General features: G+C 39.9%; 1 protein-coding gene and 1 long non-coding RNA gene across 4 annotated transcripts; one reads left to right on the top strand and one right to left on the bottom strand.

Moving 5' to 3' along the window:
* Positions 1 to 15172: 15172 nt before the first annotated feature.
* LOC135312478 (uncharacterized) lies at positions 15173 to 21001 on the bottom strand. The gene is made up of 3 exons (XR_010372027.1): positions 20912 to 21001; positions 20116 to 20260; positions 15173 to 15493 (listed from the first exon to the last, which is right to left on the bottom strand). It is a non-coding gene; the product is annotated as an uncharacterized LOC135312478 (long non-coding RNA).
* On the top strand, positions 20724 to 86993 carry LPGAT1 (lysophosphatidylglycerol acyltransferase 1). 3 transcript variants are annotated; one of them, XM_064446183.1, is made up of 9 exons: positions 20724 to 20831; positions 21177 to 21336; positions 21741 to 22008; positions 48919 to 49037; positions 55235 to 55330; positions 59451 to 59724; positions 68086 to 68212; positions 77809 to 77915; positions 82211 to 86993. In XM_064446183.1, the coding sequence occupies exons 3-9, from the start codon at positions 21771 to 21773 to the stop codon at positions 82360 to 82362; spliced, it is 1113 nt and encodes a 370-aa protein (XP_064302253.1). In that variant the 5' UTR covers positions 20724 to 20831; positions 21177 to 21336; positions 21741 to 21770; the 3' UTR covers positions 82363 to 86993. The 3 variants fall into 3 exon arrangements, with proteins under 3 accessions (XP_064302253.1, XP_064302252.1, XP_064302255.1); XM_064446182.1 differs by having other exon boundaries at positions 20730 to 20870; XM_064446185.1 differs by lacking the exon at positions 20724 to 20831 and adding an exon at positions 20862 to 20990.
* Positions 86994 to 101491: the final 14498 nt, after the last annotated feature.

Here is a 101491-nt window from a genome sequence, read left to right as displayed (position 1 = left end):
TGTAGTTATGTGGTCCAGAAAAAGATAATTCGCCTAGTGTTGTCCTTGCGGTCTGTCAGATTGAAGACCTGAATTCTTTGTGGTTAGCTGGGTTTTTTCATTAAAGTCATAGATCAGGGTCTTAACCACAAAATCCTCCTTATTGTAATGCAAAAATGAAAAAAAAAAAAAGGCGGGGATGCTGGACACTAAGAGGTCAAACAATATTTTTATCCTGCATAATGAATGTGTTTCTTGCTCTGTTATTGATGGCGGCACTCCAAAACAACTCAGAAATGAAACAAAATTTCCACATTGGGGAGCAGACTTTTCATAAGTCATACAATGTTCACAGTGCATGGCTAAACTTACGAGAAGCCTAGTAGGAAAAAAAATTTGCCAGGGAAAGCCCTAAGGTGGCCTGAGGCTTAATTGTCAGTGAGCCAGTAAGATTAACCCTGCTGCAGTTGAAGAAATTGTTTCTTCTCCAAACAAGTTTGTTCATCTGATCTGAGAGGCTTCTACAACTCCAGGAACTTGTGTCAATTTTGGAGTCAGACAAATAATAACTGAAGTCTGAAAATCTGGATGCTAGGTATGGGAGATTGCAGGCTGAGGGTGAATGTCTTCTGGAAAATGGCAAGTAGTATTTATTGGATGTTTTTTGTACAGGAAGATGGCTTGCTGTGCAAGTATCTGAATTTCTAACATTCTGATGAATTTCTCATGCTGGCTGATTTGCAGGTTAGTTGCATGTGCATGCTGATCAGGAAAGACTCTGGACCTGTTACTAAATTGTCCTTTTACATAAGCACAGTGTTTTATTTTTGTATTGAGGGATTTGTAGCGAGGTTATTTATCAGGTGTTTGTTTTGTTTTTAAAACATTTTGTATTTTTATTCCTAATACACTGTGAAATACACTTAGCAAACAGGAACCAAGATTTTTGTAGAAATCAATGACTCAAAATACCCAAAGAGAAGTGAGGAAGGGTGTTACAGTTACAGCAATGTACAGAAAGCTGCTGTTGGAGCTATCAGCAGTGAATGTGATCCCTGCTTCTATTAATAGTCAATGAGGTTATCTTGCTTGAATCCTGCATTCTCTTTCTGGTGCCCATACTTGAAGATGTGCAACAAAGAGTCTAGAAAGTACTTCTATGATATGGACTGAACTTAAATCTCCTTAGTGTGTCTCAAAAAACAAAGCAATAACATGGTCACTATGCATAGCTGCAGGCTGATAATGGAAGACAATTCAGATATTTTTCACTTACTGGCAAAAGAAGGAAAATATTCAGTGGCTAGACAGTGGTCTTGAGGCTGCTGATAAGAATTCAAACAACACAAAGGCTTAGGCAGGCAGCTATGTCATTATCTAATCTTAATAAAATATTCTGTCATTTAGTGTTGATAAATGCTTGGGCTGGGAAAGGGTGGAGATGATCAAATTAAGATGACTGGAGGTATTTATAATACATGCAGTTCTGCATTAAGCCAGTAGTAATTGGTGCTTAGGCTCTAAAATTTAACCTGACTTCTCTGTGGATGATGTAGCCAGTGACTCTTGAAAGTACTTGCTACTCACGTTCTTATGAACCTGTGCTCAGACATACCAGAAAGTCTCATTTCTAGATTCCTGGCTGATCTCTTGCTCCAGGCAATGTGGAACTCAACAAGGGGTACAGAAGGAATTTCCCCTGTCAAATTCTGCCTTCCTCTGGAGTTTAGAGTGTAATCTCCTGCTAAGGTCCTTTAAGTGTGTTTCATAAGCGATTCGCTGAAGCTGTACTCATTGTGGGTATTCATGGCATCTTCGACCTCCCTTTCTTCCCACTTTTGTTTCCTTGGATATGTGCTTATTTTACCTGAGGACTGAAATGCCTCAGTTTAGCTAAGGCTTTGTATTTGCTAGTGGATATATGAGTATCTTTGACTTAAATCCTCTGAAACTGTACAAGAATTGGACAGGTCTAGAAGCAAGTTCAGTGGTCCTTTACACATGTGTAAGCTTTTAAAAATTACTTTCTTTAGTGATGTCACAACTTTAGTTAAAAACCCCAGTTATTGATGGAATTAATAGGATTTAAATGAATAATATTGCATTTCTAAAATATGTTTTGAATTGTATTCAATGTGGGTGTGTACAGAGAAAGAGAGATCCCATACAACACAGTGTGGAAGCATCTTGCCTTCAAAGTAGCTGTATTTCTTTTCTGTCTTCTTTCTGCTGGCCTACAGTGCTTTGTTGTCTCCTTGGTCAGCGTATTTATACACATGCCCTTTTAATTCTTAGCAGCATCTTCTCAAAACAATCTTTTTTTTTTTTCTGGCAGTGCAGGTGTAGTCAGGTATCTGCATTGTGCAAAACAAGGGCGGGGGGAAGGAGGACAGATCAGGGGACTTAGGAGCCCTCCCAGCTCACAAAGCAATTCTGAGCTGCTTAGGGCCCAAGAACTGGTAGTTCTCTCTGCTCGACTGCTGTAACCCAGCATCCAACACTATTGGAGCTGTTCTTCCTTCACCCATATAGGTGCCTCTAAGGACACAACCTTAGATGCTAAGCAAAAGGAGACTTACGCACTTGGCCTATTACCCTCCAAAGCAGAGAGAGTGATAGAGACAAAAGCACTTCCTGAAAGCAAGGGGAAAAACAAGTGTTATACTGCTTTTCTTGCAAGATATATTATGCAGTGTTCCAGTTACCTTCTCCCCATGTGAATTTTTAAGCCAGGTGCTGTTTTGTTTCCAAGTAACACAAGCCTATCTTAGTGGTGACCTTAGATAGCTCCTGAGTTCTTTGTACTCCAAGGGACGTGTCTCTGACAAACAGCAGCTGCTCAAACTCACTATTGAAATCACAGATTACATGTATGTTGGTGAGCAGTCATGCCAGTTGTTCTGCTCACTTCAGAATGTTGCTCTACTCTTCCGTCAGCATAGTGCTGAGAAACAGGAAGTATCATTTTGGTATTCTCATTTGCTTTTAGGATAAAGTCTTTATCTACCTCTTGCTTCCCTACCTCAAAGCAATGCTGTATGTTAATGGAGTTTCCAATTTGCTGCAGCCTCCTGATCCAAGGATCTTAGACAAGGTAAGGAAAGTGTTCAATGAATTTTGAAAGAAAAATCTTTCTCAGGCTAGAAAGAGCCAGTGGCAATGTCTTAAACTCTTTAGTCTACTGGACACTTACCTATAGTAAAAATCTGATTTTTCTTTTTGTCAGTGCTGAACCAGTGACCCAATGGAGCAGTCATGGAGATACTGCAGCTCTTCTATTGTGTAGAAATAAAACAGGCCATAGCCACATCACAGTCCTAAAAATCATCCCTTTTTTTTTCTTTTTCCAATGAATAGAGTGTCTTACATTCACATTTCCTCAGATTTGAGTTTGAGGTTTTCAAGAAGCCTTCTAAAACTCTTGATTAATAAAAGCAATTGTTTGGAGGCTTTCTATGGGTACCAGTGGTGACCACAAAGCTCCAGAGACAACAAAATAACACTTGTGTGAGTTGACTGCTTTAAAATACCTTTGCTCAACAGCGTAGGTATATGACTTGCTGGCAGTCCATCTTATAGATCCCTTCCCTGCTTACTAGAAGTACTAAATTTAGGAATGCAGTGAACTTGAAATGAATAGCTGTCCATGCTTAACATACAGCTTCTAACTATAGGGCAAAAACGACAAGTAGCAGTTGTACTAGAAGTGACTCTCTGTGATAAACAAACTGAATGTTCTGTGAATGGATGGACGCTGACAAAGATGATGGGTACAGTATCATGCTTCACTTAACACAGTTCAGGTGCGTGGTACTGCTGAAGGGCTCACGCTCTACTGCTTATTCCTGCCTCCATCTTTGCATCACATCGCAAGTTTACCCAGTTAAAGCAATTTCATTTTGCTAGGTTTTATTCAGCTGAATCAGCAGGTTTGTCTTGGCTGACTGGGCAGCAACTTGACCAACAGAGCCAGTACAAGGAAAGGTGCTGGGGAAGAGGTGTGGTGTACCCTATGAGTGACAATCAACTGTTGGACTGGCTGACCATGTTTCTGTGGTGTATGTCTGAATTTAGCACAAGTCTGGAGGGAACAATCTGTTCACATGCATCTGAACTGTGGCATTTCTGCATGGCCTGTTTGAGAGGGCAGAGATCATTTCAGTAGTTACCAGCCAGCTGTCTGGCCTTCCCAGCTGCTGTGAGTCACCACCCACAAGTGAGGCTGCAGAAAGGAAGAAATGCCCTTGTGGAGCAGTGGATGAGGCCAAGCCTGCAGTGAGTTGTCAGTCTGCTCTGGAGTGGGTGAGGTGTGCTTGAGTATGTCCTTATCTGCCAGCAATATGTATGGGTAGTAGTTCACAGTTGTGAGCAATGACGTCTGATTTGCCTTGTTTAAAAATCCTGAAGTGTGTGGATGTTGTGGTTCTAATTTCACATTATTTTTTTAGTCATACTGCTGTTGTTCCTACATGAACTCTTTGAAATTTTGGCTAAAGCCAAGCTTTTACCATTTGATCTTAAATCCACTGGTACTAGTTTCATGGGTACGTATTTGCAGAAATTGGTCTGTGCAAATGACAGTGTTCAAACTAGATCATTGTCCACTGAGTAAAGTGGAAAAGCAACATGGATGGAGACCTCTTGGAGCTAGTCACCCACCTCAGACAGATAGGAAATTCCAGGAGTTGTAATAATTCACAAAAAATGTTGTCTGACCTCTTCAGAAGGTCTCTTTCCCTCACTTAATGAGGGAGGAGCAAAAACTATTGTAATTAATTAAGCTAATTGTTGTAACTCATTTAGTGAAGCTGTCACTGACATGTTTTTTCCTAAGCAGTGTGACTTGATCCTGCCTGCAATGTACAAACGCTGATTGTTTCTTTTCTGTGTCTCTACATGTTACCAGTAAAGAATTGATGTGCACTTCCATCCTTGCAGAGGAAAAGATTTACCCGACGGTCTTTTGTGTCCTGTGAGAGAGAGGCAGAACCTTTCCTTGTTTCGCCTGTTGTAAGGGTTTGTGTGTTAGTGTGGGTAAAGTCTTTGTGAGCTGGGTAGTAATTTCTGAGAGGATTAATTCTGAGTGCATCTGGGAGTACATCCCACATGATGGATCCCCTAGATAGATTTGTATTTCTGTTAGCCTGTATACACTAGGTTAAGAACAAAAATATACTCTGATTTTTATTTTTGGGGGAAGTGGGGCGATACAGGTGAAACGTAAAGATAGCTTGAAGGCTGTAGGTTTAATTGTCTTCCTGATATTTTGGCCTGACCCTAAGAAAAACACCTAGCTATTGTATGTTGGCTTTCCCATTTAAACAGAAACCAAAACAAACCCCTAATTCCTTATGATTTGCTATTCAGAGTTTTAGAAATTAATTGGCGCTATGGAAGTACAAAATAGCGTACTGTTGTTTTGTGAAGGGATATTTTTTCTTTTTGTATTGGAAAAAGGAAGTCCCAACCCATGACTATTAGGTGTGTTGCAATACCTACAGTAGTTCAACTTTGCAAGATAACAAAACCAGTGTAGAACTTGCATGGCAATAATGCTTTTGAAAAAACCTATTTTAACATGCCATGCTGATGAATCAATTTCTTTCTCCCTCTTTCTTTTTATGAAAAAATTTCTCAACAAAAAAACAGTGGTGCAGACCAGGTGCTCATGTCCAGGTCTGTCCTTTAATGATAGGAGTGTACTAAATAGCAGATGGGAATGTTGATGACTCACTGAATATGTTTATGTGTATATGTAAACACTACCTCATCAGAAAACAGCTTACCCGGAGGGATATGGTAACTTAAAATTTGTTTCAGTAAAGCCCATTCTGTAGTATAAACATAGTGAGCTCTTGCTGTGACAAGGCAGATGGGAGAGCCCTCTGTGATGCCAGCCTAATCACCTGAAATGTGCCTTTCTGCTTCTCTTGGGCTTTATGCTTTCTGGGCACTGCCCTTATCGTCATGGCTAATAACAGCATTTACAGGCTAATAATCTACTGCCAAGTCAGCCATGGTTTACCTGTGATGAATGTAGTTTTTTCTGATTCATGAGGTCTTACTTACGTCTGACCACTTATCTTCTGCTGGTGGAGATGAGAATGTTCTCTGATATAAAAAGCTGCTGGGAGCTTGACAACCTCTTCCTGCTGTTAATCTTAGACCGCTTCTAGCAGCTCCAAGGCAGCCCAGGGAGAATTTGGCATTGGCCACCTCAAATATTCTGCTCTGCAACCTGAATAAAGTTAAAAAACGCTGGTTTTAATCTCTCAAGCTTTTACTTTCAGCTGCATCTCCATAATCATGATAGCCATAAATCATGTTTTGCGTAATTTCATTCCTCATTTTTATTTTCAGTACTTGACTTCAGGAAGCGTGGCTTTCAAAAAAAAAAAACACCAAAAAAAACCAAACACAAAAACACGAAAAAACCCACAAACAAAAAAACCACAAGACAATTCAGTTAGCTTTGATTTGGCCTTCAGATGCCCAGTCTTACTGGGCTGTGCCTGACATTTGGCCATTCAAGGAGTAAAGGGACAGCAGATTAGGAAATTAAGTTTTACAAGCCAAGTGTCTTCCACTCAAACCTGTAGAAAAAGAAGCAGGGGTGGGAGGTGGGGAGCGTTTGTGAAAGTGAGAATTGCAAGTTGACAAAAGTTGATTGCAAGTTAACAATTTAAAAATGTGTCACTGTAACTATCACCTGTTTTATTTCCTCATCTCCACCTTTTGGAAGAGAAAAAAACCTAGAACTCTGTGCATGTAGAAATGATTATAACTAATAAGTTACATAATCAGTAAACCAGAGTTTTGAAATATTGAGATCACTGGTAATAAAAGCATAACTCATTTTGTTCTTTACCTTCAAGGAAAGATTCTGACCAGTTTTCTAAAGAAGCTACAGATCCTCGGTTAGTCATAGCAGTCGAACTGTTTGAGCTGATTCCTCAGTACCTGTTCGTAGTACTAGTGGTGTTGGTAATGAGAAATTGATGGTGAAATCACAGAGCAGAGATGGAAATGGCCTTGTCCAGCAAGAGACCAGCAATCTACAGCTGTGCTGCCTGAGAGGTAACTTGTTTGCCAGTGATTCGGTTACTAAACAGTCTAGATAGATTCACAAGCCATTCACAGGAATCAAATTTCTAAACAGAATGTAGACAAAAGCTTCCTTCAGCATAGGACAAATCTTATTAATGCTGTAGGAGGGTTGACACAGGATCTCTGCTGTAGTTCTGTACTGGGATGCTGTTAAAATGAGGTACATAATTCATGCTCAGCAGGGGCAGTCAAGACCATGACTCATTCGTGCTACTCTAAAATATTAAAACTTCCAGGCCACTTCAATTACAAGCCTGGCAGGGCATACAACCTGATACAGTGAAATATTTACCTGTCTTATCCAGACAATGGCAAAGAATCCAGTCACTGCAAAGAATGCTACTTGTGGTTAATGATGTCATTATTTCATTTATTTCTTTAATTATTTTGACTGCCTAGGAGTAGAAGGAGCTACATTTGAGTGGGCATTCCACTTAGTAAAGTATGGTGGAGAACCATGAAAGCTTTGTACCTTTTCTTGAAGAATTTCAGTCTTTAAAGTATTTGTGCATGTGTAAGCAACTGTTACTCTAAAGGGGGGGTGGAAGATAAGAGAAACTGGACAAATTTATACTTCTGAAATACCAAAGATTAAAGGTGAATTCTGAAAGCTAATTTGAAAGAGATCTTGAGGTATTTGATTTTCTGGGGTAGGGGGAGATGTTAACAGTGCATTTAATACACTAAAACAGCATATGTTAAGTAATGAAACTCTACTGATTAAAGACTAAATTAAGTGTACTTTATGATCAAGTCTATTGTAATAATTAATACTTTTGAATTTCTGAAACTAGAATCTTGTTCATAAGCATCCTTTTTAATCTTGTTGGTAGCAATAGCTGGAATTTACGTGCTCCTGTGCTTGTTTGTGTGTTGTTATTTAATGGCCAATCCAATAGCTTTGTACCACAAATTCAAAATTAGATTTTTTTGCATTTATGTAGGCAGCACTGAACTCTGTTTGCAGGCAACAGATGTACTTAGGAGTGGACTTAGCCTGAAACTAGATGCATGCAAATGGCGCTCTCTGTGAAACTCTATACTGGACTGAAAAATCTGAGTATTCCAGCTCATGTTTCCCTGCATAATGAAGTCACTGACTAGTATGATCAGATTATATAAAAGTCATCTTTGGCGCATATATATAATATCTAGGTTCACATGAACTGTTTTTAATCACTAATTCATATTATTTATCTTGCATGATGAAAGGATATAACTGAATGTACGTTTGTGTACATAGTGATGACCTTTGTAGAAACCCTGAAGGATTTTTATAACAGTTCAACTGAAATTCAGTGTGAACCAGATCAGCTGTTACAGGCTTGGTAGGATCCCAGCAACATAGCTCACAAGATGAAGAGCATTGTGAACGAGGGCGCAGAGACCTAGAAAGAAATGGTTAATTAAGTAGAGATTCTACTGAAAAGCAGTGGTAATATTTGAAAAATACAGGCTTTCAACTAAAATAGCAAATGTATAGGTTTTTCTGTGGCACTCAACACTTTCCTATCAGAACAGAATATTAATCCATTGTATTTTGTAAGGATATTTCATTTGTCGTCTGTTTTTAAAGATAGTCACCAGACAGCGAGGCTTTGGCAGCTGCTTATATCTGGACTACAGGATTGCAAGACTCAAGTTGCAAGTCAATGTTTTTGTCTCTGTTTCAATCATGAAGTCAAGTAGTGGTGTTTTCTACAGCCTCTGGTAAATACTGGTGAAGAATAACTGCTTCTGGGTGTGTTGGTTAGAGTAGTGATTTCCAATCTTCCTGACTTCCTGCAGTGGTTTAGGCTTCTCCAGAGGGTATTATGTAGTATATTCAAGCGATCTTATGTAAACACTTTAACTTTTTTCCCTACAATCTATTGCCTTCATTCTTCAAAATCACAGGTGGATTTCTACTTAACTGTATCTTTATCCAGCTGCTACCTTGCACCTTTTCAGCCATCTCCTCAAGACGTAATCCATAGCTTCTAACAGGTCATCCTGTACAACAGTGTTTTGCACCTAGTCCTTCCAAATATACCTAGTGATTCTTTTTGTCATTCCCTTAAGTTATATTTGCAAAAGTTGTGATACTTAGAAATTTATGTCAGAGAAGGAAGAGCAGAGGGAGCTAGGAAATAACATCCATGTGTGTGGTGGAGTCACCTTTGTTGCTTTACTGTGAGCAACAGCATCTACCAGACCAGGCTGAGTTAGGGCTGTTCTCTTCCATGCTCACACTTCACTAGGAAAATGTAATGGCCAGGAGCAAGTGTTAAGGTGGTTGGCAGTATAATGAATAGCAGAGATGCAAGTGCATTTCCTCACCTGGAATGTGAGCCTTTCTGCTATAGATTGGGACATGCATACCTTATGCTTGCTTGCAGTCCTAGCTTCTGCCTCTGACATCTATCAGAGTAGAGCCCAAGGAATGATTTTTGTGGCCTCATCTAATGACTGCTGTTGCTTTTGCATTGGTTTGTTTTTGTTGGGGTTTGTTTGTTGTGTTTGGTTTTTTTTTTAATGTGTGCCTCATCCTTAGGGGTATGATCACTATCTAAGGTATGTAACAACTCCTGTATTACCTCTGCTTTGAGACAGAAGTTGCCGAAATAAGAGCGTGTTTTACAGGGAGTGGAATGTGCAATACAATTTGCAGTACTCCAAATTACCTGCCTCCACCCCAGCTTGAGACTGCAATAGCTGATGTGGGACTAGAAGGTGTCAAGCCTCTACTTCCACTCCTCCCTGCCTTCAGGAAAAGAAACAGTTTAGCACTGGGCATGGTAGATCTTCCTGCAGATTCCTGTGTCTGTCATTGCTCTAGCTAGGGTTGTTCCCTACTAGGCTGTCAGCTGGTAATCTCAGGCACCAAGATAGTCTAGAATTAAAGTACCACCCCATAGTATGTCCTGTTTCTTCACCACTCAAGCTTGAGAATCCTAACTACAAGCTGTAACAAGCTGTAACAAATACAATCTGTTCTTCAATTTCTGGATTTTATTTTTGTGTTCATCTTCAGTAGCTTTGCTTTAATAAGGGTCTGACTCCAGTCATCACTGAGTATTAACAATGGAAAAAAGGATGCTAGGCAGGTTTCAGGAGGCAAGCATCCCCTGGAATACACAAGTACAGAGGGAAGGACATGGAATAGTAGGCTAAATACCTAAGCCTACACTTTGCTGTGTTTAGCTATTTCTCCAGCATATTACTGGTTTGATCCTTACTTACAGTTTGCCAATCAAGACCCATTTTATGACAAGATAACTTTTTACTTACATTTTTCATATTCTTGCTCTGACTGGAACTTTCTGCTTCTCTTTCAGTTTTTGGCCTAAAAGGTTTGAATTAATGTCTTCTCTTTAGACAGATGCTGCCATTTAGAAATGTTATCTAAAAGACATGCAACTAAATCTTGACCTCAATTAAGTCAGTACAAAGTTCTCACAGCTTAGTGTGATAAGCAGTTATGGTTCTATGATACTGAATTTGCTGTGATGTATCATTTTACCACTCAGCATTAACACAAGGCATATCTTGTTTAATAATTTTTCAGAACCTCAGCACACTAGTCTGTTTCCTCTTGTCCTCCCCTCCCCCCCCCCCCAAAAAAATCTAATTATAGTGGCTTTTACTGCTGTCAGTCTTGACAGTTATTAGTGGAAGCAAGTGGAAAGACCCAAGTGATAAATGAAATCTGGTTTTTGGTATAAATCTCACAACTTCATTTAACTACCATTTTTTTAACCCTCAAAGCTGGGGACGCATCCCCATCTGAACAACATGGTGAGTGTCCTGGGGTAAGTATGCTGCAGGTCCTATGTCCTACTCAAATATGCTGTCAGACCAGGTTGTACTTTTCTGCCTCCGCCTGCTCTGGGCTCTTTTCGCCCCAGCTGCCATTTGAACTCCTGGGGCTATAGAGTGCTAAGAGGTGAAAGCTGGGACCTTAGTGAAACTGTTGCATTAGAGACAGTGTGAGGCACTAGGCACAAAAGACTGGTAGGTTGGATCAGCCCACAGGCTGGGCCAAGTGGGATCAACAAGGGGGGTGTGTGTGTCCAGAGGAGCTCAGTGGAACTGGGGCTGTTGAGGCCAGACTATTCATATGGGGGGGAAAAGAGATAATAGTTTAGTAGATGTGTGCAAGGGTTTTTTTCTTTTCCCCTTGCATCACTTCTGTGTATTAAAGGGAATTTCTGTTGTGTTTTTATGTTCTTTTTTTTTTTTTTCCTAAAGACATAGCAGATTAATAAATCTAAGCAAAAGTAGCATGACAGTTGTGTGTTGATCATTTTGAAACCTTAGTTTTGTTTTCTTCTGCCTTTTCATTGAGACTTACGCTGAGCAAATCAAGCTATGTAATCCCTCGTGGTCTGGCTGGATTCATCGATGCCATTAGGACTGCTTTTTCTTAGCCACAGTTAACAATGGTGTAATGGCTTTTATAACATTTTATTAAGTTGAAATATAACAATAGCACTAATGATAAACAATTGTGGTATTTTAGGAAGAACAATTTCCAGCACTTACTGCACTTGGCCAAGCTGTGGAGCTTTTGGGCAGCACTTGACTCTGTGGTGTGAAAACATGGAGTACTTGTCCCTTACAGAAGTGTTTGTGCTGTGGCACAGACTTAAAGCAACTGGTCTTGGACGTCTGTGGTAAGAAGTCATCTTTCTAGACTAAAATTCCTCTTTGACTGATGATGACTGTTGCTTAAGTCTTTGCTGCTGGCTAGTATAAATCAGGATAAAGTGGCCTAGCTTGGATTTGCTGTGGGGGAGGATGGGAAGGGGCCTTCTTGCTGATGCCAGTCATATGATGTGGTAGTTGTAATGCAGCCTCCTCCCTTCCTCTCCCTCTGATGCATGTTGGGACTGTCCCTGGCTTAGGATGATGAACTTAATGTGAAACTACAACTAAGATCTATAAGGAATTCAGCTCCTCCTATGTCTTCAACTCTGGAGAGAGAAAAAAGCAGGCTACCTTTTGATGTCTAATAGTGTTATCTAACTTAATTAATGATTACTGATTAACCAACACCAACAGTAGCTTTAACTGAACTTTTCCCACGGATATGATTAATTGTCTGTTAATAGCAGACAACAACATTCCACTACATTCAGCAGAGACACAGCAGTATTGTTTTTCAGCCATGAGACAAGCAGGTAGTGAGACTGCAGAGGATGTGGGTGAATGTAGCTTAAATGCAAATTATGATGTGACTTCTCCTGGATTTCTCAGTATTGGGCTATTTCTTCAGTCAGCTTCAGCTTGCGCAAAAACTGCGTAACTAGCTTGCAGCATGGACATATTCATCATTACCTTCTTTCGGTAACCAAGTTAAACATAGTCTTGAGGAAGGTAAGCAAGAGGTGCAAAGCTGTGTGTGGCATCGTAAGTCAAGAAGGTTGCATGCTGTGCTAAACTGGGGGAGGGAAGATGAAGCACTTTTTTTTTTTTTTTCTAATAGACCTTAGTCCTGATCAAATTTCAGTGAAGGTATACCTACTTCCTAGAAATGCTCAGTGGACCTTGGATCAGACCAGACTAGTTTGCCCCAGGTTCTTCAGTCAGCTCAAATGGGATAGATCTTTGCACTTTGCACAGTGCTGTTTGAAGTTGCTGGAATTCAGCACTTGGACAAATAAACTCCCCCACAAAGGTGGCTGTCGTTCTTATATTGGACTGTTTACTTCCTTTTTAAACTAGAAAAAACACCACTGTTCTGAAACATCAATATTAATTTTAGCTTATAACGGTATAGGATTCAACAAGCATAAGAAGGATAGTCTGAATACTGCTTTAGTTTTATAAGAAGCTATTCACTAGGCATTTAAGTGTGAGAATCATCTTAGTAACAGCGGTAAGTTTTATTTAGTTCTCTCATATTTGCAGTTTGATCTACAAACATTGACTGGATGTTGATAAGAGTTTACCAAAATCCAAGTCAGTCAGTCTGGTAAATGTTGACTTGAAATGAACTTGAACAAGTCTGAAGAAAAAAAGGAGCTTCATCTGATGGCTGGTGTCACCCTATGTGATCTTTATGGTCAAGACCATGCAGTTTAGTGCTTAGTTTGCCACTACAGATAGAGAAAAATATCCTTTTTTTTTTTTTTAAACGGCTAATTGCAAAACAGTGTGATAGCCAGAAAACGTGAGGAGTCCCATCTGCCTAAAGATAGGTTGGCTTCATGTCTGTATTTGTACCATGTTTCCATATGCAAGCTTTTGGGCTTATAAAAATCTTGCAAAGTGCAAGCTAATATATAATCAGCATGTCGTCATTGCCTGAAGTAATATGATTCTGTAGATATGATTGAACTATATCAACTTGTCATGGATAAAAGATTTCATAACCAAGCTAACACAGAGATTAAAGATTCAGTAAGTAGTTGGAATAACTCTAGAGCTCCTTTCTTTCAAAAAAAAAAAAAAGCACAAAAAACCCAACCCTACCAAAAAGAAAAAAAAAACACACCCAAAAACCAAACAACCCCCAAACACCAAACACCCATAAAAACCAACCAAACAAAACACAAAAAAATGCATCACAGACAAAAAAACAATCCTAAACAAGCCCCAGACAAGCCAAAAGCAGACCTTCAGCTCTAACTTACCTTGGTGATAGTAGTATCAATGGGTGAAAAACACCCATAACTGAGATGGGAACCCAGCTTTGTTGTGCTCTACTTAAGCTGCCCATTGATTGACATACACAGTATGGCAGAAACACATCACATGCAGTAACAAGTGAAAGCGTTGCTTGCCGACCATCTGGTTGCATTGCAGTGTTATCTGTTAGCCATCTTTAGTAAGTGGCCTCTGTTGAAGTCTTCAGTTTAGTTTTAATGAGAAATTAAATACCCCAAAACATCTGAATTATTCAGCTCACAGCTACAGGTGTTGATATGGGAGAATTTAGCATGGTATGAAATTGCATTGTAATAGTAGGAACAACACTTTTCGTTCTGTTGGGAGATGTATATATTAGGTTACTGCAATGTTGAGAGTCGCATCAAAATGTGTATTTTGTTGAAACAAAAAGTCACAAATTGACTCAAGTCATTATCCCTCTATGGTTGATACTAAGTTTTTGCTTATCTTAAATTCTTATGAAAATTGTAGCCAGAAAAGGGAACTTTAAGTGAACTTCTGTATCTTTAAGGAGCTTGAAATATCTTTTGAGGGGTTTAACTGTTTAAAACCTAACTTTTTTTTTGAGAGCTAATGTTTCAGTTTTTGAAGGTGATATTGATTTGGACAACTGTGAAATACGTTACTTATAATCTTACCAGATCTGCATATGAATTACAGAACATGTAGCTGTGACAAGAGGGCTTATATTCCTGATACGCTAGACCAAAAGCAACCAAAAAATTACAAAGGTTATGTATACATTTTATGTAAAACAGATTGACAGGGAAAATCCAAGAGTGGCATTATTGTTAAAGCTAACATGTTCTGCCTAAGTAGAAAATCATGAAAATTGTATATAGCTGGTAGAAGAAAGGGAGAGATGGTTACATCTGCCTCACCTTCTGCTAGTCTTGACTAACTGGCAAACTGTGCAAATGTGATGTATTCTGTTTTTTCACCATTTGTAAGAAATGGTGAAGGTCATGAACAAAGATGTGTGCTGTTCTTACCCAGCTCCAAACTTCCTTGATTTGGTCTTGCTATGCTGTAGGAAGAGTAAGTACATTCAGACATGAATATACCCAAATTCCTTTGGGAGATCAGGATAGCCTTGACTGAAGCATCGTATGGCTTGATTCCCCCCCCTATAGCTTATACTTAGTCTCTTTAGATTCTTTGTGGTGAAAGTAGTACAGATACTAGTTATGCTGCTTTTGTGCTACAAAGGAAATAAATGTGTCCAAAAATAGTTAAAAATAAACCCTTGACAAATCATAAATAACAGAGTACATCTAAATTTTAGAACAGAGTTCGCAAATGTTTTCAGGTGGGGATTATCACTTTATAGGGGTCCATACCCAGCAAATCTATTTTGACACTACCTTGGCCTCAGGAGACCATTGGAAGACATGATAAATAAGTAGCAGCTATCAAATGGGACAAAAATGCATTCCCATAGAGAGCGTTCAACTTTATTGGCCAATTAAACCGAGCAGCAGTTATCCAACAGATGAGCGCAATCTGCAGTACAGAGCAGGGAGAGTGCAGTGTACACATTCTTGAGATTTCTCACTGTATAAAGATCTATTTTGCTGCAGGACTTACTAGACAGAGCAATGGAACTGTAGCCAGAGCCAGCATTAGATGTGAGTGGTCTTCTCTCTTCCCCAGCAGCACACTTGATAATCTGTAGTTGTACTGATTTCGTGTTGCTGTGTCGTCTATGTCATATGGCCTCTTTGGCTATGGCTCAGCTTGCTCTCCCCAGAACCTGTGTAGAATTTTAATTTTTACCTTATGTTGGACAGAATTTCAAGCATTGCACTGGAGTAGAATGTGAGGGGATGTTTCCTCACTGGAGCCAGAGTTTGTTCAATACTATGTATGTATGTGCAATGATACCTGGTTACAAAATGTTTAGTTGGTCTCATGTAGGCTTACAAAAATTTTGGAATGAAATATTGACTCAAAGAACTATGTAACAATCCAACTTGCATAATATTTAATGATTCCTGAGTTAAACAAACAAACAAACAAAAACCAGACCAAAAAAAACCACCAAAACACACACACAAAAAAACCCCAAACCAACCAGATTTGGGGTCAAACAGCATGACACTGCTACTCCAATATTATTTTTATTTGCTCAGAAGAAATACCTTCTGTTTTAGTGTCTCTTACCCTAGCAATAACTTTGACTTCTTTGGTTTATTCAGTTTTGTGTTTATATAGATTGTTTGTTTTAAACCAGGAAATCTTCTTTGCCATGTTCTCCCAGGAGAAAAATGTCCCTAAAACAACTCAAGGCCTTAACTTGGCATCCTGCAATCCTGTTAGAACTAACATTGAGGTCTGATGTCAACTCAGGCTAGTAGAGGGGGTGAAAAAAGTGTGCATTTATCATGAGCCTGAGATTTTTGGTCACTTGTGATATTTTCTGAGGCCTATAATTTTTTAATGTGAAAAACCTTAGGCTCTCATTCAAGAGCTTAAAATATTAGAGAAAATGACAATTCCGTGTGCTAGAACAGTAGAAACTGGCAAGTATGACTTGTCTGCAGCTAGCTGATCTTGGTGAGGGATACTGCACATGGGATCTGGGGGGTGGGCGGGAGCTTGTTAGGGGGCTGAGCCCTGCCTCAGGTCAGTTAAAGCCTTTTTACATAAATACAGAAATATAGCAAGTGTTAAAGTCAATGCCACAATTTACTTCCATTTTAACAGCTCCTACATGTTACCCTGGAGAATCCTTACAAGAATTAAGATGCAAATAAAAGCATCTTTGACTGAAAGGTGAAATAGTCTGATAACGTTTACTTCCCAGAGAAAAATCAGAAAAGGAAAATGACCTGGGTTTTGCATTTTGTGTGTGACAAATGGATGCGAGTTTTCAAAAGGAACTCATCTAAAAGATTACTGAAAGCAGATATTTTAAGAGTGTGGTCTATTGTTGGATGAGTGAGAGAAAGGATGTAAGAACTGCTTGCCACTGAAGATCAAGGGACTTCAACAAGCATGCTTCCTCCATTGTTCCTGAGATACAGCTGGTAGAGATGGAGTGACTGATGCTGTCCTTCAAATTGAAGAATGTACTTGGAGAATGGAGGTGATTTTTGCCTCTCATACAGAGGACATAATGGAAGCTACTGTTGCAGAATATCTTAGGATGTCTAATTGTTGTTATGAAAATGAATTAAACATTTAATGTTCTGAAAACAGCAATGCAAAAATCCTCCACACCAGGGTATTTGACACTCTGTAAAGCAGCTCAGAATTAGAGGTTAAAATTTAATTTTTTCTTTTTAAGGGCCTACAACTTCCTTCCTTTTGCTTGTTTACTTTTTGTTCCTTACCAGCTCCTTTCTCTTCTTTCTTTATTGCAGCCTACAGAAAACATAGTTAAGTTCTTCTTGGTACTTCGAACTGTTATTTTTCCAAATCCAGTGCTAACTACTTAATTCACTTGAGGTGCTTTCTGAATTTATGCTCCCTTGAGCATATGCCCTATTTCATGTTATGAATCTTCCAGCAGTCTGTGGTCTGAACATGCTCCCATCTTTGTAGTTCCTTGTGGTGGTTTCGTCTTTTTTATAATGTTATTTTTTTAATAAAATCCTATGCAATTTCCCAAGTAGCAAGTTGCTCTTTCTGAGAGGTTGGAAACAGTAGTTGTTCTCTGCTTTGTAGAGTTTCTGAGATTTCTTAGGCTATTTTCTTGTCTTTGCTCTCTGTGTGACAGGCCTTTAGGATTTTTAAAGGCAATTTTGCTTTAGTGTCATCAGTACGAGTGCATTCTCCTAACCCTTTTTTCTCCAAATGTATGGCATCTGTGACTTCAGTTTGCTACATGGAAAGCAAGCAGGGAGTACTGATTGAATCTGGTTGGGACAAATGGGTAGCTTTTTACTTCCCAATCTTTGACCCAAGCAGAGGTTCAAAGGCATTCCAAAACTTGCTGTTTCAGAACTCCAGAAACAAATCTTTTGGTTTGGTGTTTACAGCTTTGAACCTGGATTTCATTATGGTTACCCATGCCTCTCTGACTTGTGGACTACTTGACTGTCTTCAACACATTCCCTCCTCGCAGCTACGCTTGCAGGCAGCTCTAATGCTATGGCAAAGTTGGAATGCAAATATGTGCCATTGAACGGCAGTGTATGAGAATGACAGTGCCTAATCACTTCTTGAAGTGTAGCCAGAGACAAAAAACGTTACCTTCTTCAAAAGTCTCTCAAGGAGTTTATGACTGAAACCTGACTTGAATCTTGCAGCCAGGTACAGCGATCAAATCCAGCCAGATCCAAACTCTTCCAGAGTTTGCACTGCCTTGCAGTAACCTATATGCTGTTTAGGGTAACTTTTAAAGTAACTGAATGTAACAGATGTGTTTGTTTATTACTGTGTAACATCCCCACCTCAGTAATAACATGTTTTTCCTTGTTATAGGCAGGAATAAGTATTTTTCTGTGGTTTTGGTCTGTAGCTTTTTTGGAAGCAAGCGGGAGACAACTCCAGTATTTAATTATCTGCTTCAGCAATCCTTGATATCAGTTAATCACCTAATACTACCCATGTTAGTATCTGTATCTACCAGTTAATAAGCACATTGAAATGAAGTTTTACAATGACTAGTAGTGACATACCTGTCAGTATTTCTGTAAGGCTGAAAAGACATAGTTACAGGGCAGTATTCAGTCAAAAAACATGTAAACTTCAGAGAAATGGTTAAAAAGGCCACAAATTGAGAGTTTCTTACATTAATCTTTTGCCTTTTTGCATTTATAATAGTAAAGTGACAAACAATATATAATAAAAGCTCATGAAGCTCAGAGATTATGAGGAATTACTTCCAGAAATCAGAATTAAAAAAAAATAATCAAAACCAAAAAACAGTTGTGAAACTTTTGAGCTTCACTGTTAAGCAGTAGAAATTTTTTTCACTTGATCAATAACTGCTGGTTGTTTCCTTTTTCTTTGTAGTAATGACATGTATATACATGCATCTGTTACTTTATACTAGAAAGGATTCTTCAGAGGTTCAGGCTGGATGACAGAGCAGGCCTCTCAAGATCCGTAAGGGGTATTTCATTGTGCACATTTCCTAGGACTTGGGTTGTCCATGTGAAGGCCAGGAAATGAGGAATAGGGGTGGGTCTTTGCTACTAGCTCATTCAGCAAAATGCTAAACCACAGCTTCCTAAGCTTTAAGGCAGTCATTCTGACAAAGAATGCTTTGTATGCCTGCTTCCCCATGTGCAATTCCTTTCTGCAATATAAATTGACTAATTCATGAGTTGTCTAACATAATTTCTGCAGTCCCTCATCTTGGTGCATCAGATTTGAGAACACTATTCCAAATTGTACAGTGTGAATAAAATTGACATACCAAATTTTATAAAAATGTATTATAATTAATGTCTTTCATTTTGGAATAATATATAAACAAGGCTTCATTTTGCTGTCAGGATGTAAAAATTAAAATGTAACTTTAATTATGGTCTAAAAATTGTCCTTTTTCTACCTGAGCATTTTGGAGCAAAATCTTGCTGAGAATAAGTTCAAGTATATGCCCGGAGTTGTTTGCATGAGATAAAAAAACCCTAACTACCAAAAAACCAAAGAAACCCAAATCTTACTGACGCCGGTAACACCTAGAACAGCTCAAGCTGGCTCCATAATGATTACTAAGTGCAACTGTCAGATTTAACCTAGTAATAAAAATAACATAGAAAAACACCCAGAGTTGGAAACACTTATACAAGATACATCCTTTTTGTCAAGAAGGTGAGCCGCTTTGTTTTGTCTTGCTCAAATAGAACATGTTGGCATTATTTGGTTGTTTGTGGTTTTAAATTCTCAAATTAAATTTATCTGCAATAACAACTTTGTTTTCTTCCTGGAATGGAGGTTGGGATTTAATTTTGTTGATGGTACAGTCATCTCTGAAGACTCATTGTCTAGGAAACAGTGGACTAGCTTTACACATGGCATGGTTTGTATGTGAAAGCGATATGTTTTGCAGTCTAAGTATTACAATTTGAAAATTTTGTTGTGTTTTTTTTTTTTTTAGCACAGAAGACCTTCTAGCATGTCTCCTTAGGCTGTAGTTGGCTCTTTTTTTTTTAATCTTAAGGAATAGAAGCAGAACCCAAACAGATAAAATCACTTGCACAAGCCATTCCGCTCGGTGGAGGTATTATAATAGTTGAACTAAGCTGTGGTCAGTCAGAGGGCTGAAGGAAGTCTAACAGTGCTCTTAAAAGGCCTGGACAGGGGTTACAGAGAAGACAGGAGCAGACTTGTGTCTGACAGGCACAGTGGACAGGCAAGAGGCAACAGTCCTGTGTTGCCACAAGGGCTGATGCAGTTGCCCAGAAGGCAAAAATTGCTCACCCTGGAGAAGTTCTGTGGGGGTGCAGGTTGTCTGGAGAGTGCTGTGAAGTCTCACCCCTCAGCTGCTTCTGGACCGGGGTCAAGTGTCCCTGTAGATCATACACCTCCACAGGGATTTTCTAGAAGTGGAAGATGATGTTTGTGGCTGTAGGGGAGGGATAAGAGAAAGAAAAAGCTGGAATAGTTGATTTATAAAAAGCATGTGAGAGGAGCTTAATGACTAGAGCGAGGAACAGATATGGTGTTGCTGTCTGGGCCAGAAAGGTCTTTTTGGTGGTGCTGAGGGCGCTGGTGAGAGTGTCCCCTCTTCCACTTTCCCTGGTTTCCTAACTTTAAGGAAAGAGGCAGCGAAGGGGGAACTAAAGCAGCAGGTCACCAAGGCGGGGCCGGGCCGTGCTGCTCCCCGGCTGTCCCGGGCCCGGGGAGTAGAAGCCCCGGGGGACCCTGCAGCGGCAGCCCTTGCTTCGACCCCCTCCGCCGAGCGGGGGCACCCCGCGGGCCGGTTTGGGGGACACTCCGGGGGGCGGGGGGTGCTGCTCCGCTGCCGAGCGGGTGTCGCTATGAGGGGACGGGGGGCGGCGCTCGCTGCAGCGCCAGCCCCGCTCCTCGGCAGCCGGCGGGCGGGCGGTCACGGCGGACACGCAGCCTGCGGGGGCGGGGAGCACGGCCCCAGCGGCCGGCATGAACCCCCGGCGGCCCGCGGCGGCGGTGCCGAGGTACGGACCCTGCGTGGGCCGGGATCCCGCCCCCAACAGGTGCAGGGTCTTCCTCCTCGCTCTCTACCCGCGGCACCCACCCGTCCTTGCGGTGCCGGGGCTCGGAGCGGTCCCGCCCGCGGAGCGCCACGCTGAGCCGAGCAGGCGGGGAGGGGACGGGTAAGGGGAGGGAGGGGAGGGGAGGGGAAGGGGTGCTGTGCCAGGCCCGGCCCGGCCCGGCCCGGCCGCCGGCGCGGGAGAACCGAGGTGAACCCACGGTCTGCGCCTGCCCGCCCGGCCCGGCGCTCCCGCCTCCCGCCCGCCGGCCCCCGCGCTCACGCCGCCCGCCCCCGTCTCTCTCTGCAGGGAGCCGTAGGGCGAGTAGCGCTGCCGCGGCCGGGCCACCCAGCTCCGGGTCCATGAGCCGCCGCCAGCCGCCGCCAGCCGGGACTGCCGCCGCCAGCGCCGGGCCCAGCTCCCCCAGCCCCGCCGCCGCTTCCGCCGCCGCTCTGCCGCCCTGCCGGAGGTGAGTCCCGCCGCCGGGCCGGGCCCCGCCGCCGCCTGCTCCCCTCAGCGCCGCCCGCGGGCCCCGGCTCCTGTCAGCCGCTCCGGGGCGGGGGTGAAGCCGCCGGCAGCCGCCTTAGCGCCCACCGTCTTTTTTTGGGGAGGGGGGAAGATGGAGGCCGGCTGGGACCGTGCGTGTGTCCCCCTGAGGGGAGCTGTGGGCCGGGGTCCCCCGCAGCCCGCCGCGGAGGGGTGAGGGGAAGCGGCGCCAGCCGGGGGGTCGCGGCGCTCCCTTCGTGCCTCCCCCGGAGCGGGGGTAGCTTTGCTCCCCGGTGCCTAACGGGGGAGGCAGGAGCGGACTGGGACTGGGGTCGGTCCCTCGCCTCGGAAAGCGCTACCTGTGCCTTGTTTTTCCTCTCCCCGCAGGACGGTCCCGCGCCCTCCGCTGTGAAGAGAATGGCCGTGACTCTAGAGCAGGCCCAGCGGGTGGGCTATACCTGCCTGAAAGCACTCCTCAGGTTCGCTTTTATGGTCGCCAATAACCTGGTTGCTATTCCGTCCTACGTCTTGTACTTAATTATGCTGCAGCCTCTCCGAGTGTTGGATAGTAAAAGCTTCTGGTATATCGAAGGAGTGTTATTTAAATGGCTTTTAGCTATGGTGGCTTCCTGGGGCTGGTGGGCAGGATATACAGGTAAGAATGTCTTATTAATTTAAACTATACAAATATAAAGATGTAAATAAGTGACAAAAAACAGATGTTTTAGTATGGGGATGTGTAGGGGGATATGTAAATATAGTAGATATGTGGGATGTTTTTCTTTCAGGTTTCTAATACAGATGCTTTGTATTTCTGGATTGAGATGCCAAGTGTAGCGAAACATTTTTTTAAATCGTAGGTACAAACTTATTATACGTGAAGTAAGACTTTCTCGATCACTATTTTGTCTTACTATAATAGGAAATACGATTTTTCCTAAGTATCTTGATTGCTTTGCTTTAGTATTACATGAAAAAGGTACCTCTCCTTAAAAGAGAGTTGATTTGTACTGTTCATGTAGTTGATAGATCTAAACTTTTCTTAAGTCTGCATTAAGTCTCTAAATCGTCTCCACTTAAAACTTTCAGGACAGAAGGCTAGGAATTTTGACACGAAGCTCATGTCAGAAGAGTAGGTCTTCTGTTCCTTGCAACAGTGACTGTCTTTGCTGCTTCAGAATGGAGGGAAACAGAGGGAACCTCTTTCATACAAATAGTGATATGCAATGTTTCTTGGCTGTATGGCTCTTCATTTGTTGTTAGCAGAGCTAATTACAGAATCTGTAGGGTTTTTGCCCTCTGCATGCTTGCTTTGCAGTTTTTCTTGCACTTATATTTGCTCGTTAGTATTCATAAGCTCATCAAGGCGATGGACTGGACTGAAATACTAAGGAAGGGTCTAGTCTTATCTTCGAATGCACTGATTTTCATCCTGACTACTGCACTTTGTGCAAGAAGCAGCCATCGATTCTTTATATGTGCTTAGACCTCGGAAAGGGGAGGAAACAAATCTACTGAGTACAAAATATGAACAGCCCTCCTAAAATTCTTTCCCTCTCTTCTGTCCAGGCTGCATCTGCAGGTCTTGTCCATGTAAACAAGGAGAAAAAAAAAAAAAAGGAATGGCAGCACACAGCTCTGGAGTCTGGTCGGACTCCTGATTAGTCAGAAAGTCAGTGTTGACCCAGATGGAGCGCTCTTTTTGTTAGGCTACAAGAGCTGAAGCCTCTGTGATAATGTGCCTTTTGGTACCCTGTCATGTGCCTTTCCAAGATGCATAAAGTTTCTGTGGATACTCTAGGTGAGCTTCCAGTTCTTAAGGAGGTGGTGGCAGCAGCAAGCTAGGTTCTGGTCTATCAGGCTAGAACTGTTGCAGTGTTGCACTGCTTCCAAATTGCCTTGCCTGGTACAGCTCAAGCTTTTCTAGATATGCTGTTTTAAAAATCTTTTTATATGTTTGTATTTGCATATTAAAAGAAGTCCACATAGTATTTGCAGTGGCAGGTATATTTTTAAAAGTCTGCTTTATGCCTTAAAGCCCAAAGGCCTTCCAGAAGGAAGGATTGACTTTCAAGGTGTCGTGTGTATTATTAATTGGAAATGGGAAAGTTTATGGGCATAATGGTAATGTTAAAGTCATACAGCACATGACCCTGGGGATTCGCTGTGTATACTGAATGTGCTAGTTAAAATTCAAGCCATTGTCCCATGAGGATATGGTTGTCAATTTTTGAAAGCAGTTTCCTTGGGATAGTTTTACTGCTGACTGCAGAACTGTGTGGTTTCTTTTGCCTATTGCTTGGAAAGTGGTCTTAGCATGATCTGCATATTCCAGAGTCTTCCTGAAGCATCTGTTGATTGGTGTTGCTGATGTATCTTGACAACTTGAAATAATTTGTTTTACAGTCTTGAAATGTCTTAGTGTGTTTGTTTGAAGTATTATTTACAAACAGCTACGGAGAACTGTTTTCTGGGATGGTGTATGGGTAAGGAGGCCCTTTTTGCTTTTCACTATAAAGCATGGCTTTTGTTTTCAGGAGGATTTTAAGCAAATGCTTGTACAAAGTCTCAGTTTATATTTTATTTGATGTGGAGACATTAATGTGTTTTATACTGAAAGCTACAAAATGGCAAGAATAGCCTATTTCTCTGTCCATTCTTTCTTTTTCCTCGTCAGTGCTCACCACCACATGGAGAACAAACCTGGAAAGCATATCTTTCTGGCTTCAATATACATAGGCAGAGTAATTTATGTGTCTGTTTCCAGATTGATAGATTCATAAAAGCCTGTTGCTAAGTCCCCTCTTTTCACAGAGTACGACATAACTAATTCAGAACTGAAATACTACTTTATTAGAGTTAGTGTTGCAAGACATCAGGATTGCAGTGGTGCATCTGAAAGAAACATTGCTCCAGAATTATTCTGTTTCCAATTTCAAAAACTAAGTCAAAAGCTAGGCTTCAGTATGTTCCATCTTTGCAAAAGTAAATGCAGGACAGTATTTATGTATGGGTTCATTAAGTAGATTAAGGATTTTTCTTTTGAGTTGATGAGTTTTTTTGTTTGTTTCTCTTCTTGATTGAGAGGGTAACCAGCTAAATAAGTTTACTTGTCTTTTAATTGGAGGTAGTGTTGAAGGTGTATTTCAGTTTTTTAATTTATTTCCTTTTTCCTCTTCTGAGCTTGGGCCTTCAGTTGGGTGAGAAGTGGCATGAACCGTTTGTAATTAGGGACTTAAACTCAGCTTGCAAAGTAGATTCAGGGTGGACTTTTTTCCCCTGAGAGTTTGTAGGTAATGTGCAGGAGAGAGCTCAACACCAAATGAAGAAAATATGCTAAGTGCTAGGTTTTTCTTGGGGGCTTTGCTGCTGTTGTGTAATTGTTGGTATATTTTATCAAATAAAGCTGGAAGGGCTGAGGAAAGCTCATAAACTAGGTCTGCCCCTCTCCTTCCCACCCCCGCATAAACCTGCGGTTTTGTGCTAGGATCCTAGAGGATTTGTTACAGAAACGACATGATCTGTGTCTGTATTGGCAACTCCAGTCTGTGCTTTTTGATAAATGTAGGTGTTTCTGTTTGCAGATGCACTTGATGTTATGTAAAGAGATAGTGTATAACCGGACAAGCAAAATAAAGAAAGGAATGGAAAGAGAAATCGTAAAGGTCATTCTCCTTTCCCTAATCTTTTGCTTCTTAAGATGCAAGTATGAGAGAGAACTTGGGTATAATTGGTTGCCTTTGATTTTTAAAGGGCAGAGTATGATAAATATCTATGTTGTTCTCTTGAACACTATAGTGTTTCTTATGAAAAGGAAGATTGAGTGTCTTTTTATGAAGAACATTCGGATAGTCTAGCAATGTTATTTTATTTTTATACAATTTCAGAAAGGCCTTTTCATAACTCTCCTAAGCCTTTTTCTTTTTTAAGGGTTTTTATATAATTGTATTGCTCTTGTTGTAGGAGCTGTTCAGTTAGGACACTTTGAATCTGCATATTAGTGTGATTTGAAAGGTACCTTTGAATAACACTTCTAAATATTTTCCTGCATTTGTTGGCAGATGCATTCCAAAAAAAGCAGACTTGAGAGTGCTTGATCCTTTGCTGGCAAGTACCTTTTCCCCCCCCCCCCATACTACAATTTGTCATTTAATATACAAGTAAACCAGAAACCACTAAGTAATGCAGTGGATGTAACGGGAGGGAGATGGAGCGTATCTGTGGCAGTGAATTTCTGGTGACCTCCTGATCACCTACAAAACTAGTTTTAAAGCAACCATCTTCTAGATTTGAACTTCTTTGGGCAAGTAACTATTGCAGACTGAAGTTTAATATCCCTGTATTAAATATCAAATTGCTAAAAAATATGACTGGTAGAGAAAAGCTTGCTTTGCTTAAATACACTCAGACAAACTGTTTTGTTGTCTTCTCCTGCTATCTAAATGCAGAAGTTAGCATTAGCCTGTGATAGTGTTGTTGCGGTATTGCAGTTAGAAGTGTCTAGGATAGCAGAGTAACTGGTTAGTAATGCAGTCTCCTGATACTGGTGATGCTAATCTTGTACTTTGCTCTGCTCCGCACAGCTTGGTCCCGCTGTAGGGAGCAGTGGTGTGTGCCCCCAGCCTGTACCTCTGGCTGGGGACGAGTGAGCATCCCGTGTCGGCAGCAACTCAGTGCTCTTCTGCCTGTCAGAGCACTAGAGAGAGGTGTTGTTAGTGGTCGGCAGGGTTGCGTGCACCTTGGGAGGGGGTTTCCATCAGAGTTGTGCTTGGAGTATTTCATACTCCAGCAGTGAAGAGAACTTGACAAAACCTGTTTCAGCCTCTTGCCAACACACACAGTCTTGCAGGAACGTTGGGCAAGTTGGTATGCTGATGAAAGGAAGAGTAATACACGTCCATCACCACACACAAAAAAGCCTTAGTGGTGTGAGTATGCTTACTGGTATAAAGATGCAGTGCTTAATAAAGAGTGAACTAATCCTATGGTATTGCCTATTACTGTTCTGTGTCAGCCAGGAAGGTGACATTTAAAGAGTGTCTGTAAGAGTTGTCGGGTTTTCTTGAGTGAGGAGAATTTCTCTTTCCTCCTCCTTTGTTACTCAGCCAAGCAGAGTAAAACTGAGGTTTGGATTTTTAGCTGTGACCCTCCCCTCCTCTCCCCTCAAGTGATGAAAAATTTGTTGGCAGATTTGTATGTATGATTAAGTAGTGACCACTCTATAATTTTTTCAGCAGTCATGTTTTTTTTTTCTCTAATTCAAAATCTTTGTTTCCATTTCATCAGTCAACAGCCTCAACTCCTCTGATCTTCTGAGAATGTGAATGTTTTTGTCTTCCAGAACTGTAAAAGATACAGGTGGAGTTGCTGTGACTACACTTCCTCAGTGCAGACAGTCTGTGCTGCTTCTCATCACTACTCAGCCCCTCCCCTGCTCGGGCAGGAAGTGCAGCAGGAGCTGAAGAGCAGAAGATGAAACAAAGTAGTTTTTTTGCCCCAAATAAGGCAGGAAGATATTTAGGGAGACCTGTCTATGCCTCTGACCCTGACACTGTTTTCTACCCTCCTCTTTTCATACAGTGTGACCTTTTTTTTTCTTTTTTTTTTTTTATTTTAACTGGGCAATATTTTGTTTACGGGACTGGTGGCAATTCTGAGGACTGGGCATGGGGGGAAACAATTTGTGTTTTTGAGGTCAGTCAGCATGTGAAATGGAGAAACAAAATTGTTGTTGTTTTATGTTCTCTCTGAGTGTGCAAAAATACCTGATGTGACTCTGTAGATTTAGATAGCAGCATACCACACAGAAACTTTTAGTTTATGCTATGGCTATGTGTTGAATTTCTAGGTAATCCCTGGCTTAAATGCAGCTTTCTCTGATGTGTATCATTTATGTGTAGGTTATGCTGAGATCAAGCAGGGCTCTTCATTTATTTTGCTGTTTGTAAGAGGAAGTTATTGTGTAATTTGTGAGCTGTCTTGATAAGAAAAGGTCAGAATTGAATGAGTTGGGGACATTGGAGCTGTTTCTATCACGGCCTCGGAGCAAAGGCTCATTGTGTGTTTGCGTAAGAGGAGGTAAGGAGTACAATGAACTCACTGTCAACTTCTATGTGCAAGTGATGTGTCTATCTGTGAAGAGTGCTATACAGTGACCCTTGTCCTATTTTAATAATATGTAAAATCACACCAGGAAATTCCCACCTCTCCTTTCTAGAACATGAGTTACAGGCTTTACCACACTTCTTTGTAGCTCATCTAGTGTCAGCAATGTGCCAAAAGCACTATAGCTATCTTTCATTTTCCTATTGTATCATTTAACTATAAAGGATCACTCCAAAAGATTAGGTATTGAAGTGCTCTCTGAATTTCATTTTTAGAAAGCTACAGCATTCTGGCACAAAACTTGGAGCAAAAGCACACACTGTTGCTATTTGCTGGTGATATTTGTGGTGTTGGTCGCTATTCACATCCTTTTTATTTTTTTCTTCTTAGAGTGGCATAGTCTCTGCTCCTGTTTCATCTACTCTGGATAATACACAAACTATTGCAAGCATACCAAAGCTGTCACATCTGCCTAAGGATAGTAAAGATGAAATTATTGAGAAATACCTATATAGAAAGATGTGGTTATTTACTTCTAAGTCCAGGAATGGCTGCGGGATGCTTCTGAATTGGCTTACATGCTAACAGTCAAAGGAAGACAAAGTTTAGGGAATTCTGGGCTCTATTCCTGGATATGGCTGAGTTTGCTATTTTTAGGATGTGTTTTCATCCCTCATAGTAGTTCTGGGCCTTTGTTTTTAGAGTACCTATTTGCGCTAGTCATCTTACTTCTCTCTTTGTTGCTGGTTGAGTGCCTGAAAGGATATGACTAAGAATACCTGAGAGATGTGCCCCTGTTCTCTGTACCTTTTCTTCTGCTTTTTCTTGATGGTAGGCTTTTAGGAACCATGTGAAATAATTACAGAAAAGCTTTGTCCAGCTCTGATTTGGAGAAGCAAAATCTTAGGGAGTTAAATTATTTGTCCAGAAATTCTTTGCAGAGGGCATGAAGGAGGAATTTTTTTTTCCACTTTGACAGTGTGATGCATCTGTATTGGAACATGTCGGAGATGATGTCTTTAAGTCAGAGACGCAATTTCTTATTCTCATTTGATGTAGCTGTTCTAAAGCATAGAGGTTTTAGAGCTTTTCAAGAAAACTGGAGAAAAATATGGGATGTTTAATGTGGATAAAACCTATTTTCTCTGTCATTTTGTTTCGGGAAATTACTGTTTTAGAATGAAACTCAAACAGATGAACAGAATATATCACTTTCCCTTTCTCTGTCGGATGTGTGTGAGGGATAGAGAAATCTTGCCAAAGGTTAGTTTGGCAAGGTTTTAAGCCACTGAAAACAGGATCTTAAAAATGGAAGAGTTGTGCAACCTTAATTAGACAGGGTAGTTAGTAAATCCTTTATGGAATATAAGCTTAGTGGTGTAACTTTCCAGTGTGAACTGAGCCAAAATACAGCTTCAAGATATGTAATCTGCTCAAGTTTATTACAGTGGAATATGAACTCTAATGCTTAAGATGACATATCAAATGTGGGATTGTGTAGCCATGTAATTGCGCTGCTGTTGCCGTCACCACACCACATTTGAGGTAATAGTCCAGCCACTTGTATATGCAGTTACTGAAATAAATAAAGTTAATATGTTTACATTGCTAAAAATGTTCTGTGACACCAATGAGGGATTCTGCGTATGAGGCTGTAATTTTTTTTTTAATTTTTTTTTTATCTCTTCACCCACAAGCATTTCAAGCAGGGAGTGCTACTGAAGAAAGCTAGTCCCAGCCTTTCAGACTCATCCTACCATCACTGCTTCAGTTTTATTGGCCAGATATTTTAATGATTGTGTGGTGATCTGGATCGCAGCCCTGATCTCCACTAGAACTATCCACCCCACCTGCCTTTTTTTTTTTCTCTGGGTGACTTGTAAAACACAGTCCCTAACCCAGTTCATTTTGCGGATGTGGTGAAAGAAGGTGGTGGGTACAAATAGCAAAGGAAAAGAGGAAGGAACTGTGTCTTTTGGTGACAGTATCAGCTTTAATGTATCTGTTGAACTAGTGCTTGTGGCCGCAATTCAAGAGAGCAGTCCTGTGCAGCAGTAGTACATGCATAAAGTGTCACTGAAGTAGATTTCTTCACCTTCTCTTACGATTTTGTTAACTGGTGAGTGTTGTTTAGACTGGAAAAGTGCTTTCTGCAAAGTTCCTTTAGAGAAGAAAACTAAGTGTAGGGTGAGAACAATGGGTTATCATAAAGTGAAAACTGGTTGATAAAGGAATAAAAAGACAAGTGTTCATTTTGATGAAAGCTTAGCAGTGGGGTCCCTGCTTTGTATGTATACTGTTTGAGTTTGTCGGCTCCAAAGACAGTTGTAAAGAACTTCAAAAGTACTTAAGCTGTATGAATAGCCAACAAAATGCAGAAGTTGTTCAGAGAGGAACAGTCCAAAATAATAAACATTTAAATAAATTAGCAGTTTAGGAAAGAGATTAGTATCAGTGGATTGCTTACAGGAAGTTTTGGCTCGGTGCACAGCTATACATTATGTTATAAAATCTGTAAAGAACAAGATGGAGAATAATATTAAAAATATCAGTGGTTCAACTTTGTGCTTTGCTGATTTTGTCTGTTGTTTAAAAGCTATTGAAGAGGTAAGAAGGGACTCTAAGAGGGCCAAGAGCTTCATTAGTGTAAGCTGAAATCAGATCAGAACAATTTCATTCACAGCTGAACTTGAATTGGAACTGAATTGGACAACTCAGTGATTCTCTTTCCTGGGCAGAATAGAGTAGAAGAGATGCAATCTCCTTGCCTCTGTGTAAAAAAGGAAGGGGACTTTAATCTTCTACTTTCCAATGACACTAAAAGTCAGCAGTGCTTGGGGGTTTTGTTTGGTTTTTTTTCATACTTAGTCTTTTCATAAATACTGACTTTGCAGGATAGTGTCAATGGTGTTACTTCTTTTGAGTCGTACAACATAACCTGAAAACTTCCTGTTTAAACCTTGTGGTTCTAAAAGGTAAGGTATTGTCCCTATTTAAGAAGTCTTATAGTTTAAACTAGCTTAGAGATTCACCTCAGTTTTGTAATTTAAGGAAAGGGGGAGGGGAAAGATTAATAACTTTATTATTGCTCTTCACTTACGTAGAACTAAAAATAGAAATGGTATTCTAAGAGCAAGGGCCAGCGTTGCTGCTCTTTGGGAGGGCATAGGTTCTGGAAAGTTGATTCATTAGGACAATGGCGTGAGTGCTTGTGTGTGTGGTTTTTCGGTGACAAAAAGGAGATTTTGTCTGAGGGTTTTTTAGTTTAGTTCCATTTGTTTTCTAGCACCCCAGAGTTACAACCATGTGCAGTTTCTGTGAAAGTCTGTACTGTCTGTGTTTGCTTGCCAGAACTGGGGAAAGAAACCCATTAATATTAAGAATAAGTGGGTTTGGATAATTTAAACATCCGTTAAGTTTGAGTGTGGTGCTTAGGGTGGGCCATTGAACACTATTTTAATGTAATTTGGTGACTTGGATGTTTTATTACCTATGTAGATAAATGTGACTGGTTTAAGCATAGTTCCCCAATGGGATTAAGCTACTTGTTTAACAGCTATTCTTTCTCTCACCCCTCCCACACTTCTGATTTGCCTCCTTGGAAATCTATCTGCGATTGACCAGATGGTTCAGATTTCAGACATAATGGTGTTCTCACGAGTTTGGTGGAAATTGGCAGCTGAGTGGAGGAGAGAGACACCTAAGTTAGTGCCTCAGCTGAGGGTAGTGCAGGCAGATTTGGCCATCGTATGTCTTGTTGGACATCAGCTGCATGTCCAACCAGTGCGTTAATGGTTTTGGGTATGCCACAGTGCCGGCATGTCTTGTCCAGCCTGTTGAGGAGAAGGAGGTTAGAGAACAAGTTTTTGGCAAACCAGGCTTTGACTCCTGCTGCTTCTGGAGCAACATGTTAATCTGGCAGTGGCAGACAGTGTATGAAGCAGCATCCTTTCCTTTAGATGATGTTTAGTCCCCCTTGCTTACCATAGCCTTCTAGATCCAAAAGGCATATGCAGATAACTGTTTAGTCTTAATATTAGGAAAAAGGATAAGGTGGTAAAAGAACTTAAAGTATTGTGGTTTTAAGACTTTCTACTCTGTATATAAACAGGAGTTGGCGTGGCCTCCTAAAAGGAGGACTGGAAGGGCATCAACCTGACTGAAACTCAGGAAAGCGCAGTGATGCTCAGATTACTGTAGGCGGGGCAGAGACAAAGAAAAAATCAGTTATGAATCTGACCCAGGGACATGTAGAAACATGAGGCTCGAGGTTTATTTGAGTGTATTTGGGGAGACCTGGGAGAGAGCAACGGTGTGGGTGGTAAGCAGCATGGGGGTCTGTCAAGAAGGGTTCTCTACCGTCGTGGAGGCGTTACGTTAGAAATGCGTCCTCTCGAGTTTTGTACCTGAACCTGTTCTGTTTTGGTACGCATAAATATACATAGATGGCCTGGCAAAACTCCAACTCTGGTAACTGCCAGTTTCCTTTCCAAATGCATTCTTCTTTCATATCCGTTTTTATTTCCTGTGCTTGTCTCGGGCATAAAATTAATTGTCGTTCCTCCTAGCAACAGCTTTACCTAGAAATAAATATAACTGTAGCCTGTGTATATGCCAATATAATAACATGAAGGACCTATGAAGTTCAGTTTACATTCGTAAAAATGCTTTCAGATGCAGGTAGAGTTAATATAAATGTCTGCCAAGCCTCTTGCATGTAGTGGATTACATGAAAACAAACAGATAAATATTTTTTGTATTTGAAACTCTTCTATTTGTATCATCAAACTTGATACTTCGGTTTTCTAACCTAGTAATGTAGGAGGGGAATGTGACAACAGAAAGGCCCTTGCCTGGGTACTTCTATTGTCTTGGATGTGTTTAAAGATCATTTGATGACTAACTTGGGCTTCTGGAGTTTGACAAGATTTTTACAGGCTGGAGAAGCACTTTGTTATCCATTTCAGAGGGAGAAAATCTTGAAACATGCCCTCCCCCCTCCCCCCCGCCCTTTATTGCTTACATTCTTTGTGAATGTTTTAGCAGCCTACTAAATCTTACAAGCTAAAATGCAGAGCTGAGTTCATATAGCCCCGAGTTGCATTGCTGTGTGTCACTGTAGGAAGGCTAAGGGTTATTTGGGTGGCTGCTGTGGTGAAGAAAGGAGTGTAGCAGGTGTCCTGCGCCTTCCTTTTCCAGTCCCATTACCACCCTTTCCTGATACTTTGCAAAAACAGCATGGTAAATCTGAGTGTCTGATCACTCACTGGGTTTGCTTTGAGGCAGGGTTTCTTTGAGCAAAGTACGCAGGATTTAGTTGGATAGGTAGATTAGATGTTTGAAGTATATTGACCAAAGCTCTTACTCTGTGGAAGTGCTAGACTTTTGTAGCCCGAATACATTTATTTTTGCCTAGTTTTTTTTTTGTCTGAGGAAAGATTAATTTGTAACACTTTTGGCAAGTGCTTCATGAGTAAGCCAAGGCACTTGTAGCCACAGATCACTACAAGTTGCATATAAAGTGCTTACAGTGCCTATTGCTACCCACAGACTTAGGACTATTCACATTAATCATTTAATTGTAAAGTGGAATTTTGAGATTTGTAATGTCTTCTTGCATTTGTGGCAGGCTTGCTGTATTTGAGATGGAGAAGTCCATTTCCACAGTCTCTTTCACAACTCTGTTGTTAAACCTCTTTACAGGTGCTCTTCAGAGAAACTGCTCTGCAGTGAAGTACTGTTTTTAACTGAAGTACTCTGATGTCTGGGTGTGTTTTTGGTTTGTTTTGGGTTTTTTGTTGTTGTTGTTGTTCCCCTAGCTTTTGTCTGCTGTCATTTTTACCATTTGTTCCCAATGTATAGAAAAACTTTTTGATCTGAGAGGTGGATTTTTTTTTTTTTAATTAGGGGAGGGAGAAGAGAGAACAGACAAGATGCCTCAATTACTATCATTGCAGCAGCATATTTCAAAATTAGGACCTGGGTATTTCATTGAAAGGTGCATTGAATATTAGTCTGTGTGCTAAGGATGAAGGGTAGCTATTGGAGCCAGCCATTCAGAACGTTTGTATAAATTTGTTTGTACCGAGTCTGACCATTTTATGTCAGTAAAAAACACTACTGAACCTCCCAGTAAGACTGTCAGCCACAAATCCAAGGTATTTTTTTTGTAATTGTCAGCAGGTGTAAGAGGGTTATTTGCTCTGTAATAGTAACAGATGCCAGAGACCTAAACTTTTTTTTTTAAATTAGGAACAGTAAACTTTCTGCTGCTGCTTTGAGGTACATCAGCTAGAATAATCAATCTAATGAGGAGGCTGCTTTTTCCTGCTAATTACTTCATTTGTGATAGCCTGAGAGTACCACTGAAGGCCTCACTTCTGGTTTTATGATGATGGACTTCTGCTTACCAGCAACCTGAAATGTGGCCATACTCTTAAGAATTAAGAGTTGCTGAACTGGTATGGGATAACCTGGGGTAAATTTAAATACGGTAAGATTCTTTGTTGGCTTGAATCTTTTGCAGTGTCATACCAACAAAAGTACTAGCTTAAGTTCCCAGCTAGAATTATTGTTATACTAATTCCAGCACACTTTTCAAACTTACTGTGGCTTCTTGTTTTAATAATGGGACTTGTATAAGCAGAAATGTAAAACTGAATATAGGAATTTGCTATTATGTTAATCTGCATCATTAGATTCTTACTATTTTATGATTAAATTATTTTGATTAAATTTGTGATAACTGAACATCACTTTCCCCCGGTCTTTATAAAATCCATTATTTGAAAAAAAATGAACACAGTATCTCAAAAGTCCAGGGGGAAACATTTTTACAGTTCTTGTTCGTGTTATAACTTCTTTGTCGTGAAGACTGTAGCGTGGGTGAGAGGTTTAATAAAGTTCTTGAAACCTAATGGCGCAAACATTTAAGGCTTCTTTTAAAATGTTTGTCCTTCTGCTTCCTTGCATCTGTATCCAGTTATTTTTTTGATTCTTTGCATACCTTTCATTATTAAGTTTTCCCTGCCACACTGCAACTTGAAAATATCCAATGACTTGGTTCTGTTTTGTGGTATATGGCAATGCTAACCCACTGGAACTGGAGGATAATGCAGAGGTGTATGGGGGGAGGAGAGAATAGTGCTGCAGCTGTTTGGTTAGTAGCCAGTTCTATTGCTTGAGGATATTGATTTTTAGATTATGCTACTTCTGCAATCTCAAAATACACTGTTTGAATATGTATTTTTGTTCTTACGGTCATTCAGGAGCTCAGAGTTGACTGAGTTGAAGAGGTTTAAATGGTCAATGTCCTTCAAGTAGAGACAAGCTCCTCAGTTCTGAGGTCACTGTAGGGAGACAGTAAATAAATGCACAGAATGGCCTTTTGCCTTGCCCATGTAGGCCAGAGGTAATTTAAGCACAGATATAGAGACAGGGATAATCTGAAAGTAAAGGGTTTTCCAAATACGTACAGCACTGCTTTTATGTGGTTGTTTTGTACTGTATCAGCTGGGCTGAAAAACAGCTGTATAATGAGAAAGCATCAACAGCATTTTGTAGTAACTTAGACAAGAACTGAAGAATATGAAGAGGTAACTAAACTTGATTTAGATAAGGAGAAGGTAATGATCAGAGCTGGGATGTAGGGGTGGTCTTACCATACTTGGAATCTTGTTGTCCAGTAATAGTCCTGATTTGAACCTTCAGCCAGTCATTAAAGTCATGCAGATTGCTTCTGTTAGGAGGAAAATTGATAAACATGTGGGGTTTTTTGTTTGGTGTTTTGTTGGTTTTTTTTAAAATCAATATGATTTATTTAAAGACTATATGGAAAAACATGTTTTTCTGGGCCTAATTGGATCTGAACATGAGGGAAATGGTTTCCTTACTCAGTAGTGTAATTATGTTTTTTTTTAACCCGGCACATCCTCGGAAAAGCATACACTTAGTTCTTACCTGTAGCCGCTCTGGCAGCTTTTCCTGATATGTACCCTTTTGGCTGTAACCCTTGCCTGCGCCCAGTCTAGGTGGTGCAGTTCTAGAGCTAAGTAGTTCAATGCTTGGGGGCTGATCAAGCCTTTTCACCATGCTATTTAATTAGGCTTGGTATGTAGGGAGAGATGAATGCAAACTCTCACTTGGAGTTTTAGGCAAGTTCCTCATCTTGTTTGAAGGAAAAGTAATGTTTACTCACTTCCAGCCCTATTACAGTTTTCTCGTTCCTGTATTTGATAAACCTCAAGGCACTTGAGAGAATTTCATGGATACCAGAAAACCCTTGATTATTTACCTCTCTAGCTTTGATAAAAGTGCACCAGAATAAAGTGCTTTATCAATTTCCTATGAGAAATTGCTCTACTTTGTGCAACCCAGTGCCAGTTTTCTGCATTCTGCATGTCTTCTACCTTGTATAGTGCTCTGAAAAGTTTATGGTACCAAAATATAGAGTAACTTAAAACTTGCAGTTAAAAATAGAAATGGGACTTCCAACTCATGTCTTTTCATTGCTAGCTAGCCTCTCCAGTCCCTTATGCAGTAGGTAGTAACTAAATTCCATTGGCCTCTTCTGCTGTCCCCAGAAAGACTTAATATTCCATGGCCTTGAGGTATTTGTTGTAAGATTGCTGAATATGTCATGTTATTTCTGCAGCTGTGTTTTTGGGAAAAAACATCTGAAAAGCGTCTAGATTATCTGGTTTCCTTGAAATTATATAGGAAGCTTGCAATCTACAAATCTTAAAAGGACAGGAAATGGCCATCTCTTCCTGGTCAGGTTCATTGCTATATGCCACCAGTTACTTGCTCTTTAAAGCCATACTTTTAACTGGACTGACTTGGAAATCTGGATTAAGTGGGAGCAGAATCTTCTGTATGGCTAGAACTGTGGCTTTCCAAATACCTCACTTCAGGGGGGGGGGGGGGGGGGGGGGAAAGAGATAGAAGCCGAACAGCAATTTTTGCAATGTTTTGTTGTAATAGAGCTTGCTCCCTCTTAAATAACAGTGAAAATTTTGAGTAGTCTTTATCAGGAGTTCATTTTGGGCAGTTCAACAGTTATCAGAGAGTATACTTAAACTTTTTGTAACGAGTTCCTTCAAGTCTTATGTATTGCTGTCCAGGATCAGTAAGGACTCAAATTTGTCCACTTCAAAAGCAAAAGCAAAAAATGTAGTGTGGGTTACATACACCTATTTAGCTGTTTATGATGATAGATGATTCTTTATTTCTTTGTAGCCATCAGACTCTGCTCATGTCTTATTTCCTTCTTGAAACAGAATTACAGCTTTTCCCTAATTATTTAATTGAAGGCTTGCTTCTGTCCTATGGGTGAATTTTTTTCAGTGGACTCTTTGTCCAGTTCCCCAGTATTAATTTCTGGGCTACACAGTGCAGGCTCTATTTTTGTCATATAAAGAAGAAAGTTTGATTCGTAATAGAAAGTCCTGTGGTGTTGCAGTGTGCAGCTCTGCATAAGCAGCTGAACAGTTGAATGGAAACTGTGGGAGTGCTGTGGTCCTGTTGATTATTGGTTTGTTTTAGCCAGCTTGTACTAGGCCAACTAACTAGTTTGCATCAAGATTCTCAGAGTTAACAGCTGAGGCTGTAAAGCAGGTTACTACCATTCCCTCTGCTTTGAAAGAGGGTAGTCCTCTCTGTGGAGGAAACAGGACTGCTATTTGACAAGTAATTTGCTTTGCATGGACCGTTACCCTAATGGGATTTTTCACACAGTTGGATATACTGGTTTTTGGTGTTGAATACTCAATCTGAAAAGTAACCATTTACTTAGGGCCATGACCTGGGTATATTCTGTGGTCATTGTCTCCCCTGGAATCTGACTGGGAAGATCTGTTCTTGTCCTGTATCTGTTAGCTTTTTAAGGCTGTGTGATATGGGAGCTGTACTTTCTGAGCCACCTTAACAGTTGAGGGAAGTGAAGTACCTCATGAATGACTCTTTGCCATCACAGGGAATTTCACATCTGGAAAGACAAGCCACAGGATCAAATTAGTAATGCATACCATTGCCAGTGACTCAAAAGGAAACTGTAGTAATAGTATTGTAATTTTCGATACTGCCTCTGGGTAGATTCTGCTCCCTAGAGAGTTGACTCTGCAAAGACAGCTCAGGTTATTGTTACGATGCAGTACTTTTAACTGTGACAAAGGGTGTGCTTTCAGAGTGCTCTTTTAGGGAGAAAATGTTTTCTTTAATTTGCTTTCCCCAAACAAATGCAAGCCCACTAAAAATCAAAGAGCTGTCACTCTGTCCCTGCCTAAACAGTGGTTCTGTAGTGTCTGTGGTACATAGCTACAAAATTTTTATAATGAGGATGTTTATCTTTCTCTTTTGAACTTAAGCTTACAGGGAAAAGGAGAAGAGTAGGGATTGCATGTTTTTAATGTGTCCTAACATCCTTCAAAACAACAAAACTCTACGCTTGCTGTGCCCAAAAGACCACAACATGCCTAACAAGTTTGTTTGTTTGTTTTAAGAAAGAAAATCATAGCAATTTTGAAGATGACTTAGGTGACTTGTGCTGGTTATGCTTCACAGGTGGGGCTGACTGGACTTGCCCAGCAGGTCTTCCAATGTAACAGACCACAGTCCATAAGGATTCATTCTGGTCCAACTGGTGCTTGCTTCCCCATCATTCCGTCTTCTGATAGCTCTGATTGTGTTGGCTTGCCCCCTCCTCTTCTTGTGACCAGCACAGATGCTCACATGATGTTTGTTTTTCAAGTATTGGAGCAGCTTGCCCAAATTAGGAAAAATATGAAATATCCTGAATAAAGATAGTAGGGGAAATAACTGGGGTCTTCCCACTTTACATGTCGGGGTTTTTTGTTTGCTTGTTACTACTCTAAGCTTTAAGTTTTGGGTTTAAGTAGGTGTCAGTAGCTACATTTTAGTATTAAGTTGCAATTTGAATGTGTTGGTGTTTGAGTAACTAAAAGTAGCTCAATTTCAATGTAGCTGCTTTCATGCTTCATGTTTGACATGCAGACAAATCAGGCTCAATAGAGTAGTTCAATTTGCCATAATGTTTTTTAATGTAGCTAAAGGTACAGATAAAGACATAGATGAAGATCTCAAGACTTCATAGCAGTGAACAGAATGGCTTATTCTGGCTAACAAGTTTGTAGTGTTCATTGCTGGTCCCACTTTTTTGCCTGAGTTTGATCCCAGGTGAATCATACTTTGCGTCTTCCATATTAAAGATTGAACTATCCTTCATATTTATGTCTTTGCTGCAGTTCTGCAGCAGTAAGGCAGAAAAACCTTGCCAGTTTATATTTGCAAGAGGTGCTTTGTGACTGTAAAGGCTGCTCCTTTTCATGCCGCAGGATAAAATTGTAGGTTTTGTTGTAGTTGGAGGTATCCACTGAGTAAGAATTCTGTTAACACTGTGTTTTACCTCCCGGTGTCAGATTGTAGATCACAGAATCACAGAATTGTTTAGGCTGGAAGGGACCTCTGAGGATCATATAGTTGAACCACCAGCTCAAAGCAAGGTCAGTTGGAGCAGATTGCCCCGGTCCATGTCCAGTCAGGTTTTGAATATCTCCAAGGATGGACACTCCAGAACCTCACTGTGCAACCTATGCCAGTGTTTGATCACACTTAGAGTAAAAATGGTTTTTTGTTTTGTTTTTTTCCCCCCTTGTGTTGAAGTGGGATATCCTGTATATCAATCTATGCCCGTTGCCTCTCAATCTGTCACTGGATACTGCAGGAAAGAGTCTAGCTAAGTCTTTACTCCTCTCCCTGCACCCCCATCAGGTACTTACACATGGGCAAGATTCCCCCCCTGGAGCTTTTTCTTCTCCAGGCTGAACAGTCCCAGCTCCCTCAGCACCTCATTGTATGAAAGATGCTCTGGTCCCTTGATTATCTTAGTGGCCCTTTGTTGGATTCACTCCAGTAAGTCTGCATCTTACATTGTACTGCAGAGCCTGGTACTGGACCCCGTGCTCCAGCTGTGGCCCCCCAAGTGCTGAGCAGAGGGGAATGACCACCTCCCTCTACATGCTGGCAATGCTTTTCCTAATGAAGCCCAGGTTACTGTTTGCCCTATGCTACGAGCATGCATTTCTGGCTCATGGTCAGCTTCTCCAGCAGGACCCCATGGCCTTTTCTGTAAAGCCACTCCCCTGGTGTGGGACTAGGCACTTCCCCTTGTTGAACTCCCTGAGGTTCCTCTTGGCTTATTTCTCCAGCCTGTCCTCATCCCGCTGAACGGCAGCACGACCAGATGGCATATCAGCCACTCCTCCCGCTTGCACGTTGTCTACAGACCTGCTGCAAACTTGCCGAGGATGCACTCTGTCCTGTTGTTCAGACTGCTAATGAGGATGCTAAACAGTACTGGTCCCAGTATCAATGCTGGGGTATACCCCTAGTAACTGGCCTCCAGCTGGACTTTGTGCTGCTGGAGGTGACGGTTTTCTCTCCTACAGCTTTCCTTCTTAAAGCTCAAGTCCTAGTGTTGACATACTGAATTTCAGAATACCTTATGCCTTTTTTGTGCTCTAAATTACTTTTCCCCTTTCCTCCATTTTATTTCTCATTCTTTTCACATATATGTATATAGGGGGGAGGCTTGTCTCTAACCCTTTCTGACTTGAAGTCAGGAGGGAACCACTTTTCCACCTCCTGATGGGAATTTTTGTGAAGAGACCTGTAATTTTTAAGGGGGGGGAAGGAAGCCATGTCGCTTTTATTGAGTTGTTCCTATCAGACCCTGTTTATCAGTTCTGATCCTGCTTGGTTAGTTGCTCAGCAGTAGTGATGGGGCAGATGAGTGTGGGTAAAGTACTGTAGTAGCCTGCTGAGTTCAAGTTATTAAAAATACAGACCTGCAGCCAACTGTTCTTGAAAGGGTGATAAGGGTAACAATAGTAGCAAGCTCTGTATTTGTAGCACTTTTTTAGTTACCCAGCTGCACTGGTGTGTTTCTTTGATCAGAGGAAATAAACACTCTTTCCTCTTCTCAATGCTCTTCTGTAGTGCTTAACGTTTTACAAAGAGAAACAGGCTTGAATGAGAGAATCACGGAATGGTAGGGGTTAGAAGGGACCCCTGGAGATCATCTCATCCCACCCCCCTGCTTGCGCAGGTACACTTACAGCAGGGTGCACAGGACCGTGTCCAGGTGGGTTTTGAATATTTCCAGGGAAGAAGACTCCACGGGGAACACCGCTAGTGACAGGCCTCCAACCAGACTGCGCCATTGATCATGATCCTCTGAGCTCTGCCATTCATCCAGTTCTCTGTCCACTTCACTGTCCTCTCATCTAACCCAAACTTCCGAAGCTTACTTATGAGGATGTTATGGGAGGCAATGTCAAAAGCCTTGCTCAGATTAAGGTAGAAAAACATCCCCTGCTCTACCTTCATCTACCCTTCATTCTACTTCATCTAATTGTTGTAATGGTGTGGTATTCTGAAATTCCCATTTTCAAAGTAACTTTTCTTTTTAATTCTAGAAAAGTCAATATGTTTTTAATGATAATATCTTACAGATAGAGCATTCTTTGAGCTTAAGATGTATTTTGCATTGTAGCCATACTTAAAATACTGTTGATTCAATATACAGTACACTGAATAGGACTTTTAAGACTCATATCAACTTATGCAAATTTTATTTTGGACTACCTTGTTAAGAGTAAACATCAGTATTATGGGTGAAACTGCAAGAGTTTGACTCTTTCATTTTAAAAAAAAGAAAGTGTGTTCTGTGGATGTAGGATATAAATTCATTTGCTGCAGTGGTGAGAATCCTTTCTCACATGTAAAAATTATCCTTGCAGATAGAGACTGAAATGTAGGACCCACAGCCTTTTATGACAAAAATGGACGATTTAGGCAAGCATTGGACCTCTTTGCATTGAGGGATTGACTGTGGTGTTTCCATCATTGTCTCTGACAGAGGGGTTGAAGAACAGAAAGTGCAAACTGATAAAAAAAAAACTTGTATGTCCTAATTCTTCTCCTTAAAATTTTCAAATCTGTAGTATCTGTCTAGGCAGCAATAAGACACCTGTGGGCCAAAATATCTTGGGACATCTTGTTATACAAGCGGCCCTGTGGCCCTGAGATTGTCAAAAGAGGTTTCTTGCCACATAAAATTGCACGGTCTTAGTAAGCTGCAAATCTTGTCTTTGTGCTGTGTAACAACTTAGCTGAGATCCTTCTATTCAGAGTCTCTTGGATGCTTGTTTTATAGAAATATGTTTCTTTGCTTCTGTCACTTAGGGCGTTACAGTTTTTTGGTCATCCCCAGAGTGTTTAGAAGCTTTTAACCAGCAAAAGGCAAAAGTTCATCTTCAGCTTATATACCTCTTTTTGGTTTACGGTCATCTTAAAGGCTAAGTTTACAGGATTGTCTTTATTTGATATTGGAAATAAACATTTTTGAACATAGATTGACAGTGTTTCTTTCTACACTGTAACTAGGAATGACCAAAATGGTACTGAATATTAGCTTTAAATATGAACTGATAACAGTTAATCTGAAGTATATTTACTGTTGGTTCAGATTCTTCTGTCTTTTTAGGACCTTGGTGACATGACAATGTGCTTCTAAGTAGGTATTTTTTGTGCATATTTTGAAACTTCTTAGGATTGCTTTTAACTTTCAACCTTGACTGATTTCAGTATCCCTTAATAACCTTTACTTATTGTTCTGATGTTTTATTTCCAAAGTGTGTTAAAAATGTAAAAAAAAGTATCCTTTCATGGTGAGAAAGAATTGTGGGACTGTTTTTTCCTGGCCACTATAACATCTGCAGTATGTAAGGTATTAGAGCATCAGGGTATTAGTTCATGAATGCATTGATGTTCCTCTGGGTGGTTAATACTTAATGTATTTTATCTGTCACCAGGGAGGAATGTACTGTACAGCTTGCTTTTTCTGCAAGTGGTCTGACTCATGAGCTCAAGGTACTTCAAAAGGATTGCAGCACTCCATCCCATCCTTTAGTCTAGCAGTTGCTTTTCTAATAATAGAAGCAGCAAAATAGACAGTGGAGTTATTTCTTGGCTGCTACAGTTTATTACCAGTATAGTAATGAAAGCTGACATCAGTTGCAATCTTCACATTTCACGGTCCACATTTGCCTGTGTGGCTACGAACACTGGGTCTCTTGTACCGCTCCTTGGAAGCAGTAACCACTATATACAACTGGTGTTCCAGTTTGGATGATCAGAACTATGAGCTGTGGGACTTTGACTCTGCAATTCAAGCAGTGTTGTGGGAGCAGCATTGAATAGCTGTTGGAGACCTCCAGCAAGTTGTGGAGGGTATGTCTGGTGAAAAATGTTCTTGTAAGACTTAAGATATATTGGAACTATTCCTTAAATATATGTAGTGAGCCTGACAGAATTTGTTAACTTTAAAAGTTTTCTTATCACATAAACTGCTTGCCTAGCATAATTGCAAGGAGGTGAAGCTCTTGAAATGCTATTGCCTGTACTGAAGTCAATGGAAGGAGTTCGCTCCACTAAAGGTGAGCCAAGGTTTTACTTTTATCGATTCTCAGTCACATATGGGTAAAAGGAGCCCTCTCTTCAGCCACAGGCATCATCTCTTGTGCCAGAGAATTATAGAACTCAGGCAAACCATACCCATGAGGTCTTGAACATGCACTCCAGGAAAATTAAGTCAGTCTTCAAAAGCAGTCATTGCAACTGCCAAAGTCCTCCACAAAGCATATCTGTCGGTAAACTGCAGAAAGAGAAGGTGGAAGCTAAGAAGAATGGAACTGAAAGCAAATGGAAATGTGCCTTGTTTTCTGCAATGAAATGCATAGGTGTGCAAAATGGTTTGTCACAAAAAATGAGGATGATGACTGGGACATCTTAAACCCAGCCTTAATTTATTAGCATGTACTGTAGGAACAATCTCCCTTTATTTACAGGCTTTTCTTCCCCAGCTGCTGCTGCTTTTCTGACTTGCCTATGATAAGCATTTTTCTTGATGGAAGTAAAAGGAAAGATTTGTCAGTGTAGGTCAGTTTTTTATCATCATAAAAATCTGAATCGAGTTATCTGTAAAAAATGCTTTTTTGATATCAAAGCCTTGTTCAAAACTGTTTTTTACAACCTTAAGATGTCAATTTCAATGCTATTATAATATACACAATAGTTTTGTTAGTAAAGGTAACATGTTAAGTGAAGCTGTGTTTAATGAGATGTGATGTTGTATGCATGTTCTTTCCCTCCTTTTCTGGATTGTACTTTTATTGATCATCTGTATGTCTTGTGTGTAGTTAGATAAAATATATGAAGGTTTCTATGACTTTTGGAAGGATAGGGTAGGATTGGAAGAGCTATTTTTCTCTTTCCAATAGTATGTGCCTGCTTTTATATAGGTGTTCTTAAATACCTTGTAACCCTAAAACACGTGCTTAATGTAAAAAAATTAACTGTATGCTGATTTACTTAGTCCATTGTTTTCCTTCTTTTTACTGTAGGCAACTACTTTGCAGAGACAAATGCATTTAACCTTTTTTTAAGGGGAAAAAACCACCTTTAGCATGTCTTTATACTTTTTTTTTTTAATGCAGTCTAGGCATGCTAAATAATATTTATCTCTGCATTACTTCTGGGTTTTCTTAATGCCAGCTATCAAAGAATCCCATCTATAAAGGAGAGACAAATGAGTATAACAACTGTACATAGCTACTGTTGCTGAAACATGCTTTGACCAGCCATTTGTGAATAACAGTAAAGCAGGGTTGCAAATTGCCAGATACAAATGCTTGAATATCAGGAGGAATGTTTAAAACATAGAAACCTGGTTGTCATGAGTTACAGTCACTACTGAAGACCTAATAATAACATTTCTTCTTTTAGAAAGTAGGGTGGCTTCTGAGGAGGCGAAGGAGGCTGTCCGTTAATAATGCCATTTATTTGTTACTGAAGGTTTCCAGGTGATTGACAGAAGGTGGTACTGTGTGGTTCTAAGTGTTGCCAACTTGCAACTTCTTGGAACAGGTTTTCTTGAAGTCTTGCCTCATGGATGCAAGTGATTACAAGTGATCAGGAGAAAAATAAACTAAGGGGTGGGGAGCTCTGGAGTAAAAGTTAACTTCTCCAATTTCTAGAGAAAGTTGTGAATATTGTGTGTACACTCAAATCTAAATGGCAAATAAAGTGGATATCCAAATCAATTATATGTTTACATATATCATAACTTTCAGGTGATTTATTTAGCTGTTTTATGGGGTTGGGAGTTTTAATGATTGATTAGAACACCTACAGAGTTTCCCGGACCTTGCCATAAAGCATTAGTCTTTTCACGTTTTTTATTTATGGGGCGAATATGGTAGCTTTCAGATTTGGATGATGCTGGTATGAGAATTGTATCTGGTTCCTTCACTGCCCATTTCCTAATGGCTGTTAAAATTTCTGGCAGGAGGCTTTTTTTTTCTTTTTTGCTTTCCAATTCAGTGGAGAAATAAGAAGTTAAAACTCAATACATTTTGAGATAATAGCCCCAGGTATTCATTAGAACTTAAGTTGTCAAGATGGCAATAAAACTTACGCTGATTCTTACGGCACACACTGTAGTAAAACTATTAACTGTAATGAAAACAAGATGGTCAAAAGTTTCAGAGCGTTTTTGAAGTTTTAAAGTATAGTATGCAAGATGAAGTAGTTCATATTAATTGCTAGGCAGTTGCACAGAATATTAGACTGCCATTCTTGCCAGGTATATTTAAAAGTATAAAATAAATCTACTGAATTGTTAGTTAGCCGAGTAGTCATTTGCCCAGCCTAATGACATAGTGCATTTAAAGTGCTTGCATATTTGTTCATAGCATTGCTTACATGCACACAGTTATGTTAAGGACATGATTACAAAGCAACCAGGTGTTCTGAGGACTCTCAATAGCTACATTTAGATGTGTAATAGTTCAGTAAAAACGTGGAAAAACCTCTTTTATTGGTTTTATTTTCCTCTTTAAGCTCTGGGAGGATTAGCTCATAAACGGCCTGGTTTGCAGCTCATTATATGACATATTTTCTTCATGTTTTAGAGACTTGTGTACATCTTGGACTTTTTGTTTAAAGAGAAGGATAAATCTTTCTGTCTTACAGCTCATGCAGTTGCAAGTAAATTTGACTTCATCCTTTCCTGGAGAAGCCTTTTCCTTACAATACTAAGTCACAAATGAAGTATCTCTTACAGCTAGGCCATTTCTGTCTCAATATTGTGGGTAAAAGACTCGTTACTAATCAGGATTACTAGATTTTCTTGGTACCAAGTTTACTGTGAGTTCAAATTAACACATTAAACTGGTTTCCTGCTCTTTCCTTCCTGTATGTTGTTTTGCTATTTTAAACTGCATTTGCAGAAATCAAACTGTTGCGAGGCCGTAGACACAGAACTGGTATCCTTATAAAATGTGCCCTGGCAATAGAAGGAAGCTGTGGAGGAACGTTTGCTGGTTTTCAGGCCCCTGAGTGGCAAATATTTATCTTTGAACTGTTTTTTGTCATGTTACAGTGGAGCAAAGCAGTGTTCCTAGTTCTGCTGCCATGAAGCTGAGGTTTTGATTTGAATGTTTCCAACTGCAGTGGAGGAATGTAATAGCACAACTATTTCTTAAAGCAAAAGGTGCAGCTTTTGAAAATGTCAGTGTAGTGAGAAAATTGAAGAAAAGCTTTTATTCCCCCACCCCCGAGTTTAAAGGGACATGGTGAATTTAAAATTCTAGATATTTGAAGGGTATTTTCTTCTTTTAAAAATAGTGGCAATAGCAGTATTTTTTCTGCACACTTTTGTGGTTTGCTGTTCCGTTTCCGATCCAGAAATGAGGAGTAATGACAGGGGGAAAAGAAACTAGAGGATGTCCAGCTGAATCACTGTGACTTAATAACTTACTACCTGTCAGCTGAGCCACAGAAATTGAGCTATTAGCTTGGCCAGTTGATAGATAAAATGGATTGAGTAAATAAATTAAAGAATTAAATCAAACTTTTTTTTTTCTTTTTAACCTTGCCTTTGTAGTGGGATAACAGAGCCCACCTTTTTACTACTACTCAGCTGAAACTTGTTAGTGCATTGTAAGCTGGCTGTGTGTTTTTACACTCTTGTATTTAACAAGAGTAGGTAAAATACTCTAGGTAACCACAGAAGCTTTTTTCCCTGTTTTTCTTTGGCTGGAGCCTATCTGAAAGTTGCAAAGTAAGGCATTAGTTTTCACCTGCTATGCTAAAGGTGTGGGTTTTTTCTAACAAATTAAGCTTCATAAGTTCTCCTCTTCAGTTGTTTTCAGTTGTGTGCTACTTCTCACAGCTTACATTTTTCAGTCATGAACTTTATTTTAGCCCTTCAGAAAGTTAGATCTGTGAAACGTTTTTGAAGATTGAAAATAGTTTCTTCTTAAACTGCTCTACAGTAGAAATGATGAGTAGTATAAATTGATATGTTCCAGGGAAGTATCTATAGTCATGTAATCCATTTTTTCTTCTGAGTGATCTAGAAATAATTTTATTTGGAGATAATTACCTACTTGTGAGAAACCTTATTTTGCAGATGCTTAATGTATTTAGTACTTTTTATTACTTTCGGAAAGCCACAGTTCAGTAAGATCATTGTATATTGGCTGCTTAATAAAGACACTGAAGTCATAATTTCAAAATCAGTACGCAGTTGATTAATTTTCCTTTAAAACAATTCTCCTTTGATCTGAGTTTCTTGCCTTGTGGGGTACTACCATAGCTAGATATGTGAAATACTTGATAACAAAAGTGCATGGTCAACTATGCCACATCCAGGTGTTTTCTGACTTCTGTGGGGTTAGGGAGGATGTCGGAGGGTCTTTGCATGTAATGAAGGAGGAAGGATAAAGGAGATCTTCCAAGTTCATGTTGAGAAAAATAAGAAAGGTTCTGTGCCTAGCCTGCCCGGGGAAAAGGAAGGAAGTTGAACATTATGGAATGAATAGTCCTCCCCACCTTCGTATCTCTAGTCTGACTCTATCTACTTGTGACCAATACAGCATTTTATGTTTTTACTTTGTGTTCAAGTCTCAATTCAGTATTGATTTGGGAGCCATTAGAAAGTAACCGAAGTGGCAGTTTTCAAAGGTGTGATGATAATTGATTACTGCAAATACAGGGAAGCTATGCACGGATTATTGCTTCTTGTCTTCAGTGTGCAGCCTATTGCTTTTGCATCAGTTAAAGCACTGCTTAAAGACAGATAGTAGTAAAGTAATTAATTGCCCTGTGATGAGAGTTGTTAATAACAGTACTAAAGATTCAGTAGTGGAGGTGAAATATTTCCTTTGATGTCAGAAATGAAAATAATAGCCAGTAAGAACCACCTAAGATAGTGAACAAACACAGAAAAATAATCATATCCTACACACTTGGGCAATGCATCTTACTTTTCCTTTTTGAACTTCATAAAGCTACTCTGCCTGCCCATCCTTTCCCTTTACTCTGCATTGCAGTAACCATCCCTTCTTTTGAAGAGGGCCAGACTCTACTTGCTTGTCTCTTTGCCCCAGTAACAGCATTAGATGTATTCTGGTCTTTAGTTTATGACAGACTTTTTCTCATTTTCCATCCTGTGTTCTTTGGGAGGCACTCTTCTCGTTCTGCATTTAGTTACTTTGTGATGATAGCAATTTTAACTCCTTTTCCTTACCTCAGCATATTTTTCCTAGTCAGAGTAAATGTTGGATGATCAACAGCTGTAGTTTCCTCCTGACATCATTCTTGCCACTGGAGTTATCTGGTGTCTGGTCTACAAAATAATGACTTGTAGATTCTGTCATCTGAGCAGCATTTTCTGAACCCACTTTCTTGCCTATAGCTAACTTGTTTAGATTTGAATTACTGAGTTTGTTTAATATAGCATTTTAAACCTAGTGATCCAACTACAAGTTTTTTGGTTTGCTTTTACTGGAGTAGTTTAATAATAGTAGTGTAGAAATGAAACAAACTTGCTAAGTTTAAAAAAAAAAAAAAAAACAAAAAAAAAAAACCCCCACAAAACAAAGAACACCAAACCTACACCACCCCAAAGGACCATTTCTGACAACATGATTTTTAAATTTTTTTTTAAATCTAATGAGGCGAGACAGTTGAATTTGAAAGCTAGGTCAAAAGCTTATGTAATTTTGGGACACTAAATATAGAATGGTGTAATGACACAAAAAGATCAATCTCTGCATATGTTCTGGTAGGGTAGTTTTGTTTTGTTCTTATTCTGTGCATGCAATTTAAAACAAAGCTGGATACCCTCTGCTTGGAAGAATGATCTTGCTAATATTCCTATCTTATGCTATGTGCCAATTTAAATTGACATGTAGCATGTAGGTTTCTTTATTGTAATTGTCTGGGTGTGGGGTCTCTGGGTTTTTTGTTTTGTTGATAGAAAAATTTCCATGTGGTCATTGTAAAAATTTACCTCTTTATTTATTTGTTTTAATAGTAGTGGAATGGGGTGATGATGTTAAAGCAGTATCAGAAGATGAAGCCATGGTGCTGGTGAACCATCAAGCAACAGGTGACGTCTGCACTCTGATGATGTGCCTTCAGGATAAAGGCACGGTAGGCTACAATCGGGGAGAGGGATAACTTCTGTGTATGCCATCTGTTACCTTGGGCGTGCTTGCATCTGTGTGTGGTACTGATGGGTGACTTTTGTGTGTTAATCCACCAAATAATCTCAAGGCCCTGCATAGGAAGCTCTTTGTTTAGATTTGGTTTAAAGTGACAGCCAGTAGCTTGGAGCAGGTTTTAGATCACAAACATTGTCTTTGAAGACGGTCAAATACAAGCTGAGTCAGTGTGCATCTAGTCTAGGTTAACATGGAGGGAAGCAGATCTCCTTGCAGGTAATCACATACTTGACTTTTTCCTCGCAACTCATGCCAACTTTCCTCAAACCAACACAGGTAGCTTCTTGGTTATTACTATTCCAGCATGGAATTATTCTCAAAGTTAGAAGCAAGTTGTGTATGGGATTTTGGTAGGAGTTCAGAAATGGAAAGTAACTTCCCTGTGAGGGCATGTCCAAGCTAAGCTAGTTAGCTAAGGCCAAAATTGCTTGAGCTTTTATTTCATAAACTCTTAAGCATTTCTTGGTGAGAAGTGCAACTAATGTCAATTGTTTCATGCATTGCTGTTCAGAAAATTCACATCTGCCGAGTGTAGTGCTGGAAACCAGAGTATGGGATCTAAACAGTAAATTAAATTTTTGTGCCAATCAGGAGGAAGTGGGTATGTATGATTAGGCTACAAAGAGTGAGAGACATACCTGACAAGCTGAAAAAAATGCATCAACTCTGTCTTAGTGTTGTCTTCTTTCTTGTGACCGTGTGGTGAAGAAACAAGGAAAACAACAGCTGCTTTTTGTTGCATCTGTACAACTTGTAACCGGCTCTGTTTTTCTTGGTGTATATTAATAGAGATTGTGTATATACTCTATCTCTACCAGATATTTAACCATTTTTAAAGAAATTTTCCCAGATCTTACTTATGACAGCAGAGCTGCTTAAAAACAAAACAAAAAAAACCCTCAAACAAACCAAACTCAAAATAGAAAATATGAAAATGCAACTGAAGATTGAGCAGAGACTAATTACTTTTTTTCTGCTGTAGCCTGGAGAAGGCTGTTTTAAAACTGTGTTTTAAAAGTACTTGTAATTTCTTTAATTTCTTCTGGATATATAAATCTAAGCCATATTTATTCTGTTTAACTCCATAGCTAAAAAGTTTCAGTCAAGACAGAGTAAGTTTCAGTGGATACAGGAGATGTTAAAAATGGAGGAAAGCATTGAGATTGCAAATAATCTTCACCACGGAAACTGTTAGGTTTGCAGGTCTTCAGAAAAGCAAAACATCCTTAAAATCACTATTTTTTCCCTTAAATAACTACAGTTATTGCTTTTGGAAGATACATGTTCAGAGCTTAATATGGCTTTAATATTTTTAGCTAATAAACCAAAAAGTACAAGCTTCAATGGATGCTTCAAATAGAGCATGAGTAGTACAAGTGGCTAAAAATAATGAGAAAGATCAGGATAGTTTATCCTTGATAGAACTTGCTGAATCGTGTGTTTTTAAATAGCATGCTTCATATTTCTGAACAGAATTGTCTTTACTTTGAGTGACTGTGAAACCACTGGAGGGAAAAGAAAAAACCAAACCTACCTGTCCAAAAGAAATAATTATACAATAGCCAGCTATTTAAATTTGGCAGTTTGCTTTAAATGCCATTTAAACTTAACATGGAGTCCTTCACAACCCTGATACTCACCTGTTAGTAACAAGATAGTAATTTCCAAGAATTGTTTTATTTCGTTTAGGATGGTTAAGCTGCACTAATTCCTAAACACTTTACCACCCAGACAATGCTTTTTAGCTTTCGAAGTATTTTGTGAAGGTGAAAGGCTCACTTCCATTTCACACAGAAGGGCATACAGAGAAGTAAAACAGCTTACCAAAGGCAGCCTCTCGGTGGTGGTTGTGCAGTGGCAGAACAAGGAAGACCTTCCTCCTGTAGCAGTCCAAAATTTTTTGCTTGCTTTTGCCAGCCAATACAGACTGAAAACAGATTCAATCTGCAAACACTTAGTGTTTGGTGCAGCTTTTTGAAAAATGTTAATGGAAGACATCAGAAGTGTTTGTTTTAAAGTTCTGTGTTTTTCTGTGTAGTGTGGTAGAATACTAAAATGTTCTTGCAACTTGACAATGTTTCCTAATGCAATGTCAGGAACTGTGATGGTATTTTTTCCTAGTATTTTATAAATTCTTATATACAAATGATAGTGTAGCCTATCTGTTTTAAGCAAGTTAAATCTTACTAAGCAGTAAGCTACAATGCATGTGTTAAGATGTTTCCTGTCTTTCAGATTCACTTATGTGAATAAGGAAAACATGATCTCTTATTAGGGAAGTGGAACTTAGCTAAAAGTTATAATTTTAATGGAAGGACTGGACTGGTATTATTTGACTAATACATGTTACCATAAGACAAGCCACACAGAGCAAGGTTTCAGCTGAATCAGAAGTGGCCTAATTACACTTCTTATATAGTTCAAGAAATTGTTCCAATGTCTTTGTGAAGGTAAGTGTTAAATATACTAAGTTAGTTGTGGTTTCATAAACGTTAAAGGTTATGTGTTTAACAAAGAGAAGTTGGTTGAAATGCTATTACTGCTTTCTGACTGGATTAGGACTGATAAATGTGGCTATTTTTTCTGATTTAGAGCAGAAAACAGTGCTAGGAAGGGTGCAATGGAGAGAAAAAAGTAGAGCTTGCAGTTGTTAGAGTGCAAGTTTCAAGACATGCGTTCCCAGGTTTCATTGTTAAGTTAGAGGTGCTTGAAAGATGAAAGTCAGTCTGTTCAAGTTGCTTTATTATGAAATCAATGTGAAGTGAAACGAAAATGAGCCTGTGAATAAGAGCCACCTAGATTTTTTTATAAAATTGGAAAAAGCTTTTTCTACATTCTGAACTGAATTAGGAAGGATGAAGCAAAAAGGGCCTGAAATGGCATCCCAAAATTCTTTAAATCCACAAACAACTATGAACCTATGCTCAAAACAATACTGAATGTCTTTGCTTAAACCTCCTTGAAATGCAAGTGATAAGGGACTCATCTGATAAGTGTTGTTTCGTTCCTGAGAATACAAAACGGAAGAGCTACCACCAATACCTTGCAGTGTCCTATGCTACCAAGGGCAGAACCGAATGAATGTCCATTAATCTAGTTTGCCTTTTGATTGCAAACAAGGTAATTGTGTCCTATTCTTTGAACTCCTCCTTTTTGATTTTATGTGTTAGAGTGTGTGTATATATTACTTAATTCGTACATAAAAACATTTCCTCTTTTTACTTCTTACCACTGCCTAAGCTTATAGGCAGATTTGTAATCACCAAGCTGTGGAGTTTGCTTCTTTTGTAGCCCACTTGCAGCAAACTGCCTGTATGTTTTGTCTGAATTATAACTTGTACATCACAGTGATCTTTGACACAGTCACATCACTCCATCTCAAAAAGACTGAGGAAGTCCTGGGATGCTAGTTAGAAGCCCTGTTTCACCTAAAACATGGTGAAGATGGACTTAAGACTCTGAAGAACAATGATCAACTTTCAGGATAAAACCTACCATCATCTAAATAAAAAGACAATAAGAAGCAGTATGTGAGGAGAGAAGCACTAGCATTGCTGGGCAAGAGTTCCTCCTCCAGCATTGCTATAGAACATCTGGGGACCAATGTTGACTCCTCAAAAGACACAAACTTTTTCTCTTCAGGGAGGAAGATTATTAAGCTTGCTTATCTCCTCCAGTAAAATAGATTATGTTGGTTTAACTTCTGCTTGATGTAATAGAACAAGAATTGTCAAAATGCCGAAGCAGTAGATGAACACTGACAGTCATATGGTACCGCTGCAGGCTAAACCATCATCAGTGGAATTTTGGTGGGTTTTTAATCAAAGGATATGTTTCCCTACACCAGCCTGTTGTCTTTGGGCTGGTGTGCGGGCTTTCTTTTTTTCCCCCTCCCTAAGGCTTTCTAATTAACTGAAATTGAATGTGAATCTCTGCAGAGAACTTTTGCTTTAAGATCCTCTGTTTTATTTAACACAGGCCTGGGGATAGCTGTACTGAGAAACCATTTCACCAATATTAGTCTCAAGTGGGGAGTTATAGCTAAGAACCAATTTTTATTTTATCACAAATACATACTGTGTCTTTGTTCCCTTGGATGTGTAGCATCTAGTAAGAAATACCACTGGCAGACAGGAAAGGATACTAGCATGTCACAGAGAAGAAATGGATGCTTGTTTCCAAAGCAAAACCTTTCATATCTTTGAGAGCTGTCCGCTTCTCTCAGATGTGGTTCCCTTTTCCATTTCCAGTGATGCTGGAGGGTCCAGAAATGGGTGCTCTTGCATTATCCAAGATTTTCAAATAGAAAGTTTGCTAGTATTAAAAAACCACAAAGAGTTGAGATGTTCTCAATGTGCTCTTAGGCAAGGATAGTTAGCTTTTTAAATGCAACATTCAGATTTTGCTGGGAGATCAGCTATATGCCTAAGGCAATAAAGTATCTTAAACATGCTTTGGCAGGTACGTTCTTGTGAGCATGTAAAAAAATACTTCACTTTGCTGAGTGTCCAGCTGCAGTTGTTTAAGGATAAGTAAAAGAAACAGGGTTTGTGACAGTTATCTTTCTCCAAATATATTATCCAGGATTCATTTACAGCTTCTGTGGTCAAGAGGGAGAATAGGTAATCAGAGCCCTCCAAGAGATAATTAGATTACTTTGTAAGGAAGACTTACCGATACATGCAATTCTAGATACAAATTGCAAATTATCGAGCTGCTTTTTCAAAACCAAATTCCTGCATGAAATACGATCTGCTTCTTTCTATGGATTCCACGTAGACATGAAGATGTGAAAACAGGGAAAAGCCACCATCTCTCACTGTATCAAACTATTTTGTTAGAAGTTTCTTAGTAGGCATGGGTGTGGATTGAGTATTTCAGTTACTGTGCAAGCCTCTAGTGTTTGAAGAGAAGCGTAGATTACACTTTAGCGGTAGATGTAACCAACAAACAGATGAACAATACATAGTCTTTTCTAGAGAAAATCTTTATTTCTTAGACTGCTTGCTTTTTCTCGTTGCCTCAAATTATGTATCTTGGACAACTGGAAGATGCCAAGCAGAAAGGTGCCTGTTTAAGATTCAAAAAATGATCTGACTACCAGAGAAATGTCATGGTTTTTTTAATAAATAGAAGAGTAGTGTGTTGTAGGAGTTTGTTTCACTGAACTTACATCAGTCTTAGTGTGGCCTTGTAACATAGGGAAGAGTAAAGGCAGCTAGCCTCACGTATGATTGAGAGCATGAGACACATTGGATTTTCCAGTTTTGGAGAGCCAATTCCTACCCCTCTCAAAATCTACATGTAGGAGCTATAGAGGGGAAACACCTTGTGAGAGAAGCTTTCCCCTTCTGTAATTTACCTCTTTGGTAGTAATTCTTCTATTTTAAATCTCAAATGACTGAACAGGTATAGTGTCTTCCTTCACTGTCCTATAAGAAGTGATGGTCAAAATGAATCTAATAGCTTAACCTCTATTTTTGCATTCTTACCATGCTTCTTGGCTGGGACAAAGAGCATGACTTAATGAAATTCTCAGGGATGCATGTGGCTGCTCTGCCATGAGAGAAATCGGTAATGGCATGTGGGTTGTACGTAGGTCTCAGTGAATGCTGCTCTTCAAAGATTGAGTGAGCATGTATGGAGCATGTGTACATCAGAAGCACAATAAAAACATGATCTGATACCCAAAATTGCCAAGTACAAAAGAAAGAAAAAAAAGAAACATGTTTTTGTGGTAGGCATAAAGCATTTGGAGGTTTCAAATCAGATCTGTATTAGTTCATGTACTTTAACAAACACTGAAAATTATTTTAGTTTGCAACTGGCTTAAAATCTTGGTCGTATGTCAATAAGAAGCGTTACACTACCTTTGTGAAAAGATGTAGTAGAAATTACTCCAGCATATGGCTAATAGTGTAAAACTGTATATTATATTACAAAAAGGCAGCTATTTAATCCTGCTCTTGAGGGTGGAAGTGTAGCACCTGTGCTGCTTTATACTTTGGGGCATAAAGGACTTTATTCCATATATTTGCTAGGTTTTTTTCTGTTGTGACAAGAATGTGACCAGTACATAATTCTCTGCGCTTATAGTTACTAAACATTTTTTTTTTTACTTTTCAGGTTGTCCGTCAGATGATGTGGCTGATGGATCATATTTTTAAGTATACGAACTTTGGCATTGTGTCTCTAATCCACGGAGACTTCTTCATAAGACAGGTAAATGGAAACATGTAGTAGTGCTTTGATTTATCCTTATATTGGGAACATTGTGGTATTGTGGGACTTGCTCATTACCTTCTGGGTGGTTTGCAGGATGAAATAACTATGCTGTAATGTGTGCATTTGGGTAGAGCTTTGTTCTGAAACTGCTTTTTTTCCAAGCCTATTTTATTATTTGCCTAGACAGGAATGTTTACGGAACCCAAATATGATGGGAGCCTTTTATGAGAGGTGTACAAGCAAAGGACATGGGCAGTCCTTTTTATCTCTCTGCTTCTGACTGCCCATTCTTGGCGTCTCTCTTCTTTCCTTAGGGACCTTGAAGCTGTGCGATGATTCTGGTTAGGTAACTGTTCTGACTGTCAAAGTTTCAGATAAGGAAAGGCAGGACCATCCCATTTGATGGTGACATGGCAGTAGACCAGTTTAAGGTAATGATTGACCTGCATAAATAGTAATTAATTGATACTCAAAGGTTAATTATTATTTGAGCATCAGGAAAGAACGTGTGTTGAGCCAAGCATCTCAAATATTAAGGAGTGAAAACCTCAGATTATTTATTACAATTTGGGTTTGGTTTTTTGTTTGGTAGCTGTTGATCAAATGACACTCTAGAAATAGAAACTTAGAAGTAAATGATAGGCATGAATCTGCTCCCATTTATGTGAACTGTGACATCCCGCGTACATGTTTCTTCTCCATATTTTTATTTGTCTGGACTTAAAATGTATGGGCAGCCAGAGTGAATTAATGAATTTTCACTTTACAGAGAAGAAGCTAATTTACTCAGAATGAAATAAATAAATACTTAATCACAGCTACACACAGCTAAAGTGAGATTTTTCACTATGACTAGAGGCATGGTTAGAAAACCTCAGGAAAAGTTAGGTAATAAAGTAAAGGTATCTAGAGATATACAACTGTGTACTGTGAGAGTATGGAAAGGAACAGGGTTTGACACTTTGTAATATATAAATTTGTTTCTGCAGTTAAAATTCACAAGATGCGTGTTTTGAGGTACACAGGGCCATCAGCTTGTTAATTGTAATTTCTGAATGTGGTGTTGCAATTCCAGTTACATAACCAAACATTACTGAGCTTCAAAAACTAAGGCTTTTCCTCATTTTTGTGTAAAGTGGCTGAGATATGCAACGTCACAAAATTATGTCATCATGAGTCTAACTATAAACCAATTGAAAATAAAATGTTTCTTGGTTGTTAATTATCTTTTGGATGTAGCAAAAACACTTAGAGTGAGTAATGATCCTTTGCCTAACTATAGAAAGGCACTAATAATATTTGGATGAGCTAATGCTTCCTTTTGTTCCTCTGTAAAAGAATGTTATTTGATCATGGTACTATATATCCTATTTCTTTAAAAATTTACATTAGCCTCATTTTCATGAGCAGCACCAATGGCAGTTTTAGGAATGCTTCTGAGGTCTACTAGAAGTTGACTTGTGTTTTCTCCCATTTAAAAAGCTTACTGGAAACAGACTGTCGGTAACTTGACATATCGGTGATGCAAAGTGCATGGCATCATAAAGAATTTGTCAGCAGTCTGCTGCTACCTGTTCTCTCCTTTAGAGGAAAGAAAAGGCTGAGTCCGTTCCCTGTGACAGTGATCAACTAGTCATAGTCTTCAAGAACTGGTTATATTAAGGAGCTGCTTCTGTATGACTTATTTTCTCTTCTTTCTGGACAGTATTTTAATTTTGTGTTACCTTCCAGGACTCTTCAGTATTCCACTAGTCACAGTTGCTTTTAAACACCCCTCTCTTTCCCATTAGTCCAATAGATTATTTTTTTTTCTTCTGTATCACAGCAGCATCTTAAACCTCACAGTATTTGCTAATCAGCAATTTATCTAGCAATAGCATTCATTAGGTTTGTTCAGGTTTTGGAAAGTTCTAATATGTAACATGTGAAAAGTTTATTGTTTGCTGCTGTGGTGTTTTTTTAACTACTGTGCTATCTAGGAATCCTGTGGTCTGGTGGGAAAGGACTGTTTTGACTGAGGAAGTTTTATATTGCTCTTTAATTGCATTAATATGAGCAGGCAGAGCTTTTTGCTTCCCTTTCATGAGATAAGTTGGAAGTAATTGCAATCGTGGGATTTCAAAATCTAGGAGAAACACTTTCACAAAACTTATCTTCAACAAAATACTGTTTCTAATTGTCTTCCGCTCAACCCCACTGTTTCACTCTTCCCTGCCAATAAAACCCCAACCACCAAAGAGGGGAAGGTTTGCAGCAGTTTTGTTGATGTTTCAGAGAACTAAAATCGCCTCTGCTGAGGGAAGCTTAAATTTGGGACTCCTGTGGCTTTTGACTGATTTGGCAAAGTCACTTCGGAGCACTCAAAAATTATAATTGATGTAAATTAATTCCTGTGAAAATTGGAGTAGCTTGCACTTGCTGTGTGTGGAAGTGGGAAGGGAAAAGATTGTTGAAGACATTGAAGATACTTCTGCAGTAATTAAGGACAAATCTTACTGTCTTAATTGAAAAAGTCGTGCATCATCAAAGAGGAGAAAGGAACGAGGGTTGGGGGAGGTGGGACATTGTGTTGCTTGGTTTTGTTGGTTTTTTTTTATTCTTCCCCTTGGCTCTTCAGGTTTAATTATCACCTGGCTATATCCTATGTACAGCTAATTATTAACCTAGAAGCTGGTGTCATACAGTATCTTGTTGGTTAGGGCATCCCATTTTTGTTGTTTAGGCTTTCTTTAAGTTCACACAAATAAAATCACTTCCTGCTCAACAGTTTCTCCTAGAGGATAAAAACCTGCAAACATCACAACCCAGTACTCCTTTCCAGCCTCCACCCCCCCTCCCCAAACAATAAGTGTTTCCTTCAGTCTGCTGATTTCAGCTGAGACTAAGCATTCAAGCAGTGCAGATTTGGGAGAAATCTGTGGTTCTGCTGAGGTAACCAAACTGAAGCCTGGTCTCGAGGTCCAGCTGTGTCTTCTGGTACCTCTGCTACTCTAATACGGGATGTGGGGAAAGTTGCGTAGAAGATTACATAAGCAAAGATCGTAGAATCATAATATCATTAAGGTTGGAAAAGACCTCTAGGATCATCAAGTCCAACCATCAAGCTAACACCATCAGGCTTCCTAAACCATGCCCTCAAGTGCCATGTTTACACATTTTTTGAATACCTCCAGGGATGGTGACTGCACCACATCTCTGGGCAGCCTGTTCCAATGCCTGACCACTCTTACAGTAAAAACATTTTTTCTAATATCCAATCTAAACATCCATTGACACAACCTGAGGCCATTTCATCTTGTCCTATCACTAGTAACTTGGGAAAAGAGACCAACACCCGCCTCACTACAACCTCCTTTCAGGTAGTTGCAAAGAGCGATAAGGTCTCCCCTCAGCCTCCTCTTCTCCAGGCTAAACAACCCCAGTTCCTTCAGCTGCTCCTCATAAGACTTGCTCTCTAGACCCTTCATCAGCTTCGTTGCCCTTCTCTGGACATGCTCCAGCACCTCAATGTCCCTCTTGTGTGAGGGGCCCAAAACTGAACACAGTATTCGAGGTGCAGCCTCACCAGTGCCGAGTACAGGGTCACGATCATTTCCCTATTCCTGCTGGCCACACTATTCCTGATACAAGCGAGGATGCTGTTGGCCTTCTTGGCTGTACGGGCGCACTGCTGGCTCATGTTCATCCGTCTGCTGAATACCATTTTGGCTGGCAAAAATTACTGATGATATGTGGACCTCCAAATCACAGCTTGACCCCTAGATTGTCTTTGCAGAATTCAGTTTAGCAAATTCAGCATGGAACCAGTAACAACTAGGGAATTCTGTAAATACATCCGCCTTTTACATGGCATTTCTGTTTACAGTCGGTCTTGCAGAGAAGTCATCAATTCAGGAGCTTCAACCTCAATTTCAAGAGCTTTTTTCCTTCAGCCTTTCTGTGAAATGGCATTAACTCAGTCACCAGTGGGTACTATGGGAACATTGTTTTATGTTGTCATAGAGGTTTATTTGTATCTTAGAAAAGAGAGAGAAACCATAGAAATGTAATAATTATTTGTCTTAATGTTATCTCTTTTAAACATTCATTTTATTTAGGTGATGTTTTATCCTTATAGGGAAGAGCACATCGTGACCAGCAGCTTGTGTTACTCAAGGAGCATCTAGAAAAATATTACAGAAGCCGTAATCGGAAATGGATTGTTTTATTTCCAGAGGGTGGCTTTCTTAGGAAAAGGAGAGAAACAAGCCAGGCATTTGCCAAGAAAAACAATTTGCCATTTCTTAAACATGTCACCCTGCCGAGACTTGGGGCAACACAAGTAATTCTGGAAACGCTTGTAGCACCGCAAGAAAATGGGACTCCAGCAGGTAGAGACGCTGTGATAAAAGGTAAACACCACTTTACTCTGTGGATAAAAAGCAAATTGAATGTCCAAGATCTGAGTTAAGCAAAACATTTTGTTTTGAACTGGTGTCTTTAAATGTCAAATACATCCATAATGCACCATCATGTGAGCACCCGGAGTGGGCAAGAAGGTGGGCTGGCCCTTTCAGCACGTTTGAGGGTTTGCACAGGTTTATGGCAGTATGGAACTATGGTAGAAGTATTTCTGGAATATGTGAACTATATTCAAATTTTAACTCCTGCCTTTAAAGGTTTCTTTGCATCTAGTACTGTATATTTCGTTCCTCTTCTTGAACTGTATTCTATTGAGTGCAAGTTCTTCTATTCTTTACAGATTTTTATGATGGCCGTCCCCTTTCTTGCTGGAGTTCACCATCACTGATGACTAGATTTGAAAGATTGTTTTGGCTGTCTTATGTTAGAAGAGTTACGAGGGAATAAAAATGTTCCTGCAGCTTTATTGTTCTGGGCTGTAGGGGAGAGATGGATATAAATAATGGCTGTAGTTATGGTACTTGGTGCTTTTAGTCTCTCAGTTTTTAAAATTAACTTGTTGGTGTGTTCAGAGAGCGGGATTAGATCTTACTTAACCTAGTTGTGGATTTCTGTTACTTATTATAGAAACAGTGGGTCGGGGGGTTGTGGTGGTTTCTTACTGATGGATGGTGCTGGTATTTTCATAGCCAAATTATTATAATAGTTTAGCAGTTCCATCCTGCTAAACAAAGATCCATCCTATTGAAGCCACATATACAGATGACTTTGGGCTTTTTCTGTGCTGAAGTTCAAATTTCAGGGTTAGCAGGAAGCCTCGTATAGAAATTTCTTCCAGATTTTTAGTTTTGAAGTTAATCTTGTCAACATAGGAAATGAATGGAGATTATGTTCTTGCAGGAGTGGAGGGAAGATTTTTAAATGAACTGAAAATCAAGCTGTGGAATGCATCAGAATACTTCCTTTCAGACTACGTTCAGAAAAGAAAGGTGGAAGAAAGCCCTTGTTGTCTTAGAGTTTAGGTTTAAAAGAGAAGCAGAATACTCAGTCATTGTTAAAAGTTACTTTTTTAAGGAGAAAAGTTTGGCCTTTTCCTGTTCTATTTATTCCCATCTCAAAGGCAAGAAGGTATGAAAAGTAGGAAGTTCAGGCCTACTATGTGAATTACAGGCCTTCTAGTTCTGGAAGGGGACCAAAAGCACTTGTCAAATACCAGTGTTAAATTTTCATACTCTTAGATTGCTATCAACTTAGCTGAACATCCAACCTGGTTTCTCTTTTTTTTTTTTTTTTTTTTTTTGGAGCAGCATGATTTAGGCTCTGGAGAAATGAGCATTTGATAGTAGTTGACCTAGCTGGGTACTAAAATAAACGATTGTCTCAGAAATACAATGGAACCACATCTGTCCATCCTACTAAAAGACAGAAGGAAAGAGAAGTGGGCAAAAAAAGGAAAGAAATGTGTGGTTTTAGCTATTATTCTGTCAGAGTAATGGACATGAAAATGTAATAAAAGAGATTAAAAGAGAAGTGAAAGTAAATTTCATATGCTAGGAAAGAGTAATATTTGATACATATGAAGCTGAGGTATTTTAAGTTCTCTCTTTTCTCAAGCTCGTGAAAATGTTTCTAACATGGTAAAACTTCCCTTTGGAGAGGTATGAAAGGTTAATTCTTGATCTAAATCTTGTATAAAAGCCTCTTCCCCTAATCTTTGGCCTTCTAAGAAGTCCTTTTACTGTACTCTTGCCACTTCAGGAAATTTTTTAACGATGTTTGTCCAGTTAAATTAAATATAATTATATAAATTGATACGGTTATAAAGTTAGAAGACTAATAAGTTAGCAATCATCTTTACTTTTTATCTCTTTTATTTTTCCCTTTTTTAAGCCATATGAAAAAAACTTTGTTCAGTGAAATCAAACTTTCCTGTATCCTCTTTGGGTTACAATCATTGAGTTGTGGGTGCTAGAACTAGATGTAGTACAGTAAAGGTTTTGCCAGTGTCTTGCATAGAGATTGCATATAAACTTGTACATTTTCACTCTACTCCTTTGCTTGGGAAGTGGCCTGTGTGTCAGTAGCATCGCACTTGAGCTTCTTGGTTCATGGAAAACGCTTTTCCTCTGCACCACTTCTTCTTGTGCTCTGTACTGTCTTATTTAACAATGTTCCTTGTGTGCTGGGTAACCAAATTATTCAGCCTACTATAATGAGCTTTCTTTGCCATTATTTACCATGCTCTCGATTTCTTGTTACCACTAAGCTTTACTGATAGTGATGGGGTTCACCTCCCTCCCCCACCCGATTATGGTTAAATTGGTTTATAGATTAAAGGTAATTCCTTCTCATCAAAAATTATGTCTCCTTCCTGTTGGGTTTCCTGGGTAGCTATGTTACTATGAGTCATGATACACAGTTGCGGTGTTCTCAAGTGCTGTTATTTAATTCACTTTAAACCATCCTTGTAGCTTTTATACCATTGCAGATTTTATGCCATTCAACTTTATCAGCTGGAATGGTGTATAATACTGGGTGACAAAAGAAAAGATGCCAAAAGCAACTATAATAAAAGATGGTTTATTCTTAATATACTGATGTTATTATCTTTAGTATCTAATATACTTAAATTCTACCTAATTTGGTACAAACCAAGTTGCGTACAGTTGTTTCACCATGTCACCCCCCAATTCTGCAGCCCACTAGCTTGCTTTTGTGTACACCAAATGTCATTGGAGTTACAGCCTTCAAATAGTAGTTCAAGAATCGTGCAACAGCTAAATGCTACATCATCTGTCCTTCTTTGGCAAGGTCTGTAATCTGATTTCTGTCATCCCTTTGGTAGAGGTGGGTTTATGTTGTGAAGTGCAAGGTTCAGTAGCCCCACCAAGTTTTCATTAGCCTTAATTATGATGTTGGTATTCTTAATGTGCGATCCCCTTTTCAGTTTATTTTTGTACTAGTTAGAAATTTCCCACAGTTTATTATCTGATTCTTACTCTGTAAAGTGACAGGAATAACAAATGTTCCTGAGCAAGGCAATCAATACTATTTGATTATTCTTGTACTTAAACTATCAGTTCTTTATCGGTTGCTTTTCCAAGGCAAGCAGCCTCTATTTTCTTAATTTCTTCTTCCTAACAGTTTACCAAGCCTTCTTTCATATTTAAAGTCCCAAGTACTAGCCTTCATTGGGGTGAAATTTAACTTATTGTTGGTAAATAATAAATTAAATTATTAAAACAGTTGTCACTTTTGCTGCCTTTGAAACACTTGTTTAACAAAATTGTATAATTTTATTCCTAAGTAAATAGAAGGATGGAAAAACATATAGGAAAGGTAGTACTATCACTCGATGGCTTGAGTGCTTTTGAAGCTAGAAAGTAAAGACAACATAGTTAAGCAGTCTCCGTCCCTGAAAAGATGGTATAAGTTAATTCCGGTCTCTGATGAAGGCATCCCCCTGGGCAGATGTGCTGTGCCCCCCCAATGGAGCACTGCTGCCCACCCCTGCATCCCAGGAGAAGGTTTTAGTGCAGAATAGAAATATGGGCAGCATAAAAAATACTTGATGCATAGCCACCATCAGCTTAACCCTGTAGGGACCATTGGGGGGTGGGGTGGGGGTGGTAGGTATTTAATGGTTTGGTTTTGTTTGTTTAATTTTTTAATGGAATGCTTAGTTTCTGGTATAGTTGCAAGTACAATGTTTCTTCAGTTAATAAGAATTAATTTTGTGAACTTCACAATTAGCAAAATGTTTTAAATGCTAAACAGCTGGCAGTTCAAAGGAGTTCGGAGCAATTGTTCGCTGAAGATATGCATTCCAGAGCTTATTTTTGATCAACCTGTCTCTAGTATGTGGTTTTTTAATTCTGCTTTATTTCACTATGCAGCAATTTTTTGTCTGATAAGAGGTTGCTATGAGCTTGGTTAGAGCCATATTGAAATCTTATCTTACTGTTTTCAAATGCAGCACAGTACATTCAGTTCTGATGTTTTTTCTCAGAGAAATTCAATTTTCCCATCTGCAGAGCTGGACACTGGACTTCATAATTGATTTCTTTTTTTTAATAAAACTTTTTGATTCACTATTATGTGAGGAATGTGACTTGAATAGCATGTGGGAATGCTTTTTTTTTAATCCTGGAAAAGGGGCGGCTTGTTTTGTTCCTGGTGATTCGTTACGGAGAGGTCTTGGGATAATGAGTAAGATGTTCAGTCTGAGAGCTAATCTTTGGGAAAACAGTTAATTTTAAGGTCAGTGGTCCAGTTGATCACACCAGGACAAGTAGAGGACGAGCAGCAAGTTACAAGAATGCATTGCTATGCAGGGGGAGGCAACAGCCTCTTTTGGCTGCATTTAGTGTGATGCAAGTGTTCAGGAAACCACACCTGAATACTAGTGAATGCTAGTACGTATTTTCTTTTCCAAGTGGAATCTGCGGTCCTCAGGTTCACGCCGGGCTGGAGCATTCTTTTCTACTCTGGATGCAATGCAGCAGTATCGCACCATTCAGAGCTTGGCTGGAGGTGAGGTTTCCTGCTGAAACCTGTCTTTATAACTTGCTGTCTTCCTCAGTGGTAAACGCTGATGGTCTGCTGGCAGGTTTGAAGAATCCTGCTAATAGTCAAATCCGGCTGTTAGCATTGGTTGAGAGTAACCCCAGGGAAGACATAGAGGGGACAAAGAGAAGCTCTGAACCCCACTAAATCTGTGATTGTAGATGGTCAAGTATCTGCTGTGAGAGGACCGTAGGGGATGACGGAGCACTGAATGTCTTGAAGGTGCTGATGGTAAGTTGCTTCATCACTAAATACGAAGCAACTTACTATCACTGAATCCACAGCTAGAGCAAGAATAAGGAAAAAAAAAATAGGAAGATTTGCCTTTGGTGGTGGATAAAAAAAAATCCAAAACAAACCAGCAAGCTAGGAGATTGTTTAAATTCTATTTTGATTTTTTTTTTTTTTGTCTAGGCCAGAAGGCCACTGTTACATGTGATTGTTCAGTCTTGTCTTAACACTCATAAGGCAAGTATGTACCATTCATACCAAGGTACATTATTACTGCAAGGTCTGGATGCAACTGCATAGGACAGATGCCTGCAGGCCTGTTTTGAACATTTATATACTATTTAAAAAGAATCAGACTCTTAACATTTTGAGGTGATATGAGAAAACAGAATCCTCCACCTGTGCTGAAAGCAGCAAGCCTCTACAGCAGCTTCTTCTGCTGAAGACTCTGGCAGCCAGGCAGCTCAGTCTTTCAGCAGCTACTAGAAGCGAAGGATGAGGCTTGAAAGACGCATCCTCAGGCATACTGAGGTCCCACCCCTTTGTGTTGTGTGCAGTTGTCTGTTTCTTTTTCAGTTTCAGGATCTGGTAGAGCTTTGTGGCTTTAAAATAAATATGCTTGTGAGAAGTGCACAACACAGTATAACCCCCCAAAAAGGACAGCAAGATTTATTTCAAAATTAGCTTTCTGAAATCCTTGGTGACTTAGTTTTTTTTGGCAGTGTGAGATCTTGGACAATTATGTAAGGCTTATTGTAAACCACAGCATGCAGAAGTATGCCTGTGATTTGATAGCCCATCTTGGTAATTGCACGTGGAGGTAGCTGCACTAAGACGTGCTTGCTCTAAAGGAGGGCCTATGGAGGCTGACATTACCTTCAGGAATAGGTTGGGGGGTTTTATAACCTAGCCTGGGGTTCCTGGTAAGCTGTCAGAGGCAGGCTTTTCTCCCCAGCCTGTCCTGGAAAGGGCTGGAGGTGAGTTTGCAGCTGGTCTGAGGAATCCATGTGGCAGCTCTGCTCCACAAAAGCAGAAGGTAGGAAATCAGCCCAGAAGAGGATGCAGGAGTCTTCCCATAATGAAGTTTGAACCATTATCCACTGAAAGAACAGTTTGAAATACTAGCTAAATATTTAATAAATGATTTTAAAACATTTTACTGTAAATAAGATAATGTGTCCATATTCATCTGGCACATTTTAGTTGCAATTAATGATCTTTGTTGCTTACTCACTTAGACAATTTATTTGTCTTTATCCATTCTTACTTTACATCTGGGAAATTAATAAATTGAATGGCTTTGTTCCGAAATCCATTTCTAAATGAATACTTCTGTGGATTTACTATTAATTTCATATTGGCTTTTCTCTAATACGTTGCTGCTTTTAAAATTACGGACTCTGTAGTTCGTACTTTTCTTAAGAGAGAGACTTGACAAGCACTCTGTCATGATGCTGGCAAGCCTAGAGCCTCTAATGGGACCTCATGTTCTCATCTCACGTGTCAGTCAGGGTTGTAAAATACTGTATTTCCAGAAGGTGACACTGGATGTTTCACCTTGACCTGTGTAGCTTGCACTTGGTCAAATTTCGGAACAGAATATTGCATGTTGCTAAGAACTCACAACCTAAATATTAGGAAATATTGTCTAGCCTTATTCAGGTAGTATATTTGCATTTGTAATGAAGCAGTACAACTCCATTGTTGAGTAGACAGCATGGAAACATTAGTTGCTTGTTACAATAATTAATAGATATACATGATAGCATTGCTGTAACTGTCGTCTCACACTTAAAGGCAAATTAAATTAAATGAAATGCAGGTAGAAACTCGCAAGTCAGTCCTTGCACGTATGTTCTAGTTGGTGCTAATAACGCTGTGGCTTTTAGAGTGTGCCTCACACTGTGCTGCACATTTCTTCATGTGTGTGGTAGCTCTTCTATAAAATTTGAGTGGCCATTCTGGGCAAGACCAAACATCTGTCTAGCCCAACGTCTTGTCCATAACTCCAAGCAGATATCAGAGGAAGAGTAGGAACACAGCAAACATGCATTATACTTCTCCCACATACTCTCCTAGCTTCTGACTGTTTCCAGTGTGGTAGGTTTCCCAAGCCAGATGTGGGTTTCAGCCTGTTTAGTTAACCCTCCAATGGATTTCTTCCATGTACTTGTCCAGTTTCCTCTTGAACCCAGCTATCCGCATCCTTGACGTCCTTTGGCAAGGGGTTCCCCACAGTTTTATTCCCCTCTGCACGAAGAGTCATTTTGCTCTGTTTGCTTTGAAAATTTTTCCTCTTGGCTTCATTCTGAATACATCTATTCTTGTCATGAGAAAGATGGTGAACGGTCCATCCCTGTGCATGTTCTTCATGCCAACAGTGTTTTTGTCAACCTCTATCATATTTCTTTCATAGCTATCTCAGCTGCAGGCTTGAAGAGTCTTATACTTTGTACTAAGACCTAACACCTCTTACGTGCTTCTGCCAACAGGTGGCTATTTTTAATAGTCAACTTTTTAAATGCTTTAAGATATTGCTGGGTATGATGTAAGCATATTACTATACTAGTGCATTAAGCATTAAGTAAGCATATTACTATACCAGCCTGAAACATAACATGACCTCACATACAAGGCAGCTCCTGTTCCCACAGAATAGATGTAAAATTGAGAAGCTGAACTCAAAGTGCCATCTTGGCAATGTGCCTCTCCTTCCTGGTTTGCTTTCCAGATCTGCTGCTCTCCCTCTTTGCAAACCTGTAAACTGAAGACATGCCAGAGAAAGGTCATGGCTAGGTTGATATCTGACCTTGACTGTTGCTGGTAGTAACCTATGTTCAGATTTAAATTTGACTCTTCTGAATAACCTTCACAGAGAATACTTTCACCTCCTTTAATCCGTTTTTCAGTTTCCGAGCATGTACTGGTATCTTTCTGGGACCTTGTGGATGCAGTCTCCTCTCCATTGTGAAAACTGGCCTATTCATTGCTTTATTGTCTTTAATACATGAGGTGGTGTATTTCTTCTTTATCCCATAACTCAGATTTTTAAGAAACTTTGAGGGATTTTTTTTTTTTAAAAAAAGTCTTCAAAATTTGATGTTCTCTGACATAAATCACTTTGTCCAGTCGCCCTAACCCAGTAGTGAGGCTGGTTGTCCAAAGGGATCTGCGTGGGTGTTGCTTCATCAGTAACCTGCAGCTGTGAGCTCTTACGAAGGCCCAGTTGTAAATGTGCTTAAAGTGCAGGCCAAGAAAGTTGGATTTTTATTTTTGAGGTTTTCTTTTTGGTGAATGGGGGAAAGCACCTAACATTTGGGCCAATGGGCTATACTCATACGCAGTGAGTGAACTTGTTCTGTTCTGTGTGCTACAATATATAAGAACAACAGAAATAACTGTGAGAGTAAAATCTTGGTCTAAGTGAAGTTCATAAGAGTGTTTCTGTGCTCTGTAATGTAATCTTATGAAGTAATATAAAAATGGAATAACTATCAAATGAGTGACGTGCACTTTCTGATGACTTTTAATATCACATTTCGTTTTGTTCCTAGAGAGCAAATCAAAAGGCCTCCAGTGGGTGATAGATACAACCATTGCGTATCCCAAAGGTGAACCTATAGACATCCAAACTTGGATTCTTGGCTACCGACAACCAACAGTTACACACGTACATTACAGGTAGGAGATAAATCTTCTACTCTTATGTTGAACTACAATATTAAAAAACAGGTATTCACAAATTAGTAACATGGTGTTTCAGCATATGGGAAATCAGTAGCAATGTCGTTTTTTATGCGCGTCTCACACAGGTGGGCAACTCATATTATCTAAACACAGCACACTTTTCTTTTGACAAGTTCAGTGACCATTCCATAACTTGGCACATTTAAGTTTTTGACTAGTGTCCCGTGGCTGAATATAGTTATGGGGAATATATTTGATGGCTAGGTCATATTTTCCAGTTTAATGTTAAGGTGCTGGTAAACGCAACTTAATTTTTTTCTTTTAAATAATGACAAGTTAAAAATCACTGTGTTTATTAAATAGTTTAACACTCTTCCTGTAGCAAATAAGTTGATCACATTTATCCCAAAACTGCATTATTTTGTCTTAATTCCCTTTTGGTGATTTGGGGAGCTTTTAGACTTTTACAGTAAGTTTTCAGATAATGCTTCTGTGGATCCCCTGGGTGGCAGTTTGACTTGGAATGACCTTCTCCAGCATCACTGCTGTGTCGGTGTTATGTGATGTAGGGTACAGGCTGCTCGCTGGAGCTCCTTTCCTCAGCCATGTTTAAATCTGTCCCTGCTTTTTATAGAAATCTTCCTTCAAGTTCTTCTGAAGGTGAACATACTTACACCCTAATTTATGTAAGATATCATAATATCTGTTGTCCTTTATTCAGGTCACCTTAGTACTCTCTCAGATCTCTGGGATAGTTTCAAGTTTGGAATTTTACTAAAGAGTATTTCCAAAAATACATCCTTTAAAAAAAAGACAAAGTTATCTTAAGCAGAATTAACTTCCTGCTTCTAAATGTGTATATTCAAAACCTATTTTTGAGCACAAGCATAAAGATGATGTAACCTTCCTTGCATTGAACTTGAATGTTTGAGTTCCTGTAGTAGTAAAATTCTAAGAAAAAAAAAATATTAGAAGTTGTTTATTGTTGGGTGTAGGTTTGTTTTCTTCCAGAGGGTCTAAATCACTGGTTTAGACCTAGGCAAGCCTCTATTTTAATTACTCTTTTTTTAAAAAAAAAAAAAACAACCCCAAAACAAAAAAAAAAACCAAACCACCTCTAGTTGTTATGGCTGACCCTGTAAAAACATTTGAAGTATGCCCCAGACGGAAACTAATGGAGCGGCATGTCTCTGAAGGCTGAGAGCTGGATGTGATACCTCTGAAATGAGAACCGAGTGTCTTGGTTTTAACTGGAGCTTTGGCTAACTTTCCAGTCCTGGTAGTTCTTAAATTGGCACGTCAAGTTCAGGCACATGTCCTCTGGACTTTAGTTAGGTGCAGGGTGGCAATTTTTAAAGATGCATTTAACAAAGTACCCTGGCTCTGATAGCGGGCAGTAGCAGCAAAGGCTGGGGAAGGCAGCCCACGCACCATCCCTCCGCACGTAAACACGCAATGGCTGTAACGTGTTCTGAGCAGGCACTGCATCTGAATGATGATGGACCTGGCCTTCATCAGCTTGTCTAATACCATTTTTAACCTGCTTATGCTTAGACTTCTACAATTTCCCATGACACAACATTTAATTGTTCTTGAGGGTGGCGGCCAGGACTGCTTCCTTTTTGTTTGTGTTGTTCTCCACCTGATGCCTTCAGTAGGTGCACCCTGTTTCCCATGTCCTGCTAGTAGTGCATGAATTATTCATCAGTGATACTCTCCGTGGCCCGTGGTTTTACAGAGCTTTCTCATATCCTGCTTTAGCTGTCCCTGTCCCCCTCCCAGCCTGATAAGTCTTCATCTATTTGCTGTCTCCTTACACAAAAGCCTTTCCCTGATTATCTTGTTACTTTTGTCTGCACCTTTTCTGATTCTGCTATAACTAGTTTTTGAGTTGACTGACATCCTGAATTCCCCACAGTGATTTCAGGATCGCTTACCAGAGTACTAATAGCTAATCTTACAGGCTGCGGCAATGTATGCATAGCTGCTGGAGATTTTTCCTTCCCCAGCGTTCATTGCCTTGCATTTACTGGTATTTAATTTCATCTGCAGCTCTTCTTGACTACCCAGAATAACACTATACCAAAAAGGTCGTATCATGTTTGTGTCCTTTTTTCCAGATTTAGCATACTATCTAGCTATGATATGCTAAGGTCTTTTAATGTATCTGGAATTAGAGCTGTAGTTTGGAATTAATATGGTGAATTTTCACCCTCAGTGCTTTTGACAATAAAATTTATTTTTAGATATTTTTGTGTGGCTTTAAAAATATTTTCTGTTTTACATAAAGGACATATTTATCCATGGCAGGACTAGCAGAGAGTGACTCAACAGCGTGTGTACATGAATTTACTCATGTTGCATCATCCTTTTCTATTGCTTACACAGAAATTTCCCTGTTGGATTCCCTTCAGGGCATTACAGCAACTGATTTTTTTTTATTAATCTTTTTTTTAACCAGATCACCTGACTTCAGTCCTTAGGGGTTATTTTGTTTAGCAGAATGCTGTAATGTGATGGGCACCTTCAGGATTTTGACAACTTTAAATCATGTATTGATGATTTGCACAGAGTTGTTGGTACTACTCAGAACCTGCGAAGACAGAGTATGTGCCTGGGAAACGGAGTGGTGGACAGGGAAGAGTAGGGAACAACTGTTCTCTCCTGGAGGGTTTCTGGTATTAAAGAAAAGGTGATAGCAGAGCTGTAAGTTTATTGAACCTTCTCCAGGGTTGGGAAGCCAGATAATTGAAGCTCAGTGGGCTGACATAAATTTCTTAGTGCTTATTTTTTAAATTATAGGTATGGTCAGTGGAAAACTGTCTCTCAGGAGCTTTGCATGTGTGCCTCCTAGGTAGTGTCCTCACTTGTCCGAAAATACAGTGATGTCTTGAGCTTGTTTCTGTGTCAGCTCTTAATCAGGAGCAGTTCTGGAAAAACACCAAAACCCTTTATGCTTGTTAAGCTGCATGCTTCAAACAGCTGTACTCTGTGACCAGCTCATCCTTGCCATGTCAACCTCCTTCGTCTAGTCCTTGGCACATCTGTTTGGAAATGCAGAGCTACCTTTTGATGTGCTGAAAGGTGTCCTGGGAGGTTTCTGTGAGGTTTTGCTTCCTGAGAGCTGGTCAAGCCTTGGGGTGGAGGATGATACACCAGACCCGTGTAGCTGTACGGCTTGACTAGGAAACCTAAACTACTTCTTCAAGTTCATCTTCCATGTGGAGACCAAAACACTGCTGTAACAGAGTCAGCTGGGGTTGTTGGCTGGGAATGCCAGCACTTATTCTGCAGGGCACAAATTCGAGGTGGTTCCTCGGTAATTCTTAATTTTGGTAACAACTGGGTATTAATTACTCTTTGTCCTTAACAGTGTAGGCAAGGATTAAATTAGAGACTGAGGTTTGAAAAGGCCTGTGCTGTGCTGAGCCCTGAGATGTCCCTTCTAGAGTTGGTGTATTTCTTTAACCCTTTGAAACAAACTCCATTAGCAAAGGAAAATCCAAGGTAAAGTGGACTTCATCTTTAAAAAGATGGAAACATCAAAAATGTCTTCCCAGGATGGACAATGTCAGAGGTGTTTCTCTTTTTCTGCATTTGACATAAATGTCCTCGGAAATGTTCATGAAATGTATATCAAGTGTGCCTGTTGTTATTGCCCCCTTTTTCCTTCATTTAATGCAATAAAATTTTGCTGGTTGTTTGTAATTTGGAATGCTTTTGGAGATTGCACTTGTAAAAAAATTTAGGGTGATTTTTAAATAACCGGGGAGAGAGAAAGTTCTGCATGAGTCTATGTGCTCTAGCGTACTTGTTTCTCATCTATCACTTTTTTTAACTGAGTTAATAGCAAAAAAAAAAAAAATTACCAAAAAGCTGCTTTGGAAAAAATAACATATAGTTTTGACCAGATGTTTGACCAGATGCCATCTCTATGGTATGAAAGGAGAATTGGGATTTAAATATGCTGTTCCCTTTTCAGAGTAATCCGGAGTGAGGAATTGATGTATGACAGCAGTGTGGAAAAAAGCAACATTTTCTGCACTACTGGAACTGGAGCAGAGGAGGCCGCAGAGCCTTTTTTGTTCTGGTCGCTCAGTCAGTCCTTTCTGCTGTTCCCCTTGGTCACCACCTGTCTCTCTCTGCCTTATGGTCTTTCAAATCTAGTGTTTTCCTTTTCTCATAGCCTGTCCTTTTACTGCAGGATTATTTCTTTTTCACCCTACTTAGGGAGCAACAGAGGAGTGAGAGGACACAGCAAGCAGTCTTATGTTTTCATTTTTAGATGCTTTTCTAGCTGATGAAAATGGCAGAGAAGGTTCAGTTTAATCCAGTAATGTTTTTTTATTTGAAAGCTCAATTTTGATAACGAGTTGAAGCTTGCTTTTCAAACTTCAGTTTTCTGTACAAATGATGTTTTTCAGGTAAGTCAATGATTAGGCTAAGCTGTGGCCTGATTTTCCTCAAGCTGCCAAAGACACTTCCCTAAAAAAAAGGACAATTACCAAATTTCAGATTCTTCAAAACACAAAGGTGTGAGAACTTGTCCTTTTAACTACCGAATAAATTTTTGACCCTGACAGGCTTGTCTCAAAACTCACTGGAAAGTGCTGAGAAACTGGGTTTGATCTCTGAAACATAATAATCAAGGAAAATATCTAATTACCTTCTTCCAGGTCAAATGGTGCTGGGATTTCTGGGGGAAATTTCAACCCACCTGTTAAACCAGTAAGCACAAAAAAAAAGAAGGCTGGGAGGTGCAAGACATCTCTAAGTAGAGGCGTCACTGAGACCTGCCTTTTAATGAGTCTGTTGGAAAGGCTTGTTATCTCTTTTCAGGATGGTTTAGCTTTACACTTCGGACATTTTGTGATGTGCATTGACCTTAAAATAAGCTTGAGCGGTTTGGTGTCTGTGTAGCAAGATGGCTACAATTCCCAGCTTCCACCATTTCCCCACAGTGAGTTGAGTTTTGGGATTGTTTCTTGTCTTACAGCAGTCACTTTAGTCTAACTGACTTGGTGTTTCTCAGCTGGTCTCCAAGTTTCTCAAATAGTAAGATTTCCCATGTGCTGTTGTCAAAACCCAAGAGTTAAAAACGGAAAAAACCCTGGGTATGAAGTTTGTCCGATGCTTCATTTCCTCTCAGTCAAGAATGGTGTGGGGTTGGGGTTTTTTGCCTTGGCTTCCTGCTGGGTCATGCCCTTGTGTGACCATCTCCCGCCTTTGCACTGTGTGATAGTGATTGTGGAGTAGAGGCCCTGAAGTCAGAGCTAGCTGTAGTCGTCTCCGCCGCAGAAGATTTATGCTGCATGAAAGTACCACACTATTTCCAGCTAACTCAGCTGTCTTTGTGCCATAATGCGGATGAGTACTGTGTCACCTTTCTTTCTCGTACCAGTTTTTGTACTGTGCTGCTCTTGAAAAGAGCTTTCAGCTTCTGAGGAAGTTCTTTTTTTGTGTGTCTATGTTGATACAGATTTATTGAAATAAACTAGACTGCTAGCTATAAATAAGATGGAATACATTGTGGTTGCTGAATGAGTTTTGCAGAAATGTCTATGAAGGGCATCCACTTTGGCAGTGTATTGTAATATGCTTTTTTTTCTGCAAGAAACTTATTTTCGGTCATGCCTGAGATCTACCAACAACTTCCGTCACGCTGAGGTTATTTAAAGAGTCACTGAAAGAGTAAATAATGTTATGATTGAGAGGTGTAGGGGTGATAAAGAACTTTTAATTCAGGGTAGGATAGATATTGAATGGCAATTAGTACTTAAAGGTGGTATCTATGAACTTTAGCATTTTAATACAGAATTAAAGTTTGTTTCTCCAATAAGGACAATTCAAAGGAGATTAAATGTTTCCAAAAATGCTCTCTTTCTGAAAATTTATTGGGATCTTTTGAAAAATGGCCTATCTGTAGGTAAGTGTCTGCAATTTCTTGTGTGTGCCAATGTGTCTTTGGCAGTTAAATCTCCTTTTTTTAAAGTCCTTTCATCTATCCTGGACTGTCATTTATGCTTATATATTCTGGTTTGGGATGTAGAAACATATTTGTGTAGTGGTTTAAGAAAGCTGCCGTCCCTCAGTCAGCTACGCTGACTGTCCCATGGCCATTGTCACCTCACAGCTGCAGATTGGTAACCTCCAGCTAGAAGATGCTGCCTTGTTACTGAGACAGCTTTGCAGAGTCCCATCAGAGTACGTCTTTACTTCCACCACCACTTTTATCTTCTCAGGGTGCAGCCTGTGGTGGCACTGCTTTTATCAAAGTTTAGCCTCCTCCCCACCTCCCCATGATGGTAGTAAAGTGGCTGTTCCCTTGGTGAAAAATGAAAGACGGTGGTATTCAATTCTGCTTGAATTTTATGGTCAACTTAGCTTATCCAGCACTATTAAATTCCTTATTTGCCATACCAGGAACAAAGAGACCCTTATTTTCAAGCAATGTGAGGTTAGTTTTATCCAAAAGCTAGACAGATTTGAGTGCCCAAGAGAATCTAGAAGCTTCAGATATTACATATTGACCTTGTTCACTGTCAGGACAGTTCTATGTGGTGGTAACACTTTATTTTCTTGATGAGAACAGCAAACTGTTTGCATTTAGTGGCAATCCTGATGCTAGATACCCAAAGGCGGGATAGAGCCAAGATGATTCTCATGCTGTGACCACACTGATAGCTGTTTAAATATCTCACTGAATGGAAGAAACTATTTCCTGCACCTTTTAACAGTAGACCTGGCAGACCTCCCAGCAATGGTTGGGGATGACTCCGCTCCAGATAGCACACTGGCTTCCCACTGTTGTTTTGGATCGTCTGCGTAGAGAGTTTTGTAATATTAGACTTCTCAGTTACCTTTTCTGAGCCCGTCTCCTTACAGAGAGTGTTCTTTTAAAACACAGGTGCTAAAGAAGCCCTCTGATGGGCACGGACTGATGATAGTGGCTGAATGTTCCGCATAAATACGGCAGGGGTGGTGGTGGTGGGTGTTAGCTTCACCTTACCTAGTACAGGAAGGGCTTGTTCCACAGTTTTAAGGATTATTTTAAACATTTCATCTCTAACTTAGCTCAGTCATTACTAAGAATGTTATGCTTGTAAAAATAACTCTGGATAATCTAAAAATATGTTTGAAAATGCTTCTAAATACACAGACACTTACTGTTGCTGACACTGTGACAGCCAGTGTTGCATTACTGGAAAACCATTTGTTTTCCTCTCTGTATTAATATTCATTCAAAATGGGTATAATGGTGATTGCTCCTTAAACTTCCAGGGAGTGGGGTTCATATCCAGAAACTCAAGTGTTCTGGTTACTGTATTGATTCATACAAGAGCCTGGGTGGATTCAAGCAGGGAAGTGGTGTGCTGCCTTCCATTAGTCTCTCACAATATTGGTATCACTTATGCTACTTTGCTACTCCATTAGAGTGCCAGCTCATAAGTTGTTTCTAATGAAGTATCTTGTAAGATCTTGTGATTATGTTTTCAGACTAGTAGGTACATTCTTGGAAAAATACCAGGCTTAACTAGGTTATCGAGCTGTAAAGCTGTTGCCCGTTAGGTAACTGAGAAGCGAAGGTGGAGGTGAAGAATATCTGTGGCTTACAGTGGAAACTGCATATGAAGCCAGCTAATCCTAGACTTCTGTCCTGAGCCCACACGCACGTTCTGTTAGTTCTGAACCATCTTCAAACTTGCATAAGCAAGCATCTGTCCTTCAGAAATATAATGTGAAACGCAATATTCCGTGGCTGAGTCCTTTTATCTCTTCACAGCAGATAGGCAGAAGGGAGTAAAAATAGAGCTTGGCGACTTGGTTGTGTTTGGGGACAGAGAGTAAGTCTTTCTTAGTGTTATACCCTCAATAAAAACGGTCCTTTCTCTGTGGGTGTGTGTTTTACATGCCTGTATGCGGTTTAATTTTCATCTGCTGTACCACATCTGGGCTTCAAGATAAAGTAGTTCTTTATTACATGTCTTTGTCATTGCTTTTAATACGCATGCTGAGGACTTGCACTATTGATTGGACTAACAACTATTTCATAATATCTGTCTTTGGCCAAAGACTTTTCTTCCTGAGATATTCTACCTAAGATAACAGTTGCTAAATTCTGATTGCTAAGACTGGCTTTACTAGAGCACAGGAAACTCCACAGTTTGAGGAGGACGTAGGTAGAATTGCTGCAAAGGCTACAGAAATACCTGAGTTCATGTTGATGCCATAGTTAGAAAATAAAGTTGTTCATCTCCTTATACGGAAGTTACCTCTGTATGCCGAAGCACCATTATTTTTAATTCTCTCATTAAAGCAATGCTTTGCTGCTTTTCTCCTCCACTTACAGCTTATTTTTCCATGCATCAAACTGAAAGGGGGAGGTACAAATGACTTGGCCACAAAGCAAGCGAAGACGTTGGAAATAGTAACAGCAACAAAAGCATTCTTCAGAAGTGTCTTATTTCTGTACTCTGACATTCCCGTATCTGTTCAGCCACTTCACACATGATTGTGGCATTACTTCAGATTCTTTCCAGTGTAATCAATCAAGACTGTGTATAAAAAGAAATGAAAAATCCACTAATAAAAATAGGAGCATGGTGTAGATGACAGGGTAAATGGGAGCTTACCTGGAAAGAGAAACCTACAGTAAAGGTCTTACATTTCAGAGCATGAATTGTTTAGGCTAGCCTGATACACAAATCTCTTCTGCCTTGGCCTCCCAGTGAAACGTGGCAGATGTCTAAGTTCTTGTGTCTATCAGAAGGCACTTAGGGTCTACAGAGGAGATTTCACAATTACTGTGAAAGACTTGAAATTCTATTTTGAAAAAAATCCAGTGAGATATGGTGGGTTATTTGGTGTTTTCTGCATGTATGTATTCCAGTGAATTCTGCCCTGGATATCTGATTTTCTAAGTAGACCTAGTATGCAGTGTAAAAGGAACAAAACATTGGTAATTCTTCCACTGGGCCTTTTAAAATTTAGCAGCAATATTTGAGTACACTTACTCATGTGGTCAGTTTTCAGTGTAAAACCCACCTTAGAAATTTCAGACAAAGATGATGGCATCCTTTGAAAAGCACGGAGGGCTCATTTTCTGGGATACAGAAGAGCTACTGGTACTTAGTGATGCTGTTACGCAGCTTCTGCCTGTTGAAGAACCATTTCTTCAAAACTGTGGCTGAAACTTCTCAGTCTTTTATTTCTTTGTTTCAGTGCATGAACTTCATAGCGTCTTGGTTTGTATATTTTTAAGGATAATAATAGAGTGTAGTGGTATTCTGTTTAAAAAAAGCCCCAGCAGCTTAGTAGGTTTTGTCAAATGCTGCAGCACAGCATTTGATAGAAGCTGATAATGCCTGTGTCTGATGTGTGCATCTGGCTGGTAACCTGGAATATTGCAGTTTTGTATCCTTCATAACTATGTGATCTGTGAATCGGAGGGAGAACAAACCATGCAGTTAGATTTATACCAAACTCTTGTTCTCTGTGTTTTGAGGTGGGCTGGGGCAGAAAGGAACAGGTTTTTTTCTTCACATACAGAATGCATTTTCTACATTTAATTACCTGTCTGTCTTCGGTAGGATTTTTCCAGTTAAAGACGTACCTGCAGAGCCTGAAGCTCTTACACACTGGCTATATCAACGATTCATTGAAAAGGAGGATCTCTTGACACATTTCTACAAAACAGGTAGGATGGTAGCTAGCAAAGAGAATTGCGCTTTGCTAATGTCTTTTCTTACAAGGATCTCAAAATAGTTTAAGAATGCGTGTACATTCTTCACACAAATACAATCTCGATATAATTACCAATACTTACGTGGCAAAAAAAAGTATGATAAGAAATGATCTAGGAAAGGTAAATTACCTGGGTAACGTTAAATAGGGTAGTGTTTGGAAGCTGGCACATTCAACACAGATCTAAGGAAATCCTCTTTTTTTTTTTTTCCCTGCAATAACATACAGTTCAGCTGTGAAACTTGCCTCCACAGCATTTCGTTGACTTGGAATAATTTAGCAAGATTCAAAGAGGTAGCGAACATTCACACACATAGTAAAAGTATTTAGAGTATATGTGAAGTCTGGAGGGGATATAAAACCTTTGTGCTTTAAAATGAGCAAGTTCTTGACTAAATGAGGTTAAATAAGACCCTTATCCAAGGCAGGTTATATTATCTGCTTAGTGCGGCTATTTACCATGTTCCTCTGACACTTGTGCTGTTAGACAAAACTGGTCTAAGTGGCCTGCAGGTCTAATCCAAAACCATAGTGCTCTTCTGTGTCCTGTTAAGCTAAACAGAAGGATGCTGTGATGGGAAGGATCTGTAAGAATTACATGGCATAAAGTCTCTGGAGTCTTGATGTGCAGCCCTGTGCTGTGACTACTGGCCGCCTTGCTGCAAGGTATTGAGGATCACTTCCATCATAATATCCTTTCCATGCTAATGGATCAGAGGAATCTAAATAAACTTAGGGCATTAATAACATTACTGAAAGGATCCTGGTAAACATGTGATTTAAAATATCAGGTAAATACTTGGAAACTATAGCCAGAGAATTGTTTCCTCGAGGCTCTTTTTCCTTCCATCCTGTTGGTACTGAAGTATCATCTGCCCTCCAGCAGGTGGGGGGTGGGGGGTGGGGGGGTGTGTGTTCAGAATACAAATCAGAGGAATTCATCAAAATAAAAAAAAAAGAAAATCCAGAGAGGAAAAAGTAAAGTTTTATTTTGACATACAGGAAAGGAAGTTTATCAAACAGACTGAGTAGGAAGACTCCAGCAGCTTGTCTCTGAAGAAAAATAATCTCTGCCTTTGCAAGTAGCACAGTTGTTGGGGGGGGGAATATTCAGTCTCTTGACTCAAATGAGTTTAATGTTCCAGAGCAACTGTTAAACAAAGAGACTTATTTCCATTAGATGATTTATTGCAAAGACTGCTTTAATTCCATTTTGAGTGTTTAATTTATCAATGGTGGTGCTTAAAAAGATTAATAGAATTCATTAACAACCCAGTTGTATTTTGCTTTATGAAATAGTGCTGTCGCTCATCCATCATTGATGGCAAAAGTCAGACCCTGCTATATAAATTGCATCCAAATCCCTATATTGGACTTTATTAGATGAATAAGCTTGTGAATCTGTTTAAAACTACAAGTGTAGCCGATAGGAGGTAAGGAATTCTCGTTACTGAGACATTATTTCACAAATACCGTTAAAATAAGTCATACCCCCAAAAATCTAACTAGACCAGGATTTCAGAGAGTATAATTAATATAATCACATTTACTCATTGAAATGTGCTTCCAAAATAGGATAATTGGTTATAATTTGCCAATGTAATCAGTATGAATTAATAAGACATGTTTTAAATGCAAATGCTATGACATAGGACCTTATTAGGCATAAATTAGCATACTTCAAAGTTATTACCATTTATGCCAGTTGAGAACTTGCTTGCATTGCTTTTGTTGGCTTCCTGCAAAAGCGCTGTTACAGTTTTTGGAAGCCCCCCGGCCAAGTCCTGAGGCCTAATGTGAGGGGAGTTCCTGAAGCTGCTCAAGAGCTGGCTTTGTACTGGTGTGTTACGCTGCCTCACATTGGTGTAGGTTTAAGACTTAGGGCTGTTTCAGCATTTTTGGGTTTTCTGGGGTTTTGTTTTTAAATACACATTGCTTAGGAACTTGTCTCAGTCCGTAAAACTTATTCCATAAAGCTGGAGTAACATTTAATGCTATGTGAAACTTTAAAAGTTCATATTGACAGCGTCATCAGTAGGAATACATTCCTTTAGCATATATTTATTGGGGGAGAGGAAGAAACAAAGCCTAAAACACCTTTTTGCTGTATTCCTAAGCGTTAAGAACTTCAGCGGATCTGGGGAAAACCTGTAATATTAGACCTCTTAAAATGAAACAAAAACAAGTATCTGCCTAAAATCTGAATATGAAACTGCCCCATCCTTTCTCACAGGTGCATTTTACACATTTTGTTTATAAAATTAAAACCATTTACAGTTAATAACTGTAGGTTTAAGTAACACAAAGACTCTTATTTTAGCAGCTAGTAGAAAGCTTGTATTGGCGAGTTCATGATTTCTCTGAAGTCTTCAGCAGGATAACCTTGAACACTGCAGTAACACAAATGAGATTACATTTAGCAAGACAAAAGCACTTGAAGACTACTCAAAAAAGCCCTCTAAACTAGGGGCTTCTCAGTTGGAAATGAGGAATTGTATACTGAAGTCATCATGCTCCTCATTCACTGTGACCATAAGCCAACTGGCATAACTGAAAAAGTAAGCGGTGTCATCCTACAGGGCAATGGGAGAGGCTTTTCACCAGTGCTACGGATATGCTCTTCATTGTACCAAAGCTGAAACCTCAACTGGAAATTCTGCGTACAGGTCCCTCACCCCCGTTCAAGAAATGCAAATTGACCTGGGAAGAGGGGCAGAGAATAGGCGCTAAGATGATTAAGGGGAAAGAGGAGTAATTTCTGTGAAGGAGAACGAAAAGTGCTTGGGTTGTCTCAGCTGGGGAAGTGAAGGATCGTTTCCTCTGTAAGATACAAGTTGTCTTCGGAGAGGAGGAGGGGAAGAGACAGTTGCTGTCGGGAAAAGGAAAGTTGTTTAAACCAAAGGTCAGTGTTGGTACAGGAAAACCAATGGGCTGTGGAAGAACAAATGTAGCGCAGAATGGACAGATAGAAGCTTATCAGTGAGAATTACTGGGGAATAAATGGTGTGGCAAATCTGCTTGTGTGTGAAAATACATATCAGTGAGAGGAGGATGAGACTCATCAAGGAGGTTTGTTGGTTTTTTTTAGGTTTTGGGGTTGTCTCTTTTTTAATTTAAGAGCGTTCATACAGGAAGAAAAGCTTTGTCTTAAATGCTTGATTGCAGTTCCTCCAGTGATTGCCAATGTGAAGCATAGAAATCAGTTGCTGATGGGATCTAATTGCCCAAATTGTGTGCTTTCTGAGATTCAAAATTGACACTGCTATATCTTTACTCTTTGAATCATTCATCTCTTGTTCTTCTGTGAGTCGTTGTGACTCCATAATGCTGCAGCAAGTACATAATCTTCTCTGGTATATTTAGAGTTTTTATATTCACTGCTCAGGATTAGCGACAGCAAAAGTAGTTCATATCTAGGCTTTGTGCGGCTCAGTAAAATGTAACGCGAATGATTTAATATGCTGATGTAAATGGATGCAAACAATTTGCTCATGATCGTAAAGCTCTGATGTATTCAGTCACATTTACTTTAGTGTTGTAAGTCAGAAAAAGATGAAATAGGGAAAAAGGCCTTCAGCTGCGTCAGCGGTATCTCCTGCCAGCCTTTCCCACCTAAACAGGCTTTTTGGTAAAATCGTTGTGGAAAACTCTGTGGCAAATTACAGTGCTTTCTTAGTCTATATGACTGACTGGCCAATGAATGTTCAAACATCACGGGGCGACTACTGTTTAAAAAAACCCAAGTGTGTGTGTGTGTATATTTACATTTTCAAGAGGAACCTTGAGAATGTATGGGTGTTGCTTCTTCACAGTCTACAAAATCATTACCAAGCAGCTGTAAAGTTTAATATGGAATCCATTCAACTCGATCATACAGATGTTAATAAAACTTAAAAAATAACACAGAAAACTTAGTTGACGGTCGGACCTCCCTGTGGAGGTTGAATACAATGAGGATGGCTGCTTTTAAGGAATGCTTTGAAGTTTATGCTTAAAGGTTACATCAAATGAAATGGAAATTGTTCTTAATAATTAAGATAAGGGATTTTTGTTTAAATTTTTTAATTTTCTTGAAGATACCTGATAATGCCGGAGGATTTTTTGAAAGTTGAACAGCGTAATACAGAAGTAACCAGTGAATTGTTTGTGGACACTGTTGCTGGGACAAACAGCGATGTTAAAGAATCGTGCGTTAAGGCTATCGTTCCTGCTGCGGAAGCTCTAAATGTGTTTTCTTTTCTCTTTTAGGAGCTTTTCCTCCACTGCAGGGTCAAACAAAAGCTATTTCTCGGGAGATGACTCTCAGTAACCTGTGGCTAATCTGCATACAATCATTCGCGTTTTTGTCAGGCGGTATGTGGTACTGCATCTTTCAGTATTTTTATCATTGCCTATTTTAGAAGTGGAATGGGACCTGAGGACACGATGGGACTCCAGGCTTTTGAAACAGATATTATGTTGTATGTGCAAATGTGAATATTCAAGAGTAAAGGAAAATACTGGACAGACTCTTACCTCTCTTTGGGGGAATTTTAAACTCCACTGAAAGTGAAGATCAGTAACATAGCGACCTGATGATGTATTATTTTAAGAATTGTCTGTATTTTTAAAAACGTATACTCTCACCCACACTTAAGCAAATTCAGCATTTGGAGAAAAGGTGCAATCGTACGACCGCCGTAGAAGAATGCCTGTGACAAAAAAAGCTCTGTCACTACAAGTGTTTCTTGGCATTAGTTAGAGCTCAGAAAATTCGCCAACTTGTCTCTTCAGTAGTCTGTACAGCATTGGTGTGGTAGAGGTTCCTCATTTGCACAAAGTCGTACCTTACTGCAACTCATTGTGCTGGAGTCAAAGATACTCGACAGAGCTGGTGGCGGTATCTTTGCGGCTACGCAGTCAGCGGTTGTTGTATTAGACACATTGATCTAAAACCAAGACCCAAATAAGATCCAGTGTCTGGTATGTTTTGCGAGGAATTGGTCCTCAAAAATGCATTGCAGCATCATAGTGTGTTTAAGAGCTATCCACATTTGATGAATCAGCCCATGCCTGCTGTGGTGTTACCATCAGCTCTCTGAATTCTGTGTGCTACCAGTATCTCGTATTATGAGGAAACTTGGAAAATATAAAGCCACTTGGTTTATTTTCCCCATTTTGTTCAGAATGCACCTCGCCAATCGTTATCAGTTTTCAAAATGCACTTTTAAAGGTGAAAATACAGTGAAGGAAAGACACAAAACTTGGGGAATAGGGGAAAGCTTTATTTGTCACGCACTGGAAGCCAGAGCAATTCTAGCTGTTTCTGAAGGTCTGCTGGTGCTGCTGGTGATTTTTAGCCACCTTTCTATTTTGTATACTGCAGTCCAACCAAGGTGACCTTTGAGTGGTTTATAGAGGCCTTTTTCTCCCCGCTAGTTGCAACAGTGCTAAATATACTTGTGGGAGAGTTTAAATAATTCAATGCCAACCATCTTAATGTTTTGCTAAGGAGTAATAGAAGAAAAGCTAGTTTCTTAAAAAAAAAAAAGAGGTGTAATTGCTATCATAAATCTATAGGGAGATACTACTGCAAAAAAAGTACGGTAAATACTCTGAATAACTACATGGAGGGCAGTATTAAGTAGCTCACCACTGCGCTAAAATCCTACTGGAAGAAGGATGACTTGAATTTAAAAGCAAACTGAACAGCAGACACTTTCAAATGTGTTAACTTAGGATACTTTTGAAAGGATGTCTATGATGTACGGTCTTCTGGCAAGTCAAGTTGGCATCGTGTTTATGTGATTATACGCAGATCTGAAAGAGCTGTTCCTAAAATAAAACTAATCTCTCTAAATACGAGCAGGGTAGCCAGAACCTCAGATGTTGGCATACTGCCTTTTACAGAGTAATTTTTACTGAGAACAAAGCAAGCCCTCAGTAGTTTTGGCTCTGAGTTAGCAATATTGATCCCCCTTCTCTCTCCCTCTCCTGCTACATGAATCACAGTGGGCGGCATGCAGAGTACAAAACCTAGCCAGTGTTTCCTTTGTGGAGGCAGCTGAGAGCATACCAAAACATGAGGCAATGCCGATTTCCCTGACTTGGAAAAATACCTAGCTGATATGCCACCCTATACCCCAAAAGCAGAAGTTTTATCCTAAGGTAGCTCAGTGGGATGGCTGCCAAATGGTACACTGTAGTAAGCTCCCCTGAACTACGAGTCCCCTCATTGATTTAAAAGAACCACTGCAGCTGGGAGGCAAGGGATGATGCTTGCCTACAGAATAATGTTTCAGGTAAGACGCTGTCTCTAAATCCCATCTCTCTTCACTCTGTCACGCACCTGAATTCCGGTGTAATGTAAAATCCATTTCAAAAGAGCTAAGCCCTGATGAAAGGGAGGCAGTCCTGGAAGTATATTTTTTTCCTGTTGCTCTTGCTAAAGTACAGCTGGTGGAATGAATGTATTTAATCCACCATTTTACAGGAGGGTGCTGGGGCAGCCCAGCGCCGTTACCGTGTAAGCTGTTATGTCTGCTGTGCATGGGTGTAAACAGACTCTCAAAACCGCAAAATGCAGATGGCAAGCTTCTCACTTCTGTCCACCACCAGGTGATTCGATCAGAACCACGGAGATGCCCATAGTACAGCTGGTTTTATTTTGAGCTAGGACAGACTGGAGTGATATAAAAAGGGAAGTTTTAAATAAGCAGATTGCACAGCAGTAAATCACATGAGGTTGCTCTTTATAGACCCTGTGAACTCCATGTCAGAGCATACTGGTTTTTCAAATGCAGTGTATTTTTCCCCGCCCCCCCCGGTCCCCCCAGTGGACTGCAGTCAATAGTGAGTGTTCACATGCTGCCGAAAGAAGTTAATGCGCAATAATGTTTCAGATAATACTTTGATTTATCTGGTACTGTTCATTTTCGGTTTGTTCCTCTGTAGTTCTTACTATTGTGAGACATTTGTTTTCAAGCACTGATTGTTGTTTTGGTAGGGTAAGTGAATGGTATTAGGCCTTAGGCTGCTTTCCTGCCTGCACTGGAAAACGTGAGGAAAACCTGATGCTGTGTGTCCTTACGGATGAGTTGCTGTAGATGACAGTGGAATGAAATGGTTGTTAAGAAACGTGGAAGTACCCTCCCAGCGTGAACTTGGATGCTGCTTCATGCAAGAGATTAAATTGGAGAAAAGAAGTTTTTCTATTAAGGGAAAAACATAAAAAGTATACAATATATAGGCAATTCTGTGCTAAAAATACTGTGCTGGTCAAGACCATTTGGAGCTCAGCAGGCTAGTTTGTGAAGTGTAAATTCCCGTCGGTTGCGGTCTGGTTCTACCGTCCGGCCGTCGGCCCATGTTTGGTTGCAGTGGGCATTTTGCTGTGCCATCCGTGGGCTTCCTCTTCTGAGGAGTTCGAAATGCCATTGATAGAAAATGATGTTAATAAACCGTACAGTTGATCACAAAATGGTTAATTAATATAACCTTGAATTTATATTGGGAGAAATATAATGGAAGAATGTATGAAGTGATACAGAATGGAAAAATTACAGAAAAAGCATTAACAGAAAGCTGTTGCATGCAGAAGTGAGAACGTAGCAACTTAAGTGTATTGCAGATAAAGACTGTTCTCTGCCAGGGTTGCACACAAAACATCTGTATGTTTCTATGTTTAATTGTTCATAAACAAGTTGTTACAGCTGAAATGATGAACGTTCTACTGGTTTAGCATTACTGCTTTTCGGATGCCGTTGCATGAAGAGTATCTGCCCATTCACAACGGGCAGTGTTTTCTTCGTGCCCTTTGGGGAGTGCACCTTCCTTACAGGTTCTCTAGTGGTTTATGTGTGGTTTTTCAAGCTTTTTCAACAATGATGTCTCTTTCAGGAGGGATTTATTTTTTTAAGTTGCTCTCAGCAGATTTTGAAAAGCAAGACTTCAATTTACCATGCTCGCTAGGAAATTAAGAGCTTCCCTCTCCCTCCTCCACCCCCAGCATCAAAAATAAGATGCATCTTATTGCAGTAAAAATATGATGATCACTGTGGTACTGTTTATTATTCACTTGTTCTGCAAATGATGTAACTGGTTGTTTTCTGTCTGACACTGCCATAAAGTGCTGTTAAATTTTTTCACCTGTTTGTACAAGATAATACAGATACCGCTCACTGTGTGCAACAGGATTCAACTGCTCCGCTTTGCCTTGACATAAAATTTTGGGACCAAAGGTACTTCAAACTGGGATTTCCAAATCACGAGATTGGGGTCAGGTGCATTCTCTTGATAGTCAGCTGGCGATTTTGTGGTGATCTGATACAATCACACAAAACAATTCTACATCTGGGGTACTGTATTGTTTGGAAATAATGGAGCCATATGAAATAAAGGGTTATTTTGCAAAATTCCATATGTGATAATTTTTACACTTTTTTAAAAAAGAGAACAATTGGAAGAGCAAAATTGAAACCATACTCTGGTTTAAAATGTCTGCATACGCTATGAACACTTCTGAGCAGCTTTATTTTTTTCTGTAAAAACCTGTAGGCTGCCTGGCTGTGATATAAAGAAGGCTTTAAAAGGATTCTATGCATTTTAAAACTTAAGCCTTTCATTTTATCATTGGATAATCAAGTAATAATATACTGAACAACTGTCCTATTAAAGTGAGTTAGTTCCTTAAAGTTACTCTGCAACGGTGTTCATTTTGTATGAAAAAAAGTAGTTTTCCTGATACCGGTTATTTTCACCTCCAATTTTCTCCTGTGTTACCTGCGTTTTTGTTTTGTATGATAAAATGGATGCAGAAGCCTGTAGTGACTCTCAATGATTTTTGCAAAGGTCTGGTTGTGTTTGGAATTATTTTACTGAATTTATTTCATTGGATTTTTTATCAAATCTTTCCAGCAGCCAAGATGTCTTTCAGAAATGTAGACAGATACCAGAAGCAGCAATTCTCTACAGAGATTATTGGGTGTCTTTTTCCATTATTTTTTTTTGTGTGTGTGTGTGGCAAAAATAAAGTTGATTTTTTTCAAGATTATTTAATGTGCTTCTAATCTTTAATAGATGAGATTATTTTCTTTGGTTGTACTTATTGTGCTTATATCCAGCAGTCAAACAGTCTCTACTCTGCTTAGAATAAACACAACAAATAGCAAAACAGCACTTTGGTTCGCTGTGCAGCTGCAGTCGTAATTTGTGATAGTGTTCCTTATTAGAGGCCCCATCAGGAAGGACACAGAGACAAATGTTTCTGTGCCAGAAGTAGTAAGGGGAGGAGGAGTGGAGCAGTAGGGAGGAGGGAGGGAAAGCAGCTTCTGTGGCCCTCACTCACTCCAGCGGCCGCTGGAAGCTTCACTGATGCTCAGGCTGCAGAGTTCTTCCAAAGGTCACTGTGTAGCAGTGATTCCCCTTGAAGTTCCTGAGAGTTGAGGGCAGCCCAGGAGCAGACCCTGAGCCCCCATCAACCCTGGACCGCCACCATCCTAGAAAGATGTGAATCCAACCTTCTTGCGAGCAAGGCATAATAATTTTGTAGGTGTGTACATTTTTTTAAGAGTCGTCTGTTTTCAAACAACCTCAGCTAGGCAAAGCAATACCGAGTGGAACAGTGCCGTGCATCCTGTGGCCCTGGCATCTCTTGCGAAGGACAGCTCGTAGCTCCACGTCACCTTTCCTGGTAACTGCTGGTGTGCAATGCTGCAACATGCAGCTAAGGATAAAGGAACCCCCTCGGAGCATACTAAGACATCTTGCACAATTTCCAAAACAGCACCATGGTTGTAGTTACGTCTACCTCTTTGTTTCCCTTCTGGGTTTTGTATTGTTTTCCTGTGTTGTCTTTTCCTGCGAGGGATGGGGGGAATCGGGGAGGGAGATGGTGGGAGGGAAAACTTGAAATCTGACTGTAAGACACTGGTGGGGGATCCAGTGCTCAGCAGCTGTGTTGTCATATCCAAAAAACCATTGTTTTTAATTCCTGCCCAGTGTGAAATGTTTGTTTTTAAAAAATCCTTCCTTCCAGAAAGGAAAATGTGTTCTTAAAAAGCAAAAAAAAAAAATCCCTCTCTTGGCTATGAGAATGTCAGCTGTATGGGTTGTGGCCATATCATGACACGCTGATCCGATAGAAATAATTTTTTATCTCAGGACTCTTATCTTGTATTTTACTCCTCTGGTAACTCTCTCAGGTTTTTCTGAAAATGCTGCTCTGCATTTTTAAATATGACTAATTTCAGCTGGGGTAACAAATAAAAAAGGGGTGTGAATGTCACATGTGCACGCTCTGGTTTACAAAGGAAGAGCTCTTGCTGATACAAAAAAATATGTACCCCATACTGGAAGGCTCGCTGCAGGTTAGCTCAGGGCACAGGGGAGCTGCTGCAGTGAGGGTGCCGTTCCAGCTGTTCCTCTCCCTCCGTCCCTCCCTGCCTCCCCAAGAGCCGCCGGGAGCTTCATATATACTGCAAAACAGCACGCCTATCCCATGGGGCACGCAGAGCGAGTACGTAACGTTCTAGCTGATGTAAATGGGTGGCTTCTCGCAAAAGAAGTTGCAGAGTAATGGGCAAAGCTGTAAGGATGGGGCTCACAATGGGCAGGGAGTCTGAAGTATGGGCAAAAACAGGCATCTGAGGTGGTCAGACATGTTACATGCTAGTGTTAGTTTTGAGATCACGGTATTGCCTTCCGCTCTCTTCGGTTGGTTGTCCTTTTTAATATCGGTCTGGTTTTGTACTGAGTTAGCCAGTCAGTTTGATTAAGGTGGAGAAGTGATATCATCAGGAACTTCAGAGCAGCTAGTGCTAGCATCTAGTGCAGCTGAATAAAGGTGCTTATATTTTTATTTTACTTGGAAAAAAAAAAAAAGTCGTAGAATTGGTTGTAAATTACACTATTGCACAAGTACTAAAGGCTGACAAGAATGGATGGGTTGATCCGTGCATATTAAAGATGGCAGGGAGCTCACTGGATAGTGATGTACGGAGCTTTCGGAAAACTGGGCAAGCGGATGTTGTGACAGTGATAAATAAGATCAATCTCCAGGTCTGTGCACTGAGTCAATAATAAGCTAACCTCAGTAAGGCCAGTCAGTGTGGCTTTGGGAAGAAGCAGCAATGGTTTTGCTAAACAAAGCTACATTACTAAACTTGATGAGAGGCAAATGTGGCTGACGATTGTGTGACAAAATAGTTGAGGTTTTGTAGTCTCACTTGAGAATCTGAAGGAGAAAAATTATAAAAGGTCAATTTATATTAAATTGCTTTTGAAGAGAAATTTTTCTATTTGCAGTTAACTAGTATAATTCTCTGCAGATCTGTTCAGCAATATATGATACTTTCATAAATTATATGAAATAAAATACAATTTTTTTAATTTTACCAATTTGTTATTTATGAGGACAAGTCACTGAGTAGTCCAGATCACTTAGTAAAAACTGTTTGACAGCAAGCATCCAAACAAGCAAAAGGAAGGTCATCTGGCCACAAGGATTAGACAAAGAGTTAGGGAGAAAAATTGTCCCAGAAACAGTGAAAAGAATTGAGAGACTCCGGCAACTGATGGCTGCATATGAGTTTCCATTGTAAATAAATACATATATATAAATAAAAGGCCAGATTTGACCCTTGGAGCAGATCGGCCAAGTAGGAGCAGAGGGCAGGAGAATTTGTCTGCAGCATTAGGGAGGCCGTATATTGAATATTGACACAAAATGGCTAGACAAGATGGAAGAAAAAATTTCTAAACCCGGCTTTCCATCCCCATGGTGTCCTTGCCTCCAGGTTAGGCATGGCTGGCTGGCTGACTTTGAGCTGAAATAAATGCTGCCCAGTCCCTTAGTAAGGTTTTCTTCATCTCTGAGGGGTGGCTGGCTGCTCGCTGTACCTTCCAGCTCTCTTGTCTTTGGTGAAACTGTGCACTCCCAGCTCTGGGCTGTAACTCCTCTGCTTGTTACACCCTGGACCTTCTTTTTTTTTCCTTGCACCAAAATCTTGGGGTTTTTTTAGGGAAGAACCATTCCCCTTCATCCACTGGCTCTCCCCTCAGAAGCAGCAGACTCCATCACACAAGAAGGTAGATGCTGACACTTCAGATTCAGATGCCATGATGTTAAACACTGTTGCTGATTAGCTTCTCTCACACCCGCACCTACCTCCAGGAAGCCCAGCCAGCAGGTCTCTTTCCTTTTTCTTGTGCTCGTCTCCGTTCCTGAGGAGGAGATGATGGGTACAGCAGCGCTGTGAAACCCAGCCTGCCAGCGCTTTACTCCAAGGTGAAGCTGCCAGGTTTTCCTTTTCCTCCAAGGTGAAACTGCTGGGTTTTCTTTTCCCCTCCACGCTTTTGAAAACACTGAAGATGCCTTTGTGGTTGTTCTTGTTCTTGTTGTGTTCCCTTATCTCTGTGTTCCTCTTAGGCTGATGCACTGGGTCTTCCTCAACAGGAGGCATCTGAAGGGGAGAAACCCAGACCTAGTAGATCGGGCTGTCCTTCACCTGTATCTTGAAATGCACAAGATGTTACGCGTCCCTCTGAAAAAGAGAGAAAACTCCCTCCACTGGACAAGATGGTAATTTTCCTGCATTGAAAATGATAAACTTAAAATCTGTAGAACAGAACTGATGGCTTGGTTTGGGGTTTTTTTTGCCACTGCTTTGACTAAATACTCCCTTGCAGCTGGTACAAGTAGTGGAACATTTTACGTGGACTGCTTTCTTACACCACAGCCAATGACTTACGGGGCCTGTGCTTGACAAGCACAATTTTAAGACCCTTCAGAGCTGGGCCTCATATGCCATGATTAGGGTTGGGTTGTTTTTCTAGGAAGCTTCTTAGCTAAAACTGATGACAAAAGTAAGTATAAATATTACTTTAATAGACCAGTAGAGTCGTAAAACTAAGCTCTGTTAATTGCCCACAAGCCTGCAGTAATATTTGCTGAAACAATGTCAACTAACCAGTGCTGGATTAATTTCTGGCAAATAAATTTTCTCCCACTTCTGTTTATTCCAATACTGAGTATTGATTCCCTTGTCACTTGAAGTTGTAGCTGATGGGTTTTGTTACTCCAGCCATTGCCCTACGGTAACAGTGATAAGGTGTGGTGTGTGGTTTATGTTTACGCTACAGCTGTTATTTAACGTTGAGAATGGTGGTATGTTCTGCAGACAGCCAAGTATTTGCTAAGCAGACAGAAGAATGTGCATGGGAGGGCAGTCTCCAAACTGTGCCTGTACACCTACTGCTGTGTGTCCCTGACACAAGTATGTTGGTTGTGCTGAGAGAAGGATCTGGATCAAGATGAATTTTTAGCCATTTTAGTCAATAACAGCATTAGTCATTGAACAAACCTTCCCCCTACACACACACACACACACACACAATGAAGCTGTACCAACCCAACTCCTGGAAGACCCCAGACAGAGTCAATTAAAGCTACAAAGGTAATCTGGAAAAAAAAACTTATTTTAGTGGAAGAATAGTCTAGTCTGTTTAGCTTATCCAAGGGTAAGTAAAATACAATTCTATTGCGTACCAGTACCCAGCAGGTACTGCCAGTCATGGACTCCAGTCTGGAAGAAAAGGTTTAAGGTGGAGCAGTTCAGTGCGGAATATAGCTGAGTTCCAAATGGGGCGAGGGGAAAGCCCCAGCTTGGGTGTGTGTCCCTCAAGCCTCGAAATCAAAACTAGTCTTAAATATTTTATTAGAGCTGAAATAGAAGTAGATACTGTTTAGCCTAATTACAGTGGGAGGTTGTGACCTACATTATGCAGGTAACTAGACTAGATAATTGTCCTGATGGTTTTTGGCCAAAAAGCCTATGCAGCTTCTAATTTTATTAGTAGCCAGATGGCCAATTCTTTTTTTAGGCCTTTAACTTCTCAACACAATGTTTCCATTTTCTGCTTCAGGCTTTCAAAGATCCTGATTTTGCAAGAAATAGCAACAAATAAAATACTAACTTTTCAGACTACTCAATAATTTTTATGTTTGGAGTTAACTATTAAAATGCCTGCCTTCATTATGTAAACACAGGTGATAGGAGCTGCAAGGAGACTCAGGCCCCAGATACATCTGAGCTATTATCATCACACCTAGAATAGCCAGGACAAGCGCCTCAGGGAAAATTGTAAGGATCCCTGGAGTGGACAGGCACTAAATAGCCTTGCTATATATAGGGGTTTTCTTCCTGACCCTTCCATTAGAAGCTGGCTTGATGTCCTGGCCCACTGAAATTTATATCCCTTTTCTGTTTTCATTTTAGTTTGCAGCCTCAGTGTTGGTTTTGTTTTGTTGTCCTGCTACATTTTTGAGCTTGGGGAGGTTAATGAGCCCTGCAGGCCACTTACAAGCCCTTTCAAAAGTCCACTTTGTTTCAGAAAAAGCTTCATTCGTTATAAATGTTCTATCTCCTCATTCGTTGTTCCTTCCCTCTTGTTGTGTTATGAGAGGTTTAAACAAACAAAAAAACCCTGCTGTAGCTTTTTTTCCTACCTTTCCTGGTTTTACATACCTCTATCCGTTCTACTGTGACTGAGGATGTCTCTGAACGATGTCAATTTCTGTTCCCATTCTGGTAGATCCATCACCTGCATAGTTAAGTTCCTTCTGCTTTTTATTACAACATTCAGAGAATTGATTGTCCTACCAGTATAATTTATTTAAATGCTTATTTAAATACAGCTTGATGGTGAGAGGATTAGATTTATTAATGGATTTACCATGAGTGATTTCCTGACTCCAGTGAAACATATATAAATCAAACAGTAAATACGTTAGCAGCTACAGAAAAAAAAAATCTGCTGCCAATAGTTCTTAATTTCCTTCACAAAAATACCCACGTTTAATTTTATTGCATAGTGAAGAAGACTGAAAAGATAAAGCTATTCCATAAGGTAAAGTGAGCAAACAGTGAATTTACCTCCCTCATCCCAGTCTTTCTGTCTTTAAAAAACAAACCAAAAAGCACTCAAATGAGGATAAGTTTGACAAGCTTCTGCTGGTATCTCCCTGAAATCTTTGAGAACCAAGCAGTTGTTTAGAGAAACCAACCTGCTGCTACTCTGAGCCAGAGCCACTGGTCGAGAGCTCTCTGGGGAACAGCTCTATCTCCCAAAAGGATCTATGAAGGGTTGGCCTACGATTTTTATTTGTGGTCCCTTGATTTGTTATATGAAAACAAATCCAAAATACTCTGTTGAGCCAAAGGGTGAGGATGTGGAAAAGCTACATATTACTATGCAGAAAGCTCCTGACCTTTATTTTCTGGTTGGCATGTATCTCTCCAGCGCTTCGTTGTGTAAGGAGGTATTATATATGCTGTGTATGGTGATGCAGGCAGCAGAGGAAACCTGAGTGTATTAAGGGTAGATATCACAAGGTCAGACGTGCTAATTGCACTAGTTAGTGCAATCCTGACTAAGAACAGTTACATGACTTTATTTTTAATGAGCACAAGGATTATGGGAGTTTAGGCAGAACAATAATCTATTTTTATCTTGTATTTTGTAAGCTCAGAAGATGAGTCAGGAATAAGGTGCACAGTAAGAGAGGCCAGAGCCATGGCTAAATGAACAAACCTGCAGGAACAAAAAGTTCCTTCCTTCGCAGCACTGCACGGAAGTCTCCAGGTTACAGCAATAACCTTTACTTGATATTGAAAGTATGTGTTACAATGACATGGTAGTGTACAAGTGTGGCACCCACCTAGGAAATTTAGTATGACAAGGTTTTTTTTTGTAAATACTTCAATGTTTGCAAGTCAGGAGGGAAAGAAAATATATTTTGCTAACAGTTAATTATACTTATTTCCTGTAATTGCTGCATCATCTGCTATTGAAGGTTAAGAAGGCTAAAACTTACCCTAACCTTAAAAAGGTTAAAAGAAAAAAAAAAAAAAGCAATAACAAAAAAGGAGCTGTAGAAAATTGCAGCTTTTCAACTGATCAGTCTTCCTCTATGTCATAATCTGGCAAAAGGGTTATAAGCTTTAGGTTTTAACTTTGTCAGAGATTCTTTAAAGACAGTTCATGGTTGCAAGGAATAAGAGATTCCCAGTCTGTACGTTGGTCAATTACGTTGCCATTACTGTACAGGGCACTTGATTAGGATATGCCCCAAGGCGGCACCGCGTAGTAGTTTCACGGGCTACAGGCTGAAAGTAAACCAGGCCAAACTCAAACCATAAGGTTCCTGTACCTAAACCTGACAACTGAATAAGCTACGACTAAGAATCTGTTTCTGGCTCTTTGTAATGTGCCCTATCATGTTTGGGGCTGCATTGATTTTTAATTACGATTCTTACAAAAATAATTTAAAACTTATTATTAGTTTTAAAGCATTGTGCTTTTGTGAAGGGACTAGATGTTGTTAATCCCAAATGCTTTGTTTAACACCCGTATCTTGCAGAATCAGGATGCAAGATAGTACGTAGGCATTCGCCCTAGAAAGACCATGGTATTTCCATTAAAAAAAGGGGAAAGAAAGAAAAAACCCCACCCACGTTTCTTTGAAAAGGGAGCCTATGTTCTTAGATCACTGCTGTCAATATATGCCTCAAAGACAAAGCTAGGTGTCAGTTACTGCAGACCTGTTACTGTGATAATTGTTGCTTAAGAGTAAATTAATTAGCAAGTGATAAGGTGCATTGCAGGAATCTTGGGTTATGTGTTTCCATAAGGAGTAGCAGTTGACATACACTTTTATACAAAATATATGTTCTCTATGGAAAGGCTACATGCTGAGATTTGCTTACTCTCTTCCCTGCCTCGTGCACTGACTGCTAGTAATTAAATCAAACATCGAAGACGGTATCTCCTTTCTGCCAGGAAGACATTTGCACTTCTGAAAAGCTGGAGGCAGACAAAATCGAATCAATGGGAAAGTCAAAACAACTTTCTACATCTTGAGAGATGAGAAAGGGGACTCATAGCTTTTAAAGGTTCATTAAATCTCATTCTGGAAAAGGATGGGGATAGAAAGCTAGCTTGCTTCTTCCACCGAGGGTGTCTCTACAAATGCAGCCTAGCCTGGAGAATATAGGCTAGGGTAGGGCCAGCATCTACAGTTTGTCAGCTTACTATCTGCCCTTGAATTGAATTCAGGATTGGGTTCAGAAAAGAAGTGTGTTACTCTTTCTCCTGTCCTTATAAACCTTTATAAAACTCTTCATGCTTCATTTGTTTTTATCACTACCTGGCCAAAGTTACGTGTGTTTTTAGTTGTCTCCTTCAATATGCGATTCTAAAAAGTGGTAGGTCCCTGTATTCCAGCACGTTTTTCCAGGGGGTTGAAAAGATTATGAAGTGCACCCCCACTATGCTACATGAGCTGGCTGAATCATTTGCAGTACAAGCATCGATGTGGACAAAATATTTTCTGGTGATTAATCTTAGTTGGGAAAGTACAGTGAATTGCGTCATCCTATAGGGATTTATAATAACAGTTAATAATTTAGTCTTTTTTAGACTTTTTTAGATGTTAGCTTTTCAGATAAGACCTAGACCGTGATTTGTCCTATATCAGAATATGGCATTAATGTCAGCAAAAGTTAAACTGGGTCTGATTTGAATTGTGCTGCTCTTTCCTCAGTCAACCCAAATCCCTGTGGTACTGAAAATGGGGTGGTTTAACATTTGGATTGCTATTTCATGACTAGGATCCTGTTTAAGGTTGAAAACAAGAAGCTTAAGAGCACATGGAGAAACTGAATTTTAAGGTGAAGGATAAAATGGTGGTTTCAGCCACGCACAAGGCTGTGTTTGTTCTTTGTACTCCAAACAAAGAGTTGCCACAAACATAATTGCACGGGCCAGCCTGCAGAAGAGTCTTGACTATTGGCAAAGTCCACAGTTCCTTTAGGGTTATAACTGTCTCTGCGAAACTCTTCCCAAATGTAAAATCCTGCCGGCAATTATCTGTCGCAGCTAGAGAGATGCATGCTATTTCTGTCTAATTTTCATTTGAAGGTTGGGGAACATCTCTAAAAGAACAGCTGGTAGCCACCAGCTGCACCTGGATTGCTCAATACCTTACCATGTGAATAGTGCAGAATGGCAGCATTACCTCGCCTGCTGCGATTCTGCGGAGGCTCTGCTACCTCAGTCCTTCAGGACACTGAGTATCTTCCAATTTGCATCATCGGTGGAAGTTTCCAGTACTGAAATGTTAGAGTCCTTCATCCCCTCCAAAAGACGATGGCTAAAACAGAGGATTAGTACATCTGTGCTGAGATTTTTGGACTGGACATCTTTTTTATTTCAAAAGTTCTTTCAAATAGGTTGCTGTCATTAGTTTTCTCTGGTGATGAGGCAGGTTACCAATTATGTTACATCCACCTGCTCTGTGGTAGATATGAGGTATTTGCTAAACTGTCAGCCAGATTTACTAGGAAGGCCTGGGCTTCAGTGGCATTGTCTTAGCATCTGTACCACTTGCTGTGCTGGCTCAAATAGGAATTTCTCAGACCAACAGCTGTGGGATCTTGAGCTTGTGCTCAACAGTGACTGAGAGATTTTACAATAAATGTTTCAGCTAAATAGCCAACAAGAAGCTGCTCTCATATTTGCCTTACTTTCTCCCTGCTCCCATGCCATCCCAGAGCTGGGAAGAACTCTGATGATGACGTTCTCTCTGGATTTTTAGCTAGTAATGGCTCATGCTTAAGTCTCATGTGAGGAGAAAGCTCACTCACTTATCTCAGGACTGCACAATAAAGAACAGAAAGAGGTGTGAAGGTACTTCTGTTCAGCCATGTTACACACCTACAAGAAAGACTTTGAAGGATATTTAGAGATTGCAATTTGCTTTAACATTTGCATAGAAGTGGAAAAAAAAAGGCAGTAAGTGCATGCATGGCAAAATTAAGGAGTGGCATTTACAGCTGCTTAGTTTAAGGTGATGAGTAAACATAATGTGAGGGATGCATTCCATTTTTGCACTGTACTGGAAAGCCTTTTCCCCCAGATTTATAGAACATTAATTTTTATGTTTTTATTTTAAGTCATTAAGAATCTAGGAATAGCATTAGTTATATAGAGAGCAAATGTTAGAGCTAGCAAATGTGTTGAGATTTCATTCCCGTTTTATACTGTGTAATGACTTTTTCTCAACAAAAGATGTGTCAGGGAGGGAATCAATTTCAAAGTAAACGCCTGAGGCTGAAGTTGGGACACCTGATTGCCTGGCTTGGGTGAGATGCCCAGTGGAAGAGTACTGCTCAAACACGGGCTCTCAAACCAAGTCAAGTCTACATCCCTGGGTAACGTTTAAAACACAATCTGCAATCAGTTCCTAGTGATGTGCACAGCCAGTGAAAAGCGGCCTCTGAAGGTGCCTGTTCGGAGCAGTGCCTCTCCTTTCTGCAGTACTGGCTCCCCCCAGGTTCCCCAATGGCTGGGAGCACTGGTGTCTTAATTCATGGTCCTTATCTCATTTACCTGTGGCAGATGACGAGCTTACTACTGCACCTTTCAGTTTCTCTGCTAGTGGTCATGGCTACATTACAAAGTTGTAGATGGGCGGTATGCCTTCAGACGTTTACATTCAGAGCATGGCGTATTGATTTGAATGGGCCCTGATTTCAGTTTGCATTAACACACCAGGCCAAGAACTGAGGCAGCAGAGGGCTGACCAATACGGCTTGTCAGATTTCACTTGCGCTGGTCCAAGAGGTTACCAAACTCACAGCCAGAGGAGGAGAAAAAAGTTCAAGGAAGAAAAAAACCAGACTTTAGGACAAGGGTCTGGTGAGCTCACCACCAAAGACAAGGTTATGGAGGAAGTGCTCAGTATTCACCTTCATGGGGGTTGGTTGCCCATTCAGCAGCAATTAAATGCTCTACCCTGCCCTCTTTTGAACTGTTCCTTGCTAGGGGACCCATAGTATGTGTATTACAATGTGTCTATTCCTGCCTTTTACCCTTTTCTGATATAAGCACCTTAAGTCTAGCTCGTTCTTTCCAAAAATCTGAAGAAAAATAATTACTCGACTGAAGCAGTTAATTTGAATGTAAGAGATAGGAAGCAGCTTTGAAGAAATAAATATGTACAAGCTTAGAGTGTTTTAATTGAACTGCCTCAAGCATGTGCTAGCGCACTTATTTTGCTCGGAGACGTAGCTTCCACTGCTCCTGGTAAGTCTCCAGATGCACTAGTTGTGTTGTTGTAAGCAGTACCTTGAACTGGTGCTGCTGTGCAGCTCTGCATGTAGACTGATTTCTCCCTTTTCTCTCCTACATCTACTACTGCAGAAGGAACACCCTGAGTTAAGAGTTATTATGATGGTAAAATAGCCTGCTCTGACAAATGGTATCAAGCTTTGAAAACAGATTAGCATAGCCAAACAGAGATGATCTTGTTCTTACTTTTAGAGAGAATGAGAACAATGTCTTAAGAACACCGTGTCACCTGCTCCTCAGACCTGTTCTCATGGGGGCGTCTGGTCGCGTCCCTGACGCAGGGTGGTAATGGGAACATTGATCCCTATAAGCGTGTGCCTCTCATCCTTGTTGACTAATGCACGCTAATAGATACTGTGGGTGAAGCACCGTTATGTAATTGTGCTTGTGTTGCAGACATTGAACCTCCTGTGACATAACAGATCCTGTATTAAAGAGAGAAGCAGCTTTATCCTAAGTATTTTTGCTAATGTGAACAGACCTAAACATGAGCAGATGCACTGCTGCTACCCGCAATGTTATGCCTGTATGCCATTAATAATTTTCAGTTTAAAAAACATATATTGTTTAATTTGTTCACAGAGAAAAAACAGATCTGTGGGTTCTGAAGATTTTGTAGTTTAGTATGTGTGGTGTTATAAAGTCACTATTGGATAATTGCAAGATGTACATTAAGCAACATATTTTGACCTTGACTACTCAGACCTCAATTATTCAACCCTTCCGGTTATTATAAAAGGGGTCAGGTCCTCTGATGTCTACTAATTAAAGTAAAAAATGAAAATGTTCCCAATTTGTCTGAAACCTCAAAATATATTTAGTGTACCAGCAGAGGGGAGGATTAAAAATGTGGAGGGGGGGGAGGGAGAAGAAAACGAAGGGCCCAATTAATCAGAATACTATTGATTTTGACACTGAAATACCGGAGGGTATTTCAATATTTTAAACCACACAGGAACCCTTGTGGTCAGTCCACTGGACTGGCATTGGAAGAGACTTGGAAGCCATGCCCCTCTGGCCTGCCTAGTGACTTTGCCTCCCTGTGCTTTTGTATTCTGTGCTGAATAACACTGACAAAAACCTTATGCCCACCCAAACCAAACTAGCTGTTTTCTGCCAACAGAATATGCTGAATTAGCTTGTGGAGGGATCAAACAGACACCAGATTCTGTGATTCTAAGGTGAAACTACAGAGGTTAGGTAACATGTCAGTGTTTCCCATTGGGTGTCACCAACGTGACTTTCACCTCAGAAACACAGGACTAAAAACTCCATTTCAAGTGAGGTTTAAACTGGGGTCTTGCACCTTGTGGTATGACTTCTAGGCTTCCTCTTTACCTTGTTCCATGTCCCATGCAACCACAAACTGTCCCCTTAGATCTTCTAGACACTCATACCTTATTTTCACTCAAATTCACACATTCTCTTACTTTGATTATCACTCCTGTACACCAGTACTATTCAGTCAATGAATATTAGAGGACATGGCTGGTTTTTTACAAGTAGTTGAATCGCAGACAGCTAAAGCAGCAATCCTCATCTGAATTTTTCATTAAAAAAATGAAACTTTTCATGGAGCTGACTAAGCTGTCTATGTGAGCCAACAGGTGACAGGATTGATTGATTTCACAGGGACCATGCAGAATTCAGTGATGTCTACCACTGAGAAGCCTGGAGCAAATGGTCATGCTGTTACTGAAGTCACTGAATTAGAGCTGTCAGCTTAAAGCAGTGCAGGCTGGAACATCTTAAGCAGAAGAATTCGGAGCCAGTTCTTGTTAATTAGGAGTCACATAAATACCATAAGGTATGTTTTTCCATTAAAGACGTTAGGAAAGGCCTATTGAGAAAAGAAATGTATTTTACTAGACCGGATAATAAAAGATACTGTCTTTTCCTACAATCTAGCTTGAGTCATATCCATGAGTTGCAATGATCTATGGAAAGTTAAGAATCCATTTTTAGATTCTGTGACACAATGTATAGCAACAAAGCGAGCATGAAGCTTCCAGGAAGTGTGCTGCAGAGTACATCTAAGATGAACGTGTAAGGAAGTGCTCAAAAGGCAATTTCTAACAGACACATTAATGTAAGAGAAATAAGAAATTATCATGGTTTGTACCCCCAAACGTCCATGATAAAATTCGGACATCCATTTAAATTGTACCCTTGCTCCTTTGTTTCTGAGGTGAGCCATTGGTCATATCCAACTGGACACACTAACCTATCACTTAACCTGCATAAACAACATTTGGACATTGACTGACATTAATGGAGATAACTAATGTCTTTACTGCTATGGCATTTTCACAGTAACACTACTCCCTCTTGGTGCACATACAGCTGTAGGCCTTCCTGGGTCTCCTTGTTAGCTTAGGTAAAAGTATACTCAGAAAAAAAACCCTGAACTTACCATGACCTTCCTGTCAATGCTAACATTGTGAGCATAAATGCACTACATTATAATTCTTCTAAAGAGTGAGATGTATTAAATAACTATTTGGACTGCCTGCACTTAGCCAGGCCGATGAACAGGCTGCTGTTTATAGTTTTAACTACACTTTTTTCATCAGCCTGTGGCTTAATGGAAGACTGAAAAGGTAGACTCAATCGTAACAAAGGACAGCTCTGAAATTAGGCTTAATATTTCATATTTTCAAGGCATTAGAAAAGAGGTTTATCCATATATGACATTTTTCATTATGAAATTTAAAGACAAAATTATATTCTCCATCCACTCCATCATCACAGAATCACAGGTTGGAAGGGACCTCAGGGATCATCTAGTCCAACCTTTCTAGGAAGAGCACAGTCTAGACAAGATGGCCCAGCAGTCTGTCCAGCCAACACTTGAAAGTGTCCAATGCGGCTGAGTCAACCACTTCCCTGGGGAGATTATTCCAATGGTTGACTGTCCTCAGTGTGAAAAATTTCCCTCTGATGTCCAATCGGAATCTCCCCAAGACCAACTTGTGTCCATTCCCCCTTGTCCTCTCCATGTGACTCCTTGTAAAAAGGGAGTCTCCATCTTCTTTGTAGCTACCCTTTAAGTACTGGTACATGGTGATGAGATTCCCTCTAAGCTGCCTTTTCTCAAGGATGAACAAACCCAGCTCTCCCAGCCTATTCTTGTATGGCAGCTTCCCAGTCCTTTGATCATCTTGGTGGCCCTTCTCTAGACCCCTTCCAGCCTGTCCACATCCTTTTTGTACAGCGGGGACCAGAACTATACACAGTACTCCAGGTGTGGCCTGATAAGTGCTGAGTAGAGCAGGATAATGACTTCTTTATCTCTGCTGGTGATGCCCTTTTTGGTGCAACCCAGCATCCTGTTGGCCTTCTTGGCTGCAGCAGCACACT

This window comes from Phalacrocorax carbo, chromosome 3 (assembly GCF_963921805.1).
Source record: "Phalacrocorax carbo chromosome 3, bPhaCar2.1, whole genome shotgun sequence".
NCBI classification, from domain to species: Eukaryota; Metazoa; Chordata; class Aves; order Suliformes; family Phalacrocoracidae; genus Phalacrocorax; species Phalacrocorax carbo.
The sequence above is the reverse complement of the archived record's forward strand: the minus strand, read 5'-3'. Positions and strand labels throughout refer to the sequence as shown.

Excerpts from the sequence above, each read along its gene's own strand:
- LPGAT1 (XM_064446183.1), top strand. The coding sequence starts at position 21,771 with ATGGCCGTGACTCTAGAGCAGGCCCAGCGGGTGGGCTATACCTGCCTG. Across the intron at positions 49,038-55,234 it reads GCCTTCAGGATAAAGGCACG|GTTGTCCGTCAGATGATGTG; the intron begins GTAGGCTACAAT and ends TTTACTTTTCAG. Across the intron at positions 68,213-77,808 it reads GTTACACACGTACATTACAG|GATTTTTCCAGTTAAAGACG; the intron begins GTAGGAGATAAA and ends TGTCTTCGGTAG.